Source organism: Dendrobates tinctorius, unplaced genomic scaffold, assembly GCF_039654945.1.
Source record: "Dendrobates tinctorius isolate UK_male_01 unplaced genomic scaffold, ASM3965494v1 ptg000093l, whole genome shotgun sequence".
In the NCBI taxonomy this organism is placed as follows: domain Eukaryota; kingdom Metazoa; phylum Chordata; class Amphibia; order Anura; family Dendrobatidae; genus Dendrobates; species Dendrobates tinctorius.
In genome coordinates this window covers 13,900,510-14,044,688 of record NW_027361761.1, presented here as the reverse complement: position 1 = coordinate 14,044,688, position 144,179 = coordinate 13,900,510, and the positions used below count along the sequence as shown (strand labels likewise).

At 44.0% G+C, this 144,179-nt stretch overlaps 2 protein-coding genes across 6 annotated transcripts; both read right to left on the bottom strand.

Moving 5' to 3' along the window:
• Window positions 1–29,846: 29,846 nt before the first annotated feature.
• On the bottom strand, window positions 29,847–86,331 carry LOC141098565 (cytochrome P450 2C23-like). Of its 2 annotated transcripts, XM_073586468.1 has the most exons (11): window positions 86,239–86,330; window positions 82,129–82,274; window positions 72,371–72,561; window positions 69,429–69,591; window positions 61,851–62,000; window positions 41,062–41,222; window positions 36,373–36,549; window positions 36,075–36,216; window positions 35,040–35,224; window positions 32,202–32,343; window positions 29,847–30,411 (listed from the first exon to the last, which is right to left on the bottom strand). In XM_073586468.1, exons 3-11 carry the CDS (start codon window positions 72,536–72,538, stop codon window positions 30,233–30,235), a joined length of 1,467 nt encoding a protein of 488 aa, XP_073442569.1. In that variant the 5' UTR covers window positions 72,539–72,561; window positions 82,129–82,274; window positions 86,239–86,330; the 3' UTR covers window positions 29,847–30,232. The 2 variants fall into 2 exon arrangements, with proteins under 2 accessions (XP_073442569.1, XP_073442570.1); XM_073586469.1 differs by lacking the exon at window positions 82,129–82,274 and having other exon boundaries at window positions 86,239–86,331.
• Window positions 86,332–88,807: 2,476 nt separating this feature from the next.
• On the bottom strand, window positions 88,808–115,193 carry LOC141098564 (cytochrome P450 2C23-like). Of its 4 annotated transcripts, none has more exons than XM_073586465.1 (10): window positions 115,125–115,193; window positions 107,505–107,698; window positions 104,250–104,412; window positions 99,896–100,045; window positions 96,473–96,633; window positions 95,322–95,498; window positions 93,227–93,368; window positions 92,579–92,763; window positions 91,584–91,725; window positions 88,808–89,599 (listed from the first exon to the last, which is right to left on the bottom strand). In XM_073586465.1, exons 2-10 carry the CDS (start codon window positions 107,670–107,672, stop codon window positions 89,421–89,423), a joined length of 1,467 nt encoding a protein of 488 aa, XP_073442566.1. In that variant the 5' UTR covers window positions 107,673–107,698; window positions 115,125–115,193; the 3' UTR covers window positions 88,808–89,420. The 4 variants fall into 4 exon arrangements, with proteins under 4 accessions (XP_073442566.1, XP_073442565.1, XP_073442567.1 ...); XM_073586464.1 differs by lacking the exon at window positions 115,125–115,193 and adding an exon at window positions 114,893–115,078; XM_073586466.1 differs by lacking the exon at window positions 115,125–115,193 and adding an exon at window positions 105,162–105,315 and having other exon boundaries at window positions 107,505–107,640.
• Between the last annotated feature and the right edge of the window lie 28,986 nt (window positions 115,194–144,179).

The window sequence follows — 144,179 nt, the reverse complement described above, 5'->3', positions numbered from 1 at the left end:
CCTATCAGTATGTCTTTTGGAATGTGGGAGGAAACCGGAGCACCCAGAGGAAACCCACGTAAACACGGGGAGAACATACAAACTCCTTGCAGATCTTGTCCTTGGTGCGATTCGAACCCAGGACTCCAGCGCTGAGCCACCGTGCTGTGCTGATTGTGCTCCAACAGCTGCATTTCCTGCATCCATCCTATCTCCACTATGCTGTGTGACTTCTTTCTTGGTCTTTCTTAATACAATTGGTCTGGCATTTTTCTACCTCATCTATCTAACTGTCAGGTCCATCCCATTCTAGCAAATCTGACCATTTCTCACGTGCAATCATGGTTCTAATCTGTGCAGTACGAATATCTGACACTGGCCGCTGTCTCCTCCTGCGCCTATTCTTATTCATATTTTTCATTACTTAAGCTTCAAAATTCCTTTGCATATTGTCATGCTGTTTCATTTGGTCTCTCAAGGCTGATTGCAAGCTAATCCTTTGCCCTATAGCTGTATACAGCTCTAAACGCAAGTTATCAATCTCCTCCTGCAAACTTTGAAGTGCCTGAACACAGACCCATCCAACGGCTGCTGCTGATTTCTGCTCTTTTGCATCATACATTGAGAGATCAAATTTGGCAGCTACATCCTGGGGATTTAATAAGCGCTGTCCCTCCATATACTTATTACATTCCTGTGCCATTGGGGACCATTTTCCTGGTAACACCCATTCTGGCAAAGATCTGACACTACTGTCAACTGCTTTCCTATTCTTGACAAACTTATTCAATTTTGCAAGCATTTTTATTCAAAACAATCCCACTTCTGACACCAGTTTGTATTGTAACGGATTCAAAAGGATTGTAATGAATAAGAAAATGCTCACACGAGAATTGAATAAAACTAGTTGAATTTATTTAGTAAACGATTAGATTAAGTAATAAACAGTTTAAACAATAAATGCATATTCATTATTCATACATTACATTATTTAGGTAGAAAAGTCCATCCATCTGTGTTCATCCCTCTCTCATCTCCGTATCATCTCTGTCTGTCACATCTCTCCTCTGCTCTCCGTGTGCGTCCTCCTCCCTTTATGTCTGTGTGCTCTTTTATATGTATAAACTTCTCTAAAGCCTTTGATGTCCAAAGGTATGTGTACTGGAGGCTAATACTGCCTCCAATTAGGATAAACATCTCCTGGGAAATCTCCAATAAACTATCTTTCGATGTCAAAGGTCCTTTTGTCAGAATTTAAAATCCTTAAGGCCCCTTTACATTTAGCGATGCACCAGCGATCCCGACCACAATACGACCTGGTCAAGATCGCTGGTGCATCGCTAAATGGTCGCTAGTGAGCTGCCACACAGGCAGATCTCACAGCGACGTAGCGACGCAGCAGCGGTCATTACTTACCTTTCAGATGCAGCGATCCTGATGTCCTCCTGCCCGCGTCCACGCCTTGCTCGTCGGCGCCAGCAGGAAGCCCAGCAGGAAGCATCCGATAAGAAATGGAGCTGTACGATGTCACGCGATCAGCGACAGACAGCGGGGGAGCCGGTCAGAGGTAAGTATCACACATAGCGATGTCGCTAGCAATATCGCTATAACGTCACAAAATCGGTGACGCTTTAGCGATATTGCTAGCGATACGGCTATGTGTAAAGCCCCCTTTAGTTTAGAAGATAAGTGCTAAGATTGCAATAAAAACAAGTTTGGACAGTTTCAACAAGTTTCAATGATCTGACCTACAGGGAGGTTCAGGGAGGATAGAAGGATATATATATCTATATATATATATATATATATATATATATAGATATATATATATATATATACTAGCTGAAGAGCCCGGCGTTACCTGTACATAGTAACCAACTGTGGTTAGTTATAACAAATTATATTGATTATATTGGACATAAAAACATTTCACATCATATATTCAACACTACAGATTTGCAACACGAATTAACTAAACGATTACCCAAGTATTGATAGTATTTTATTTTCAACTCATTCAAGAGCCTTTTGATAAACAACATTTTTGTTTTTTCCTTTCGGTGCAAAGATGAACAGATTTTTGGCAGTTCCAACTCTTGAACAGATCACGTAAAGTTGACCTTGAGAAAAGCATGGAGATTGCAAATCGATCTCTACTACTTTCAAGGTCTGTCCCTGAGCATTGTTAATGGACATTGCAAATAGCAGTTGAACTGGAAACTGGAGGCGTTTAAAATCAAAAACTAATCAGATGGAATTAGTGGAATTCTTGGAATGAAAATGTCCTCTCCTTTGGCACATCCTGTTTCTGAGCTGTGTATCTAACCCTATCCTGCGTGATAATATCTGCTGAGCTGTGTACCTAATCCTCTCCTGTGTGATACTTTCTGCTGATCTGTGTATCTAATCCTATCATGTGTTACTGACTGCTCAGCCGTGTATCAAATCCTATCCTGTGTGATACTGACTGCTGAGCAGTGTATCTAATCCTATCCTGTGTGGTACCATCTGCTGAGCTGTGTATCTAACCATATCTTGTGTTATACTGACTTCTGAGCTGTGTACCTAATCCTATCATGTGTGTTACTGACTGCTCAGCTGTGTATCTAATCCTATCCTGTGTGATACTGACTGCTGAGCCATGTATCTAATACTATTCTGTGTGTCACTGACTGCTCAGCCGTGTATCAAATCCTATCCTGTGTGATACTGACTGCTGAGCAGTGTATCTAATCCTATCCTGTGTGGTACCGTCTGCAGAGCTGTGTATCTAACCATATCCTGTGTGATACTGACTTCTGAGCCGTGTACCTAATCCTATCATGTGTGTTACTGACTGCTCAGCTGTGTATCTAATCCTATCCTGTGTGATACTGACTGCTGAGCCATGTATCTAATACTATTCTGTGTGTCACTGACTGCTCAGCCGTGTATCAAATCCTATCCTGTGTGATACTGACTGCTGAGCAGTGTATCTAATCCTATCCTGTGTGGTACCATCTGCTGAGCTGTGTATCTAACCATATCTTGTGTTATACTGACTTCTGAGCCGTGTACCTAACCCTATCATGTGTGTTACTGACTGCTCAGCTGTGTATCTAATCCTATCCTGTGTGATACTGACTGCTGAGCCATGTATCTAATACTATTCTGTGTGTCACTGACTGCTCAGCCGTGTATCAAATCCTATCCTGTGTGATACTGACTGCTGAGCAGTGTATCTAATCCTATCCTGTGTGGTACCGTCTGCAGAGCTGTGTATCTAACCATATCCTGTGTGATACTGACTTCTGAGCCGTGTACCTAATCCTATCATGTGTGTTACTGACTGCTCAGCTGTGTATCTAATCCTATTCTGTGTGATACTGTCTGCTGAGCCGTGTATCTAATACTATTCTGTGTGATACTGTTTGCTGAGCTGTGTATCTAATCCTATTCTGTGTGATACTGTCTGCTGAGCTGTATGTCTAATCCTTTCCTGTGTGATACTGACTGCTGAGCTGTGTATCTAATCATATCCTGTGTGATACTCACTGCTAAGCCGTGTGTCTAATCCTATCCTGTGTGATACTGGGCTACTCCTGCAGTCTGTGTCAGAGGGTGGTCTGAGTTGACACGGTAATAAATTGTGTTATTTCCAGCTTTCCAGAAGGACGATAACAAAATAGAAATGATAAGAATAAGAGGCCTCAGTTAACACAACTGTCTACAAAGAAAACTGTTGCTGATAGCAACCAATCACAGCTCATGTTTCATCCTTTAAACAGCTCTGGGACAGCGTGGCAAGTTTTGAGTGGCGACTTTTGTGTTTCGACTTTTATGTGGCGAGGTTGGTGTATGTGATGAAATGTGTGCTGAGGGTGGTATATGTGTTGAAGCACGTGGTAGTGTGTGGAGCATTTTGTGTGTGTTCATATCCCCGTGTGTGGTGAGTATCCCATGTCAGGGCCCCACCTTAGCAACTGTACGGTATATACTCTTTGGCGCCATCGCTCTCATTCTTTAAGTCCTTCTTGTTCATATCTGGCAGCTGTCAATTTGCCTCCAACACTTTTCCTTTCACTTTTTCCCCAGTATGTAGATAGGGGCAAAATTGTTTGGTGAATTGGAATGCGCGGGATTAAAATTTCGCCTCACAACATAGCCTATGATGCTCTCGGGTCCAGACGTGTGACTGTGCAAAATTTTGTGGCTGTAGCTGCGACAGTGCAGATGCCAATCCCGGACATACACACATACATACACTTTTTCCCCATTATGTAACTAGGGGCAAAATTGTTTGGTGAATTGGAACACGAAGGGTTAAAATTTCACCTCACAACATAGCCTATGACACTCTTGGCGTCCAGACGTGTGACTGTGCAAAATTTTGTGACTGTAGCTGCGACGGTGCAGATGCCAATCCCGGACATACACAAATACATACTTACAAACATAGACACACGCACACATTCAGCTTTATCTAATACTAGCTGAAGAGCCCGGCGCTGCCCGGGCATAGTAACTAACTATGGTTAGTTATAACAAATTATAATTATCCTCCATCCCATAGTCCCGTGCCCATATACCCATCACACATCCTTCATCTCATAGTCCCGTGCTCATATACCCATCACACATCCTCCATCCCATAGTCCAGTGCCCATATACCCATCACACATCCTCCATCCCATAGTCCCGTGCCCATATACCCATCATACATATCCTCCATCCCATAGTCCGGTGCCCATATACCCATCACACATCCTCCATCCCATAGTCAACCATTATGACATCATAATGAGCGGCGGCAGGGCTTGCAACCTTTGATGACATCAGCGTCGCCATGCCAACCATTGTGACATTATAATGAGGGGCGGGGCTTGATACGCACACACTGCTTCCCCAGTATGCAAAAAGGGGCATTACGACATCATAATGAGGGGCGGGGCTTGATGCGCACACACTTTTTTCCCCCAGTATGTAGATAGGGGCAAAATTGTTTGGTGAATTGGAACGTGCGGGGTTAAAATTTCGCCTCACAACATAGCTTAGGACGCTCTCGGGGTCCAGACATGTGACTGTGCCAAATTTTGTGGCTGTAGTTGCGACGGTGCGGATGCCTATCCCGGACATACAAACATACACACACACACACACACATACACACTTTGAGCTAATATATAAAGCTCAAAGTGTGTATGTGTGTATGTATGTGTGTATGTTTGCATCCGCACCGTCGCAGCTACAGCCACAAAATTTGGCACAGTCACACGTCTGGACCCCAAGAGCGTCCTAAGCTATGTTGTGAGGCGAAATTTTAACCCCGCGCGTTCCAATTCACCAAACAATTTTGCCCCTATCTACATACTGGGGAAAAAGTGTGTGCGCGTCAAGCCCCGCCCCTCATTGTGATGTCACAATGCCCCTATTTGCATACTGGGGAAGCAGTGTGTGCGTATCAAGCCCCGCCCCTCATTATGATATCACAATGGTTGCCATGGCGACGCTGATGTCATCAAAGGTTGCAAGCCCCGCCGCCGCTCATTATGATGTCATTATGGTTGACTATGGAATGGAGGATGTGTGATGAGTATATGGGCACCGGACTATGGGATGGAAGATATGTATGACGGGTATATGGGCACGGGACTATGGGATGGAGGATATGTATATGGACACGGGACTATGGGATGGAGGATATGTATGATGGGTATATGGGCACGGGACTATGGGATGGCGGATATGTATATGGGGAAATTCCCACACAGCAATGGCATAAAGTGAGACTAGGGACTTTTTTTTTTTTAAGTGGCGGAGGAATACAGTGCGGAAGGATACCTACCTTCCGTCATTGGATTCCTGCAGCCCGTAGAGAACGGCAGCATCATCTGATGCTGCAGTTCTCTACCCAAGATCGTCGTGGGACACACTCGTGGACTGCTTCGGATCGTGGGTGAGTATTTTTGTGGTTTGTTATGTTAATATTTATTCCGGAAAAGACAATGGCTTCGGGGAACAATGTGACAAGTATTGGTAAGTATGTTACTCTATGTTATATGTACTGTATGTCTATGTATGTATTGTATGAATGTATTGTATGTATGTAGTATATATGTGGTATGTATGTAGCATGTAGTATGTATGTAGTATGTATGTAGCATGCATGTAGCATGTAGTATGTATGTAGCATGCATGTAGTATATATGTAGTATGTATGTAGCATGCATGTAGTATATATGTAGCATGTATGTAGTATGTATGTGGTATGTATGTAGCATGTAGTATGTATGTAGCATGTATGTAGTATATATGTAGTATGTATGTAGCATGTAGTATGTATGTAGTATGTATGTAGTATGTATGTGGTATGTATGTAGCATGTAGTATGTATGTAGCATGCATGTAGTATATATGTAGTATGTATGTAGCATGTAGTATGTATGTAGTATGTATGTAGTATGTATGTGGTATGTATGTAGCATGTAGTATGTATGTAGCATGCATGTAGTATATATGTAGTATGTAGTATGTATGTGGTATGTATGTAGCATGTAGTATGTATGTAGCATGCATGTAGCATGCATGTAGTATGTATGTAGCATGCATGTAGTATGTATGTAGCATGCATGTAGTATGTATGTAGTATGTATGTAGTATGTATGTAGCATGCAGTATGTATGTAGCATGTATGTAGTATGTATGTAGTATATATGTAGTATGTATGTAGCATGTAGTATGTATGTAGCATGCATGTAGTATATATGTAGTATGTATGTAGCATGCATGTAGTATGTATGTAGTATGTATGTAGTATGTATGTAGCATGCAGTATGTATGTAGCATGTATGTAGTATATATGTAGTATGTATGTAGCATGCATGTAGTATGTATGTAGCATGTAGTATGTATGTAGCATGCATGTAGTATGTATGTAGCATGTATGTAGTATGTATGTAGTATATATGTAGTATGTATGTAGCATGTAGTATGTATGTAGCATGCATGTAGTATGTATGTAGTATTTTTTTTTTTTTTTAACATTTAACACATTAGCCGGATGATGGGACTACTACTGTCCCATCATTGGCTAATGTGTCAATCACTGTCATGGTAGCAGGCATCGCCCGATGGGACTTGTAGTCCCATCGGACGATGCTTGCACAGACCCCCGGACATCAGCACAGCCCCCCGGCAGGCCGGCACAGCCCCCCGGCAGGCCGGTACAGACCCCCACAGGGTGCACAGACCACCGGCAGGCCGGCACAGCCCCCCGGCAGGCCGGTACAGACCCCGGGCAGTCCACACAGCCCCCCGGCAGGCCGGCACAGCCCCCCGGCAGGCCGGCAGAGACCCCCGGAAGGCCCGAAATGACGGCGCATCATGATGCGCACACACCGCGCATCATGATGACGTCAGGCCGTCAATCAACTGAACTTCCGATTCCGATGCCGAATTCCGATATTGAAAAAATATCGGAAGTCGGTATCGGAATTCCGATACAGCAAGTATCGGCCGATACCCGATACTTGCGGTATCGGAATGCTCAACACTAGTGATGGGTATATGGGCACTGGACTATGGGATGGAGGATATGTATGATGGGTACATGGGCATGGGATTATGAGATGGCGGATATGTATGATGGGTATATGGGCACTGGACTATGGGATGGAGGATATGTATGATGGATATATGGGCATGGGACTATGAGATGAAGGATGTGTGATGGGTATATGGGCACTCGACTATGGGATGGCGAATATGTATGATGGGTATATGGGCATGGGACTATGGGATGGAGAATATGTATGATGGGTATATGGGCATGGGACTATGGGATGGCGAATATGTATGATGGGTATATGGGCATGGGACTATGAGATGAAGGATGTGTGATGGGTATATTGGCACTCGACTATGGGATGGCGAATATGTATGATGGGTATATGGGCATGGGACTATGGAATGGAGAATATGTATGATGGGTACATGGGCACTCGACTATGGGATGGAGGATATGTATGATGGGTATATGGGCACGGGCCTATGGGATTGTGGATATGTATGATGGGTATATGGGCACGGGACTATGGGATGGAGGATAATTATAATTTTCTATAACTAACCACAGTTAGTTACTATGCCCGGGCAGCGCCGGTCTCTTCAGCTAGTCTAATATATAAAGCTCAAAGTGTGTGTGTATGTATGTGTGTATATATGTGTGTGTGTATGTTTGTATGTCCGGGATAGGCATCCGCACCGTCGCAGCTACAGCCACAAAATTTGGCACAGTCACACATCTGGACCCCGAGAGCGTCCTAAGCTATGTTGTGAGGCGAAATTTTAACACCTCGCGTTCCAATTCACCAAACATTTTTGCCCCCATGTACATACTGGGGGAAAAGTGTGTGCACGTCAAGCCCCGCCCCTCATTGTGATGTCATAATGCCCCTATTTGCATACTGGGGAAGCAGTGTGTGTGTGTGCGTATCAAGCCCCGCCCCTCATTATGATATCACAATGGTTGCCATGGTGACGCTGATGTCATCAAAGGTTGCAAGCCCTGCCGCCGCTCATTATGATGTCATAATGGTTGACTATGGAATGGAGGATGTGTGATGAGTATATGGGCACCGGACTATGGGATGGAGGATATGTATGACAGGTATATGGGCACGGGACTATGGGATGGAGGATATGTATATGGGCACGAGACTATGGGATGGAGGATATGTATGATGGGTATAAGGGCACGGGACTATGGGATGGCGGATATGTATATGGGCATGGGACTATGGGATGGAGGATGTGTGATGGGTATATGGGCACTGGACTATGGGATGAAGGATATGTATGACGGGTATATGGGCACGGGACTATGGGATGGCGGATATGTATATGGGCACGGGACTATGGGATGGAGGATGTGTGATGGGTATATGGGCACTGGACTATGGGATGGAGCATATGCTTGACGAGTATATGGGCACGGGACTATGGGATGGCAGATATGTATATGGGCACGGGACTATGGGATGCAGGATGTGTGATGGGTATATGGGCATGGGACTATGGGATGGAGGATGTGTGATGGGTATATGGGCATGGGACTATGGGATGGAGGATATGTATGATGGGTATATGGGCACGGGCCTATGGGATCGTGGATATGTATGATGGGTATATGGGCACGGGACCATGGGATGGAGGATAATTATAATTTTCTATAACTATCCACAGTTAGTTACTATGCCCGGGCAGCGCTGGGCTCTTCAGCTAGTTAGATATAAAGCTCAAAGTGTGTATGTATGTGTGTATGTATGTGTGTGTGTGTGCATGTTTGTATGTCCGGGATAGGAATCCACACCGTCGCAGCTACAGCCACAAAATTTGGCACAGTCGCACGTCTGGACCCCGAGAGCGTCCTAAGCTATGTTGTGAGGTGAAATTTTAACCCCCCGCGTTCCAATTCACCAAACAATTTTGCCCCTATCTACATACTGGAGGAAAAAGTGTGTGCGCGTCAAGCCCTGCCCCTCATTATGATGTCATAATGCCCCTATTTGCATACTGGGGAAGCAGTGTGTGCGTATCAAGCCCCGCCCCTCATTATGATGTCACAATGGTTGCCATGGCGACGCTGATGTCATCATAGGTTGCAAGCCCTGCCGCCGCTCATTATGATGTCATAATGGTTGACTATGGGATGGAGGATGTGTGATGGGTATATGGGCACCGGACTATGGGACTGAGGATATGTATGACAGGTATATGGGCACGGGACTATGGGATGGAGTATATGTATATGGGCACGGGACTATGTGATGGAGGATATGTATGACCGGTATATGGGCACGGGACTATGGGACGGAGGATGTGTGATGGGCATATGGGCACTGGACTATGGGATGGAGGATATGTTTGATGGGTATATGGGCACGGAACTATGGGATGGAGGATAATTATAATTTTCTATAACTAACCACAGTTAGTTACTATGCCCGGGCAGCGCCGGGCTCTTCAGCTAGTATATTATATATATATATATATATATATATATATATGTTATATATATTAAACCATCTCAATACTTAGTAAAATAGTTAATTGGAGTGTTGAAACCATTAAAAATAACTCATACTATGCAATGTGATGTCTGGTTTTGTATATTTACAGGACTGAAATTATTCACTTTTTAACAATGAAGGTCATTTTTATGGGCAGTATTTTGGTTATTAATTTAAAAAAGCATTCTCAACTTTTTTGTCTAAATGTCTAAATAAAATTTGCTTTTTTGATCACTGCTTACAAACGATGAGCGAGCATGTCCGCCACTACTGGGTACTCGCCCGAGTATCGTTATACTCGCGGTACTCGGCGAGCCCAGAACATTTCTGGGATTATTCAGTGGGAGCTCGGGTCTCCGCCCTGCAAGTTTGGTGCTCTTTAGAGCACCAATCAACGTGCAGGGATTGCACGTGCACTGTAATGAAGCAGCCATCTTTGTGGTGGCATTACAGAGATTGGCTGGCCGCACAGCGTCATCAGGTCTATAAGAGACCTGGCGCCGCCCTGCTTGACGCATTCAGCTCTGGATTCAGAAAGTGTAGGGAGATCTGCTGCTGAGATAGGGAGAGATTAGTGCTTTTATTAGTTAGTGTGGGTATACTATCGTTGAATCCACATACTGTATCCAGCTAAACCAACAGTCCTTCTAAGGGCTCATACCCATTTGCAAGAAATACAGACTAGTGCCATCCGATAAAAATCTAATTTTACTCGGACCAATGTTATTCAATGGGTGACATCTCATCTGCGATTTTTTTTCTCAGCTGAAATCAAACTATGAAAAAAATTGCAGCATGCTGCGTATTGGGCCAGAGAAACACTAGAGACATCTCTCCATTACTAAGCCAGGTTTGATGTCACCTTACAATACAAAGTTGACACAACACCCCAATTATTACCCCATATGCCACCCGCTACAGGGCAGCAGGAAAAGAGAGGCTAAGTGCCAGAATTGGTGCATCTTAGAGATGTGCCTTTTCTGGGGTGGCTGGGGGCAGATGTTTTTAGCCGGGGGGGCAATAACCATGGTCCCTTCCAAGGGTAATAATATCTTCCCCCAGTCACTGGCTTTCCCTCTCTAGTGCAGAAAATTTCGCAGAGCCCATGCCATTTTTTCCCCTGAAAAGAATCTTTAATTAAATACATACACTCACTGGCCACTTTATTAGGTACACCTGTCCAACTGTGTGTTAAGACTTAATTTCTAATCAGCCAATCACATGGCGGCAACTCAGTGCATTTAGGCATGTAGACATGGTCAAGACAATCTCCTGCAGTTCAAACCGAGCATCAGTATGGGGAAGAAAGGTGATTTGAGTGCCTTTGAACGTGGCATGATTGTTGGTGCCAGAAGGGCTGGTCTGAGAATTTCAGAAACTGCTGATCTACTGGGATTTTCACGCACAACCATCTCTAGGGTTTACAGAGAATGGTCCGAAAAAGAAAAAAAATCCAGTGAGCGGCAGTTCTGTGGCCGGAAATGCCATGTTCATGCCAGAGGTCAGAGGAGAATGGGCAGACTGGTTCGAGCTGATAGAAAGGCAACAGTGACTCAAATTGCCACCCGTTACAACCAAGGTAGGCAGAAGAGCATCTCTGAACGCACAGTGCGTCGAACTTTGAGGCAGATGGGCTACAGCAGCAGAAGACCACACTGGGTACCACTCCTCTCAGCTAAGAACAGGAAACTGAGGCTACAATTTGCACAAGCTCATCGAAATTGGACAGTAGAAGATTGGAAAAACGTTGCCTGGTCTGATGAGTCTCGATTTCTGCTGCGACATTCGGATGGTAGGGTCAGAATTTGGCGTAAACAACATGAAAGCATGGATCCATCCTGCCTTGTATCAACGGTTCAGGCTGGTGGTGGTGGTGTCATGGTGTGGGGAATTTTTTCTGGGCACTCTTTGGGCCCCTTGGTACCAATTGAGCATCGTTGCAACGCCACAGCCTACCTGAGTATTGTTGCTGACCATGTCCATCCCTTTATGACCACAATGTACCCAACATCTGATGGCTACTTTCAGCAGGATAATGCGCCATGTCATAAAGCTCGAATCATCTCAGATTGGTTTCTTGAACATGACAATGAGTTTACTGTACTCAAATGGCCTCCTCAGTCACCAGATCTCAATCCAATAGAGCATCTTTGGGATGTGGTGGAACGGGAGATTCGCATCAGGGATGTGCAGCCGACAAATCTGCGCCAACTGTGTGATGCCATCATGTCAATATGGTCCAAAATCTCTGAGGAATGCTTCCAGCACCTTGTTGAATCTCTGCCACGAAGAATTGAGGCAGTTCTGAAGGCAAAAGGGGGTCCAACCCCTTACTAGCATGGTGTACCTAATAAAGTGGCCAGTGAGTGTATATGTTCCCTAATTTGCACACACACTATACTAATTGTATTGATCACACACATCTATATATCTAACTATTCTGCATTCATTTACTGTATGTAAACCATGTCTCCTATCCTGTCAGCTCCTGCACTGATTTTACAGAAGCCACCAATTGAATTAAGGGCTATTCTTCTATGTATCTCTGTATGAAATAAAAATACATATTTATATGTGTATGTCACTGACCAAGTGAATATTAGGAGCTATGGTTGCATGTGGCCATCCAGTAATTGTGTTCAAAGGCTTATTGGTGTCTGTGTAATTTTTGTGCAGGGCAGGCCTTTTTTTCAATGCATAAGCAAACAGTTTGGGAGTACCAAATTAATAATGTGAAATTGGTTTTACTCTGGTCATCCAGTATGTGTGTCCAAAGGCTTATTGGTGTGCACGTAACTTTGGTGCAGGCAGGCCTTGCATTCAATGTACTGTATAAGCAAACAGTATGGGAGTACAAAGTGAATAATGTGAACTTGATTTTCCCGTGGCCATCCAGTAGGTGGGTTCAAAGGCTTATTGGGGTGTGTGTAACTTTGGTGCAGGGCAGGCCTTGCATTCAATGCATAAGCAAACTGTATGGGAGTACCAAATGAATAATGAGAACTTGTTTTTTCTGTGGCCATCCAGTACGTGTGTTCAAAGGCTTATTAGGGTGCATGCAACTTTGGTGCAGGGCAGTTCTTGCATCCAATGCAGTATGGGAGTACCAAATGAATAATGTGAACTTGGTTTTCCTGTGACCATCCAGCATGTGTGTTCAAAGGCTTATTGGGTTGCATGTAAGTTTGGTGCAGGGCAGGCCTTCCATTTAATGCATAAGCATACAGTATGGGAGTACCAAATGAATATTGTGAATTGGTTCTCCTGTGGCCATCCAGTACATGTGCTCAAAGGCTTATTGGGGTGCATGTAACTTTGGTGGATGGCAGACCTTGCATTCAATATATAAGCAAACAGTATAGGAATACTGAATGAATACCTGGAACTTTGTTTGCATGTGGTTATCCATGACATCTGTTCAATGGGTTGCAGGGGTGCGTCCAAATTTTGGGCAGCCCTGCCACTCACTGCATACGCAATAACAGTATAAGAGACCCACTGTTTAATAATGGGAACAACAAAGCATAGTCGGCTGATGGCTCTCTAAGAATAGTGAGGGCCGATTGCTGGCCCTATAACAATAGACTTTGTGACTTTCAAAGTCCCTCCTTCATAATTGAAACAGGATGTGTTTGATGATGTGTCACACACCACATGGCCAAAAAAGGTTGTAAAATGTTAAAATGACATTTCCCAGTGAATGCATTTGTCTTGGTTGAAAGCAATGGTAAAGTTTAAAAATGCTTCAAAAACGCTACATGTTGAACATAGCCCAAGTGGTTGAGGAACATTTTTGTTTTGGGTTATTTATTTTGCCTTATATAAAGTCATTACCCTGGAAAGGATGTTCCTTAATATATTTACCAGGAAAATCCATTTTGGTTTAGTTTTTGCTTGTTTTATTGTGCGCCTGTAAAAATGGCATAAGACTCGGACAACATTGTTCACAGCAGTGACTTGGGAGTCGTAAATGCTTCCAGGGGTCTTCACCATGATGTTTCCATGTGATTTGAGCACTGTTCCCATGATTTTCAGACGTTTTTAGACCCTTAAAGGACCCCCGGTGGGCCGCTGTAAAAATACTTGGTTTTCCCATAGACTTAAATTGGGTTCGTTGTTCGGGTCGAGCACCCAAGCATCCAATTTGCTCGACCCAAGCAACAAGTAACCGAGCATTTTAGTGCTCGATCGTCACTAATAATGAGTGCAGAGTAGGAGGGCTCCTTAAAGAAAAACAAGCAGGTCTGTGAGAGCCAGAATTCTTGCTGGCTGGTAGGTGATCAAATACTTATTTCCGGCAATAAAATGCAGTTTAATTATTTAGCAATCATATCATGTGATTTTCTGTTTTTTATTTTTAAGTTCTTTCTCTCACAGGTGAAGTGTACCTACGATAAAAATTACAGACCTCTCCATTCTTTGTAGGTGAGAAAACTTGCAAAATCATTTCACTGTACTATTCAGTTCCTTTTGGGGACTGGAAGCTGGGATTGTCTGATTGCTTGAGATACATACAACAATGCCACAGTACTGCTGTATATACTGAAAATCACTTTCTAATTTGAAGCCCGGCCACTGACTGGATTTCAGTGGCGCTCTGTAAGCACAAGCATTGAGGTCTTCAACAGACCTTCGGCTATCATAGCAACCCATTGACACCCCGCGATCTCGTCATTGTGGCGATGATGGGAGCATGGAATGATGTGCCTCCATGACGGCGCAGAGAATATCACTTTCAAAGTTTGACAGTGGCGTTTGAAAGGTCAACCATCGTGGGTGGCACTTTGCACCACCCGTGATCATTAGAAACAGGTCTTGGCAGTAACACACAGTCATTACTTACCAGGAATGGTGTGAGTTCACCCCGTGAGCCCACTACATAAACCGCTACTGGCTTGTGCCCTTTATGTATGGTGTTTGTCATGAAGGAATTAACAATAAAAGTCTAAAATAGTGAACAGTAATAGCAAAAGAGTAAAGCTAGAAAGTAAGAGGAGGAGGAGGTGGAGCTAGAGGCAGAGCTCTTCACTCCTCACATATCCCCTCCCCTATATAGAGAATCTTTTCAGCAGCACCTGTCATTTCCTATCTCAATAATGTACTATTGTTCTATGAAAATAAATAAATTAAAAAGAACAGTCACTCTTTGAGCTCCCCACACAATATAAAAACAAACATATACTTACCTCCCGGATCGACCCCACATTGCTGTTTCAAGCATTCACAATTGGCATAATTAGCATATTTGCCAGAGGAGCATTGCGGCTTTAAGTCTCCTCACCTCGACATGCTTAGCATGTCATTCTCCTCAAGGAGAAATGATACTTCTTGGATATCGGTCAGAGGCCTCGCTCACAGCCAAACCAGATCTCACACTTTGCACTGACGAGGGGCAGTACCCCGAAACACAGTGTCTGCAAATTGAGATTCTGAGATTCTAGCTTGGCTTTTATCCTAAGTCATGTAACAAGGCTCGTTAAAGGGTCAATATTGACTTTTAGGATTGCTACCTCCAATAGGTGGCACTACAGTTCTAGTCCTCTTCCTCTCCTAAGAGACAATTTGCATAATTAGCGTATTTGCCAGAGGAGCATTGCGGCTTTAAGTCTCCTCACCTCGACATGCTTAGCATGTCATTATCCGCAAGGAGAAATGATACTTCTTGGAAGAATTCACATGACATTGTTGTCACATGACTGCTGCAGCCAATCAGCAACCACTAATAAGCTGCAATGCAGATGGAGCGGCTCAGATGGAGAGATGAAGGCTGAAGCCGATCAGGGGCTGTTGATTGGCTGAAAGAACAGTTCAGGTTTGAGAGGAACGTTTGTGACTTTTTCTATGTTATGTGGGGAAAAAAAAGTTATTAATCCTGTGAAGAAGCCAGAGTATATATTAATTGCCCAGACGGCTGTTTTACCAGGCCTGGAGGAATTGATTTTTTGTCTGTATATTTGGCTTGTAGATTTAAGTGTGGATTCTGGTGGCTCAAGAAGGTTGACTTGCACAATGATATACCATGTAACATAGTGTGTGCTTATCTGATGTTTGTTTATATTCTGGAAATAGTTTGTTGACTTGATTGTAGATAGGGAAAGGGTGACGGTGTACTGAAGGACACTGGGTAATTCTAGCAATACCTTACCTGCCTTGGGAATAAAAGACCCTGAGAGAGAGAGACGGTGTCTCATCTCACCACTTAGAGCTACTAGCTGGACCTCCTGCTAAACACCCAACGGACAAGAAACTCTTCAGGATCCCAGCGGAGGGTACGTCAGACCCGGCTGAAAGAACACTGGACTGCTCTCGGTTACCTCCCTATGCTTGTCGTGACCTCCTCTCTGTGTGTTATCACAGGTGGAATAGCGACCCTGGGAGCTCTGACATAAGATCCACTAGCATCTCGGTGAGTCAGCGGAGGGGTGAGAACCTATGTTGTGCACCATTTTGGGTAATTGCTGAAATTGTTCTGTTTGCTAATGGGTGTTGTGGTTCAATAAAGCTTAGCCACACTGTTTTGCCATAACCCTGTGTTGTCTGTGTAGTGTTCTGCCCATAAGGTGATAGAGATAGTTCAATGGTATGAGCCCTGGTCCATGCAGTCTTTCTAAAGGCAGCCAGGCCAACGGACGAGAACACCCACTGACCCCGTTTCTCCACACTTGGTGGCAGCAGTGGGATACTACTCAGACAGATGGAACCGGGGGAGCTGCAGGGGACTGGTGCTCATAGACATCGTCCAGGGCTTCACAACCAGGGAGGCATACGGACAGACCCAGCAAACCATTGATGAGGTGTACACAGTAGGTTTTGGATGGCACCATGTCCAGCCCCACCAACTCGGCCTTGGGAAGAGGACCGGAGTGGATGTATAGCCGTAACAAGAAATGACAACTATAGGAGCTGTGCCAGCTATGACGTATTGAATACCGGACCACGTACACTCGTTCGGATTTGATCAAGGAATTAGTTCGTTGGGATATGCAGAATGTTGTAGAGGATGATGAAAACTCTGCTGAAGTGGACCCAGAGGAATTGCCAGAACCAGGACCCTGTACCGGACTGGAATCTATCCAGTCACCTGCAGCCCGAATCCAGGAGTTGTTGATTGCATTGGGACCTGTAGCCTCAAGTGGTGAAAGGGCTTGTGTTATGGAATCAGTTTTGGGAGTTCCAATACCCCTAGAGCCAGCATCGAACCTTACCCCATGGTAGTCCCACAACAAGGAACGCAGCTCCGCTACAGAGACGTGCCAGTGTTTAATGAGTCAAACACCAAAGTCGATGAACATCTACAAGATTTTGAGACTCTAATGCTAATGCACCAGGTACCCATAGCTGATTGGGCTAAATACCTGTGGACTAGTTTGACTGGACGGGCACGGGATGCTGCCCAGTCACTTGGGCCTCAATACTGCCAGGATTATGAAACTATTAAGGACACCCTGCTGGCACTTTTTACCATTACACCCAAGAGATATTGCGCGAAGTTCCGGACATTGTCTCGCCAGGCGGTTTCCTATGCAGAATTTGGCAGTCAACTCCGGAGACACTGCAACCGCTGGCTTTATGGTAGGGCTGCCCACTCTGCTGCTGCCCTTCGGCATGTGATTGTCAGGATCCTGCAGCCACCGCTGAGCAGGGACTCACCCGCACTGTAGGGGGGCCCGGGGTCAGGTACAGCCGGAAAGTACAGATACACAGGACCTGTGGACGCTGACTGCAAGGGGGCAGGGCTTAGCATCCTGCTTTCCGAGATGGCAGGACACGATACAGAAATACTCAGAGTCAGGCAAAACGGAGGGCATACACAGAGATATCAGTAAAGTACCAGGGATGAGACAGAACGTATAGTCAGGGCCAAGTCAAAACCAAACAGACATAGAAGGTACCAAGCAGAATCCAAAGCAATATCCAGAGAACAGACCGAGTCATACACAGAGAATCAAGCAACCAGAACACCACACAAACACACTCAGGGGTCACTGTTATGAATGAGTCAACGCAGGAGGCAAAAACATAAATACTAGCTAAGTCCAGAAAACCAGAGAAGTTGGCAGCTATCAGATTGCAGACCCCTAAACCTAACAACAACAACTAGCAGTAGCCATGGGGGGTTCCTACGGTGCCCTAGACCCCTCGATCACAGCCGGAGAACTACATAGCCTAAAGACAGAAAGGGAAATCTAAACTGCCCCAGAGCAGACCCCAAAGCAATAGGCAACCCCCAACATATAATGACAGTGAAGCAAGATGAAAAAACACTCACACAGATAGAAAGATAGGCTGAGCAGATGATGGGGCCCAAGCTAACTAAATAGGACAGAATAGAAAAGCTGCTGTCTGCAATCCGCCAAAACCCTCTCAAAAACAAGAGCCAACTGACTGATAGGGAAAAAAGCCCTGAAGACGCTAGGCTTCAAAAAGACTATATCAGTACTCAGGTATTATCTGAAGACAGAGCAAAAAGGAATTCAGCTCACCCAGCAGGGAAAGGCAGAAATCCAGAAAAACAAGGCAAAACAAAACCAAAACACAAATGCAAAAAGTAGAGCAGAAAACTTAGCCTTTGAGGAGCAGGAATCAGACTGGTCTCCAAGAATCCCTCAGAGTAATCACCCGCAAGGCAGAAGGGCGTCGGCTGCCTTATATCCAGTCAGCAATCCCAGTCACCCAGTCATCATCATTCTGCTCAGGTGCTTTGTAATCAGCCTCACTACCTTCCTTCACCAGAAGAGGGAGTTCATCAGACCTCAATGGTGAAGGGGAAAATGAACTCACAGCAGGTCACCACACAATGCCAAGGGTGAAAGTATAACTGACGGGGGATGGGAGCTTCCTGAGGCTATAAGAAGCTTTCCCAGAACCAATGAGAGGCCACCATAATAGGTCCCAGGTGTGCAGGTAAGAGTCTGCACTGAGATCAAAACATTAACCACAGAAGTGCCAGTCACCCAGCACTGGTATCATGACAGTGATCATGCTGGAGCAACTTATGGAGAAGATGGCCCCAGAAATTCGACAGTGGGTTGCCGACCAGAAGACCGACACCCCAGAGCAAGCAGCCTGATGGGCTGACGAGTTTACAGCCAAACGACCCCGCTGGAGAAACGATATGCCCACCGATCCAAGAAGACCCTTCAGCCAAGGAATTGACCGACCACCAGGCCAAAGGGTCACCAGCAGCACCCGTGCGTTGCCCAACCCACAGCGCTACTATACATGTGGGCGCCTTGGACACATTGCTAAAGATTGTTCCCAGGGCCGGGGCCCCATGCCTGGAGCCCGTCTGCCAGCTCAGTCGGTCACCATCTACCAAAATGAGCCAGCAGGGTCTGAGGGATAATTGTGAAGTACAGTATTCAGATGTACGGGACATCTTGTTCTCCGGGATCCATCTTTGTGCTTGCAACGCCATTTTGCTGTTTACGAGTTAAATTTTATAACTTAACTAGATGAAAGTTCACGGCTGTTATGAAACCAGACTGTTCCAGCTTGTACAAGATATGAGATATGAGATGAGACCCTAAAAGAATGTGCTATTGTTCTATATTCTACGTCACGCAGCTAGGGACATATTCCGATTTTCTTGCAATACTATTGGCTTAAATGTATTACGATTCTATTGGTAGCTGTATACTTTGCATAATTAAGCAGAATGCTATGTAATGTGAGATTCAGTAAAGGGGCTCAGTGATCTGCCTCGATCCTCCCGTACAGAGACCCCCGTCTCCGTGTGGTCATTCCCAGTTGCTTGCAACGCCCTGTAAATTAATTTGGAAATCACTGGCTCAACCGTGAAGGGTTAATTTAGCCCTACCTCAGCAGCTTGGCGCCCAACGTGGGGCCCCCGAACAGGGACGCCTCTGCCCCCGGAGGACATCAAGACAAAGGACCCTCAGAGCGGACACAGGTGCTGGAAAATTTGGGACTGATCACCCCCCACGACAACCACGGTAAGTTGGCAGTTATACTGTTCAGACTGACCGTTGGTGTGGTTTTCCTGTGCTTGTTGCTGCAAAGAGGATCTGAGGTTTGTCCCCGTGGTGGGGTGATTCATGGGTGGAATCATATAGAGGTGCAGTCCCGTTGGGGGCCCAGTGCTCGAACCGTACCTCATAAGGGATGGACACCCCGGATTGACCAGTGATTGTGACTCTCTTTATAGTCAAAATATCCTGAATTCCTGATCATTGTTAGTAATCAGGCGTGGTCATGTGATCGAAGATGGGTAGGATACGTAACTCAGGTATATATAGATATAGATATATATATATATAACCAGAGGTGTCCGGAGGGATAGTCTGAGACACCCTCCTCCTTTCACTGAGTACCGCAAATTTTGGGCAATCCCAGCGGGGGATTATTGACCCTGTGGAACAGACTGAGACGGCCACTCCAGTATTGTGCACAACTAAAGGATATTTAGCTCTAAATGAGAGAATCCGTGGAAGGAGAAGAAGAATTTTGTGGCTTGGCACATGAATTGTGTGACGAAGGTGTTAGGAAGAACCGAGAAAGTGAATTCTGATTGTTTCTGTTACTGCTATGTTGAAGAATGAAAAATTGTCTATTATTATGGCAAAGACGGGATGTATTGTCGTTCAAGCAAGTGACTGTGGTGTGAGGAAGTGATTAAAAGAAGGAACTGAGATTAATGATACTAATGTGTTAGGCAGACGAATAGTAAAAAGTGCTTATTTGAAAGAAGAGGTCTCCCTGCTAGATGACAATTGTACAAGAAGACCGAGAGGCAGCACCCACCTTTTCTTTGTTAAACGCTCACAATATCTATAATCAGCCACCGCTGCAGAAAAAAAAAAAAAAAGGTTTTCAGAAGAATTTAACCCGTCTGTTCAGCGTACAGAAAAAAAAAAAAAAAAGCAAGCTAGCAGCCAGCAGCTGCTCCAGCCCCCACCATTGTGCACAGCGGGGCTGCGAGTTCACAGTCCCTTATCAGTATTAATGTGCCCTTCAGCCCACACAGCAAACTCTGCCCCCCCCTCAGACTTCAGCTACTGGTAAGCCTGCTCCTCAGCCCCTCCCTGCTAATGCTGGCGCTGTGCCAGACTCGAACATTTTCAGTGATTGTCATTCCCCTGCTATTTTAATCTGAGTAGATGGTAGACCCAATTAATATACTTTTATAAACCCTATTTCTGTGGGACCTTCTCCCAAGGTTACTGTTCAGTTCGTAATCTCTCCCATATGTCCAGTAAATTTACTAGGGGCAGATTTATTATCACAGTTCCGCTCCAGAATACAATTCCAAGATGATGGTCAGATGGCTCTTACATTATATTATCCCTATGTAGATGAAGACAGTGAGGAAATCTGAATTTTGCATGCCCTTCCTACTGCTATGATGGCCCTGATAGGCTCAGATCCACCCCCAATATTGCCTGAGGATCAATGACTCACCCAATACCTCTCAGAGATACCATCTAAACTCTGGTCAAAAGGGCCAAATGATATAGGGAAAATGCCTGTAGAACCAGTAAAAGTGTTTCTCAAACCTGGTGCCTAATCCTCATACTCTTTTGTCCCAAATACCCCAGGATGCTGCTTGGTTTACAGTTATTGATCTTACCAATTCCTTCTTTAGCATTCTGTTACACCCAGACTGCCAGTTTCTATTTGCATTCACTTAGCAGGAACGAAAGTTATGTATGGACAGTTAATATGGACAGTTATGTCACAAGGAGCCCAAAACAGTCCCAACCAGTTTGCAAAAAATTATGAGCAGGTGTAGTTAGCCATTTCTGCCATTGTTAGCCTCCTTAAGTATCTGGCAGCACTGAATTGTCGGGTTTCGGCCTCGGGACTTCAGTTCTGCCTTGGTCAAGTGATGTTCTTGGGTCACTGTTTCCTTCAGGGTGTTAGACACCTCGCAGAAGAAAGAAAAATAGCTGTCAGCTCCCTTCCTTTCCCAAAAGATGAAACTGAACTCCAGCGTTTTCTTGGACTATGTACCTACTGTCGTCAGTGGATACCGGATACATCCCGCATAATGCAACCCCTTTACAACACCTTGAAAGACGACATAATGAACTATAAGGAAAGATGGCAGTGATGAGGATTACCAAGCCAAGAACAGACGGGCTAATATATACACAGACTCACAGTATATATTTGGTATTGCTCATGATTTTGGGGCTCTATGGGCCAATCGAGGGTTTATTACTACTGCCGGAACCCCAGTGAAAAATGCTGAAGCTGTTAAAACCCTCATGGACTCGATCAAATTACCTACTCAGGTGGCTATTATCAAAGTTAAGGCGCACGGTCCTAGGAACAATCCACAGACTGTTGGCAACGCATTTGCAGATATGCAAGCAAAAGCCGCAGCTCTTTTACCCGTTGAACCAACCATACCAACTATGGTGACCACACGCTCTCAGCGTAAACAGTTACAAGAAGCATTGACCCTACAAGAACCTGATGATCTACAACAGACTGAAGTTTTCTGTCGGACCCCGCGAGACCGCTTAATGACAACACAGAGAATGTCTCCAAAGGAAGAGGTGAAGCAATGGAAGCACATATGGATAATGGTCTCTGGAAAAAGGACCAACTTGTGTGTCTCCCTAAGCGGATGTACCCTGCTATTGCCACATGGGCACATGGGCCTATATATCAAGGAAAGAATCAAGCCCTCGCACTGGTGCAAAAATTCTACTGGGCCCCGGTTCTTCAGCTGGCCGGAAGCATTCCCTGTTACCAACATGACTGCAAAAACCACAGCGAAGAAACTGGTGATGGAAGTTATATGCAGATATGGGGTTCCAGAAGTTGTTGAAAGTGACCAAGGTCCTGCCTTTTCTTCTCATGTGTACCAAGAAGTTTTGACAATGCTTGGATCCACTGTAGCCCTCCATACTCCGTACCACCCACAATCCAGTGGGAAAGTTGAGAGGTTGAATGGCACACTGAAGGGACAATTGACCAAAATGATGCAGGAGACTACGGCTCCATGGCCAGAGCTCCTACCCATTGTACTATACCACATTCGTACTACCCCTATTGTAAAATATGGCCTGTCCCCATATGAGCTATTGTTTGGTGCTAGGCCCCCAGTTGCAAATTTCCAGCCTCAGCAGTTATCAGAAGAAACTGACCGTGCTGTTCAATGTGTTATTCAGCTTAGCAAGATTTTTTACTAACACCCATGTTCTAGTTTCCTCTTCTTTTCCAGATTCAGCAGAAACCGACACCTGCTATAACCTGAAGCCTGGTGATTTGGTAGTCGTGAAAAGGCATGTCAGAAAGCACGGACTAGAACCCTTGTATGACGGTCCCTATGAAGTCCTCCTCATCACCCAACAAGTCAATAGCAAATGAAGGGGCATAATGTTTTGGTCTTTCGCATTTTCCATATTATTATTGGTAACCGCATGGGACAGCCTAAATTCCCCAACGTCCTTGAATAATAAGTTTATACAACATCATGAAAAATTACTGAGAGATTTGTTGGACAATTCCCAGTCTCTGGCAGACTGTTGGATCTGCACGTATTCACCAGTGTCAGCCACAAGCATCCCCTTTTTGGCTATCCCTGTTCCACCCGAGGAGTTATTTGCTTGGACTGACTGTTCTGACACACTCGCTAATAATGACACAGATAATGCTAAATTATGGAATTTAACTGTTGGTATACCTATTGTGGGATGGGTAGGATACCCCTGGTGACAAGGTAACCTTTCAGGAAGCAGTACACAACTTCAATATTTGGCCTACAAAGGAGGGGCATGGGTCCCTAAGAATAAGACTAGTTTAATCAATCTGGGGAAAGTTCCAACATATGGTTTACAAGTCAGTTTCATTGTAACTTCACACTCTACTGATGCTTTCAAACCAATGTTACTGGAAGGAAGGTTACATAACACGTCATGGGAATTTTCTAATTTGTTTCCCCAGGGTTCTAACGTATTCTGCCAGTATTCCTGGCAATATATCTTGTAATGAGTCCTCTGAATATGTGCCAGGAACCCCCACTTGTGGAAATCCCGGTGTAGGTGATTGTAGTCCTTTAGGGCAATCTCCAGCTTGGTGTATGCTTCAGAATACATCTGCATTCATAGACTTAACTCATAGATTGGTACTGCAACATTCAGCCCTATGGGATTTACCTGATGACATGTTCTGGGTATGTGGAGACAATGCTTACAAATGGTTGCCAGTAGGGGTAAGAGGTACTTGTACTCTGGGTCGCTTGACCCCGGCCACCTTAGTTATTCCGAACAAACAGTTGGATACACAGGCTATACCCAAACATACATTATACAAAAGAGCTGCGGACAATTGACCCCGCCCTTCAGGGAGACCACATATAGTGCAGATGAGTGCGGCCAATAAAGTTGTCAGTTCTATTTTCATTTACCCTATGATTACACAAATGTGGGATAAATTGGTTAGAGCCACAGATTATCTAGATGATCAAAATTGGGATATATTGGACATACTTCACACTACTGTTGCTGTCCAAAATCGAACTTATTATAGTCACTAATCAACATACTATAGTGCTGGACTACTTAACAGCAGCACAAGGTGGTATGTGTCAGGTCATTGGACCCGCTTGCTGTCATTATATAGATCCTAACAGTACTATGAAGTTGAAGTTAGAAGATATTCAAAGACTCAGATCAATACGATAAAGACAATGATCGTAATAAGGACAGTTGGTGGTCAGACACCTTCTCCTTTCTCAATCCAGCCAATTGGTTTAAGGGAATTGGGGGCTGGATAGCTGGGATCTTACAGAGCTTGTTGCATATTGCTGCCTGTATACTTGTGGTATGTGAGATACTAAAACTTGTTCTTTGGTGTATTTCTGTATGTATTAGGAAATTCTGCACTAAGACAGCTCATGATGATGCCAAAGGCGTCGTTGCCCCTGCTCTTCTCTGCACCGATCTTAAAAGGCTATTTGATGAAGATGTTGAAGCCAAGCACATGGCTGCTTTCAAAAGATCCCCACCACCGTTATCAAAAATTGTTATTCGTAAATTGTAGTATACAGGGGGGACGGGTGCGCCGCGACAGCCATGACTGATAACACGGCATCAGTCATGTGAAGACCAGTACCCCTCAAGCTGTTAGCTTGGGATAGCACCTCTGATGCTGCATATGTGTTATCAAAATTTATCAAGGGGGGAATTGTGAAGTACAGTATTCAGATGTACGGGACATCTTGCTCTCTGGGATCCATCTTTGTGCTTGCGACGCCATTTTGCTGTTTACGAGTTAAATTTTGTAACTTAACTAGATGAAAGTTCACGGCTGTTATGAAACCAGACTGTTCCAGCTTGTACAAGATATGAGATATGAAATGAGACCCTAAAAGAATGTGCTATTGTTCTATATTCTACGTCACGCAGCTAGGGACATATTCCGATTTTCTTGCAATACTATTGGCTTAAATGTATTACGATTCTATTGGTAGCTGTATACTTTGCATAATTAAGCAGAATGCTATGTAATGTGAGATTCAGTAAAGGGGCTCAGTGATCTGCCTCGATCCTCCCGTACAGAGACCCCCGTCTCTGTGTGGTCATTCCCAGTTGCTAGCAATGCCCTGTAAATTAATTTGGAAATCACTGGCTCAACCGTGAAGGGTTAATTTAGCCCTACCTCAACATGCTATACCAAGGATACCCCAGCAACAGTGAGTTATCCGGTCCATAATACACAGTGGTTTAGCCATCCTACACCAGACAACCTCCTGTGCCACATCCAGCCGGTCAAGGTCGGTGATATCCAGGCCTAGGGACTTCGGAACACTGGGTCCTCCATCACCCTTGTTAGCCCCGATATTGTCCCACCTGAACACCATTTACCAGGCCGCCAAGTGACCATCTCCCTGGCGGGAGGTCAGCGCTTGGACATCCCTCTGGACAGTTGGACTGGGGTACTGACCAGGGAGAGGTGGAAGTGGGACTTATGGATGGCCTCCCAACACCTGTAATTTTGGGGAATGACCTTGGACAAGGACTGTCCAGCCAATTTCTTACTGTCATCACCCGAAGCCAAGCCAAGAAACACCCTGATGTGGATCCTTCTGCCACCCATCCCGAGGATAACCAACACTCCAACCCCTCATCAACCTCCTATGAGCCGACGGCGGTGAGTACACTTGACCAGACTGTTGCCATTGACTGGGGGAGACAGATTGCAAGGAGTTTAGGGAGGCCCAACTTACAGACCCCACCCTAGAATTCGCCCGCATTGCGGCTGCTCGACCTGGGGAAATGAATCAGGGGGAGGTGTATAGATGGGAGAATGGACTGCTGTATAGGGAAAAGCCCGTATCATGCCCAGAGAAACCCTGGACCCATATCCATCAGCTCTTGGTACCTCAGCAGTATTGGACCCAACTCCTGCACTTGGCACATGACGTTCCTGCAGCTGGGCATATGGGAGTGAGAAAGACCCTGGTTCAACTACTGCATAATTTCTTCAGGCCAAAGGTCGCCCAAGAGGTGCAGAAATACCGAGCCTCTTGTCCGGTTTGTCAACGGATGGGGGGAGCACCTTATCGTGCCCCGCTCCAATCCATGCCCTTGATAGGTGAGCCCTTCCACAGGGTTGCCATAGATTTAGTGGGTCCTTTAGCTATCCCCAGCCGCAGCGAAAAAAGGTTCATCCTCATCCTGGTCGACTTTGCCACCTGTTATCCGGAGGCCGTTGCCCTGTCATCCATAGATGCAGAGCAAGTGGCTCAAGCTCTACTAGACATTTTTAGTCGAGTAGGGTTTCCACAGGAGGTATTGACTGATGAGGGGACCCAGTTCCAAGGCGAGCTGATTCAGACCCTCTGGGAGAAACATGGTGTCCGCCCCCTACGTACCACCCCCTACCACCCCGAAACTAACGGGTTATGTGAGTGTTTCAATGGAACGCTCAAACAGCTCATTAGTTGGTATGTGGAGTCTGAGGGAGGGGACTGGGAGAAAAACTTGCAGCAGCTCCTGTTCGCCTACCGGGAGGTGCCGCAGGATTCCACTGGGTTCTCTCCTTTTGAATTGCTGCATGGCCGAAAAGTACGAGGGCCGTTAGAGTTAGTAAGAGTGAGTTGGGAGGGCACTTTTCCCACAGAAGAGGTTCCCATTCTGGAGTATGTCCAAAAGTTTAGGGAGAAGATGAGGTGTCTCATAGCCTTAGCCCGTGGGAATTTAGAAGTAGCTCAGGAAAGGCAACAACGGTGTTACAACCGTACTGCCAGATTGCGAGAATTTACCTGTGGACAGAAGGTTCTAGTACTAGTACCAGTATGCAAAAACAAGCTGCAAGCCATGTGGGCAGGTCCGTTCACCATCACCAGGAAATGCGGGGAGACTGACTACACTGTGGCTTTGGATCAAGCGGGTGTTCGTGAACGGACCTATCATGTGAACAGGCTAAAAACTTATGAGGAAAGGGAATTTACCAACATAGCGGTTTGTTGTCCCCCTTTAGATGATCCAGATCTGGACCAGATCCCAGATTTATTGGTGGAATCCAAAAGGGGCATGGGGGGTAGCGGATGTCCCGTTGGGGGAGCGGCTTGGTCCATCACAGAAGCAACAATTAACAGAACTGCTTGGTACATATGTTCACAAGTCAGCCTGGTCGAACCCCCTTGGTCCAGCATCATGTCAACACAGGGGTAACCACTCCACTCAGACAACCGGCCTACCGGGTGACACCTCCAGTGTTGGCAATGATGAAGGCTGAAGTGGATGACATGTTGAACATGGGGGTCATAGTTCCTTCCCATAGCCCATGGACAGCCAGTGTAGTGATGGAGCCCAAGAAAGACAAGAGTACTCGCCTCTGTGTGGACTATAGGTGACTCAATGAGGTCACCGTTACAGATGCGTACCCCATGCCTCGAGTGGATGAACTACTAGACAGATTAGGTGGATCTCAGTTCATATCTACTATCGATTTGAGCAAGGAATACTGGCAGATCCCACTCACAAAAGAGGCTCAAGAGAAGTCTGCATTAATCACCCCTTTTGGCCTGTTTGAATTTACCAGCATGCCATTCGGGATGAAGAATGCCCAGGCTACCTTCCAAAGGATGGTAGACCAGTTACTAGAGGGATGTCAGGGGTATGCCCAGGCCTACCTGGATGACATCGCAATCTTCAGCAATACCTGGGAAGAGCATCTACAACATGTGTCACAGGTGCTGCAGAGGGTAGCAAAAGCCCACATTACCTTTCGACCTGACAAGTGCCAGATGGGGATGGCTGAGGTACTATATCTTGGACATCAGGCTGGAAGTGAGTGCATTCATCCTGACCCTGCAAAAGTAGAAGCCATTACCCAGTGGCCTCGCCCAGCCAATCAAAAACAGGTACGTGCTTTTCTACAGACTGCAAACTATTATCGAAGGTTTATCCCCAATAAGAGTACAGTAGCAAAGCCCCTCACTGACCTTACCACCAAACGATATGCCTGCTATCTCATCTGGACCCGAGAGTGCGAGTCCGCATTCCTACAGTTGAAAACCCAGCTAGCCCAAAGTCCTGACTGCTCCTGACTTCCGCCGTCAGTTCATTATTCAAACAGATGCATCAGATGCTGGATTGGGAGAAGTACTCAGTCAAGTGGGGGACGATGGTCAGGAACACCCGGTAGCTTACATTTCTCGGAAGATGTTGGACCGGGAGAATGCATACGCCATAATAGAAAAAGAATGCTTAGCCATAGTCTGGGCCTTAAAGAAATTGCAGGCCTACCTCTACTGCAGGGAATTCACGGTCATAACCGACCATAACCCTTTAAGTTGGTTAAATCGGACTGCTGGGGACAACGGACGTTTACTCGGATGGAGTCTGGCCTTACAGTCCTATAATTTTTCTGTCTCCCATAAAAAGGGCAAGGATCATGGAAACGCCGATGGACTGTCCCGACAAGTAGAGAAGGATGACCAGAAGCCTATCACGTCTGGTTAATTAAGATGGGGGAGCAAAGTGAATAAACCAGAGTATATCTTAATTGCCCAGAGGGCTATGTTTTACCAGGCCTGGAGGAATTGATTTTTTGTCTGTATATTTGGCTTGTGGATTTAAGTGTGGATTCTGGTGGGTCAAGAAGGCTAACTTGCACAATGATATACCATGTAACATAGTGTGTGCTTATCTGATGTTTGTTTATATTCTGGAATCAGTTTGTTGACTTGATTGTAGATAGGGAAAGGGGGAGAGTGTGCTGAAGGACACTGGGTAATTCTAGCAATACCTTTAACTGCCTTGGGTATAAAAGACAGAGTGACGGTGTCTCATCTCACCACTTAGAGCTACTAGCCGGACCTCCTGCTAAACACCCAACGGACAAGAAACTCTTCAGGATCCCAGCGGAGGGTACGTCAGTCCCGGCTGAAAGAACACTGGACTGCTCTCGGTTATCTCCCTACGATTGTCGTGACCTCCTCTCTGTGTGTTATCACAGGTGGAATAGCGACCCTGGGAGCTCTGACATAACATCCACTAGCATCTCGGTGAGTCAGCGGAGGGGTGAGACCCTGTGTTGTGCACCATTTTGGGTAATTGCTGAAATTATTCTGTTTGCTAATGGGTGTTGTGGTTCAAAAAAGCTTGGCCACACTGTTTTACCTTAACCCTAACATGTTCTTCCCACAAGGAGATAGAGCTGGCATTCAGTGGTATGAGCCCTGGTCCATGCAGTCTTTCTAAAGGCAGCCAGGCCAGCGGACGAGAGCACCCACTGACCCCGTTTCTCCGCAAATCCCTTTATTTCTCTTTTGTGAGTTAAAAACTTAACCAAACCAAATACCCATCATCATCAGACCCAAATGACAAGTTGTAATATTTTAGGGGTTTTTTTTATTTGAAATTGTATTACAAATTGGTAATGTAATTCACACCTTTAGTACAATATAAAGTAACAATTATAAACCATGAATTTACCATATGCAAAATTACATCAGTGGCGTTAGTGACACGACATCTTCACTATCTTTATTTGCTTTACCTTCATTTGTGCTTTATAACAGTAGAATTACACAGCATAATTTTTATTCAAGAAAACCATCAAAGCCATGATTTCTCAATGCACTGATGAGAATCTGCCTCACCGATCTAACAACTATGTGAGACTTCCTGCTTCTGAGCTGGGAGATAATTTATAACTTGGAAGATGCAGCTCCATTGTGAAACTGTCTGCAGACAATCTAAGGATTCTTTTAACTTATCTCATCTGCGAGGGATTGCACTTATGTCATGGGGTAAAGGGGCATTAGTAAACCCTGGGGCCGGGTTAAGGTCCAGCTCAGCATCTGGTGGAGCCTGGAATGTGAAGTTCTGCAGCAGAGTTGTGAAGAACAGAAATAGTTCCATTTTTGCCAAGTTTTCTCCAGCGCAACTTCTCTTACCTGGATAAAATATAAATAGAAGATACAAATATTAAGTACTAGAGGAATTATATAGGAGTCAAAATCAATGGGGGATTTCTTTCATCTTCGCTAAAACGCTTGTCCTCGGGTTTTGTGTGGTATTAATAATAATCTTTATTTTTTTTATATAGCGCTAACATATTCCGCAGCGCTTTACAGTTTGCACACATTTTCATCACTGTCCCCGATGGGGCTCACAATCTAAATTCCCTATCAGTATGTCTTTATAGTGTGGGAAGAAACCGGAGTGCCCGGAGGAAACCCACGCAAACACGGGGAGAACATACAAACTCCTTGCAGATGTTGTCCTTGGTGGGATTCGAACCCAGGACTCCAGCGCTGCAAGGCTAACCACTGAGCCACCGTGCTGCCCTTGTACTAGTATTGTATTGTCCACTTTGCTTCAACAGATTTGAATTATAATACCAGACTTGTCTCTACTTTGCATTTTACAAGAGAATAATGTAGGTTTTGCCCTCCACGTTGACTGTAGTAATCACTATAGACGGGCTGTAGCTTTTGCATCTATATGAACTGTACTGCCTTACAGCAAGCATTGCTTAAGAAGGAGCAAGCAGATGGCAATGATCAGTTATATACTGTAGATCATTCCAAATTATGAGCAGTAAGAATGGAGTAAAAAATGTAAGTCTAAGGCACTCGAGAGGCTGCAGTGTGTGTATATGCAGCAGCATGCATTGATTTTCAAAAGTCATTGGTTGACAGTAGCCTTATGCCGTCTAATAGAAGCACGTACAAGACAAAAACAGGAAAACCCCTAAGGAAGGGGTAGCACTCAATTCAAAGAGAAATTTTGTTACATTCTTTTCAAATTTGCTGGACCTGGCAAATTTGAAAAAATTGTCATTCAATTTACGTAAATAGATGAAAAATGTCCTCTCCTATTTTACAAAATGTGGAAGATTGCTTCAACCAGAGAAGACTCAGAGAGCATAACAATGCTGACAAGGAAGGACTTCCATAGAGGCTTTTATGCATTTCTTTTTTAATAAAAATAAGTCCACCAAGTACTTACCCCATGTTATTTTTACATGCTTTACTATTTAATTACTTAGAGCAACATTTCTGCACATTGTTTTTATTTCAGGTTAAAATTGAATCATAGAATCATAGAATGGTAGAGTTGGAAGGGACCTCCTGGGCCATCTGGTCCAAACCCCTGCTCAAAGCAGGATTCGCTAAATCATCTCAGTCAGATGTCTGTCCAGCCTCTCTTTGAAGACTTCCATTGAAGGAGAACTCACCACCTCTCGTGGCAGCTTGTTCCACTCATTGATCACTCTAACTGTCAAAAAGTTTTTTCTAATATCTAATCTGTGTCTCCTCCCATTCAGTTTCATCCCATTGCTTCTAGCCGTTCCTTGTGCAAATGAGAATAAAGTTGATCCTTCTACAATGTGACAGCCCTTTAGATATTTGTAGACAGCTCTTAAGTCTCCTCTCAGTCTTCTCTCCTGCAAACTAAACATTCCCAAATCCTGCAACCTTTCCTCATAAGACAGGGTTTGCAGATCGGTCACCATTCTGGTCGCTCTTTTCTGAACTTGCTCCAGTTTGTTGATGTCTTTTTTTAAAATGTGGTGCCCAAAACTGGACACAATATTCCAGATGAGGTCTGACCAAAGCTGACCAAAGCAGCTTCAAGCAGTTGCATCTTTTTTTTAGCATTATTATTGAAAATGTTCATGTCTTTGGTATATTGCTACATATCATCTCCTTTATGGACATTTAAATGACATGATTATTACCTAATGAAAAAGGGATGAAGGCTTCATTCTTCTTGAACTTTCCATCTGAGTCCAGAAAGTGTTCTGGATGAAACTCTTCAGGTTTCTCAAAGTAGGCTTTGTCTTTCAGCACAGAGTGCAGCAATGGGATGACAGTTGTGCCCTGGGAAAAAAACATATATTGTAGAGCCATGGTCATAGAGACTTATTTTTGACTACTACAGAGGTACAGTGGGGAAAAAAAGTATTTAGTCAGTCAGCAATAGTGCAAGTTCCACCACTTAAAAAGATGAGAGGCGTCTGTAATTTACATCATAGGTAGACCTCAACTATGGGAGACAAACTGAGAAAAAAAAATCCAGAAAATCACATTGTCTGGTTTTTTTTTATTTTATTTGCATATTATGGTGGAAAATAAGTATTTGGTCAGAAACAAGCAATCAAGATTTCTGGCTCTCACAGACCTGTAACTTCTTCTTTAAGAGTCTCCTCTTTCCTCCACTCATTACCTGTAGTAATGGCACCTGTTTAAACTTGTTATCAGTATAAAAAGACACCTGTGCACACCCTCAAACAGTCTGACTCCAAACTCCACTATGGTGAAGACCAAAGAGCTGTCAAAGGACACCAGAAACAAAATTGTAGCCCTGCACCAGGCTGGGAAGACTGAATCTGCAATAGCCAACCAGCTTGGAGTGAAGAAATCAACTGTGGGAGCAATAATTAGAAAATGGAAGACATACAAGACCACTGATAATCTCCCTCGATCTGGTGCTCCACGCAAAATCCCACCCCGTGGGGTCAGAATGATCACAAGAACGGTGAGCAAAAATCCCAGAACCACGCGGGGGGACCTAGTGAATGAACTGCAGAGAGCTGGGGCCAATGTAACAAGGCCTACCATAAGTAACACACTACGCCACCATGGACTCAGATCCTGCAGTGCCAGACGTGTCCCACTGCTTAAGCCTGTACATGTCCGGGCCCGTCTGAAGTTTGCTAGAGAGCATTTGGATGATCCAGAGGAGTTTTGGGAGAATGTCCTATGGTCTGATGAAACCAAACTGGAACTGTTTGGTAGAAACACAACTTGTCATGTTTGGAGGAAAAAGAATACTGAGTTGCATCCATCAAACACCATACCTACTGTAAAGCATGGTGGTGGAAACATCATGCTTTGGGGCTGTTTCTCTGCAAAGGGGCCAGGACGACTGATCCGGGTACATGAAAGAATGAATGGGGCCATGTATCGTGAGATTTTGAGTGCAAACCTCCTTCCATCAGCAAGGGCATTGAAGATGAAACGTGGCTGGGTCTTTCAACATGACAATGATCCAAAGCACACCGCCAGGGCAACGAAGGAGTGGCTTCGTAAGAAGCATTTCAAGGTCCTGGAGTGGCCTAGCCAGTCTCCAGATCTCAACCCTATAGAAAACCTTTGGAGGGAGTTGAAAGTCCGTGTTGCCAAGCGAAAAGCCAAAAACATCACTGCTCTAGAGGAGATCTGCATGGAGGAATGGGCCAACATACCAACAACAGTGTGTGGCAACCTTGTGAAGACTTACAGAAAACGTTTGACCTCTGTCATTGCCAACAAAGGATATATCACAAAGTATTGAGATGAAATTTTGTTTCTGACCAAATACTTATTTTCCACCATAATATGCAAATAAAATGAAAAAAAAAACAGACAATGTGATTTTCTGGATTTTTTTTTCTCAGTTTGTCTCCCATAGTTGAGGTCTACCTATGATGTAAATTACAGACGCCTCTCATCTTTTTAAGTGGTGGAACTTGCACTATTGCTGACTGACTAAATACTTTTTTTCCCCACTGTATATGGTACCTTATGGTGCCATCATACAGTTTAGATTAATGATGCGTCTCTGATACTGAATTAAACCAAAGAGATCTCTGTGTGTGCCTATTCAGATTCTAGTGCCCAAGGTCAACTACAACATCCGACACCCATATAGCTGCCCCCTTATTTCACTGAATGAGATACGTTCCTTCTATATATGCTTTATTACAGCTCCATACAACTCTGAGTTTTCACTGTGCTATATTGCATACATGTGCATGCTCTGTTATTGGAAGCGATATATTTTCCTTGAAGGGTGTCTTTACCTGTACCATCTGAGTGCGATGAACATTTGGTCAATTATATGACTTGTGTCTTGCATTTTCATCAGTTTAACCCTCTTCAGGTCTTTATAATATGCCATCTTTTATGAGGAAGTGGAAGGAGACTAGCTGCTATGATGCCCCCCCACACACAGCAGAGCACTCAGATAGGATTTCTGCTTTTCAATTTTTTTTCTAGCACATAGAGACAAGTAAAGGCATGGAGTAAATAATACAGCAGTGTACAATGCTGAACTCAGAACACTATCTTATCCTGGAAGTCCATTTTACAGTTCAGGAGTTTGGCAATGAGAGAGAAACAGATAGAGAGAGAGAGCAAGAGAGAGAGATTTTCCAGCTTCAAAGTTTGGTTCCCAAAAGATTTCTATTGGGTTCAAGTTCATATACAGCTCTGGTACTTGAATCAAATGGTCGAATGCGACCAACCCGATCTTCCATGTGTCTCCTGATCCCTAATAACTGCTTTAATCTGACAACTGATGACTTTAGGAATGATATGACATATACATTCTAGACAAAAATTTCACTGTTCTCATGCAAAGAACATACAGTAACAGAGAAGCCATGTCCATAATACATTTACATTGAAAAATAGAAGAAGACGTGAAACCAATAATTAACTTCCAAATTTGTACCAGGCCCAAATTACTAAAGCACAATACTTGACTAGTAATGAACAGTAAAAAACAAAGACAAAAACATTGGTCATTGCACCTTTGGCAGAAAATAGCCCCTGAATGTGACGTCCATAGTTGTTGCATGTGGGACGCTTCCAGGTACGATGTCCCCAAATCTTTGAATTTCATGAATGACAGCGTCAGTATATGGCATTTCCTTTCTATGTTCTACTTGGGGTTGAGCAGATCCAATAACATTTTCAATTTCACATTGCACTTTTTCTGTCAGTTAAAACGAGAGATATTGCAAGTTAAATTTCAAAAAAGTAGCAATTGTTGTGTTGGGTAAAACAGTTGGGAATACCACTTTAAATGAATGCAATCACATCTCCAAGATTCTATTAAAATATATAGTAGGGATAATAATAATAATAATTATTGTGAAAATAATAGTAATAATAGCAAATATCTCCAGAAAGAAATGTAGTATACTTCTGATAAGCTTTGTCACTTTCCCCTTGTGCAGGGCATTGCATTAGCTTAGGTATCCATTAATAACTAATTAACTAACTGTCACTATTTGAGTTGCCGTAACCATGGATGCCTAAGCTACTGCAATGAATCAGGAGAGCTATGCTACATTTCTAACTCTAGGTATTTGCTAATATTATCTATATTATTATACTTACTACACTTTGGGATAGGTTCTTGGAGATGAGAACTTTGCCTACAATCCATTTAGAAAGCAGTTTGCATTTACACTGTGCTGCATTTTTATGAGGCAGTTACGATGCCCATTACTGTACCTAAAGGCCCATTACTGTACCTAAAGTAATTAAGCGGAAAATATATTTTATTTTACTTACTAATCAGTAATTCTTGTATACTTGCTAATAATACATAATGCATGAATTAGTTTTTGTTGACTTGTGACATAAAATAGAAGATATGACAAACAAGGGATATTTGACCTTTGGGGTGGTCTCAAGCATTTTAATTGTTCCATTTTTAGGCCAGGAAATTATAAAATACTTTCGGTACTATATATAATAAAAGAATAATATATTTTTATGAGAACAATAAAAAATATTAATAAACAACTGTATATACTTAAATAAAAATAATTTGTTACTTTGGATTTCCGGATATTTCATCATTAACAATAAGCCCCATCGTAAAGTGGTTGAAGTGGTCTCCATTCCAGCAGCGAAAAGATTGCTGACCAATATGCCTAAGTTTTTGTTATGGTAATATAATGTGGATTCTGGTTTTCCCTTCATGAAATAAAATGGAAAATAAAGTAAAGGATAAGATTTTTTTTTATTTTTACACAGAGGATTCTAAGTTAAGGTAATGAAGCTAATATCAGTAATTTTTGCGACAATGCATTGAAACTGATAACATTAACATATATAACTGGGATAATATACCTCTTGTTGTTTAGCAAGGAAGGCATCAATGAGGTTCCTCTGATGGTTTACATCCAGTTCTTTCTCCTTTCTTGTGAATGTCTCCTTTATAAAATTCTGCATAACATTGTGGTTTTCAAATATCTTATTGTGTTCCCCTGGAAGCCAGCGAATCAGCAAAGGAAAACTGTTGTACAGCTTGATAAAAGAGCAAAAACATTTTCCATTCACTACCGGTATATGTTAAAAAGGTATATATAATTCTATATGTGAACAAAAAGGAAATCCAGCAAGGACTCAGCAAACCAGGATTGGAGTAAAATAATACTTTTCTTTAATGCCTCAAAAAGGTTAAAAAGAAGACCAACAAGAATCAGGAACCAGAGTGCGTGGCAGAAATAAACGCAAATGGGACTACGCGTTTCGGCGACCTAATCCGCCTTCTTCACGGTCAAAACCTTTTTGAAGAAATAAAGAAAAGTATTATTTTACTCCAATCCTGGTTTGCTGAGTCCTTGCTGGATTTCCTTTTTGTTCTCCTATTGAAGGATTTACTCCTAATCCAGTCCGTGCAGGAACTTGATCACCGGGTGGGAGTCTCATTGCTGCAGCTGGACACTGACATACATAATTCTATATGTATGAGATATCTATGATCTGAATTTTATCCCTTACATGTAGGTTTTTTCTGTCCTTTCATTTTTCTCTCCCTTCGGGAGTCAGACGTTTTTTTATTTTCCCATTATTATAGCCTTATGACAGCTAGTTTTGATCATTCATTTCATCATGTAATGCAGTGAAAGTTGGAAAAATTGTTCAAGAGACGAGCAGAAATTTTTTGAGTGGAATTGAATTCTACTCCAATTGTACAAAAATTCTGCAGTCGTCAAAATGCAGATTTTATTTTGTAAGTCCCTCCCTTGTGGATTCAGCAAAGTGGACTTCAGAATATTAAAAAAAAAAAAATCTTTATACTCACCTTAGCACTCACTTCTTCAGCCCCTCTTCTGCTTACCATCACCAGTCTGGTGCTCACCAAACCTTCAGATTGCCACGGCTGTAGCTAAAATTCTAAAGGGCATGTCAGACTAAGCGATATCGCTAGCAATATCGCTATAATGTCACTGGTTTTTGTGACGTTATAGCGATATTGCTAGCGATATCGCTATGTCTGATACTTACCTCCGACCGCTCCCCCGCTGGTTATCGCTGAACGCGCTAGAACGTCCTGAGCCGTTTCTCGTCGTCTGCTTCCTGCTGGGTTTCCTGCTGTGGAGAAGAGCGATGCGTGGACGCGGGCGGGAGGACGTCAGGATCGCCTCGTCTGGCAGGTAAGTAGCGACCCCCGACCGCTGCTATGTCGCTGGTGAGATCTGCCTGTGTGGCAGCTCACTAGCGACCACTTAGCGATGCACCAGCGATCCTGACTGCGTCATATCGCTGGTCGGGATCGCTGGTACATCGCTAAGTGTGACAATACCTTAAGGGTGTGTGCACACGCTGCGGATTCTGCTGCGGATCCGCAGGGGTTTTGGTCCTGCGGGTCTGCAGCAGTTTCTGCTGCAGTGTTCAGTACCGTTATAACCTATGTGCAGACGGTGCAGATTTTTCCGCGCGGATTTGCTGCGGTTTCAAATCCGCCGAAAGAATTGACATGTCAATTCTTTCTACAGATTCCGCTGTGGTTTACCATCTCCTCCATGATAAACTGCAGGGCATAACCGCAGGCTAATCCGCAGATAAATCAGTGGGGAAGAATCTGCAGATCATTCCGCTGCGTGTACACACACCCTAAAGCTTCTTGCACTGGGCTGGAACTTTTGGGTTTGATTACATCTGGGAGAGTCCTGTGTAAGAGCGTGCTAGGACATGTGTATGTTATGACACCAAGTGGGAGCGATGTGCATATGCGTCAAGGACCGGATGGGAGGCAGGATGGAGGGGACTGAGAGTTAAGTGGTGAGAGTAAGGATTTTTTTGTTTGTTTTTAATGTCTTTTCTTATACTGTGAGTCTGAAAAGATCTCAGAACATAATAGGAGACATTAAATTTGAAGAGAATGGCTTCTCCATTTATCGACTTTCCTAGGAAATTCCGAGCAAACAAGTGATCTCTAATTTTGTCTGATTAGCTAATATCTAATTACAGCCATTCCAAACTTGTAAGGCTTTTTTTCATATCTTTACTACATAAAAAATTGAGGACTTTGTTAAAAAAAAGATTGGTGACTGTCAGCCTTTTCTGATATCCGTAACTTTTTTATTTTTCTGTCAAACCTGTGAGGACTTGCATTTCCTGGGCATTCAACATTTTGATAGCTTATTATTGCATTTTTGGTGGAAAGTGCAGGACAAAAAGAACACCAATTTTGTCAGTAGGAAGTGATGTAAATATACGTATTTATTTTTGTAAACATTTTTAACAATTGTTATGCTTTTTAATTAGTCAAGGACTTGAACCTGGGGTTGTTTGATCAACTAAACAAACCACAGCCCTACAGTGTAGTATTTGTAGCGTATTTCAAAATTACTGCTCTAAAGTATGAGGCCTCCAAGTAGTAATGCCACACCGGAAACAGCGGCTTTCAGAAAGCCCCAACTGCTATGACAACCCATCAGAACCCCACGATCACATAACACAAGGAGCTGATGCACACTGAAGTGAAGGTCACCATCTTGTAGATCTTTTAAATTCCACTATTACCCTTGATGTAGGTATTATAAAGGTTAAACTGATGTGCCCATTGCTTTCTCTCACTGGATCAGCTACACTTGGGTGCTGGTTGTGTAATACAGTCGACACCCAAGTTGCACGGAGCTGGCTTAGCTCCTGAGATCGCTCCATACAGTGACAGTGCATGGCCGTTGTAAATGTACAGTGGACATTGCCAAGGCTTTAATATGCATTAGATATAAAAAATGAGGACAATGCACTATTACTCTTTATTTACTTATTTGTCACATTCAAGGGCCACAATGTGAATGTGCAGATACACATTGCAATTATACCAACTGGTGTTCCAGCTAATAATCTTTTTCAGTTATATTTTAGTTTCTTGTACTTTTAACATATAGGTGTGTGACCTCCTTTTTGGGCTTTGCATCTTGTCTATATAGCTTTCCATGGACAGGTGTGAAACAGTCAGATCTGGGTTTTGCTCTGCCCAAAACTATTTTGAGGCCTGCTGACACATAGTGAGGTGAACTAGAAGAGTTAGGAACTATCCTGATTAGATACATCTTGTTGGGATGGGATAGCTGGTAGGGACCATCCTGATTGGGTATATCTTGTCACGATGGGATGACTTGCAGAGACCATCCTGTTTGGGAACATCTTGTCACAATGGGATGACTTGTAGAGACCATGCTGATTGGACACATCTTGTCACGATGGGATGACTTTTAGAGACCATCCTGATTGGGCACATCTTCTCACGAAGGGATGACTTGTAGAGACCATCCTGATCGGGGACATCTTGTCACGATGGGATGACTTGCAGAGACCATGCTGATTGGACACATCTTGTCACGATGGGATGACTTTTAGAGACCATCCTGATTGGACACATCTTGTCACGAAGGGATGACTTGTAGAGACCATCCTGTTTGGGCACATCTTGTCACGATGGGATGACTTATAGAGATCATGCTGATTGGACACATCTTGTCACGATGGGATGACTTGTAGAGACCATCCTGTTTGGGCACATCTTGTCATGATGGGATGACTTGTAGAGACCATGCTGATTGGACACATCTTGTCACGATGGGATGACTTATAGAGACCATCCTGATTGGGCACACCTTCTCACGAAGGGAAGACTTGTAGAGACCATCCTGATCGGGGACATCTTGTCACGATGGGATGACTTGCAGAGACCATGCTGATTGGACACATCTTGTCACGATGGGATGACTTTTAGAGACCATCCTGATTGGACACATCTTGTCACGAAGGGATGACTTGTAGAGACCATCCTGTTTGGGCACATCTTGTCAGGATGGGATGACTTATAGAGACCATGCTGATTGGACACATCTTGTCACGATGGGATGACTTGTAGAGACCATGCTGATTGGACACATCTTGTCATGATGGGATGACTTGTAGAGACCATGCTGATTGGACACATCTTGTCACGATGGGATGACTTTTAGAGACCATCCTGATTGGGCACATCTTCTCACGAAGGGATGACTTGTAGAGACCATCCTGATCGGGGACATCTTGTCACGATGGGATGACTTGCAGAGACCATGCTGATTGGACACATCTTGTCACGATGGGATGACTTTTAGAGACCATCCTGATTGGACACATCTTGTCACGAAGGGATGACTTGTAGAGACCATCCTGTTTGGGCACATCTTGTCACGATGGGATGACTTATAGAGACCATGCTGATTGGACACATCTTGTCACGATGGGATGACTTGTAGAGACCATGCTGATTGGACACATCTTGTCATGATGGGATGACTTGTAGAGACCATGCTGATTGGACACATCTTGTCACGATGGGATGACTTATAGAGACCATCCTGATTGGGCACACCTTCTCACGAAGGGAAGACTTGTAGAGACCATCCTGATTGGGTACATCTTGTCTCGATGTACTATTACTGTTTATTTACTTACTTATGATTGTGTATTTGCTCATTTGTTTTTATCCTAAGTTCTGTGTCTAACAGTGGTAGAAAAAAAACTGACCTTGACCATCGCACTTTCTGCAATCTTGATATTTTCATTGATCAATCTCATGAGCTTCAGGATTGTGGGGTCTTCATATTCAAATCTATGATCCAGCAGTATGGACACAATTATGTTCGCCACGGCAGCATTTATAATGGTTAGATTATTAAAGGGTTTTCCTGAAAATATAAAAAAAAAATATAGTAAGAATATTAAGTCATGAAAATGAACACAGATATGGACGGTGCCGATGCGGATCGTGGCTGATGCAGAAAGTTGTCAGCTATAGTGTACAGCCGACAGCTGCTGGATTGTCACCTGTATGGGGATGATATTCTCTTATATGTCAGGTCCGTAAAAAGACTAATTGACGGTCATTAAGGAAGTCCAGTCTATGTTGTCCTAACACCTGCTGTGGTCCTCACTGAATATTAGTAATGTGGCAGAGTACTTAATAATCATTGAGCAATGATGTCATATGTGTCTTCTATTTTACGTTTTCAAATATTGGCCATTTAAAGAACCCCTTTGACATCTGCCGATCTGACAATGGTAAAATATTTTAATGACATGTCACCAAGGTCTGCAGTGAGCCAATAACTACAGCTATGGTGTGGTCAGCTGGGCACAAACCAGGCTATTTATACCTCAGCTATCAAATAAATTTTGGCCATAAGAAGATATGGGCAGTTCTGAAGATTTTTTTTAGAGCTAGATGAGTCAGACTGCCAGCAAAGAAAAACCCCAGAACCAAGGAGTCTCATTGCAATTTTACATCTTGAACCCAATTATTCATTATAAATAAACTCACCAATTTTTTGGGGGGATGGAGCAGGGTTCAGCCACAGGATTTATTGAAAAACCATAATACAACAAACTGAGTTCAACAAAAGGAGTTCATGTAAGCCTATATGGTATTCCTTTCACTATACAGAAAGAAGAGAACCTTTTTAACTCCATTCTCCATCCTTGATATGAAAATGTCCATGCTGATATCATTAATAGATTAATAGTGATGAGTGGACCCATGGATGTTCGGATTCGGCGTGTTCGGATGAATAGTTATGAAAAGATAGATTCGGGTATCCGAACAGTACTCAAACCTGAACCCAGACCCAATTCTGATGCATGGGCGGCCTGAACATCCATTGTTTGCAACATTGCCATCTGCATGACAGCGCAGCAAACACTGCCTTTGATCGGCAGTATGATCAATACTGCCGGTCAGAAATCTGCAGTTCCCATGCGGTCAGATGACAGAATGAGCCAGCAGTTGTGACCAGAGGTAAAAAGTTTACTTCCAGTTACAGGTGTTGGCTGATGGGAATACTATTCCCATCAGCCTATGCCTGCTGTCGCTGATAACAGAGAAAGCGCCATCTGATGGGAGTATTCATCAGTTGGCATATGCACTAAAAATAAATAAATAGCATGGGTTCCCCTACATTTTTGATAACCATAATGGCTGGTTATCAAGAATAGAGGGATCTCCATGCTTTTTAAATCACTAATTTTAAAAAAATGGTGTGATTTCCCCCCATTTTAGACAACCAGCCAAGCTAAAACAGACAGCTGGGAGTTGGCATTCTCAGGATAATAAGGAGCCAAAGATATTGGCCCCCCCAGCCTACAAATATCAGCCCACAGCAGCCCCAGGAAATGCGCATCTATTAGATACACCAATTCTGGAGCTTTACCCTGCTCTTCTCACTTGCCCTGTGGCAGTGGCAACTGTGGTAATATTTGTGGAGTTGATGCCACTTTTGTATTGTCAGGTGACATCAAGCCCATGGATTAGTAATCAAGAAGCGTCTATAAGATGTACCTCCATTACTAATCCCACAGTCATACTGTAAAAAGACACATTGTCAAAATTTAAGTCCTCTATTTGAAATATAAATACACACTGTTTTACTTTTTTATTTAAAAATAAAAAAGCTATACTCACCGTAAGCCTCAACCCCTGTAAAAAACAGGAAATAATAAATTACAATAATACTCACCTAATTCCCATTCCATTGAAGCCCTTGTCTCTGGTAAAAAAATAAATAAAAACAACCATATGCCTCACCTGTCCAACATACTGTCCCACGCCATAATCCATGTGTTTCCATGGCTAGTAAGGAAAAAAATCTCCAGGAGTGGACACTCTGGACCATGGCACTGAGGGGACCCGGACGAGCTGCCAGGTGGAGCCGACCCCTATACAGGGATCGTTAGGAGCAGGCCCAGGGGTTAGGGTACCACGATAGCCGGTACCGAGAGGGGCGGTTCAGGACAGACCGGAGTAGGAGTGCGGGACTGAAGCGTAGACAACAGAGCGGGATCACTGGAGACTGGACCAGAGTAGAACTTCAGGACTGGAGCATAGACAACAGGACAGAGCAGGAACACGGGAGGCAGGACTGGAGTAGGACTGTAGGACTGGAGTGTGGATAGCAGGATGGAGCAGGAACACCGGAGGTAGGACTGGAGTCGGACTGAAGGACTGGAGTGTGGATAGCAGGATGGAGCAAGAACACCGGAGGCAGGACTGGAGTAAGACTGTAGGACTGGAATGTGGATAGCAGGATGGAGCAGGAACACCAGAGGTAGGACTGGAGTAGGACTGAAGGGCTGGAGTGTGGATAGCAGGAAGGAGCAGGAACACCGGAGACAGGACTGGAGTATAGATAGCTGGACCCACGGAGCACCGGACTGCGAAGCTACTGCAGGGACCACGGAAGGCAGGACTGCAAGGCTATTGCAGGAATCACTGAAGACAAGACTGCGAGACTGCAGAGAGCACACGAGGAAGCAGGGCCCAGTGTGCTAGCAAACACAACAATCAGGCGCCTCCCTCAGGGGGGAACGGCCTGATATGGCCCTGTTTGGTCTGCCATTGGTCCGTAGGTGCTTCCGGGTCAGGGCATTGCCAGAGCACAAGTAACTGGAGGGATGCGCCGCGGCTATGCAGAGACCCCGTCGGCCACGAGCCTGTCAGAAGGGACCACCGTGGCTGTCGGGCGGGGGGGCTACAGCGTGGGAGTGGAGGCCGGGTGAGTATGCAGAGCAGCGTGACAGTACCCCCTCCGCTAAGCCGCCCTTCCCTGAGATTAGCAAAAAATCTCTTGAGGATACGGAGAGCATTGATATTCTACCGAGGTTCCCAGGATCTCTCCTCAGGACCAAAGCCCTTCCAGTCAATAAGAAAAAGAGTCCTACCTCTAACCCTCTTCATTGTGATGATGTCCTCCACCTCAAAGACATCATCGGCACCAACCTGCTGAGAACCAGGATCAGACACGGAATGGAAGCGATTCAGTACCACAGGTTTCAGGAGAGAGACATGGAAGGTGTTCGGGACCCGGAGTGAAGCAGGCAACCTCAATTTGTAGGCGACTTCATTGATACGTCCAAGAATTTCAAATTGAACGATGTAGCGTGGACCCAACTTGTAAGAAGGCAGTTTCAACCAGATAAATTTGGACGAGAGCCAGACTTTGTCCCCGATACGATACGGTGGGGAATCCAATCTCTTCTTGTCAGCATAATTTTTCATCCAATCAGCGGCCCTCTTGAGTGATGTATTGGTCTCAGCCCTGATCTTGGAAAATTCAGAGGACAAGGCGTTGGCCGTGGGTACCTCGGAGGCAGGGGTTATCGGAAGGAGAACACCAGGATGTCTGCCAAACACAATGAAAAACGGAGACGTGGCCGAGGACTTGCCAGCATGGTTGTTATAGGCGAACTCTGCCCAGGGGAGTAAGTCAACCCAGTCGTTCAGGTGGGCGTTGGAGAAATGACGAAGGTACCCAGTCAACGTCTGGTTGGTATGCTCCACCTGCCCATTGGACTGTGGATGGTAGGCAGAGGAGGAGTCGAGGGAAATGTTCAGGAGATTTCAAAATGCCCGCCAGAACTTGGAGGTGAACTGAACCCCTCGGTCAGACATAATGCGTTGAGGTAGTCCATGGAGTCTGAAGATCCGATGGATGAAAACTTTGGCCAACTCAGGAGCCGAGGGGAGACCGAGCAGAGGGACGAAGTGGGTCATCTTGGAGAAACAATCCACCACCACCAAGATGACTGTACAGCCAGAAGAGCGGGGTAGGTCGGTGATGAAATCCATGGCAATGTTCTCCCAAGGAAACGCAGGGACGGGCAACGGAAGCAACAAGCCGGATGGAGGTCATCGTGGCACTTTGCTTTTTGCACAGGAGGGACAAGAAGCCACAAAATCGAGCACATCTTGGCGAAGCGTGAGCCACTAGTAGTGACGCGTGATAAGGGCAAGGGTCTTCTTAGTTCCGGCATGACTGGCCAGTCTGGAGAAGTGCCCCATCGAAGGACCTTTAGCTTGAGGTTTTCAGGCACAAGAGTCTTGCCAGGAGGTGGAGGAAGCCAGTTCACTGGAGCCACTGTGATGATTCTTGTGGGGTCAGTGATATGCGAAGGTTCCTCCACTGTTTCGTGTGGCTGGAAGACTCTGGACAGAGCGTCGGCTTTGGTATTCTTGTTACCGGGGTGAAAACGGAGCTAGAAGTCAAATCGGGCAAAAAATAAGGACCATCTGGCCTGACGAGGGTTGAGTCTCTGGGCAGACTGGAGATAGGCCAGATTCTTGTGATCCGAGAAGATTACAAAGGGAAGGACAGCCCCCTCCAGGAGATGACGCCATTCCTCTAAGGCCAACTTTATGGCCAGGAGTTCCCGGTCACCGATCGAGTAGATACACTCGGATGGAGAGAAGGCCTTAGAGAAGAAGCCACAGGGGTGCAGACGACCGGAGGTGGATCTCTGGGACAATACTGCCCCGGCACCTGTCGAGGAAGCGTCCACTTCGAGTACAAAGGGCGATGCAGCACCGGGGCCGTGGAGAAAGCCCGTTGTAGGGTCTGAAAGGCCTCCTCCGCCTTTGGAGTCCAATCATCGGGAGTAGTCCCTTTACGGGTGAGAGCAGAAAGAGGTCTGGTTATTGCGGAAAAGTGAGAGATGAATTGCAGTTATAAATGGCGAATCCAAGAAACCGTTGTATCGCCCTTTCTCCGACGGAGCGAGGACATTTGAGAATGGCAGTCAACTTCTCGGGATCCATCCTTCTCCCAGCGTCTGAGATAATGTATCCCAGAAACGGCAGAGAGGTCTGTTCAAAGAGACATTTGTCTATCTTAGCATACAGGCGATTCTCCCGAAGACGCTGTAACACCAGGTGGACACTCTTTCTGTGGGACGAGAGATCCGGAGACAAGACGAGGATGTTGTCCAAGTACACGACCATACAGGAGTACAAGAGGTCCCGGAAGATCTCATTGACGAACTCTTGAAACACAGCAGGAGCATTGCAGAGACCAAAGGGCATGACCAGGTACTCGTAATGGCCATCTCGAGTGTTGAAAGCCATCTTCCACTTGTCACCTGGGCGGATACGGACCAGATTATAGGCTCCCCTGAGATCTAGCTTGGAGAAGACCCGCGCCCCTCTGAGGTGGTCAAACAGCTCCAGAATGAGTGGAAGAGGGTACCTGTTCTTGATGGTAATCTCGTTCAAGCCCCTATAGTCAATGCATGGCCGTAGAGATCTGTCCTTTTTCTTGATGAAGAAAAACCCGGCTCCCGCGGGCGAGGAGGATTTCCATATAAAGCCTTTGGCAAGGTTCTCCCAGACGTACTCGGACATAACTATGGTCTCTGCGGGAGACGGGGTAGATTCTGCCCCTTGGGGGGGTTGAACCGGGGACTAGTTCAATTGGACAGTCAAAAGGCCGGTGTGGAGGAAGAATGTCTGCTTCATTCTTATCAAAGACATCAGTGTAGGAACTGTAGGCTGAAGGAAGGCCCGGAAGGTCTGGAGGTGGCCGAGGAGCATCCGCTAGATGGACAGGAGTCAGACAGCGAGCTTGGCATGGGTGCCCCCAGCGGAGTATCTCCCCTGAAGACCAGTCGAGAACAGGCTGATGACTCGTTAACCATGGAAGACCGAGTAGAATCGCATGGGAGAGGTTGGGCAGAATGTAAAAGGCTATCTTCTCTCGATGTAAGGCTTCGACTTGCAACTCCACTTCCTCAAGTGATCAAGGTGACTGTCTCCTGTAGCGGTGTTAGGCATCAGGTTTCTGCGTCTGCTCTGCAGGAATCTAGAGCCTCACATTCTGCGCTCTCCTGCTGTCTTTCTACTACAGAGGAGATTACTTTGCAGCAGACCGCTCCAGAGACTAAGTCCCTCTGTGCTAACACTGCACATGCTCACAAGACGATCTCCCATTGGAGATCGGGAGTCATGTGCCCAGGTCCTGTTCCAGATCTCACTGGTCCATCTCGGAGATCTGGAAGGTCCCGCATGGCTGTAAAAAGCGCGCATGGCCGTTCCGCCATGCGCTAGTGTAGACTATACTGCTATGTCTGAATGGTGACGGATGTATGATTCTGGTGATTGACTCATTTGAAACCCCTTCCCTCTGATATTATGCATGGTGATAGGGAATTAGTTTAGTAGTCAGCGCCAGTCAGTGGCAAGCCTTAAGCCACTGTGCTCACCGCACCGCTACGCTAGCGTCCGACATCGCGCTTGTCTTCCAGCCTTGTCGTCGAGCGGCAGTGTCCTACGCCATGCTGCAGTTGCAGCCCCTCTTGGCACTCGCTTTAGCGATGCTGCACACACGGTAGATCTAAAAGGACGCAGCTCCTCTGTCTTAGGGCCTGCTCCTGTGACCAGATACCGTGTGTGCATTTTAACTGAACTCTGTGACACTAACAGGTTCAGTGTTCTTTGTGTTTTTGTGTTGTGGCGTCTCTTGTGTGAACAGAGCCCGCTCTGCACACTACGGGTGAAGTTGAACCCGTGCGCATTATACCGCCATATTGCTCCTGCCATCACTCAGCAGCGGTTGTAACACCTACTGGACGGTGGACCCCGAGCGGCGAACACACTTTATTATCATTTTTATTTAGTGCGTTTCGTCGTTCCTAACAAGCGGTTTGCCATCCACTGCGGCAATCAGGCGAGGATTACATAGAGTAACCACGGGAATCTGGTAGATGTCCACCTCTTCATGCCGGATGAAGTTACCTGCCGAGTCTGAATTCACATAGGCCACCTCGGACCCACGTCTCTCCCTTGAAGCCAAAGTAACTGATATGGCAAGAGGTTGAGAGGAATCATTAGCACCTAGGGAGGCCTCTCTTACCTGACCTAGGTGGAGGAGTTTCCCTGTTTCTCAGGACAGGTACGGACAAAGTCTTTCGAGCCTCTGCAATAGAGGCATAGACCTGATGCCCGCCTCTCTCTCCGACGTAATTCGGCCAACTTGAGGCAATCTACCTGCATGGACTCGACCGAGGAGGGAGACAAAGACCCAGCAAGACGGGGACTGACAGACCGGGTGGAAAAGGATGCTGGCCTGGTGGACCTCCTGTCTCTCGCTGACTCCGGGGCACGCTCCTGGAAGCGTAGGTCAATGCGAGTGGCTAGCGAGATAAGGTCCTCCAAGGTGGTCGGGGTATCCCAACCCACGAGTTCATCCTTTATTCTGCTCGAAAGGCCGCGCCAGAATGCCCCTACCAAAGCCGCATTGTTCCAGCCGAGCTCAGAGGCGAGAGTGCGAAAGCGGATCGCATAATGCCCGACCGTGAGCGAACCCTGGTGTAGGTTAAAAAGAGACTTGGTGAGAGAGGCTAACCGACCCGGCTCGTCGAAAACCCTGCAAAAAGTATCCAAGAAGACCGGAAGACTAGAGACAACGGGATCATCACGTTCCCAGAGAGGATTCAGCCAAAACAGGGCCTCTCCCTCCAGATGGGACATAATAAAGGCCACTTTGGCCTTGTCAGAGGGATATTGCAGAGGCAACCATTCAAAATGGAGGCTTCACTGATTTAAGAACCCCCTGCAGAGTTTGGGATCACCAGTAAACCGCGGCGGCTTGGCAAGGCGTGGCACCGAGAGAGCTGTAGACACGGGGGAGGAGTCGGAATCGCGGCTGCAGACAGGAGGACCGACAAGAAGCTATCAAAGGAGGCCATGTAACTCAGAATATGGTAAGAAAACACTGAAAAACAGCCATAGGGTCCCATTAAAATTCAATACTTTATTAAATACAAAAATGTAAAAGTGGATACGGTACAACGGTAAGGGCAGGGAATATTGCTCACACCAAGTGGTCACACAAGAAATAGGGCATCCGGACCAGACACCTCTGCAACTACACATGTATTACATTTGAAGAGTAAAGAGATGCGGGCTACATGTACACACAAATAGATAATCATAAGGTACAAAAAGATCAAATTGGCACCAAAAGCAACCACCTGTCATAATAATGTTAAGGACACATATGCAAACTATACTATAATAGGAGCAAGTGCTCATATAACAAAATGTGTTATATTACAGGCACAACCGTCCATAAAAAGAGTGCACACATGCTATAATGACTCCCAGCAATTGCAGGTGCGACACAAACAGGGTTACTAATGCTTCAAGCAGCCAAGCATCATCAATGAAATGCTATTACCTGAGTAAGACAGGAGGTGTTGGCAGAGGAGCAGGACCATCAGCCCTTCACCGACGCGTGTTTCAGAGCAAACAAGCTCCTGAGCACAGCCAATGAACTGCGATGACCTCAGTGAGATCACTGCTAGCACAGTGAGACAAAGTCTCACGATGCAGTGCTGAGCTCAGTGAGTTCACTGTAAAAAATAATTTAAAAAAAAGGAGTGGGGCCACCTCTTTTCTTAAACCAGCCATTATAAAGCTGACAGCTGAGGTTTGCTGCCAGCAGCTGTCAATTTTGCCATGCTGATTATCAAATATAGAGGGGAACCCACAGCATTTTTTTTAAAAAATTTTTTTATAGTGCATATGTCTGCTAATGAATACTCCCATCAGTCAAAACCCGGTCTCGTTGTTGTCAACCACAGCAGTCGCAGGCTAATAGGAGTAGTACTCTCTGACCAGTGGTTATGATCCTCACACTGGGGTGCCAAACCCAAACAGTAACCTGGGGTTCCTGGAGAAATCCATGTTCGAGGTCTGTGCCTGAACGTTAGGTGTTCAGTATGGACCCCTAACTTTATTACTTGAGTTCACCCATATCTAATAATTAAGATTAGTGTTGAGCATTCCGATACTGCAAATATCGGGTATCGGCCGATATTCGCTGTATCGGAATTCCGATACCGAGTACCGATATTTTTTCAATATTGGAATCGGAAGTTCAAATAATGCAAAGAGCCACTGCTGTGGCTCTGATTGGCCGCCGAAATGACGACATCATGATGCGCGGTCTGTGCGCATCATGATGCGCCGTCAGTTCGGGCCTTCCGGGGGGTCTGTACCGGCCTGCCCGGGTTTCTGTGCCGGCCTGCCTGGGGGTCTGTACCGGCCTGCTCGGGGGTCTGTGCCGGCCTGTCCGGGGGTCTGTACCGGCCTGCTCGGCGGTCTGTGCCGGCCTGCCCGGGGATCTGTGCTGGCCTGCCCGGGGGTTTGTGCCGACTGCCCGGGGGTCTGTGCCGACTGCCGGGGGTCTGTACCGGCCTGCCGGGGGTCTGTGCCGGCCTGCCAGTGGTCTGTGCTGACTGTCCGGGAGTCTGTGCGGACAGCCGGGGGTCTGTACCGGCCTGCCGGTGGCCTGTGCCGACTGTCCAGGGGTCTGTGCAGGCTGCGGGGGTATGTGCAGGCATCGTCCAATGGGACTACAAGTCCCATCGGGCGATGCCTGCTACCATGACGGTGATTGACACATTAGCCAATGATGGGACAGTAGTAGTCCCATCATCCGGCCTATGTGTTGAATGTAAAAAAAAAATACATACTACATGCTACATACATACTACAAACATGCAACATACATACATACTACATATATACCACATGCATGCAACATGCATACTACATATATACTACATATATACTACATGCATGCAACATACATATATACTACATGCATGCAACATACATACATACATACTACATATATACCACATGCATGCAACATGCATACTACATATATACTACATGCATGCAACATACGTACATACTACATATATACCACATGCATGCAACATGCATACTACATGTATACCACATATATACTACATGCATGCAACATACATATATACTACATAAAATACATTCATACAATACATACATATAGACATACAGTACATATAAGAAAAGAGTACATACTCACCATCACTTGTCACTTTGATCCCCGAAGATATTGTCATCTTTGGAATAAATATTAAAATAACAAACAAACAATATACTCCCTGATCCGCAGAAATCCACGAGTGTCCCACGACGCTCTTGCGTGAAGAACAGCAGCATCAGCTGATGCTACCGTTCTCTACGGGCTCCAGGAAACCAGTGTCGGGAGGTGGGTATCCTTCCACCCTGTATTCCTCCGCCACTGTAAAAAAAAAAAGTCCCTAGTCTCATTTTATGGTATTGCTGTGTGAGAAATTTCCCATGCAGCTTTTGCCATAAAGTGAGACTAGGGACTTTTTTTTTTTTTTACAGTGGCGGAGGAATACAGGGCGGAAGGATACCTACCTCCTGACACTGGTTTCCTGGAGCCCATAGAGAACGGTAGCATCAGCTGATGCTGCTGTTCTCCACGCAAGATCGTCATGGGACACTCGTGGATTTCTGCGGATCAGGGAGTATATTGTTTGTTTGTTATTTTAATATTTATTCCAAAAATGACAATGGCTTCGGGGATCAAAGTGACAAATGATGGTGAGTATGTACTCTATGTTATATGTACTGTATGTCTATATGTATGTATTGTATGAATGTATTGTATGTAGTATATATGTATGTTGCATGCATGTAGTATATATGTAGTATATATGTAGTATGCATGTTGCATGCATGTGGTATATATGTATGTTGCATGCATGTAGTATATATGTAGCATGCATGTGGTATATATGTAGTATGTATGTTGCATGCATGTAGTATATATGCTGTGTATATGTAGTATGCATGTTGCATGCATGTAGTATATATGTAGTATGTATGTTGCATGCATGTAGTATATATGTATGTTGCATGCATGTAGTATATATGTAGCATGCATGTGGTATATATGTAGTATGTATGTTGCATGCATGTAGTATATATGCTGTGTATATGTAGTATGCATGTTGCATGCATGTAGTATATATGTTGTATGTATGTTGCATGCATGTAGTATATATGTGGTATATATGCAGTATGCATGTTGCATGCATGTGGTATATATGTAGTATGTATGTTGCATGCATGTAGTATGCATGTTGCATGTAGTATATATGTATGTTGCATGCATGTAGTATATATGTGGTATGCATGTTGCATGCATGTGGTATATATGTAGTATGTATGTTGCATGCATGTAGTATATATGTAGTATGCATGTTGCATGTAGTATATATGTATGTTGCATGCATGTGGTATATATGTAGTATGCATGTTGCATGCATGTAGTATACATGTTGTATATATGTATGTTGCATGTCTGTGGTATATATGTAGTATGCATGCTGCATGTAGTATATATGTAGTAAATATGTATGTTGCATGCATGTAGTATATATGTAGTATATATGTATGTTGCATGCATGTAGTATATATGTGGTATATATGTAGTATGCATGTTGCATGCATGTGGTATATATGTAGTATGCATGTAGTATATATGTAGTATGTATGTTGCATGCATGTAGTATATAGGTAGTGTGTGTTGCATGCATGTATTATATATGTAGTATGCATGTTGCATGCATGTGATATATATGTAATATGTATGTAGTATGCATGTTGCATGCATGTAGTATATATGTAGTATGCATGTTGCATGCATGTGGTATATATGTAGTATGTATGTTGCATGTAGTATATATGTTGTATATATGCATGTTGCATGCATGTAGTATATATGTTGTATGTATGTTGCATGCATGTAGTATGTATGTATGTTGCATGCATGTAGTATATATAGTAAGTATGTTGCATGTAGTATATATGTATGTTGCATGCATGTAGTATATATGTGGTATATATGTAGTATGCATGTTGCATGCATGTGGTATATATGTAGTATGCATGTTGCATGTAGTATATATGTATGTTGCATGCTTGTACTATATATGTTGTATGCATGTTGTATATATGTAGTATGCATGTTGCATGTAGTATATATGTAGTATGCATGTTGCATGCATGTGGTATATATGTAGTATGCATGTTGCATGCATGTAGTATATATAGTATGTATGTAGCATGTATGTAGTAGAAATGTAGCATGTAGTATGTATGTAGTATGTATGTATGTTGTATGAATGTAGTATGTATGTTGCATGTATGTAGCATGTATGTAGTGTGTATGTAGCATGTAGTATGTAATTTTTTTTTTGTACATTCAACACATAGGCTTGATGATGGGACTACTACTGTCCCATCATTGGCTGATGTGTCAATCACCATCATGGTAGCAGGCATCGCCCGATGGGACTTGTAGTCCCATCGGACGATCCTGCACAGACCCCCGCAGCCTGCACAGACCCCCGGACAGTCGGTACAGACCACCGGCAGGCCGGCACAGCCCCCCGGCAGGCCGGTACAGACCCCCGCAGCCTGCACAGACCCCCAAACAGTCGGTACAGACCACCGGCAGGCCGGCACAGCCCCTCGGCAGGCCGGTACAGACCCCCGCAGTCTGCACAGACCCCCAGACAGTCGGCACAGCCCCCCGGCAGGCCGGCACAGCCCCCCGGCAGGCCAGTACAGACCCCCGCAGCCTGCACAGACCCTCGGACAGTCGGTACAGACCACCGGCAGGCCGGCACAGCCCCTCAGCAGGCCGGTACAGACCCCCGCAGTCTGCACAGACCCCCAGACAGTCGGCACAGCCCCCCGGCAGGCCGGCACAGCCCCCCGGCAGGCCAGTACAGACCCCCGCAGCCTGCACAGACCCCCGGACAGTCGGTACAGACCACCGGCAGGCCGGCACAGCCCTCGGCAGGCTGGTACAGACCCCAGGCAGTCAGCTCAGACCCCCGGACAGTCGGTACAGACCACCAGCAGGCCGGCACAGCCCCTCGGCAGGCCGGTACAGACCCCCGCAGCCTGCACAGACCCCCGGAGAGTCGGCACAGCCCCCCCGGCAGGCTGACACAGACCACCGGCAGGCCGGCACAGCCCCCCGGCAGGCTGGTACAGACCCCCGGCAGTCCGCTCAGACCCCCGGACAGTCGGTACAGACCACTGGCAGGCCGGCACAGCCCCTCGGCAGGCTGGTACAAACCCCCGCAGCCTGCACAGACCCCCGGACAGTCGGCACAGCCCCCCGGCAGGCCGGCACAGACCACCGGCAGGCCAGTACAGACCCCCACAGCCTGCACAGACCACCGGACAGTCGGTACAGACCACCGGCAGGCCGGCACAGCCCACCGCAGCCTGCACAGACGCCCGGACAGCCGGTACAGACCACCGGCGGGTCGGCACAGCCCCCCGGCAGGCCGGTACAGACCCCCGGCAGCCCGCACAGACCCCCGGGCAGTCGGCACAGACCCCCGGGCAGTCGGCACAGACCCCCGGCAGGCCGGTACAGAGCCCCGGGTAGTCGGCACAGACCCCCGGGCAGGCCGGTACAGACCCCTGGGCAGTCGGCATAGACCCCCCGGAAGGCCCGAACTGACGGCGCATCATGCATGTTGCATGCATGTGGTATATATGTAGTATGTATGTTGCATGCATGTAGTATATATGTAGAATGCATGTTGCATGTAGTATATATGTAGTATATATGTATGTTGCATGCATGTAGTATATATGTATGTTGCATGCATGTAGTATATATGTGGTATATATGTAGTATGCATGTTGCATGCATGTGATATATATGTAGTATGCATGTTGCATGCATGTGGTATATAGGTAGTATGCATGTTGCATGTAGTATATATGTATGTTGCATGCATGTAGTATATATGTGGTATGCATGTTGCATGCATGTGGTATATATGTAGTATGCATGTTGCATGTAGTATATATGTAGTATTTATGTGGTATATATGTAGTATGCATGTTTCATGCATGTAGTATATATGTAGTATGTATGTTGCATGCATGTAGTATGTATGTTGCATGTAGTATATATGTAGTATATATGTAGTATGCATGTTGCATGTATGTAGTATGTATACAGTGGGGCAAAAAAGTATTTAGTCAGTCAGCAATAGTGCAAGTTCCACCACTTAAAAAGATGAGAGGCGTCTGTAATTTACATCATAGGTAGACCTCAACTATGGGAGACAAACTGAGAAAAAAAATCCAGAAAATCACATTGTCTGTTTTTTTTTCATTTGATTTGCATATTATGGTGGAAAATAAGTATTTGGTCAGAAACAAAATTTCATCTCAATACTTTGTGATATATCCTTTATTGGCAATGACAGAGGTCAAACGTTTTCTGTAAGTCTTCACAAGGTTGCCACACACTGTTGTTGGTATGTTGGCCCATTCCTCCATGCAGATCTCCTCTAGAGCAGTGATGTTTTTGGCTTTTCGCTTGGCAACACAGACTTTCAACTCCCTCCAAAGGTTTTCTATAGGGTTGACATCTGGAGCCTGGCTAGGCCACTCCAGGACCTTGAAATGCTTCTTACGAAGCCACTCCTTCGTTGCCCTGGCGGTGTGCTTAGGATCATTGTCATGTTGAAAGACCCAGCCACGTTTCATCTGCAATGCCCTTGCTGATGGAAGGAGGTTTGCACTCAAAATCTCACGATACATGGCCCCATTCATTCTTTCATGTACCCGGATCAGTCGTCCTGGCCCCTTTGCAGAGAAACAGCCCCAAAGCATGATGTTTCCACCACCATGCTTTACAGTAGGTATGGTGTTTGATGGATGCAACTCAGTATTCTTTTTCCTCCAAACACGACAAGTTGTGTTTCTACCAAACAGTTCCAGTTTGGTTTCATCAGACCATAGGACATTCTCCCAAAACTCCTCTGGATCATCCAAATGCTCTCTAGCAAACTTCAGACGGGCCTGGACATGTACAGGCTTAAGCAGTGGGACACGTCTGGCACTGCAGGATCTGAGTCCATGGTGGCGTAGTGTGTTACTTATGGTAGGCCTTGTTACATTGGTCCCAGCTCTCTGCAGTTCATTCATTAGGTCCCCCCGAGTGGTTCTGGGATTTTTGCTCACCATTCTTGTGATAATTCTGACCCCACGGGGTGGGATTTTGCGTGGCGCACCAGATCGAGGGAGATTATCAGTGGTCTTGTATGTCTTCCATTTTCTAATTATTGCTCCCACAGTCGATTTCTTCACTCCAAGCTGGTTGGCTATTGCAGATTCAGTCTTCCCAGCCTGGTGCAGGGCTACAATTTTGTTTCTGGTGTCCTTTGACAGCTCTTTGGTCTTCACCATAGTGGAGTTTGGAGTCAGACTGTTTGAGGGTGTGCACAGGTGTCTTTTTATACTGATAACAAGTTTAAACAGGTGCCATTACTACAGGTAATGAGTGGAGGAAAGAGGAGACTCTTAAAGAAGAAGTTACAGGTCTGTGAGAGCCAGAAATCTTGTTTGCTTGTTTCTGACCAAATACTTATTTTCCACCATAATATGCAAATCAAATGAAAAAAAAACAGACAATGTGATTTTCTGGATTTTTTTTTCTCAGTTTGTCTCCCATAGTTGAGGTCTACCTATGATGTAAATTACAGACGCCTCTCATCTTTTTAAGTGGTGGAACTTGCACTATTGCTGACTGACTAAATACTTTTTTGCCCCACTGTATGTAGTATATACAGTATGTTGCATGCATGTAGTATATATGTAGTATGTATGTTGCATGCATGTAGCATATATGTTGCATGTAGTATATATGTAGTATGCATGTTGCATGCATGTGGTATATATGTAGTATGTATGTAGCATGTATGTAGTATGTATGTAGCATGTAGTATGTATGTAGTATGTATTTTTTTTTGTACATTCAACACATTAGCCGGATGATGGGACTACTACTGTCCCATCATTGGCTAATGTGTCAATCACCGTCAAGGTAGCAGGCATCGCCCGATGGGACTTGTAGTCCCATCGGACGATCCTGCACAGACCCCCGCAGCCTGCACAGACCCCCAGACAGTTGGCACAGCCCCCTGGCAAGCCAGTACAGACCCCCGCAGCCTGCACAGACCCCCAGACAGTCGGCACAGACCACCGGCAGGCCGGCACAGCCCCCCGGCAGGCCAGTACAGACCCCCGAAGCCTGCACAAACCCCCGGACAGTCGGTACAGACCACCGGCAGGCCGGCACAGCCCACCGCAGACTGCACAGACCCCGGGCAGTCGGCACAGACCCCCGGAAGGTCAGTACACCCCCCGAGAGGCTGTACAAGGACAGAAAAGGGTTTTCCTTATTCCGATACCGGAAGTCCCATAGACTTGAATGGGACTTCCGGTATCGGAATCGGCGATACCCGATACTTTTTTCGTATCGGGACGATACCATCCGATTCGATATTTTAGGGTATCGGATGGTATCGCTCAACACTAATTAAGATGCATTCCATTGTACAATGATAGACAGTAATAATCACCCTCAAATTTACTGTGGAGAACTTATACACTTCTACAAGACCAAACATGTATACTTTGTTATTGATTAGATGCCTTGACCTTTCTATCACAGGTGTATTGCAGACCTAATTTGTCCTTGATATGATTTCAGGCCACACAAGCATGGCATTGTCAAAAAATGTAATAAACAGGATTACACTTTACTAGGGCAATAAGTTTGGCAAATCATAAATAGGGCAATAATCATTGCCCCACACAAGCAAAACCATAACTCATGGCCTGATAGATTGTCCACTGATATCAGTATATCAACATCAGAAAACCCCAAAGACATCCCAAAAGATCTGATTCTTTCCCTATTATGAGACTATGTCAGTGATCAACCTAAAAACTCTAAAACTGGCTATCATGAACAGGTTTAGCACTAGCCACTTCATTTATCAGATCCCATGGCATTGTCAGGGCCTTCACTCTTTAAAATCTGTACAGGTATCTGTACTTAAACAGGGCTTCAGCCACTGAAAATGCTGCTCGCTGGTGGTGCAGAATAGTAGGAGTGGTAAAGTCACTGGTTTAGAACCAGGAGGGTGGTAAAATCAGAAAACTTAAGAGAAGTCAGGAAACACGCTGAGGTCAGACCAGGAAGCCAATAGACAAAACTGGAGGTGAGAATCAACAGCAAATCAGAGTAAGAGCAGGCTATATCTGGCAGTTAACCACCACACCCTCACACACAATGAAAGGCAAAGGAGTGTATATACAAAGGATTTTTTATATAAAAAATATATTTAAATATATAATTTACATATAGAAATTTACATAACTAAGGCTAGTTTCACACTAGCGTTTATGAGCGCAGCGACGGCCTGCGCACGGCCGCCGCTAAGCCCCGCCCCCTGCCGCGCCCGCCGGTAGCTCCGCCCACCGGCGCATGACGCTGCATGCGCCCTGCGTCCCCTATCTTTATCACAGGGGGCGCAGGCCGTGCGCAGTATGCGTTTGGTGGCGCATGCGCCTTTTTGACGGTGCGCCGACGCAACCAAACTGCAGCAGGTTGCGTTTGGTGCAGGTCGGCGCACCATCAAAAGGACGCATGCGCTGCCAAACGCATACTGCGCACGGCCTGCGCCCCCAGTGATAAAGATAGGGGACGCAGGGCGCATGCAGCGTCATGTGCCGGTGGGCGGAGCTACCGGCGGGGCGCTGCAGGGGGCGGGGCTTAGCAGCGGCCGTGCGCAGGCCGTCGCTGCGCTCATAAATGCTAGTGTGAAACTAGCCTAAAATGATGCCTCAAGTAAAAAACAAAGACTTTTTTGCAAACCACTGCCACAATGGAAATATAAAGACAATCTTTGTATATCAATTGGACTTGCAGCTTCTGGCTTAGGGACACTGGTTGTGAAGGCATCAAGTAAAAGAAGTGAGGCGGCCAGAGGAAAGGCAAACATAAAAGGGAGTCCTGGAAAGGTGTTTCCCAATCTTTCTGGGAGTTGGCTGGACCCCTCACCCGAAGGACATAGCACCAAGCGGGCACCTGTGCGCTCAAGTCAACTGTGAGTAAAACTCTGAAACCTCACCCAGCCGTGTCCCTTGTGTCATTTGCGTCTCGCCTGCCCTACACCGCACACACCATCACAGTCACCGACTCGACCGCTAACATCTTGGCTCCCCCGGGACAAAAGCTCTGCCTGTGGAGAGCTATAAAAACTCAGCTGCATCATCATCAGTCCCGGAGGATCTGCTCTGCATTGCTGGTCACCTCTGAACAGAAACCACAGGTGGCATCAGAATTTCATTTCCCTACCATTTCCCCATCATTTTCCCCATTAGCAATCATGTTCTTCATTTATCATCTTTTACTGGATGCCCAGGGCCACGGACCGGTTCACTGCCAACCTGACATCCCCTTTAAGAACCTGACCGGCCTGGTAGTGAGTAACCCATGGCCCTGCAGGGCGCTCCAATGACACTACAAGTTCTAGCCATCCTAATCTCAGTGGCTGGACACAGCGTGCCCCTACTCAGACCTTCTTGTCCCAACGTCTTCTCCATCACTAGTATCATCCATAGAATGAATATGATAGTGCCAGGTAAAAGAAGCAGATGTCGCTAAAGCAGGTTCTGGAGGAAATCTCACATTCTCATTTTGGCTCCGAGAAAATAAGGATGACTAACAAACCAAATGAATGGACAAAGAACTAACAAAATAAAAAAAAAATTGGTAGGTAGATTAAATTAAATATACTATGCAAAACATGAGATTTGCAAATGACCTAAAAGCTTCAATAAATCGTGGCATCATCTGAAAGACACAAATCACTAGCTATTATTGCCATACCTATACGAAATGAATACAAAACTTGTGGAATCAAAGATCCAAATACTGCAAAACAAGTTTAATGATTGTCACAATTTGACAGTGATTCAATGGAGACCTGTCTGCAGGAAAATACAGGAAGGACTGGACTGCAGCAATTGGCCACAAAGTGGCTACTAACAACCGTAGCCAAAACGTCTTCTGCTTGAACGTTAAACTGGTCCAAAGTCAAGAATGGGATGAAACCACAAGGCTGAGGGACAATTCACCTGTATTAATGAAACTTGGGGGTTGGAGTAGGAATGAGCTCTGAAACGTGAAATGTCCCCAAAAATGCAAACAAGATTGCTGCCTGAAAAATGAATACTTTATAAAACGCAGAACATATTGACTGCAGCACATTGATTAAACAGATGAAAAAGCAAACAAAACTGGGTGGCTTCACGTCTAACCATCTTATTTTCCTAACCGTGTAAAGTGTGCACCACAAAGAAATCCTTTGTTACATCCTGCCAGCCAAAAAGGTTGGATCAGAATGCTTAGATGTCACTGTGCAAGCAAAATTCATGTGATATTAGGTAACAGCAGCTTGCCCACATGATTCCCAAATCAGGTCGAAGGGGGCCAGTGCGGTGAGGCTTGAACTTAAAGATAGAAGTCATAGGTTTGTGTCCATAGTGCACTCGTTGAGTCTACTAGTGGGACCAAAAAAGTGCGTAAGTGACAAGTTAAAAACAAAACAGGTACATGATGCACACAAAGGTCAATATTAAATTGCAGGTAACGCGAGGAAAGTGACAAAACAATGCATCCAGAAGAGAAAGTGCAGCTGTCCGATTGATGGTCTGAACCAAAGCTCATGTGCCAGACCAGAAAATAATGTTCCTGTTAGCTAAGTGTCCTGTCCAAAGGTTTTTTTTCCAGCAATGGCATAATGATGCATTGATTTGACCTAAAAACGGATGAACACATTTGTTGTTCAGGGAGAAAGGGAACCTGTATCATGATTCATGTTGCCCAAACTATAGGCAGCATGCATGAGGGTCCGGCATCCTGATTACAAACATCTATGTCTTAAGGGCCCACTACACTAAGTGATATCGGTAGCAATATCGCTATAACGTCACTAGTTTTGTGATGCTGCAGCGATATTGCTAGCGATATCGCTGTGTCTGATACTTACCTCCGACCGGCTCCCCCGCTGATTATCGCTGATCGCGCGAGAACGTCCTGGGCCGTTTCTCATGGGCACTTCCTGCTGGTCTTCCTGCTGTGGCGATGAGCGACGCGTGGACGTTGGCGGGAGGATGTTAGGATCGCCTTGTTTGACAGGTAAGTAGCGACCCCCGACCACTGCTATGTCGCTGGTGAGATCTGCCTGTTTGGCAGCTCACTAGCGACCACTTAGCGATGCACCAGCGATCCTGACCGGGTCATATCGTGGTCAGGATCACTGGTGCATCGCTAAGCGTAACGGTACCCTTAGGCCTCATTCGGATGTCCGTGATTTTTGTCATACGCGTAAACAATAACTGTTGTTCATCAAGGTATTGAACCCCAGTTTCATCAGTATGTGGTCAGTGTTTCTTCAGTGATTTTCACAGATGAAAAAAGTAAGTAAATGGGTTGCAAATTTTCTCCTATTAATTACAATGTTATGCCTCAAAAACACAGTACCGGAACAAAACCAACCAGTGTCATCGGTGTTTTGGATCAGTGTGCCATCAGTGTTTTTCTGGTTAATTGTATGGATAAAGGTATGGCTAAAGAAAAAGAGATTGCAAAGCTTCCCTTATATTTAGCAATGTTAAACATGTAAAGCTCACGGACGGCACACGGATGCCGCCTATATCTTACACATATTCATTGGAGTTGAGTTTTTACATTACATTTCTTTATGGTTGCAGAACATGGACATACTGTAATTACCTCCATAAGACCTAATTTTTTCCATTAAACATTCACACTCCTCAATAATTTTGTCTTCTATGCCCTTCTTCCCCATTCCATAATCTCGTAATGTGGACAGAGCGAATCTTCTCATCACTTTCCAATTCTCGCCATTTGCAAATATAAGTCCTGTAAAAAAAAAGTAACAGATTACCGCATGAAAGTAATGATTTTATGATGTTCTTTGGGTGAGTAAATTACTGAAAAAGCAGCTTTCATAAAACTATGGCTAGGTTCACATTGCGTTAGGGGCATCCGTATAATGGATCCGTTTAACGGATTCTCTAATGCAGATGTAATTTTTTGCATCATTTTTGCCCATAGTGCTAACGTATGCTCTAACGCATGGTAGCAGTTCGTTACCATGTACTACCGTGCATTAGCCACACAGGTCTATGTACAGTGAACGCATCGTTAGACCCGACACACCCGAAAACACGGTAGACCACGTTCGAGGGTGCGTCATAAAGTAACGCATCATCGCTAACGCATGCCGATTTTGGCATGCGTTAGGATGCGTTACTCTAATTGCGGCCAATGGGTGTGTTAGCGCATCCGTTACATAACGTTAGTGCCGCTATGTAATGGATGCACTCAACGCATGGCCCCTAACGCACTATGAACCACCCTTAACAGAGGACAAGATCTAAACTTTTCAGACATGGTGTTGGATTGGTGGAAAGCAAAATGGCGAGTATATACTGTATTTTATAATTATTTTAGATGTATTAATACAGAAATGAGGAAATTGATCTGGAGGACATAGGCTCGGAGTCAAATTTCCTCAATTTGCAGGTCACTGAGAATTTAAGTACTTTGTGATTCTGTTTGCGAATCGTAAAAAAAAAAAGAGAGAATTCCTGGCATACCTTCACACAATGTTGAAGACTCAAACAATTAGCTGATAATGTTAGCTGCAGCTATATGAGCTTTCAATAATGCCTTGTGGCTTTTACAGTTTAGCCAAGCCAATGGTTGGTTACTATGACAAGCTGTATAACAGATAAGGGCAGGCTAAGCAGACTAATTGGGCTTTTCCAATGTAGATAAGGGAGGACAGAACACAAATCTCCTTCCAAAAAGAGATAGAAAAAGCACAATGTGATTGCAATGTACTACTGCAGTGTTGAAACTCAGGGAACCTGAGCATGTCATTCTCAGTCTTTGAATAATAATCCAAAGATTCAAGCGATAGGGAGGTGCAGAACCTTTATGGCCAGTGTGACTGTGAAGTGATTGACCTATAATATACTGCAGCAACAGCAACTTATATTTTTTTTTCACACACTGCAAAAAAGAAGGGCATTTTAGTATTTTACTACTCCTCTCCAAAATCCGGAAATTAAAGTTAGGGTGTTTAAGAAAGGGTACTTCCTCGATTATTTTTTTCTAAGACAAAACAAAAATCTTCATGGTCTGTACATTTAAATACAACTGTAACTGCAACCTTACTAAATCTGCTTGTCAAGAAAAGGAGAAAATGTAATATACCGTATATACTCGAGTATAAGCCGACCCGAGTATAAGCCGACCCCCCTAATTTTGACACAAAAAACTGGGAAAACTTATTGACTCGAGTATAAGCCTAGGGTGGGAAATGCTCCATAGATTTTTCCCCCATATGGTGTCCCCAGAAGAAGCTCCATAGATTATTCCTCCATATGCTGACCCCATAAGAAGCTCCTTAGATTATTCCCCCATATGCTGACCCCATAAGAAGCTCCTTAGATTATTCCCCCATATGCTGACCCCATAAGAAACTCCTTAGATTATTCCCCCATATGCTGACCCCATAGGAAGCTCCTTAGATTATTCCCCCATATGCTGACCCCATAAGAAGCTCCTTAGATTATTCCCCCATATGCTGACCCCATAAGAAGCTCCTTAGATTATTTCCCCATATGCTGACCCCATAAGAAGCCCCTTAGATTATTCCCCCATGTGCTGCCGCTGCTGCTGCTGCATGTAAAAATAAAAAAAATGACATACTCACCTCTCCGTCGCTGGGTGTCAGATACTCACCTGTCCTGCGTCCATGGCTGCTCACCGCTATCTGCCACGTCATCGGTCAGTGACGTTCAGACTGCAGGGGGGGCGGCAAACAATAATTACATCACTGCACCCTCTGCTGTCTGAAGTCACTGACCGATGACAGACAGCAGCAAGCAGCCATGGACGCAGGACAGGTGAGTATCGCTATACTTACCCGTCCTGACGCTGTCTCTTGAGCCCCCAGCTTCTCCGTGCTCTCTCTTCCTGCGTTCAGCGGTCATGTGAGACCGCTCATTAAAACTCATGAATATGCGCATATTCATAAATTTTAATGAGCGTTTCCACGTGACCGCTGAAGGCAGGAAGAGAGAGCGCGGAGAAGCTGGGGGCTCAAGAGACAGCGTCAGGACGAGTAAGTATGACCTGACACCACTGCCCCCCTCCCCCTCCGAACCCCCGGTGTGAATGACTTGAATATAAGCCGAGAGGGGGACTTTCAGCCCAAAAAAATAGGCTGAAAATCTCGGCTTATATTCGAGTATATACGGTATACTGCTCAAAAAAAATAAAGGGAACACTATACAATACAATGCATTGTTTAGTGTCCCCTTTATTTTTTTGAGCAGTGTATACATATATACAGTATACATATATATATATATATAATTTTTATTACATTTTCTACATAATATTTAATTACATATACAGTAGTTTTTTTTCTCATAATTCATTTTTGCAATAGTGCAATAATAGATCGTACACGTCACTTGAATGTAGTGACCTGTTTCAGGTGCTTACTTTTGGAAAGTCATCCTACTTGTTTTTTTTGTAAAGGCCTTGAGATGTTCATTTTTTTAATTCTTTGATAGAAATGGCACATTTCATTGTTTGAATACATGGTTTAATTGTTCAATTTAGCAAGTTGTATTGTACATCCTCATCCTTTCAGCATGCTTTAGATTCAAGAACTGAAATATCATAACTTTGCAATGTAGCATTTAAGAGATTACTGCATTTTTGCTCAATGAGGTGTAAGGTGGCAGCTGGACAGATTCTGGATGGGAGATATGTGTCACTGAGGTGGGAAGCCTTGGTGATTTGAAGCCCAGAAAAGCAGGCTTCTGCACTGTTCGATCCTGAGAGGGTTTTGTTTTTTATAATTCTTTATTTAAAGACTCACAACGAAATCCAGGTTAACATAATAATTGAAACCAGACAAGTAGACGAATACAAGCAATACAACTTAACTCCCGACCAAGACAATTGTCCACGATTCCTTAACATCCAGGGACCCGGTAGTAGAGATCAATGACCCAATTCGGACGGTCTTTCATTTTTAACATTTAACAAACAGTATAGGAAAGAAAAGACAGAACAGAGGAAGAAGAAGGAGAGCAGTTGAAACGAAATAGAGTGGGGTAAAATAAGTAACGGATCCAAGAGAGGTAAAAAAAGAGGGAGGGAAGGAAAAAACGAGGGGGTAAGGGAAGGAGTACCCACCCGACCAAGTTCACCACTCAGCCAGATGTTTTCAGTTAAGCTCAGGGGGGTTTGCCTCCAGCATTAGATCACAATACTCAGTAAAGCTACGAAAATCCATCCATCCAAGCCAAGTAGCCCAAAACTTTGGGTATGATTCATGCATGGATGAGGTGAGGTCCTCCATATACATAATTTAATTGACTTTTGCGATCCACTGAGTTATGGTTGGTGGAGCGGGACTCCTCCATCTCTCTGGGATGCAAGCCCTCGCAGCCATGATCAAAAATTTCAACAAAGAGGATTTATAGCTCCGGAGAGGGATTTCATTATATTGGAGTAGTATCAGAGCCGGAGTCAACTTTTCGGAACAACCCGTAACCCGACAAATAATTTCCCACACCCCCTTCCAAAATGATTTTAATAAGTCACATTGCCAGAAAATATGAAAAATCGTGCCCTCTGTCCTTCCACACCTCCAGCAGTTGGGGTCAATTTCTGGAAATATGGTGTGCAACCTCGAGGGCACTGTGTACCATCTGGACAAAATCTTATAGCCAGCCTCCTGGAACCTAGAGCTAATTGAGGCACAGTGTACAAGGGTAAAAATTTGAGTTCTCTGATCTTCCGTAAAAGAAATATTTAAATCTCTCTCCCACTGCGCAAGGAAAGAAGGGGGTGAACAGCTCCGGGGGTCCACCAACATATAGTAGATTTTAGCTAAGGTGTGTCTGATTGGGCCCGGGCTATTACATAAAAGTATAAATTGGGTTTTGGGTCGTCTAAATGAACTTTTAGGAGGAAGGCTGCTGAAAAAGTGGGTAAGTTGCAAACACCTCCAACTGCCCAGGGGTATTGGATCTGTTTTGGTGGTAAGGTCACTCAGAGACCTGAGAGGGTTTTTCTAATGCACCCGGAGTTTGGGTCTGGGTTTTAGGAACATCCAGAAGAGCTGTGTGGGACTGGTCTTTCCCATTCTCCACAACCGTTTTATGATGAGTGTTTTGAACCAGATCATCTCTAACCGAAAATCCTCTTGCAAAAACTCTTCTTGTTCATTTCTATGTTAAATTTTTTCCAGGGCCCAGGCACTTGTCCGGGTGTAGCAGGGGATGGTACCAGCCCTGTTTATAGCGATATGAGGAACTGACAATAGTAAATGTAATCTCTTGAGGATAGACAAATATATTTCAGCTCCCAAAACAGAATTATATATATATTGCACTTGTTCACAAGTAATTTCTCCTTTACTTTGGTAACAAATAGCCTGTTTCCTCTCCCTTTAATAAAGGTTAATTTTTTTAAATTATCACCATCTAAGAGTCAATTATTTTACAGTGTGAATTGTTATATATATATATATATATATATATATAGCGATACCAGAGTGTGGTTTTTTTAATAACTTAGTTTTCTTAAACATTTCATGACATGGCAAATAGGCAAATAGGTAATTACTCCTCTTGCTGACTACATTATTTTTTATATGTATAGCGTACACCAGATATTCAATATTCAGCACAGCCCGCACAGTCCCCACACAGCCCAGCACAGTCCCCACACAGCCCAGCACAGTCCCGCACAGTCCGGAACAGTCCCGCACAGCCTGCACAGTCCCGCACAGCCCAGCACAGTCCCGCACAGTCCCGCACAGTCTGCACAGTCCCGCACAGCCAGCACAGTCCCGCACAGTCAAGCATAGTCCCGCACAGACTGCATAGTCCCGCACAGTCCTACACAGTTCGGCACAGTCCCTGCACAGTCCCGCACAGCCAGCACAGTCCCGCACAGTCAGGCACAGTCCCCGCACAGTCCCACACAGCCAGCACAGTCCCGCACAGTCAGGCACAGTCCCACACAGCCCAGCACAGTCCCGCACAGACCGGCAGTCCCCGCACAGTCCCGCACAGCCTGCACAGTCCCGCACAGCCCAGCACAGTTCCGCACAGCCCAGCACAGTCCCACACAGTTTGGCACAGTCCCTGCACAGTCCCGCACAGCCCAGCACAGTCCCACACAGCCCATTATTTGCATTTCCCATAGTCTTACATTGGACTTGCTACTCGTTACGAGTACCCGAGTATTAGGAGCTTCTCGTAATGAGTACAGCGAGTCCGAGTATTTCACTACTCGCTCATCCCTAGTCACAATATCCTGACCAAGTCTCCAGCCTCTATTATTCTTTCACCTATGGATCAAACCCTATTGTACCCATATTAATTTAATATTGTTCATGTGCATTTTTTGTAATCTTTTTTGTAAAAATTAAATCCTTATAATTTTAGTATATTATAACTAAGTTTCTCCTTAATTTGCACATTACAAGAGTCAATAACTAGATGGGAAAGATGTATATCTTTGTACCGTGTTAGCCAGTAGATAGAAAAATATTCAGAATTGAGAGTCCTCAGTGGTTGATACCTTTTAATGGCTAACTGACAAGATGGTAACACATTGCAAACTTTCGAGACTACTCAGGTCTCTTCATCAGGCATAGACTTATAGAAAATCTGAAGAGTCACATATTTATGCACAACACAGCACAGAAAAAATGCAATAGATAAGACAAGTGACGTGAAGCAGAGCTATCATTATGGGGGAGTGAGAGACAGTTATGGCAATAAATATTGGACCAGTTCATAGATAAGAAGTGGAAGTTTTATTGTCCTCTGATTGCGGTCTGGTTCTGTGTTGTGATGCCTCCACAAAGTCTTAGGAGTAAATTCCTTAATTGATGTAAAAGGACATAAATCCATGCCACACATTCATTCCTGCACTGAAAGTATCAAAGGTCGCCATGTACTCCCAAACTTTTCTGTCTCTCTGAGACTTGAAGTTACCTTTTGATACCAGTAATTTAATGTCCATGGTGCTGTGATCAGGCTAAATGTTTTGCCACAGGTAGATCCATTCTTTTTTCTTTTATTGTGTGACGATGAGAATTAATTCCACTCCTTATCTATGAACTGGTCCAATATTTATGGCCATACCTGTCTATCACTCCCTATCTAATGATAGCTCTGCTTCATGTCAATTGTCTCATCTATTGCATTTTTTTCTGTGCTGTGTTGTGCATAAATATGTGATTCTTCAGATGTTGTATTAAGGGCCCGTTACACGTAGCGATATCGCTAGCAATATCGCTGTAACGTCACAGATTTTGTGACGTAGCAGCGATATTGCTAGCGATATCGATACATGTGACACTTACCTCCGACCGACTCCCCCGCGATGAACGCTGATCGCGCGAGAACGGCCTGGGCCATTTCTCGTCGGGCGCTTCCTGCTGGGCTTCCTGTGGCGCCGACGAGCGACGCGTGGACGCGGGCGGGATGACATCAGGATCGCCGTGTCTGACAGGTAAGTAGCGACCCCCGACCACTGCTATGTCGCTGGTGAGAGCTGCCTGTGTGGCAGCTCACTAGCGACCACTTAGCGATGCACCAGCGATCCATATCGTTGTCGGGATCGCTGGTGCATCGCTACGTGTAACGGTACCCTTAGTCTATGCCTGATGAAGAGATCTAAGTAGTCTCGAAAGCTTGCAATGTGTTACCATTTTTTCAGATAGCCATTAAAAGGTATCAACCACTGAGGACTCTCACTTCTGAATATTTTTCTAACTAGATGGGTACATTGTCATCTTCGAACTGGTATATTTTCTTTATTCTGATGCCAAATATGTGTGTCTTTTAATTTTTTTAATGATTTCCTTTTTAATGGGGCAAAAAGTGGGTGATTTTAATTTTTTTTTCATATTTTTTAAACTTAAAGCTGTGATCATGCGAATGCACTGCTCTCATTCAGAGAAGGAAAGTAATGACTGGCACGGTGGTAACCAGCAGATCCCCAGCTGTCTTGACAACCCATCAGTACCCATGATCATGTCATGGGCACACCAATAGGATAGAGGAATGAAGTGCCGCTCTGCCGCCACATGTTAAATGTCTTCTAATAAATCTTTTAGACAGTCTCAGGCTCCAGAGTTCAATTTCACCCAGAACCTCATATTAGCAAATTTATGTGATAGCAAAGAACTCTAAATCCATCTACAATAAAGTAATTTCCTAAATTGCTTTTACCTACCATGTCCCTTAGATGTTCTAGAAACAATAGCTGTCACCGGCCTTCCTGCAAATTCCTCCGCATGGTTGATAAGGGCATCTTTCACTGCGTCATATCCACACAGGATAACAAACCTTTCCGTGCCCAGTTGGACGCTGAACACTGAGCCAAACGTCTTTGATATCTGCAATCAAAATACATGAGGACCTCTAATATAATATCATGTTGCTATATAGGTCTCAGATGCCTTTCATACAGTTATTATAAATATTTGATACGTTTTTCCACTTTTATTATCAAAAACATCACGTTTCTGTAAAGATTCAATATTTGCAGGGCTAACCCTTATTTTTCACATCTTCTGTCCTTCACCCTGGCAGCTGGATATCAGTTTTTGGGCCAAATCTTGACAGATGACAACCTATTCTAACCTAATCTTTGCTTGGAGGTTATCACAATGTCTGAGTATTTAATTTTTAACCCTCTATGTGAAGATTGACCACAGGTTCTCAACGATTTTGAGACCAGGATAGTTTACTAGCCATTGTCCCAAAATTTCAATATTTTATTAACAGAGCCACTTAGCTATCATTTTTGTCCCGAGGTATGGTGGTACCCATCATGTTGGAATGAGCATTGATTATTTTTCAAATGGCTCCTTGATCGCTGGGAAAGTTTCTCTTGGAGTGTGTTTGGATCCCATTATTTATTCTTGGCAATATTCTTAGGCAAAATTGTGAATGTGCCCTGCAGTAAATGGAGGACACAAAATGCTTTACTGTTGACATGTCATGGGACTTAAGGTAGCCTAATCTTGTGTAGTCCAATCCCTGCACTTCCTACAGAATGTTAGTCTGTCCTTGATTATTTTTGGACATCTGGAAGAATGATTGTCCAGAGACCTGTGTCATAATACAGACAGTACAACAACCTGAGACCATTGGATTGATGAGCAAAATATTGTAAGGCAACTTTCCAGATCTCAATCCCTTTGAGAACCTGTTGTTAATTCTAAATAACAGAGAGGACAATGACATTGAGGCTGCCCGGGATTTTCTCGACATTAGTACCCTTAAAACTATCCCCCAAACATTTTTGCCTTAAGCATAATTGTAATCCCACAGGTTTTCAAGCATGGGGTATTCACCATGTTCGTGCCAGCATCAGGGGGGTGACCTTAAGCCTGTACTTGCCCAGAGAGAGTGTTGGTGGATTGTGGTACTTGATACCGCGACACCGTCTGGGCTTAATGAACAGTTGAGTTTTAGCTCTTTATTATGAAGATATAATCGATCATTCACATCCTGGATTTATTGTGTGTCTTGTGTCTTTGTCTCTGTATTTACTTATACAACATTTTTTATTTTAGTTTTATGTTAGTGATCAAGCATTTTTCCATCCTTGAATGGCTGTAGAGATGAAGATTTGCTATGGGCTACGCTGATCATGGATTCATCTGCTATACTCTCTTATGTTATTTATCATTGTTTTCTTAAAAAAAAAATGTTTCCCTTTGTTTCTTTTCCCCTTTTTCCTTCATCACTTCCCTTTTTATTATGCACTTTACACTAATTATATTACATATTTATATAAATTTATTTGCGGCATATAGAATTGATTATAGCACTTAATGGTATTCTGGATTATGATTATTGCATTATCTTTTATTTTCACATTATGCACATGCACTATGTTGTGCACCATGACAGTTTTGGGCATACTGCACATCCGTGTTGACCTGATTCTGGTGCACAGTGCGCATGTCTCCGGATTCAAGCACCTCGGAGCATTGCTGGGGGCGCAGGAACATGATGTATGCATGTCGGTGACGACTTCCGGTCTGCGCTGACTTGCGGCGTTGTGTTTCCATGCCTGCTGGTGATGCAAGTTCCGGGGGCGGCTCCCGGACACACGCGTCGCTATTGTGCTCAGCTGGTCTCGGGGATATTTAAGGGTGGCCCGTTGTGGCACACTGCACCGCACCTTGATAAAGAGTGAGCGAAACGCGCGTCGGTTGCGGCGGTCAGTGGTCCTGTGCAGCTTTACTATGGGTAAGCACTTTGTTTGAGCACTTTTTTAACCTCAGATTATTGTCTGTATACTTATATAATGACCTCTATTGTGAGGAGGTGTGAGCCTATTATTCACCATATGTTGTCTGCACCTTATGCAAATTTGCTCTAATTCTATTATTATCTGACCTCAGCCATGATTGCCTGATGTTTGTACTATATTGTATTTTGTGTACTCATTGTTATTGTCATTTTAAATTATTATAATAAATTTTATTAAATTTTATAATTATGGACTTTGTACTCCGGTGTGTTTCTCTTGGTTTTCTCATCATATTTGGGAGTGTCGTTTAGGGAGCCATACTGATTTCCCACTATGATTGTGCCTGTGGGTGGCTTCCCTGCTTGTTGGCTTTTGCTTCTTTCGGTTTGTTTTCAACTGTCTGTACATAAATTACCCCTTTTCATAATCAAGGATTTAGAGTCACTCAGTTGAAGAATCAAGACAACTTGATTCACACGTTACATGGTTTGATAGCCATCACAGAGGACAGTACAACATCTCAAGCATGTCCGAAACTCGAGCATATATAAAGGGACACACTTGCCCCTTTTTATAGATTGTATTGGCCTTTAGATTTACATTGATTGAATATAGTTCTAAGTACATTGTATTCTATATAAACCTGAATTGTTATCTGCTGCCAAAAGAGAGCACTGCAGACCATCACACAATAAAAAGAGACTAAAGATGGAGGTAAAGCAGTGTGTGGCTAAAGCTATGTAGAGTGTTTAGTGAATTCTTCATACCTGAAACAGCAAATTGTAGAATCAAAGAAGCCAGCTGAAACTATCCAAGTGAGAGACAGGAAAATTCATCTTACAACAAATGGAAATAACTGAGAGCCATCAAGATTGTGCTATACAAGCTATGTTTCTACATCATGTTACCTCCATAAATGACTTCTGAGGTTTCCTTGTGTTCATCAAGTTCATGTTTCCAATAAGTGGTAACGATTTAGGTCCGGGAGGAAAGTTGGCATACTTTTTATGATTCTTAAACACATTGGCCAAAAACAGGATGACGGCAAGTGATATAAGGAGTGAGATGAGCTCCATTGTGAAAGGCTTTTATGTCAAACCTAAAATTTGAGACAAATATAAGCAAAGAAACCAACAATCACAAGTAACAACTATTGATCATCTTAAGATCATCCTAACTGCTCAGAACTTTTGAAAACTGATGTGAAAGTGGTTGTAGTTAGCTATCTAAACATGATTTAGACCAGATTAATAAATTTAGAATTTTTAAACTGTTGCCAAATTGATACACACCTGTCCCGGGTTTGGGATATGCTCCCTTCATCCTTCTCCGCTAAACGTTCTTGTGCGCCAAGTCTGGCTTTGCAAGTAGCCAGGCGTGCTACTATGTAATCACCCAGGCTTTTATGAGGCCTACTAAGACTCACACCTGTCTCTTAGACTATGTGCACACATATGCAGAAAATGTCTGCATAAAAACTGGACTCCTTCCCAGAAAACGCACATTTTTGCCGCGATTTTTGCATGTTTTTGCCGTGATTTTTGTGCGTTTTTGGCGCGATTTTTTCAGCGCGTCCCCGGACACATAGAAAATAGCTAGAAATGCGGAATTTTCCACGAAATTAATGAGCATGCTGTGTTTTTTTTACCGCGAAGCGTTTTTTTTCAGGGGGAAAAAATGCATCAATATGCACAAAAAGTGCAAAATGCATTCAAACGAATGGGAAGCTTCTTTTAAGCGGATTTTTTGGTAAATCTGTGGGAAAAACGCGATAAAAACGCTGTGTGTGAACACAGCCTTAGTATTCAGACTTTATTTTTTTCTGCTACGCTTCTGCACATTCCAGTACCTATGCTGCCTGTCTGCAGTCTCCAGGATGCCTCCTGATTGCTTGCAGCTTCCAAAGCTTCTACTACTTGTTTCCGGCAGGCTTCATCTGGACTTTGAGGATCCACCTTACTTAGTGAGCCTGACACAAATCTATTATGCATTGGGGTTTCCTAATGCTCCCATATCTACAGTCATGGCCAAAAGATTTGAGAATGACACAAATATTATATTTTCACATGATCTGCTGGCCTCTGGCTTTTATGTGTGTTTGTCAGATGTTTTTATCACATACAGAAATATAATTGCAATCATATTATGAGTAACAAAAGGTTATATTGACAGTTAGAATGAGTTAATGCAGCAAGTCAATATTTGCAGTGTTGACCCTTCTTCTTCAGGACCTCAGCAATTCTCCCTGGCATGCTCTCAATCAACTTCTGGATCAAATCCTGACTGATAGCAGTCCATTCTTGCAAAATCAATGCTTTTATTTTGTCTGAATTTGAAGGTTTTTGTTTGTCCACCCGTCTCTTGATGATTGACCACAAGTTCTCAATGGGATTAAGATCTGGGGAGTTTCCAGGCCATGGTCCCAAAATCTCTATGTTTTGTTCCCTAAGCCATTTAGTTATCACCTTTGCTTTATGGCAAGGTGCTCCACCATGTTGAAAAAGGCATTGTTGATCGCCAAACTGCTCTTGAACGGTTGGGAGAAGTTGCTCTTGGAGGACATTCTGGTATCATTCTTTATTCATGGCTGTGTTTTTAGGCAAGACTGAGAGAGAGCCCATTCCCTTGGCTGAGAAGCAACCCCACACATGAATGGTTTCAGGATGCTTGACAGTTGGCATGAGACAAGACTGGTGGTAGCGCTCACCTGGTCTTCTCCGAATAAGCCGTTTTCCAGATGTCCCAAACAATCGAAAAGGGGATTCATCAGAGAAAATGACTTTACCCCAGTCCTCAGCAGTCCACTCCCTGTACCTCTTGCAGAATATCAGTCTGTCCATGATGTTTTTCCTGGAGAGAAGTGGCTTCTTTGCTGCCCTCCTTGAGACCAGGCCTTGCTCCAAGAGTCTCCGCCTCACAGTCTGTGCAGATGCACTCACACCTGCCTGCTGCCATTCCAGAGCAAGTTCTGCACTGCTGGTAGCCCAATCCCGCAGCTGAAACACTTTTAAGAGACGGTCCTGGCGCTTGCTGGTCTTTCTTGGGCACCCTGGAGCCTTTTTGGCAACAAGGGAACCTCTCTCCTTGAAGTTCTTGATGATGTGATAGATTGTTGACTGAGGTGCAATCTTTCTAGCTGCGATACTCTTCCCTGTTAGGCCATTTTTGTGCAGTGCAATGATGACTGCACGTGTTTCTTTAGAGATAACCATGGTTAACAGAAGAGAAACAATCATGCCAAGCACCAGCCTCCTTTTAAAGTGTCCAGTGGTGTCATTCTTACTTAATCATGACAGATTGATCTCCAGCCCTGTCCTCATCAACACCCACACCCTGTGTTAATGGAGCAATCACTGAAACGATGTTAGCTGGTCCTTTTAATGCAGGGCTGCAATGAGGTTGAAATGTGTTTTGGGGGATAAAGTTCATTTTCTAGGCAAATATTGACTTTGCAAGTAATTGCTGTTAAGCTGATCACTCTTTAGAACATTCTGGAGTATATGCAAATTGCCATTAGAAAAAATGAAGCAGTAGACTTTGTAAAAATTAATATTTGTGTCATTCTCAAAACTTTTGGCCATGACTGTATACAGGTCAGGACAAAGAATTATTGAAGGATCTGTCAGTGGCTAAGTCAAGCATGTTAATAATGGAGTTGGAAATAAAAATCTTTCATTTGTCCGTTAGCTCTCAAAACAGTTATCAAAAGTGTACAAGCAGATAAATTTTACAAAGCTTCATGTATGCCCTTGTAAAAAAAAATGGTCCTTCATTTAAAACCTTAGCGACCAGAGGTATTTTCAGTTTTTCATTTTCATCTTTTGCTCCCCTTTTTCCCAGAGCCATAACTTTTTTATATATTTTTGCCAAAATGGTTCTTTTTTGTTTTGTTTTTACACCATGTTCACTAGATGCTAAAACTGACACCTGCCATTATGATTCTCCAGGTCATTCCGAGTTCACAGACAACAAACATGTCTAGGTTCTTTTTTATTTAAGCGGCAAAAAAAATTCCAAAGTTTGTTAAAAATAAAATTGCGCCATTTTCAGATAACCATTGCGTCTCCATTTTTTGTGATCTCATGTTGCGTGAGGGCTTACTTTTTGCATGCCAAGCTGATGTTTTTATTGATATAATATTGATGCAGATACGATCCTTTGATCACCTGTTATTGAATTTTAATACAATGTTGTGCCTACCAAAAAAAGTAATTCTGAGGTTTTGAATTTTATTCTTGTTTTGCTGTTTAGCCATCGGATTAATTTTTTTTACATTGATAGATTGGATGATTCTGTATGTTTGATTTTTTTTTTATTGTTTTATAAATCAATTTTGTATGGAGCGAAAGGGGGGTGATTTGAACTTTTACATTTTTTAAAACATTTTTTTTTTTACTTTTTGCATGCTTCAATAGTCCATGGGAGACTAGAAGCTGCATTTGTACAATCGGCTCTGCTACAAACAAGCAATGATCAGATCACATGTATGTAGCAGAATTACTCACTTGCTATGAGCGCCGACCATTGGGTTATGAAGGAGACCTCTGGTTGTCGGCAACATTTAATGGGTTAATTCTCCGTGGTTGGATCAAGATTCCACCCGCGGCTTTTAGAGGCACATGTCAGTTGTTCAAAACACCTGACATGTGCTGGGAAAGATGTGGGCTCAGCGCCGGAATTCACATCAAAGGAAGGGTGTCGGACATCGGCGTACTATTAAGTCTTATTTCGGAAAGGGGTTAAAGGGTTTTCCGGATTTAAGATATTGATGACCTATCCCTATTAATATCGACACGTGCTACATCCAGCAATCATCTGTTTTCAGTTTCTGATGGTGACCATAAGTAAACAGTGTATGGACTCAAAACATCACAGCTCCCTGTACTGAGTAGCTGCTATTCGGTAGATCAGCTCCTATCGAAGTAAATGGGAGTTTAGCTGCAGTACTTGGGAAAAGCCATTACCAGTGAACGTAGCTGTGCTGTTAGGCTTTGCACATTGTTTAACTCTGGCTGCAATTAGAACAGAAAGCAACTGATGGGCAGCGGGCTAGATGTTGGACCCCTCGGATCTGACATCAATGATATTTCTTGAGGATTGCTGTCTAGGCCCTCATCTATATTTTAGTGATGTGTTTCAGATTTTAACCATGACTGAGTAATGAGGTTCTGTCCCTTTTAAATATAGTTAAGAACCATTCCTTATGCATATACACATATTGTATGTCCACCCTCAATTTGTTGTTCTTCTAGGCTCCAAGTTCTCACAAAACAATTTCAATACGATATCACAACATACCAGCAAACCACTCGGCAGGCTGCAACCTACATTACCACCACTGGAGGGCGTCATATAGACACATATACCATAAACGGAGTATTGCAACTTATTATTTGTGTATTTTTTATAAGCTGATTATCCTGTGCCACTTAGTGATAAGGAAAAATCGAAATTGCCTGAAGATCTGTATTCTTCTCCTGCCCTTTAGTTTTTACTGCTGTTGTGTGAATCATTGCTGCTGTCTTTGTTTGGACTCTTTTTTGCTATATGTTCATTTTTTGCCATGTAGTTGAGCACATTTTTCCCATTTTTTCTTTTAGAATTCAAAATTGACAGATTTACTTTTGAATGGGAAATTTTGAGCCCTAGAACGTAATAAAAGTATGTTACAAAACAAAAAATGCATTATCACTGATGCAGTTCAACTCCGGGTAGACTGTTTAACTCTGTCTTCTGGTATCTTTGGTGCTTCTGGTACTGACATGGACTCACAAGATAGTCATTTTGTGGGATAACAAGTTATTAGGCAAAAACTAATCTACTTTGTGCCAGAGGTGCTGAGGATGCTGGATGGCAGAGTGAGGGATCACACATGCGAGAAACTCGGACGAGTCTCGCATCTTAATATCTGGCACTGCCACAGGCGCTAGGGAGGGAGCGTGCGGCTGCATAGAAATACATAAACCACAATAGTAGTCCACAGAAATGAGTATAGTCTGGCACTTCAAACCATATATAACAAACACCACTATTCGGACTTATATTTATACAGAAACAGCCGTAAAAATGAAGTGATCCAGGGAAAAGGTTAAAAACATATTTTATTCAAACATAAAATTATTAAAAAAGAGACAATATCAAAAACAAAAACAAAAAAATGCCCAGTAGGAGGCGCTCCTTCCCTAACAACAGTAGAATCACATGGAGGTATCGTAATATCCTATAAGGATAGATTTATAGGGCTAATCAAATGATTATACCATATTACAAGTATGAATAACATGCCATCCCGGCAAAGGATTGGAAATGAACATAAATATAAATGTAATAATCATAATCTCCCAATTGGTAACATGACCATGTATGTCTAAGTACCTATAACAGATGCCTGAAATAGACTATACTGGTGGCAAAAGGATGGTAATAAACAATAAATATAATCGATCAGTGACAATACCTGAACACAGTGTGAATAATCATGGGCGCCGCAGCCTCCTCACCCCAATGCGCGTTTCGCACCAAGCTTCTTCCGGGGGCGTGTCTAAACCAAGGGCGGTGTGTGTTTAAATTACACAAGTGACCAATCAGGGAGCGTAACAGCGAAAACGTATTCAATGCCGAGAAAATCTCTGTAAGATGTTAGCGGTGCATGCCCAGATCGACAACGCCGTATGAACGTCACTTCCGGTGACGCGCTCCCCTGGGCCGCCGGCAATTGAGCCGGAGGAACAGTAATGGAGCACTCCTGGAAATGAACGGCCTTGAGGGAACTGCGCAGGCGCACAATCAACCAGAGAGTTGACGCATGAGTAAAGTGAAAAAAAAGTGAAACAAGTGGACCGCTAAAATAAATGGCGTATCAGAATAATCTAGTGGTGAATGGGTATATAAAAAACCAAGCAGCATAATAAGCCATCATTAAGCGTGACCATAAATTTATAAATATTATTAATTAAATATAATATAAATATAGTGAAAAACCTTATACATATATTTATTAATGAAAAAAGTGCAATATAAGAAAGTACAAAAAGGTGCTTTAATGGATCAAAAAATATCCAAAATTTGAAATAAAGTGCATAAGTGCATTGCAATATATTACAAAAAGCCACTAAAATACGCTCACAGTAAATAATACAATAGAGGAATAACTACTGTTATCTAAGTCCCACCAGCTCGCTGCCTCGGGGTAATCCTTGACGCTGATCTCTCCTTCAAACCACATATCCAAGCCCTTTCCACTTCCTGCCGACTTCAACTGAAAAATATTTCACGAATCCGTTCATTCCTCAACCAAAAATCTGCAAAAACCCTAGTCCATGCCCTCATCATCTCTCGCCTTGACTACTGCAACCTCCTGTTCAGTGGCCTCCCCTCGAACACTGTCGCACCCCTCCAATCTATTCTAAACTCTGCTGCCCGACTAATCCACCTGTCCCCCCGCTATTCCCCAACTTCTCTCCTCTGTCAATCCCTTCACTGGCTCCCCATTGCCCAGGGTCTCCAGTACAAAACCCTAACCATGACATACAAAGCCATCCACAACCTGTCTCCTCCATACATCTGTGACCTCGTCTCCCGGTACTTTCCTGCACGCAACCTCCGATCCTCACAAGATCTCCTTCTCTACTCCCCTCTTATCTCCTCTTCCCACAATCGCATACAAGATTTCTCTCGTGCATCACCCCTACTCTGGAACTCTCTACCACAACATATCAGACTCTCACCTACCATCGAAACCTTCAAAAAGAGCCTGAAGATCCACCTCTTCTGATAAGCCTACAACCTGCAGTAACCACCGATCGAACAAACCGCTGCATGACCAGCTCTACCCTCGCCTACTGTATTCTCACCCATCCCTTGTAGATTGTGAGCCTTCACGGGCTAGGTCCTCTCTCCTCCTGTACCAGTTATGACTTGTATTGTTTAACATTATAGTACTTGTTTTTATTATGTATACCCTCCTTACATGTAAAGCGCCATGGAATAAATGGCGCTATAATAATAATAATAACAAGTATGCTTGAGTCCCATGGATTATCCCAGCAATTAAATAAGCCTACTTGAATCACATCAATAATATCAACAATTATTATGAGGAACATATCCAAACATGCTCAAAAAAACTTTCAAAGAAAGTTTTTTAGAGAAAAGAAAAGAAGAAATATCACAAGAAAATACAAATGGCACAAAATATGATATGTAAAAATACAAAAATACAAAATGGATCATACATAGCGCCAATAACCAAGCATGCCATAATCCATAGGCAATATAGGATTATCTGATCATGCTATAGTCCATGATTATTAGGAAAGAATTCCATATGAAGATCAAGGAGATGTATCACCGACTCTTCAAGATGAAGAATTGCTAGAAACCAACTGATGATGCAAACATAGACTCTTCCATGCACAATAGGCTCAATCTTTATTATGGCTGGTTATGAAGAATAGAAGGGTTCCAACACCATTTTTTTCAAAATAATTTAAATAAATAATTTAAAAAAACAGTGTGGGGTCCCCCCATTTTTTTTACAACCAGCCAAGCTAAAGCAAATAGCTGGGGACTACCATTCTCAGGCTGGTAAGTTACCATGGATATTGGCTCCTCCAGCCTTAAAATAACAGCCTGCAGCCAGCCCAGGAAAGGCGCATCTATAAAATGAGATAATTCTGCCACTTTGCCCAGCTCTTCCCACTTGACTGTAGAAGGGGCAAGTGTAGTAATATTTGTGGGGTTGATGTCACCTTTGTATTGTCAGGTGACTTCAAGCCCACGGGTAGTAATAGAGAGGCAGTAAAAGAGTAAGGCTGAGCTCTTTGGTTCCAGGCTACAGCAGTGGAATCTCCTAGGGGGCAGTTTTCGGATTTCTTTGCTCCTCAACCACGATAAAGATTTTATCCAATACTTCATCACAGAGGGCGATCTTGTGGCATGCAAGAACATCAACAGTTTATTGTAAGAACTAAAGATAAGTTAGAGCCCTGAGGAAATGAAGCCCTTCATCAATTCTTCCAAGCAAGCCTAAAAACGTCTTGCTGCATAATGGCAACGCTCTACCTTCAATTCAAGTTGGATATGCAGTCCACTAGTGAGAAACCTATGACAATGTCAAACAGCTGTTGAGGTGCCTGAACTATGACCAACTTTTGTGGCTTGTCTGTGGTGACTTAAAGGTGGTTGCCCTGTTACTTGGTATCCAGTGAATGCACAAAGTACTGCTGCTTTCTGTGTGAGTGGGATAGTCGTACAAGAAAATAACAAAACAATAAAAGAGACTGGTCTCTCCGACATTCACTTCAGCTAGGGAGTAAAAATGTCCAAAAATGCCCAGCATCCAGCACTTGTTGACCCACATCAGATTTTGAAGAACTTTGTAAAGGCAATGGATAAAAATGCAAAAGCATTCAAGTATCTCATTGATAAATGTCCAAGAATGAGTTTAGCAAAGATAAAGGAAGGAAACTTTATTGGACCTCAGATTCGTAAGCTTCATCAAGATGGCGTTTTTCTGTTTGTTCCAGGGCAAGGAAAAGCTGCATGTGTCGCATTTCCTTTAGTGGTAGCTATTTTTTTGGAAATTAAGAGCAGATAGCTATGCAGATTTGTTGAAAAATCTCATATAACATAACGGTCTTGGCTGTAACATGTCCTTAAAGATTAATTTCTTACATTCATATCTAAACTGTATTCCACCAAACTGCGGAGCAGAGAGCGATGAGCATGGTGAGAGATGGCACCAAGATATTACAGCTATGGAGAAAAGATATCAAGGAAAATGGAATCCATCAATGCTTGCAGATTGCTATTGGCCAATTTTCAAAGATGATCCAACGAAGGAGTACAAGAGACAAGCAAAAAAGAATTGAGAACCAAATTTGGTGGTGCAAATTTTGTAACTGTTTATAATTCACAATAGTGTTTGGACATGTTTTTGTTATTTAAAATGCTGTGAAGTTTCCTCCAAATGAATATAAGAAAATTTGCCTAACAAAGTATTCTGCATCTTTATATTTGCAAAAATAATAACGATTCAAGTACTGAAAATGTTATGCATTAATTATATGACGCCGTAATCTTTGATATCATAGAAACAAGAGCCAACTAAAAATTCTAATTTTCAAATTTGAATTCAGGAGGTCAAAATCATTAAGAATTGGCTCATTTTATTACTGAACCTGACAACTTTTGAAAATATGTAGAACAGCGTTAACATTCAACTGAGCAAAAAAACTAATTACAGTAGACAGATTTTGAACTCCAGTGAGCTATTTGAGTACAATTGATGAAAACTTAGCCATAAAAAAATTTCAAAAAGCAATCTAGAAGAAAACAACAATCACGTTATCAAGCAAACCTAAAAAATTATACGGACTGAAAAAATTTTTTTGTAAAAATAGTATAAAAGACAAAATGGATTTTCTGCAAAACTAAAAATATATTAACAACTTATCTGAAAATAAATAAACTGTCCCTTTCCCCGGCAAGGGATCTGAAACTTTGCGCCCTATATATCTTTGCTTCAGTATTATACAGTAACCTCGGAATTCCCTTTTAGGTAAAATGTATACAAATTTTGCCTAAACTTTTATTTTTGTTTGCTGTCATATTTTTGAAATATTTACTGTCATTTCTTCTAGATGTTCATAGGAGTTGTGCTTACCATACGGTGTGGTGGATACGGCCGTCACACTTCTCTGCTCAATATCTCTTCGATGAACTTCACGCTTTGAGTACAATAAATTCAACCTCGAGAGAATATGTAAACCTTGTACTGACATCACAGGGTGACATCTGACCCATGTACATCTGCAAATATTACATAACAAAGGAACATAAAGCTGAGGCCTTGTGAGCAACTACTGGCCTGTTCTTATAGAAGCCTCCCTCTGGAGCCGGCCCTGCCTTTGTGTTTTATTAGCTGTTTATATTCCTTGTACATATAGCCATAACCCACAGGCTTCACCTTTACTCTACCAGATCTAATCCTTATGGAATTCCGACATCTATTGTTACTTCACCTTTTCTCTGCAAGCAGTAGGTTCTCACCTTTTACCTGCTGGATTATGTAATATTCCTGAGCTTCACCTCATTATTTGTTTGTCAGTATAATATTACTGCTGCACATGCTCTTCACAAGAAAAACAACTTGGTGTCCAGAAAACTATTAACTACAGTGGGTATGGAAAGTATTCAGACCCCTTTAAACTTTTCGCTCTTTGTTTCATTGCAGCCAATTTGGTAAATTCAAAAAAGTTCATTTTATTCTCATTAATGTACACTCTGCACCCCATCTTGACTGAAAAAAAAACAGAAATGTAGAAATTTTTGCAAATTTATTAAAAAAGAAAAAACAAAATATCACATGGTCATAAGTATTCAGACCCTTTTTTGAATTTACCAAATGGCTGCAATGAAACAAAGAGTGAAAAATGTAAAGGGGTCTGAATACGTTCTGTACCAACTGTATGACTATGAAGTTTGCTCCTAAAGGGAACCTAGACTATTTACCTCGGTAATATATTAGAAGCAGGTTGCACTGAAACCCGACCTCAGCCCCACTCAACACCTTTCAGATGAGCTAGAATGGAAATTGTGAGCTCAGCCTTTCCCCAACATCAGGGTCTGACCTCACAAATGCTCTTCTGGGTGAAGAAGAAAAATATAGGAAATAATGGTTTGTCTATTACATTACATTACTTAGTTCTCTTAGTACTCATGGGTGTATGCCATCCAGACCTGGAGATTTATCAAATTTAATCTTATTTAGTTGGTTTTGCATAAAGATACCAAATGTAAATTTTTGGTGAAGAATCAGCAAGTGGGACACAATTGTGAAGTTGAACGAAATTTATTGGTTATTTCAAATTTTTGTGGAAATTCAAAAACTGAAAAGTGGGTCATGCAATATTATTCGGCCCCTTTACTTTCAGTGCAGCAAACTGACTCCAGAAGTTCATTGTGGATCTCTGAATGATCCAATGTTGTCCTAAATGACTAATGATGATAAATATAATCCACCTGTGTGTAATCAAGTCTCCGTATAAATGCACCTGCTCTGTGATAGTCTCAGGGCTCTGTTTGATGCACAGAGAGCAACATGAAGACCAAGGAACACAACAGGCAGGTCCGTGATACTGTTGTGGAGAAGTTTAAAGATGGATTTGGATACAAAATGATTTCCAAAACTTTAAACATCCCAAGGAGCAGTGTGCAACCGATCATATTGAAATGGAAGGAGTATCATTCCACAGCAAATCTACCAAGACCCGGCCGTCCCTCTAAACTTTCATGTCAAACAAGGAGAAAACTGATCAGAGATGCAGCCAAGAGGCCCATGATCGCTCTGGATGAACTGCAGAGATCTACAGCTGAGGTGGGACAGTCTGTCTATAGGACAACAATCAGTCGTACACTGCACAAATCTGGCCTTTATGGAAGCGTGGCAAGAAGAAAGCCATTTCTCAAAGATAACCATAAAAAGTGTCATTTAAAGTTTGCAACAAGCCACCCGGGAGACACACCAAACATGTGGGAGAAGGTGCTCTGGTCAGATGAAACCAAAATCGAACTTTTTGGCAACAATGCCAAACGATATGTTTGGCGTAAAGGCAACACAGCATCACCCTGAACACACCAATGGAATGGTTCACAAATAAACGTATCCAGGTGTTAGAATGGCCAAGTCACAGTCCAGACCTGAATCCAATCGAGAATCTGTGGAAAGAGCTGAAAACTGCTGTTCACAAACGATCTCCATCCAACCTCACTGAGCTCGAGCTGTTTGCCAAGGAAGAATGGGCGAGAATTTCAGTCTCTTGATGTACAAAACTGATAGAGACATGCCCCAAGCGACTTGCAGCTCTAATCGCAGCAAAAGGTGGCGTAACAAAGTATTAAGTTAAAGGGGCCAAATAATATTGCACGCCCCACTTTTCAGTTTTTGAATTTCCACAAAAATTTAAAATAACCAATAAATTTTGTTCAGCTTCACAATTGTGTCCCACTTGTTGATGATTCTTCACCAAAAATTTACATTTGGTAACTTTATGCTTGAAGCATGATATGTGGGAAAAGGTTGAAAAGTTCCAGGGGGCAGAATACTTTTGCAAGGCACTGAAAAATCCATTTTGAGAGTGACTTACTCATTTTAAAGTGTAACCGTCATTCTCATTTTAATTTCATAGATTAAAATAGACATGAGAACAAGTAATGTTCTAATATATCTAGTGATGATCGAGCACTGAAATGCTCGGATACTCAGTACTCGAATTGAGCACGTTGGATGCTCGGACGTGCTCTACTCGAGTAGCGAGCATAACGGAAGCAAACTGTGAAATTTTCTGGGAGGATTCTCTCTCTGGCTCTCGCTCTCCCTCCCATCTCCGGAGTTCTTCAAACCACAAAGAGGTTGGCTGAAAGAGTGGTCCCTGCGCTCCTAGCAGGGGAATATCCTGCTTCAGTGTGGTGCGCAGCTCAGATTATTTAAATGAGCTTCTTACGGGGACTTGAGCATCGTACGATACTCAACACTGCTTGATAGTCGATCGAGTGCCACAATGCTCAATCGAGTATCGAGCCGTGCTGAGAACGCTTGGCCATCCCTAATTCTATCTTATCAGAGAAATCTGATTCTTTTTCCACCACGACTGATCATTTATTCTTAAAACACTCAATTCATAGGTGAAATCTGCATTCAGTGAAGACAGATTGTTAATACTGAGATAGGAGATGACAGATGTGCTGATAAAGTGCTATCTATAGAGGTGGGGAGGGGAAGGGACGATCTAGAGGCAGAGCTCCTCCTTCTTCAACATTATCTTCAATCTTATCAGCACCAAGTGTCATCTCATCGCCTCTCTCAGTAATGAAACAGTCTGTCGTCACCAAATGCAGATTTTACCTAAGAATTAAGAATTTTAAGAATGTACAATTAGTCCTGGAGTAGAAAGAAGTGGATTTCTCTGATGATATATAATACAAGATTGCTTATTGTCATGTGCATTATTGATTTATAAAGATAGATAGATAGATAGATAGATAGATAGATAGATAGATAGATAGATAGATAGATAGATAGAGAGGGAGAACCATTTATATGGCAACACCTGTGTGGGCCATTTATAAAGTTGGATCCAAAATGGCCGCCATGGTCAACACCCATCTTGAAAAGTTTTCCTCCTCCCATATACTAGCGTGCCGCAAACAGGAAGTTGATATCACCATTTAATCCCTTGCTGATTTTGTAAGTTTGCCCACTGGCAAAGACATGAACAGTCTACAAACTAAAGGGTAGGTTAATTTAACATTGAGAGATAGAATATCAAAAATAAAATCCAGAAAATCACATTGTATAAATTATATAAATTTATTTGCATTTTGCAGTGAGGAATAAGTATTTGATCCCTCTGGCAAGCAAAACTTAATACTGTATTTGGTGGCAAAACCCTTGCTGGCAAGCTGAGCAGTCAGACATTCAACTCTCTTTTGTCAGTGGGCAAACTTACAAAATCAGGAAGGGATCAAACGATATACATTTTGTAGTGCAACGGTAGCACACTTATGCAGTGAGGAGGAAGTGATCCACAAAGTTCAAGCACAAAGGCTCTTTAATGTGTTACTTCACACATTAAAAGTCCTTAAAAGTCCATTTCACACACAAGTGCATATAATGTTAGTGTCCATTTCATTGTATATATACTGTAGGAACAGAAAGAGCGCAATAGGGTCTTATCCGGGTTGATATTGAAAGAAATAAAAGAAATTCACTCACCCTTTCCAGGATAGATTAAGCATGTAAGATCCGTGGTCAGCTTGCTGCACGTCCAAAGGTCCACTCCGTGACCGCCAAAACAATAAATCTTTTTATGCAACTAATTCATGGACTTTAGTGTGCTGCTTGACAAAATACCGAATCCAGATTATGTTGAAAGATTAACCATTTATTTCCTGAAGTAGATATTACTTCTTCCGCAGGGGATGACATACATGAACAGATAGAGCTGTCTCACGTTATATACACAATTTGAAAATTGGCGCCAATAGTCACATGTTATGCGGCAAAGAAGTCAAAGTTCAAAAACATAAAATAACATGAAATGCCATAATAATCAATCTTTAGTTGGTGGTGGTGGTTTGAGTGTTGGACTGTCGGTCCCCCCTTTTTTTCGGCCTGAGTTCGCTTTTTATTTCTTTTTGTTTTTTCTTTTTTTCGCTTTTTTAAGCTTTTTCTCTGTAAATTAATTAAAAGAATAATTGATTTTATTAAGTGAAGATTGATTATTATGGCATTTCATGTTACTTTATGTGTTTGAACTTTGACTTCTTTGCCGCATAACATGTGACTATTGGCGCCAGTTTTCAAATTGTGTATATAATCTGGCTCTATCTGTTCATGTATGTCATCCCCTGAGGAAAAAGTAATATCTACTTCGAAACGCGTTGGGAAATAAATGGTTAATCTTTCAACATAATCTGGATTCGCTAAATTTGGCAAGCAACGCACTAAAGTCCATGAATTAGTTCCATAAAAAGATTAGTGTCCATTTCATAGCCTTCTGCCACATGGAAAACCTGGCCTGGAATTAAATGGGCTGCACCACTACCATCCTGCAGTCTTTTTCACAACACAACATCCCAGAGCAGGTTTTCCCTACATCTGCCTTGGGCACTAGCATGTCCAAGACTAACACTTATTTAAATTATTTTTAATCTGCATCGCAGTCACAGCTCTGCTCGTGATTGCCATGCACTCCTAAGGCCTTTATTTGCCTCAATGCACAAACTGAGAATACTCAGCCACCCCTACCTGTGACATTGGTCACTGCTTCACCATTGCAATCACAGCTACGCCTGTGATAGCAATGCACCCCCTTGTCCTCAATACACCTCTGTGCATATCCTGGGTAGAATTGAGAGCGACCCCTAGCTGTGACATGGGTCACTGTCTCACTATATATATATATATATAACGCTGTAAGCCTCACTCTGTCCGAAGCCTTTATAGACTGTGCAAGCGTGAGACGACTGCGCAGTCTCGGGGGTGAAAGGACCATGCATACCAGGATAGGGGGATGAAAGGACCATGCATACCAGGATTAGGGGATGACGGGTACCATGCATACCAGGATTGGGGGATGAGGGGTACCATGCATACCAGGATTGGGGGATGAGGGGTACCATGCATACCAGGATTGGGGGATGAGGGGTACCATGCATACCAGGATAGAGATGAGGGAGTACCATGCATGCCAGGATTGGGGGATGAGGGGTACTATGCATGCCAGGATGGGGGGATGAGGGGTACCATGCATACTAGGATTGGGGGATGAGGGGTACAATGCATACCAGGATAGGGGGTGAGGGGACCATACATACCAGGATAGGGATGAGGGAGTACCATGCATACCAGGTTTGGGGGATGAGCGGTACCATGCATACCAGGATTGGGGAATGAGAGGACCATGCATACCAGGATAGGGGGTGAGGGGACCATACATACCAGGATAGGGAGTGAGGGGGCCATGCATACCAGGATTGGGGGATGAGTGGTACCATGCATACCAGGATAGGGGGTGAGGGGACCATGCATACCAGGATAGGGATGAGGGAGTACCATGCATACCAGGATTGGGGGTGGGTGAGGGGACCATGCATACCAGAATAGGGGGTGAGGGAGCCATGCATACCAGGATGATGAATGGGGTGCCATGCATACCAGGATTGGGGGGTGAGAGTACCATGCATACCTGGATAGGAATGAGGGGTGCCATGCGTACCAGGATAGCAGGGTGGCAGCACATACCAAAATAGGAGACCAAATACCAATAAAAATGCTCGCCACCCAGGCGTAGAACAGGTTCATAGCTAGTAGATATATACACATGTTAAATGGTTACTCTTTAAGTGTCCAACAAAACAAACAAATTCGTAGGCTTATCTACCAGATTTACACCACTCATGCGATTACTATTCTGCTTTTCTTGGTATCAAAAGTATGATACATTGTCATTGTCTTGTCACTTAGCTGCTGCAGCCAATCAAAAACCACTGATCAGCTGCAGTGCTTACTGTTCAGTCAGATGAAGCTGCTCAGACAGAGGTATAAATGCTGCAGCCTATCAAAGGCTGCTTATTGGCTACAGCCCTCATGTGACATAATATCTCATAACCGCCAGGAATCCCATCTCTAACATCAATAGTATGGTTCGGGTCTTAGCGGTAAGTTTGTGGTTTTGTTATATTGTAAGGAAGAAAAAGTTGTTATAAATTCCTTTCATTCTCTTTTGTAAGTTAGAAAACTAACTAAGCCAAACAAACAACACTATCAGACTCGAATGAGATGTATTTTTTTTAAAACTTTTTTAATGTTTGAAATTGTATTACAATATGATAATGTGGTTTACACTTATAATTCAATATAAAGTAACAATTTGAAACAATTAAATTACAGTATACAAAATTACACCAGGGAAGTCAGTGACGGTACATTTCTATTCACTTTGTTTTGTTGAACTTTCATTTGCTCTTTATATCAGTAGGATTACACAGTTATTTTTTATTCAAGAAAACCTGCTTTGAAAAAAGATAAAAAAAAGAAAAAAAATTACATGATTTCACAATGTCTGCCTCACTGTTTTAACAGCTATGTGAAACTTCCTGCCGGAAACATCTGAGATCAGCGATAGGCTATCTCTGGGAGTCTCATAAAGAATATGTAAAATGGTGGTGTACATACTTAATCTCTACTCTATTCTCAGGATTGATGGGTGATCCCAGACGTTGGACTCCAAATGATCAGTAAGTTATCCTTTATATTGGTACAATAGGTCTTCCTGAAATAACGGCCTGTAAAAACATTGCAAAACAATTCAGCTAGCAATGGGCTGTGTACGACCAGCTGGGAATTAATTTCTAATAAATCTTTTTGGTGGTGAACTTGGTGGCAACGATGTCTCATCTACGAGGGATTGCACAGATTTCATGGGGTAATGGGGCGTTAGTAAATCCTGGAGCCGGGTTAAGGTCTAGTTTTGCCCCTGATGGAGCCTTGAATGTGAAGTTCTGTAGTAGGGTAATGAAGAACAGGAACATTTCCATTTTTGCCAAGTTCTCACCAGCACAACTTCTCTTACCTGTATGATACAGAAAAAGGTGGTAAGAATTAGTAAGAACATAGCTGTTTATTTTCAATGAACAGTGCCACTCCAGTCTTTCAGAAGACCTTGAAGGGAATCTGTCATCCCAAAATGCAACTTAAAGTAATTAAACAGTCAGACAATGGAGTTAGCCCCTATAGAATTCATATACTGTAGGTAGTATACAGTGTATTTCATTGTTGTAAGTACTATTAAAATACATTTTATTCCATACGCAAATATGTGGCTTTGGTGCACCCTTAATGTGAGCTTGGTGCACCTTTAAACCCCCTCAATTTGAATACTGAGAAGTTTTTCCGGCTCTGATTGACAATGCTGACTTGGCCAAAGCAAGCATTTCCTGAACCCAAACTGTCATTTACTTGCACTTCCTGACTTCAGTGCTTCATAGAATAGGTCAATGTCAGCACTGATACTGCTCTCAGTGGGCTTAGGTGAAATGTGTGCCCCCACACTGTGTGCGCTGCTTGACCCTTTGTAATAAGTGTGAACGTACAGCTATATGGATAAGGTTTGGGCAGTGCTCACTTTGGCCAAGCGAGCGGTGTCAATCAGTGAGGGGAGGAATTGCTCAGTATGAAAGGATAAGGGGGCATAAAAGTACCCCGACCTCTTGGTCATGTGAAGGGTGCATTAAAGCATCCTGACTTGCATATGGAATAAAAGGAGTTTTGGTTGACCACTTCTGTGGAGGTCAAAAATGGTCTTTAATATCCTCTTTTTGATAGAGTGTGGCTGATTGGAGCCCAAACTCTTTACAAATGGGTTTGTAACCTTTTCAAGCTGGATGAGTATCAACAATTCTACTGAGGCTCTCAGAAAGCTCCATTGTTCATGCCAAGATCCCCTTCTCTAAACATGTTGTGTAGCTCAAAAGCTGATAGGTCACTGTTCTATAAATAAAAAAAACAGGTTGTCCACTCACACTTGACTTTGATCCCATTGATTGAAAACACCAGACTCTAATTGTACCTTCAAACGTTATGCTAATCCTAAAGATTCACATAATTTTGCCAATCACAGACTGGTGATATTTGGATATTTCCCCTCATTTAAAAATTAGCAAAATTTAACATTTTTGACTTTTTTTAATTTGGTTTCCTTTTTTCCTTTCGGGGCTTGAGTGAAAATCTGTTGTAGCTTTAGATTGAATGCATGTAGAAATATGGGTTCACAAAATTTCAAGCACCACTGTAAATTTATTGTATTTATCACAATAGATCTTGGAGTCAGTAGGGAAACTGTTGCCATCTTTATCTGCTCTATGATATGTCACAATAAAGTTCTCCCCTGAGAAAATGGCTCAAGCGAAATCTGCTATATCTATCAATAAAGATATCTATATATATATATATATATATATCATCGCTTATCGTGTCTGTCTGTAACCGAAATCCCGCGTTGCTGATTGACCGCAGCCGCCAGACCTCGACCAATCAGCGACAGGCGCAGTGCGCAGGCGAAGTCCTGAATTAGGAGGACGCACGACACCGCTATCATTGGGAGATCAGCGGCGCTAGCCACTGATCTCCCGCCTGTTGCCGCGGGTCATCTCGGGGCGCACAGGCATCAGTGGCGACGCAGCCCGGAGATAACCAGCGCTAGCCAGTACCCAGGGTCCAGAAGAGAGGAGACTCCTCCAGACCCTGTGTACCATGAACGTTTAAAAAATAGAATTAAAATAAAAAAGAGTGATATACTCACCTTCCGACGGCCTCCGGACTTTTTCTCTCCTCTCCACTCTCCCAGCATCTTCCGGTCCCAGTAAGGCTTTGCGCCAAAGACCGCTGATGACTTTGCACTAAACGAAACCCGATCCGACCAAAGTCACTCAACTCTAATAAGAAGTTTTATGCAGTAGTATGTTTCAAAACATTTTACCACAATTACTGAACATGTACATAAATCATATTTGTATTTAATATCCCCTTTATAATAATGCAAAGAACATGATTGTTACCTAAAGAAAAAGGGACAAAGGCTTCATTTCTCTTGAACTTTCCATTTGCGTCTAGAAAGTGTTCCGGATAAAACTCTTCAGGCTTCTCAAAGTAGGCTTTGTCTTTCAGTACAGAATGCAACAATGGGATGACAGTTGTGCCCTGGGGATAAACATATATTGTAGTGCCATGTACATGGAGAATGTATTAGGGCACAAGTAATTCCTGTTCACTGTGCTACACTCTGTTTACTACCATATGATTCCATCATACAATTTAATTTCATGGAGTCATTCATGCTGAGTATATCCAAAGAAATCTGTCTGCCTCCTCTCTAGCTAATCCAATGACAGCTGTCTTTAAAGTGCAATGGCATGCTTAAAATCTGCAAGCAAGCCTCTATGACTGAAAGACAGTGGCTCCCAGGAGGAATAAAGTTAATTTTCTCCTGAGAGCTCAACTTTCAGTACAGCGGTTGGACACCTTTCTAATGCTATTGATCTGCAGATTGACAATCAATCTACAAGTTAATAGGGTTTTCCAATGTGACAGTTTCCCTTTAAAGCTTCTAGACTCCAACACAAAAACTTAACAGGGCCCTAGCCCCCTAATTAGCACACTGATTTTGCAGTTTTAGTCTACTCATATTGGAAAGAGGGACATCTGCTCTACAGTAACTAAGTACAATTGCAACCGTTGAAGCTCCTATAGCTACACTAGTTGTGGACAATCCCTCAAGCATAACTAGAAGAACTTTAAACAATACTGGATACATCTGCCAACTGATTACTTTAGGAAATGCTCATTTCCATATGACAGATGCTTTACAGAAATAAAATCACTGTTATCACAAATAAACCATAATGTAACATGAAAGCCACGCCTACAAAACCTTAGAGTTTACTGTAAAAGAAGGCATGCAATCAATAATTAACTGCCAAATTTTAATCATGTTCCAGATTTCTACTTGACTAATGCACAATAAAATAAACAAAAGCAGATCTGGTAATGTTACCTTTGGCAGAAAATAGCCCCTGAATGTGATGTCTTTAGTTGTGGCATGTGGGAGGCTTCCAGGTACAATGTCACCAAATCTTTGAATTTCATGAATGACAGCATCAGTATATGGCATTTCCTTTCTATGTTCTACTTGAGGTTGAGCAGATCCTATAACATTTTCAATTTCATATTGCACTTTTTCTGTGAGTTAAAATGGTAAATATTGGTAGTTATAGTTCAATAAAGGAGAAATATTGGCAGTAGAAGTAAAAACAGTTTTGATTAAGTTAACCAAAGATAGAAATTTGCCTAAAGTGCATGCGGAAAATAGATTTGCATTTAGACTATGCTGTATTATTATGGGGTGCCTATGGAGCCCATTACTGTACCAAAATTATTTAGTAGAAAATATGTTTTTCTCTTTTATTTTAGTATGAATTTAGTAATCCATTTACTCTTGCTAACATATAGTAGAAATAATGTTTGTCCACTCATTGTTTAAATATAAACCTTTTTTTGTGATGGTACCAAGTAATTTCATTATCCATTTTTTTGTCTCAAATAAAACATACTTTTTATGTTATAATTATACTGTAATTTATATTATTTTTAAACTTTTATATAGCTATAAAACTAAATATTTCAATAAAATTGAATTGCTTACTTTGGATTTCGGGATATTTCATCATTAACAGTAAACCCCATCTCAGAGTTGTTGAGGTAGTCTCCATTCCAGCAGCAAACAGATTGCTGACTAGCATGCCCAAGTTTTTATTATGGTAATATAACTTAGATTCTGGCTTTCCCTTCATAAAATAAATGGAAAATTATTTAAAGAATAAGATATTTCTTCATTATCTACAGTTGCTGAGGTTTAAGAAAAATGCTCCTAATTTCAGTAACTTTGGTGACAATCTCCCACTGTTAGTTTTGCAAATATTTTTAGCAATTTAAAATCTTTTTGACAAAAGATAGATTACCGTATTTTTCAGATTATAAGACGCACTTTTGTTCCCCCAATTTTTTGGGGAAAGTGGGGGGTGCGTCATATAATGCGAATCTGTGTGCTGCTGTGCTATTGAGGGGGGGCGGCTCTAGTTTGGTGTCAGGGGGCTGGGGTGGGCTGGCTGTGGGCTGCAGAAACAGCAGGTGGTCATGTGCTCCCCCTCATTAGGCTCATGTAATATTCACTGCACCCGCTGTCCATCACCTCAGTGCTGAAGCAGTGCCGAGTTGGTAGACAGTGGAGCGGTGCATATTACATGTGCCTGCACTTTCCCCTCCCCGCCCCGTCACTATAGTCACCTTTTGATCATGGCTCCTGCTCCCAGCTCCCCCCGTGGCTTTCCTGTGCCTGCTGAGATCCTCCTCCTGCAGGGCGCGCAGCAGCAGCTGCTCATTCAGGCAGTTCTTCGATTCAGGACCCTTCATGATGTGACCAATAGGACCTGCGGTCACGTGACTCTCAGTGTGCACTGCGAGTGATGTGACCGCAGGTCCTATTGGTCACATCATGGACGGTCCTGTAGCTTCAATGAGCTGCCTGAATGAGCAGCAGCTGTGCATGCCCTCGCAGGAGGAGGATGTCAGCAGACACAAGAAGCCATGGGGGAGCTGGGAGCAGGAGCCATCATCAGAAGGTGAGTTAACTGTTTATTATTTTATCATGTACTTGCCAGCAGGGGGGAAATATAGGGACGGGGGCCATGTGTGCCAGCAGGGGGAATATAGGGATGAGGGGAGACAATGTGTGCCAGCAGGGGGGAATATATGAACGGGGGTCATGTGTGACAGCAGGGGGAATATAGTTGATGGGGGGACAATGTGTGCCAGCAGAGGGGAATATATGAACGGGGGCCATGTGTGCCAGCAGGGGGGAATATATGGATGGGGGGGCAATGTGTGCCAGCAGGGGGAATATAGGGTTGGGGGGCCATGTGAATGCCAGCAGGGAGGCATATAGAGAGAGGGGGGCCATGTGAGTGCCAGCAGGGGGGCATATAGTGACCGGGGGGGCCATATCCAGGATGGGATGGGGGGGCTATGTGCCTGCACAAGGGGGCAATGTGCCAGGATGGGGGTTATATAGATACTAGGATGAGGGACATATATGGTATATGATTTGAAAGACGGATACTGGCATTATAAGACACACTTTCATTTAACATAAAAAAAACATTTTTTCTCTTTTTCTTCACCAAATTTGGGGGTGCGTCTTATAATCAGGTGCGTCTTATAAAGCGAAAGTACTCAAACAAAAAGAAAATAGAATAAATTGTAGTTTTTGAATTGTTACATCAAAGTTCATCAGGGTTGTCAATTTTAATTTATTTTTTCTGGACAGCTTAACAAAAAATCAAAGAATACTTTTTATGGACATATTGGAAAACTATGATAAGCCATGATAATCATAAGTGATACCTGCCTACAGCCCATAATTCTTCTATGAAAACGTCAAGTGTGTTTACTGTAAACTGTAAAATTATTATAATTACAGTCAAAATAATCTGTATAAGTTTTTTTCAGCTTTAAAAAAAATCATGAACGCTTTAAAAAAATGTTTATGTACAAGGCAAAATATTCTTACAGGCTGTGCTGGAATTTCTGGATTGTTGACAACCCTGAGGACCAGAAATATGTAATGTGCACAGTTAAAGCTTTGTAAATTGTTACACAAATTGGACTACTCCTTTTGTGCATTTTTTTTAGCATGATGACTGCATTCAACATTCTTTATAAGTTGGGTGGGGCTACTGTACCTCTTGTTGTTTCGCAAGGAAGGCATCAATGAGATTCCTCTGATTGTTTACATCCAATTCTTTTTCTTTTCTTGTAAATGTGTCTTGTACAAAGTTTTGCATCTTATGGTGGTTTTCAAAAATCTTTTTATGTTTCCCCGGTAGCCAACCGATCAGCAAAGGAAAACTGTTGTAGAGCTTAATATAGGAGCAGCAACATTGTTCATTCAATGTGAGTATATATAAAAAAGCTATTTATGGTTACAGATTCCCAATTGGGTACATCTTGACGCAGTGAGATGGCTTTTTTTGCTTTTATGGTTAGTGATACATTATGTTGTGAAAATTCTTTATTAATTAAAAGGCATTGGCACGGGAGGACGTACAGAGAGTGGACAACGGCCGTTTCACGCACTTGCGCTTCAACGGGTCCTGAGACATCTCAGGACCCGTTGAAGCGCAAGTGCGTGAAACGGCCATTGTTCACTCTCTGTACGTTCCTCCCATGCCAATGCCTTTTAATTAATAAAGAATTTTCACGACATAATGGTGAGGGCCATCCTTTTTCTCTTTTGCACAAAATCAGATTACATGTTTGTTTTCCTGGATTGAGCACCCGTTCTGATGGTATTTTGGCGGTCGGTCCAGGTGTGTGATTTTTGACTGGAATAGCAGTCATGGAACTGCTTTGGGGTTAAGGAGCAGTGCCGAATCTTCTGTCTTTCTTATGTATTTTATTGATACATTAGATTACATTAATGTAACTATAATGAATATTAATTATAAATGAAGATAAAAAAGGTCTTATTCTTCTGATATTTCTCATGAAAACATGAGAATAAAAAGGCAATTAAGTATTATCATTCCTCTTGTCAATATGATGGCGCTATCAGCACCCTATAGATAGGGTCAGAAATAATCTAGCCATTCTCCATTGACAAAATAAATAGTAATATTCAGACCTGGGTGCATTCTAGTATTCCCATAAGAAATAAAAGAATGATGTCAAAATGTAAAATTGTACAAAAAAAAAAAAATTAAAAATGGCACTGTATCTTCCTCTATATAAAACTGTGCTTAAAGCAATGTAGTAAATCTGACAAATTCATCATCACATTTCTTTTGGCACTTCCGCATCTGTATATGGATATCAGTAGTTGAAGAACACTTACCCTGATCATAACACTTCCTACAATTCTGACATTTTCATTGATTAACCTCATGAGCTTCAGAATTGTGGGGTCATCATATTCATATCTATGATCCAACAGTATGGACACGATTATGTTAGCCACGGCAGCATTTATAATGCTCAGATTATCAAAAGGTTTTCCTGGAAATCAAAATATATATATATATAATACGTAAAGATGAGTGGTTCAATTTGCATGAATAACAGATCCATTTTCATTGCTTAATCATATCCTTTCTATTAGAGATGAGCAGATCGACTCGAGTAAGTCTAGTACAGGTCAGTGGTACCTGGGCATCAAAATTTTCAGTAAAATGTCTTGCCATCCGTTGTCCCCTGTGCAGCTTTCGCCTCCTGGGGGCTGGCACAATGTCATCTGTGCCTCACATCATATAAATGAGAGCACCATCCCCAACAAGTCAAATGCCAAGCTGCAAGTACTTGGGAAGTAAGTCATTCCCAGGCCTATCTTTTAGCAGCCGGTTATCACTGAACTGGACTGGAGTTCTTTGAATCGATCTTCTCATCTCTAATAGAAAGGATATGATTAAGTTATGAAAAATCGATCAGTTATTCCAAAGATGGCTTGCTTCAGGTTTGAGATATGTTACCAATGTCCTATCAGTTTGGCCGTGCCACTGATCCTCTCTCAATGTTGGAACAATATGAAAGCATCATTGAAAACTTTGTGCCATATTGTCTCTTGTTGGTTATGTTTTACTTTTTTAGTGTGAGCTTGTGGATGGCTAGTACCAAACCCAACTGACCTCTAACTATATACCATTGGTAGAAAATCCTAATGCTATGCCACTAATATCTGCAGTGAGCCAACATCTACAACCTTTGTGTGCAGAATATGATAAACTGGGCACCTAAAGGTTCATTTATCCCTCAAGGATCAATTAATTTTGGCCATAAGACTCAGGCAGTCCTAAAGTCTTTATTAAGTCCAAAGTTATAAAAATGCCCAAGTAATTGTGCTACTTTATCTGAACCCCAATCAGTAATTATAACAGTTCTTCCTTATCTCTAATCTTAAGCCCACCATATGTGGCGCCCCTGCGGTCTCAATCGCCACAGAGTACTGCACTTCACTCAGAGGGGGTTTTACACATAGCGATATCGCTAGCAATATCGCTAAAACATCACCGATCTGGTGACGCAGCAGCGATATCGCTAGCGATATCGCTATGTGGGATACTTACCTCCAACCAGCTCCCCCGCTGTCTGTTGTCGATCCTGACGTCCTCCCATCTGCGTCCACGCGACGCTCATCGGCGCCAGCAGGAAGCGCCCGACGTGAAATGGAGCTGCGCTATCTCGCACAGCTCCATTTCTCGTCGGGCGCTTCCTGCTGGTGCTGATAAGCGACGCGTGGATGCGGATGGGAGGACGTCAGGATCGCCGCATCTGAAAGGTAAGTAACTACCGCTGTATCGCTGCTGAATTGCTGTGAGATCTGCCTGTGTGGCAGCTCACTAGCGACCATTTAGCGATGCAACAGCGATCCTGACCAGGTCGTATCGTTGTCGGGATCACTGGTGCATCGCTAAATGTAAAGGGGCCTTTAGTTAAGGAAGGGGCACTGCCAGGACTCAAACATCCAGCATATAACACTAGTCCTCGTCTGGACAGGGGGAGTTAAGTAGAGGGTGTAGGTGGAGGAAGTTAGAGGGGGAGGAGTCAGAGTGTGGTAAGCAGAGAGCTATTAGACTAGAGGAACAGTCTAGAAGGGGAGCTGAAGCTGAGTGCAGCTTGTTCCTAGACTACAGAAAGAGAAGCAAGAGAGAAGGAAAGGCTCCAGTAGTGGAGAGGAAGAAGAGGTCTCAGGGGCAGGGATAGGGAGAATCCATCCATGGGGCCCATATCCACCTGTCCTCACAAGGTGGGAGGGTCCAAGTTGCATTAAGGGGACCAGCCCCAAAACTAGTGGAGAAACTGAGGACTCAGCTAAGAAACTGGAGGCTGCAGAGTTTGCAGATGCTGCAGTCACATCCATACATATTCTCTGAAAAGGCAGACATATAGGATCCAGGTGTCTGACCAACCTCGCCCAGCACGATCCAAGTCTGCTGGCTTGGGACACTGTGTATGAAGATGCAGGGCAGGAGAGGTGGTAGCAAGCATAGTGCGACGGCCAGGAAAGGAACATCTAAGGGAGCCCTGGCAACGTGCACCCCAAGCTACCTGAGAGCTGTCTGGACTACTATCCTTGAGGACACAGCACCCCCGGCTGGGGTTTGTACCATCTGAACTATGAGTAAAACTTGTGAAGACTGCACTTTGCTGTGTCCTCCAATTTATTGCTGCATCACGTTCCCTGCACTCTATCCACTATCATCACCATTCCTTACACCATAACTGCCTTGGGGAAATAGCTCTGTCTGAGGAGAGCTGAACCAACTCTGCTGCATTAACATCTACCCCAGCGGACTGAATCTGCTGCATCGTCTAACACCTTTACTTGCCGAGTAACACAGGTGGCATCACGGACTATCTTTTATAAACTTAATCATCCCCTTTCATCTTTTTCATTGCATGCCCAGGGCTACAGACCGGGTCACTGCTGCCGTGACATCCCCTTTAAGAACTGACAGGCCCAGTACCGAGAACCCACCCTGGCCCTACAAGGCGCTGCACGTACACATTCGATAACTGTTGGCCAGATCATCATTTGGCAATCTGCAATCTTTTTTGACTTCCCCATACACAGGAACCCACAACTTGGGTGTGATTGCTGCTATTTTTTGCTATGAGAGAGTGCCAGACTGGTTGTGGAAAATGCAACAGGCTGGACCTTTCTCTTTCTCAACATAATATGCTGATTTAATGTCAGGGGGCCCCCATACACAATAGACTGTCAGCTTATCCCACTGATATAAGCTTACTTTATGATCATCATATGCCAAGTTCTGTAACACAAGATTTTCGAAAAGAAAAGAGTACTTTATGATACTCGTTCAGGAGATGTTTATTTTATGTGTTGAATATATGGCCATCCAGTCGTCTTAATGAGAATTGCAGCCATTTTTTAAGGGGTCAAGGGAACATGTCATGTGATTTATGCTGCTCGAACTGTGGGAAACTAGAATCAGAAATCAGTTCCCTCACTCCAAACATCTGTGTCTTACTCTGATTCGCTAACGTAATCTATGAAAACATAATGTAGTTGGAAAAGGGTGACCAGGGACAAGGAAACTAGGAAGACTAGGACTAGTCACAGAGGAAGATCCCTGCCGGCTCCTTCCTGCCCACTCAGCCAGAATGATAGGTCTTTACCTATATGCACATAGGTAGAGGACTGTCAGTCAAGCAGAGAATGACAAAACTTGACTGGTTTCTTTAAGGAGTTAATCTTTTGCAACTTACTTATGGTTGCAAAACATGGGCATTCGGTGATTACCTCCATAAGATCTAAATTTTTGCATTAAGCATTCACACTCCTCAATAATTTTGTCTTCTGTCCCCTTCTTCCCCATTCCATAATCTCGTAACGTGGACAGAGTGAATCTTCTCATCACTTTCCAGTTCTCCCCATTTGCAAATAGAATGCCTGCAAAAACAAAAGGTTACAGCATTGAAACAACCGTTTTATGATGTATTTCTGGTGAGTACGACACCAAAATCACAGCTTTTACTCATCATATCATCATCATCAGAATCACCATCTTCTTGTTTTAAATAAATAATCCTCTCTCGGACAACATTTTGCTTTCTTAAAGGGGATTGTTTCATGTTTGCAAATGGTTAAAATTGCAAAGTGCTTGTAAAAACAAGAAACTTTGCAATTTACTTATTGTTAAAAATATAAAGGGAACACTAAACAATGCAACGTATTGATTAGTGTTCCCTTTATTTTGTTGAGAAGTATACTTTGCATTCTCAAGTACTAACTGATTTTTATTTTTGAAGTGTATTGCTTGCTGTCCAGGTTACTGGCCAGCTCTGCAGTGGATACTTAACCACATTTTTTTTTTTTTAGAAAGATCTGAAAGTTTTCTTATAGACCACCTAATCTTCTAGATGGGCACAGATGATAATTTGTATTTTTGGAATAATTTTGGAGTACAGATAAGGTTTTGAAAACTACTATTTTAGAAGCAGTGAATTTTTTTTCAGTCGCTACTGTACACTGCAGGTAAAATGTTAACTTTATACAAAATTTATAAATTCCTTTTTTTTAAAAAAAAAAAAGTGAAAAAGAAATGATTTTGCGTATATTCAGTCCTCTGAATCAGAATATTACATTCATTTTTTGTAGAGGCTCTGTTATTTGACAAAATGTACAGTTGCTCACATCTTAATTTGGGGTTTTTTCTTCAGAGTTATTAATCAGAGAATAAAAGATGGTCAGTAAGGTATGTGACAAATACTTGAACACTTATTAAAACCACTCCATGACCTATGACGTACAGGTACGTCACAGGTAATGGCAGGTCATAGGTTGTATCCTTGCACTCTATGAGGGCTCAGGTGCTGAGCCTGCATGTTTTTCTGCACATGACAACTGATCTGATCCCACCCATTGGCGCTGGTGGCACATCACCAAGGGTCACCGATGGGATAGCATGAGAACCTTTGGTCTGCAGGAGACCCCTGTGGTTGTCATTGCTGTAATGCTATGAGCTCCGCCCTGCAGCCGGCAATCATGACAGGTGATCATTTTAGCTACACACAGCAGGGTTGAAGCCCTGCTATGTTTTGCACAGGTGATCAGATGATTTCAGCTTCTAGCCTCCCATGGAGACTATTGAAGAATGCGTAAAGTAAAATAAAGTTAAAAAAAAAATAAAAAAAATAAAAACTTAAATCACACCCCTCACTCCATTCAAAATAAAACAATAAGAAAAAATGCACATATTTGGTATCACCGCATTCAGAAATGCCCGATCTATCAATATATAAAAATAATTAATTAATAAGACCGGTAAACAGCGTAATGAGAAAAAAAATTCAAAATGCCAGAATTACGCTCTTTTTGGTCGCCGCGGCAGTACAACAATATGCAATAAAAGGCAAAAAAAAACTATATCTACCTCAAAATGGTATCAGTGAAAATTTCAGCTCAGCGCGCAAAAAATAAGCCTTCACCTAGCTCCAGATTTCAAAAATCTGAGTCTCAAGAAAATGGTAACATTTTTTTTTAAAAGCTTGAGATTTTTTTCACAACTTAAATAAATAAAAACCTACACATGTTTGGTATCTACAAACTTGTAAAAACCCGGAAAATTATAATGGCAGGTCAGTTTTAGCATTTCGTGAACATGGTAAAAAAAAAATAAATAAAAACCAATTGTGGAATTGCACTTTTTTTTGCAATTTCACCGCACATTGATTTTTTTTTTTACCCAATCTCCAGTACACGGTATGGTAAAACCAATGATGGCCATTTTGATGGAAAAATATAAAAGTTATGGCTTTGTTAAGAGGGGGAGCAATAAACGGTAATGCAAAAACTGAAAAACACAAGGAGTTAAATGCAATGCGCTTTTAAATAAGTATTAAGATATTAGTTATATACTGTACATAATGGACCATCGGTGATCCTGTACCGACTTTGTCGGAGGTGTGCTCTACAGAAATGTGTAGAAACGCAGTGGAGCATTTGGAAACCTCGGTGACATCTTTTCGCTAAAGCTTAGTCAGTGTGCTGTTCTTCACCTATAAACAGTAGTTATGATGACAGGGATTTTGAAGGAACCTGAGCAGTGCCGCAAGTGTGCAATCAGTCGGCGCTCGATGACCTCGTTAAAGAGCTAAATGTCACAAAGAAATCAGCAGAATTGTTAGCGTCTAGACTTGAATAGAGGAATTTATTACATCCGGAAACCAAAATCTCATACTATCACAACAAAGAAAACAATTGACTGCCATTCTTCTAGGAATCAAGTGATTTTGTTTATTTCAACAATGGTCAAAGCTCGCTGATGAAAATAGGCATATCACAATACTGACCAAGCGAACAGCGGCTGGTCATAGATGTTTCTAAACCGAGCCTAAAGGCCCCGTTACACTAAGCAATGCACCAGCGATCCTGACAACGATAGGACCTTGTCAGGATCGCTGGTGCCTCGCTACGTGATCGCTGGTGAGCTGCCAAACAGACAGCTTCACCAACGATCAGCACCAGCGAGGACGCTGGTATCTAAGGTAAATATTGTGTTACTAAGCATCACGCGTCACTTAGTTACCCAACGTGTACCTTAGAAACCTGCGTGCTCGCACCCGGAGCTGCGAGCACGCAGGTTTCTAAGGTACACATCGGGTAACTAAGTGACGCACGCCGCTTAGTAACCCGATATTCACCTTAGATACCAGCTCCCAGCACCTGCTTAGAGCCTCACTGATCGTTGGCTCCCGCTGCTACACGCAATGATGCGTGCTGGACAGCAGGAGAGCAACGGCTCATAAAACGGCCGTGCACGATAGTGCACGATCAGCGATACCCGGCGGGGGGGCTGGTCACTGATCCCCGTCACACATAGTGATCTCGCTGGTGAGATCACTGTGGCATCACAAAATCAGCGATTGCTGTGTGTGACGGGGCCTTAAAATGTGTGTTTTTACACAAGGGAAACAAATATGGATCAATCCAAATAGGTCTCTTAACTAAGAGGACTGAAGAACGAAAACAATTGCTCAGGTCCTACAAAAAATATCATATCGTTATCACCAGTGGTTAATCTGTATGGATCTAAAGATTATGAATATTCTGCTGTGACAGCAGAGTGTATCCTTGTTTTAGCTGTCTCTGGGATGGAAGATCAAAAAATGAGCACTGGGTGAGAAAACAATGGTCAGTGAGAGAACACATGGCGATAGGAGAAAAGAATGGGATTGCAGATCTTTTGGTTGACGGGAATAAGATCATTTTACCATCACTGCACATCAAGTTAGGTTTCATGAATCAGCTCATAAAGGCTATAAATAAAGAGGGAAGATGCCTCGACTACATCTGCCGAAAATTTCCAACTCTGACCATAGAGAAGCTGAAGATGGGTATTTTTGATGGTCCTCAAATCAGAGGACTCATGAAAGAACCACACTTCAAAGATTCATTGAACGATGCTGAGGTAGATGCATGGTCTTCTTTCACTATGGTTGTACAGAGTTTTCTTGGTAGCTAAAGAGCAGATAATTACAATGAACTAGTAGAAAGAATGGCATCTTCTTTCTGTCACTTTGGCTGTACAATGAGTATCTCCACAGCCACTTGGATCGTTTCCCAGAAGGGGTTGGTGACCTAAGTATTGAGCAGGGTGAACGATTCTACCAAGATTTAAGAACTCTAGAAGAAGGATACCGAGGACACTGGGATGCCCAAATGATGGCGAGTTACTGCTGGTCTAGTCAAAGTGGTAGACGCAGTGCAACTCATAGCAAGAAATCTTTAAGCACCACTTTTGTGAGGTATCTCAGTAAAGGAAAAGTTTATCAATGACAACTTTTTATGAATGTTTACTTTTTATTATATGATGTAAAAATCTTCATAAACAAAAGAAATCTACATGTGTGAATTTGTTTTAATAACCATGAGCAGAAAAATAATGCTTAGTAGACATCAGTACTAGTGTTCAAACGTCATATACATAGGGTGTGTCCCATCTCATTAACTAAAGCGAATGGAAGAAAAATAAGGGCAGATTTTTAATCAGAAAGCAAAAATTGACCTAAAAACAGGTTAAATTTATATCATGATGCATTTTTTTTATTTTCCCTTTGATGGAACTTTATCTTTTAATTAATATATCACTTACCATATCCCTGTGATGTTCTAGAACCCATAGCTGTCACCGGCCTTCCAGCAAATTCCTCCGCATGGTTGATAAGAGCATCTTTCACTGCGTCATATCCACACAGGATAACAAACCTTTCTGTGCCCAATTGGACGCTGAACACTGAGCCATACGTCTTTGAAATCTGAAATCCACATGATGACGCACATTGTAATAGTATGTCACTTATAGGTCCACATTCTGTTCCATTTCATATTATTTTGTCTGGGTTTCAAATCTTTTTTTATATAGAGAAGTTAATCTCTTATATGGAACTGAAGGAAATTATCAACAGGATAGTCATCACTAAACCACTACCAGTGACTGTTGCTTTTAGTATTATAAAACAAAACGTAAGTTAAAGACAAAATGACCCTGTTTAACGCTGGTGGGTGTGAACCCACTTCACCACTGACCAGACTTACCCTAGAGGGGTGTGACTAAGTGGCTACTTGGTCATCACTAGCACCTCTAATGGTGAGAATATGCCGGGCCACCGGATAGTAACCAGATGCCACTCCAGGATAGTGTCCGGACCTGCAGCAGCTGACCCATGGGTCAGAGGTGGGAATGCAAAGAACAGAGGGGCAAGACAGAAGCATAGTCAGACAGTCTGGGGTCGGGGCAGGCAGAACAGGTTCAGGATACTTAGTCAATGTCAGGAGAGGAGAGAAAAGGTAGGATGAGAAGACAAGCCAGGTCAGGTTTTGGGAGGAATAAAGAGCAAAACACCTTGACTGGGAACTACATGCTAACAGCGAACTAGAACCTAAGCAAAGGCAAGTTGTGGAGGGCAGTCCCGACTGATGTAGCCCCTGCTTGCTGATGATTGGTTCGGGAATTCAAACCCTGCAGGACTCAGTAGGGTTAAATTTTTTCGAGATATGGCCGTACCATCCTATAGCCAGGTTGAGACATCAGAGATATGCAGCAGAATTGGAAGTGCAGCATGGACTCAGCGCGGCAGCCAAACATGAGGATAAGCTGAGTGGTGGATGCAGCGAGTTGAATGCAGGAGGGAATGCATGCCAATTACCACCGTGACAATCTATAGTAAGTAAAAAAAATAGTAATAGTACGTATAAGTAACATAGGGGACTTAGTTAACTTTGTTTTGATCAAAAAAACATAAAATCCATCATATCGAGACAAGATGTGTCACTAACCTAATTGTTATACTGTAGTTCCCCTCTCTATGTGTCAGCAGATGTAAAAATAGATAACGGCAGGCAAGACCTTGGATCTCGGCTGTTCAGCCACCCACCCGTACAAAGCTACATAAACAAACCGAACAGCCCAAATTTGGGTACACCTTGTTGTGGTGGGATGGCTTTTACATTTTTGTTTATCAAAACAATGTTAACTAAAGGCCCCGTCACACACAGCTAGCGAGATCGCTGATTTTGTGACGCCACAGCGATCTCGCCAGCGAGATCGCTGTGTGTGATGGAGATCAGCGACCGGCCCCCCTGCCGGGTATCGCTGATCATCAAGGATCATCCTGGGCTGTTTTTTTTATAGCTGGTCTCCCGCTGGCCAGCACGCATCGCTGCGTGTGGCAGCGAGAGACCAGCGATCCGCGACGCTGCACGCTGGTTTCTAATGTAAACATCGGGTATCCGGTGGCTCCTGGATACCCCATGTTTACCTTGGAAACTGGCGTACACACTGGTTTCCAAGGTAAACAGCGGGTTTCCAGGAGCCACGCGGCTCTTAGATACCCAATGTTTACCTTGGAAACCAGTGTGTATGCCAGTTTCCAAGGTAAACATCGGGAATCCAGGAGCCGTGTCGTATCGTTGGTGGGATCGCTGGGACATCGTTATGTGTAACGGGGGCTTTAGTCCCCTATGTTATTTACATGGACTTGTACTATTTAGTTACTACAGGGTATTTGCTTTTTTTTGCTTTTATCTAATATTTTGTTTGTTATATGGCCACAGTGTGAATGCCTACCTATCCATTGCATTTATACTAACATATGATCTAGCTCATTTTTTGGTTCTGCTTTAGTTTTTGTCCTTCGTACAAAGACAGGAGCGTGGCTCCCTTTTTTGTGGGGCTTTTCATTTTGTTAATATAGCTTTCCACAGGCATGTGTCTGAACACTCGGACCCAGGTCGTACTCTGTCCTTATCTATTTTTTCATCTGTTGACACATAGTGAGGCAAATTGCAAGAGTTAATTATCATCCCAACTGGATTACACCTTGTTGCAGTGGGATGGCTTTTACGTTTTTTATCAAAACTAAATTAACTAAGTACCAAATGATATTTATATTTACTATTTATTTATTTGTTTAGTACAGGGTATTGCTCATTATGTTCTGTCTGTTAAATGGCCACAGTGTGAATACACACCTATGCATTGCATTTATACCATCATATGCTCTGGCTCAATAGTTTTGGCTTCTGGCTTACATTTGGCATTATGTTATATCTGGTGCAGAATTTGGGAAATTAATTGGTTTAATTTCTGCACATTCTGTATATAAATTTCCAGAGTCAATGAGTTCTAGAAACTTAATAAAATAATCTAGGTGACAATACTTTTAGCCCGGGCTGTATAGCCAGACCGAAATCCAAGCATATCTAATGAGGTGCACAGTGAGGAACACAATTGCTCATTTTTACAGTTTGCATCCATTGATTGATTATCTTTACATTGTCTGAAAATTTCTTTATATTCTTTATTTACACCTGCAAAGTTCAGACTATAAAAAGGGGCTAAAACAGAAAGTAAAGTCTTGTGTGGCTGGACCTTTCCTTTAAGTGGAGAGACTGAGATAAAGCCAAGCATCTGGAGTAACATATGGTGACATAATCATATTATGTTGGATTCTAACTTTAACTTAACTTGCCACAACCTGTTCAACTGTTTAACAGGGCATGATCTGAAGGTGTGAGGTGCTAGTGCAACAAGCCACTCCACCACTACTGTTGACAGGGTATTTAGATCTAGAGTTGTAAACTAAATCTTTGCCCAAGATGTAGGAAAGCCTAGATATGAATCAATTCTGGGCTAGCATTTAGCCTAAACCCAAAGAACCCTTTGTTCAGTGATAAGGATGTGCAACAATGTGAACCATCAGTATTAGGCACTACTGGGTATTTTCTATGTACACCATCCTCTGTATATGCTATGGAGCCTTAGACAGTCTTAAACATTAGCCTGAGAGTTGGAATCTTAAAATAACAATTCTTTATCAGCTACAGTTGTAAAGCAAAGTATTTTTACCTCCATAAAAGACTTTTGAGGTTTCATTGTGTTGATAATGTGCATGTTTCCAATAAGTGGCAATGATTTAGGTCCAGGAGGAAAGTTGGCATACTTTTTATGATTCTTAAACACATTGGCCAAAAACAGGATGACAGCAAGTGATATAAGGAGTGCGATCAGCTCCATTGTGAAAGTCTTCTTTGTAAAACCTTCTGAAATGTGAGACATATAGAAACAAAGGAATAAAAAATTATAAGCACTGACTAGATTACTTAAAAAATGTGTCCACCTTGAAAAAAGGCAGCTCATCCAGATTGATAAATTAGAGTCAATGGACCTCATTAATCAAACATAGCTAAAAGAAAAATGTTTTGGGAAGAATTTATCAAAGAGTCTGCTCCACTTGTGAAAAATGGATGTGAAAATAAGGTTTACAGAGGACCTTCCACCAAATTTTAATTTTGAATTGCAAACACAATGTAATTGTGTAATTGGAGGACTATTGGATGAATTATACTGTATAGAGGAGCATGTGAAGTGTATTAAACTATATTGAGAAGTATGGGAAACACATTATATTGTATTGTGGATTCTGGGGAGTTCATTATACTATACGGAGGACTCTGTGGAGTGCATTATAATATATGGAGGACGATGGGAAATGTATTATGCTATGTGGAGGACTATGGGGTGCACTATACTATATGGAGGTCTAAGGAGAATGCATTTTACTGTGTATAAGACTATGGAGTGCATTTTACTATATGGAGTACTATGGGGAGTGCATTATACTGCATGGAGGACTATGAAGAGCGCAGTATACTGTATGGAGGACTATGAGGTGTATTATCCTATATGGAGGACTATGGGGTGCAGTATACTATATGGAGAATGCATTATACTGTATAGCAAACTATGGGGTGCATTTTACCATATGGAAGACCCTGGGGAGTTCATTATACTAAATGGAGGACTCTGGGGAATGCATTATAAAATATGGAGGACTATGGGAAGTGTATTATGCTATATGGAGGACTATGGGGTGCAGTATACTATATGGAGGACTAAGGAGATTGCAATTTACTGTGTAGAAGACTATGGGGTGCATTTTACTATATGGAGGACTATGGGGAGTGCATTATACTGCATGGAGAACTGTGAAGAGTGCAGTATACTGTATGGAGGAATATGGGGAGTGTATTATCCTATATGAAGGACTATGGGGTGCATTAAACTATTTGGAGAATGCATTACACTGCATTTTAAAGTATGGGGTGCATTTTACCATATGGAGGACTCTGGGGAGTGCATTATAAAGCTTGGAGTACTATGAGAAGTGCAGTATACTATATGGAGGACTATGGGGAATGTATTATGCTTTATGGGGGACTATAAGTAGTGCACTATACTATATGGAGGACTATGGGCACTGCATTATACTGCATGGAGGACCATGAAGAGTGCAGTATACTGTATGAAGGACTATGGGGAGTGTATTATCCTATATGGAGGACTATGGGGTGCAGTATACTTTTTGGAGAATGCATTACACTGTATAGTAAACTATGGGGTGCATTTTACCATATGGAGGCCTCTGGGGAGTGCACTATAGAGCATGGAGGACTATGAGGAGTGCAGTATACTACATAGAGAACTATGGGGATTGCATTATACTGCATGGAGGACTATGAAGAGTGCTGTATACTGTATGGAGGACTACAGGGAGTGTATTACCCTATATGAAGAACTATGGGGTGCAGTATACTATTTGGAGAATGAATTACACTGTATTGTAAACTATGGGGTGCATTTTACCATATGGATGACAATGGGGGTGCATTATAGTACATGGAGGACTATGAGGAGTGCAGCATACAATATGGAGGACTATAGGGAATGTATTATACTATATGGAGGACTATGAGGTGCAATGTACTATATAAAGGACATTGGAGAATGCATTATACTGTATGGAAGACTTTGGGGAGAGCATGGAGTACTATGGGGAGTGCAATATACTGTATGAAGAACTATGGAGGGTGCATTAAACTGTGTGGTCTATGGAGAACTATAGGGAGTGCATTATACTGAATGGAGGATTATGGGGAGCGCACAATACTACAGTATATGGCGAACTATGGGGAGCACATTTTACTGTAAGGAGGAGTATGGGGAGTGCATTATACTATATCGTGGATTATTGGGAGTAAATTACAGTGGCTACAGAAAATATTCAGACCCCTTAAGTTTTTCACTCTTTGTTTCATTGCAGCCATTTGGTAAATTCAAAAAAGTTCATTTTTTCATCTTGACTGAAAAAAAACAGAAATATTGAAATTTTTGCAAATTTATTAAAAAAGAAAAACTGAAATATCACATGGTCATAAGTATTCAGACCCTTTGCTCAGACACTCATATTTAAGTAATTTCCTTGTGACCCTACTTTAGATGGTTCTGCTCCTTCATTGGAGTCCAGCTGTGTTAAATTAAACTGATAGGGACTTGATTTGGAAAGGCCGACACCTGTCTATATAAGACCTCACAGCTCACAGTGCATGTCAGACCAAATGAGAATCACGAGGTCAACAGAAAATGGCCAAGGAGCTCAGAGTCAGAATTGTGGCAAGGCACAGATCTGGGCAAGGTTACAAAAGAATTTCTGCAGTACTCAAGGTTCCTAAGTGCACAGTGGCCTCCATAATCCTTAAATGAAAGATGTTTTGGACCACCAGAAGTCTTCCTAGACCTGGCCACCCTGTCAAACTGAGCAATAGTGGGAGAAGAGCCTTGGTGAGAGAGGTAAAGAAGAACCCCAAGATCACTGTGGCTGAGGTACACAGATGCAGTAGGGAGATGGGAGAAAGTTCCACAAAGTCGACTATTAATGCAGCCCTCCACCAGTTAGGTCTTTATGGCAGAGTGGCCCGACGGAACCTTTCCTCAGTGCACGACATATGAATTCCCTTATAGAGTTTGTTAAAAGACACATGAAGGACTCCCAAATTATGAGAAATAAGATTCTCTGGTCTGATGAGATGAAGATAGAACTTTTTGGTGATGATTTTAGGCGATATTTGTGGAGAAAACCAGGCATTGCTCATCACCTGCCCAACACAATCCCAACAGTGAAACATGGTGGTCGCAGCATCATGCTATTGGGGTGTTTTTCAGCTGCAGGGACAGGACGACTGGTTGCAATTGAAGGAAACATGAATACGGCCAAGTACAGCTATATCCTGGATGAAAACCTCTTCCAGAGTGCTCTGGACCTCAGACCTGGTCAAAGGTTCACCTTCCAACAAGACAATGAAACTAAGCACACAGCTAAAATAACAATGGAGTGGCTTCAGAACAACTCTGTGACCATTACTGACTGGCCCAGCTAGAGCCCTGACCAAAACCCAACTAAGCATCTTGGAAGAGACTTGAAAATGGCTGTCCACCAACGTTCACCATCCAAACTGACGGAACTGGAGACAATCTGCAAGGAAGAATGGCAGAGGATCCCCAAGTCCAGGTGTGAAAAACTTGTTGCATCATTCCCAAGAAGACTCATGGATGTACTAGCTCAAAAGGTGCTTCTACTCAGTACTCAGCAAATGCTCTGAATATTTATGACTGATATTTCACTTTATCTTTTTTAATAAATTTGCTAAAATTTCTACATTTCTGTTTTTTTTAGTCAAGATGGAGTGCAGAGTGTACATTAATGAGAAAAAAATGAACTTTTTTGAATTTACCAAATGGCTGCAATGAAACAAAGAGCGAAAAATTTAAAAGGTTCTAAATACTTTTAATACCCACTGTACATTGTGTGTGCAATGAAAGAGGAATCTAGGGCTTTAGTAGGAGTAAAATTACTTTGTAAAGGCCACAAAGTTGTGAGATATGTTCTTCTTCGACCCCACCACATGATATTTTTTTTGTTGCTGGGGGGGGGGGCAATTAGAACTTCTACTCTGAGGTTCCATGATTTTTATGTGCGCCCCTGGACACAGCTTTACTTTTAATATTATTTTTCAGGAAAAAAGCAAGGTTTACATCTTCATCAAATAATGACCTTATGTACAATGCTACTCTCCTCTGTCCCAGATGTACTGTATATGTACTCACCGACCTGGTGTGTTTTGCTCCTCACAGTAGTTAGTTGCTTGATCAACCAGGTTCTTGAGCATTTCTTACATTGCCCCATGTGATATATTCCCGCTACCCTCTCTCTCTCGTCTCTTTGTCAACCCAATATAGCGTTCTCCTGATACATCACTTTTGACAGTAACAATTGTTGTATAAGACCCCATTGCTTAGTACAATGAGCCTCTGTCTTGGCTTCCAAGAACTTGAAAAGGCTGCTAGAAATAACAATCTCTCATGCCCGGAAACACAGAGTCTTTGTACTACTGGAACAAGGGTTGCATACCCAATGAAAGGCTGGAAGTTGTAAGCAATGAAGCGTTATATGAATACCCGCTCGCCTCTGACTTGACATTATTTACAGCATTTCTATGATTTCTGAGTATATTTCTCTTCGATGTTGCACAGATTTCTGTTACCAAGTTTGCAGACACATGAGATTGGTGAGCGAATTGCTTTTTCTGTATTAGTAACTTTATTTGCTCCTAAATAGTTTATGCTGGTGTTAAGTATTATATTAATTCAGCTCAAAAAGTAAGATATAGGGAATGATAGGGAATATTGTTTTATGTATGGCATGATCTGCCAAAAAGAGAGAAGCCCTTGTACCAATACTTATATTAAGCTTGTTTTAGGGTAAATGATAAAAAAGGAAAAAATACCAAAAGTGAATGATACCGCCATATAAGTAATGAATAACAGTGTCATTAGGTGAGAAAGTGGTCTAAGGGTGGTGTCACATTAGCGTTTCTGGGCGCAGCGACGGCCTGGGCACGGCCGCCACTAAGCCCCACCCCCTGCCACGCCTCCTCCGGTAGCTCCGCCTACGGGCGCATGACGCTGCATGCGTCCCCTATCTTTATCACTGGGGACGCAGGCCGTGCGCAGTATGCGCTTGGTGGCGCATGCATCCTTTTGACAGTGCGCCGAGCGCAATCAAATTGCAACAGGTTGCGTTTGGCGCTGGTCGGTGCACTCTGAAAAGGACGCATGCGCCGCCAAATGCATACTGCGCACGACCTGTGTCCCCAGTGATAAAGATAGGGGATGCAGGACACATGCAGCGTCATGCGGCTGTAGGGGGACCTACCGGAGGAGGCGTGGCTCTATGTTCTAATTTTTAAACATTGTAAACTTAAACTTGACTACTTATACCGGTTCATGGCCACGCCATTTAACCTAGTTCTTGAGCAGGCTCATTTTCAGGATTTTTTTGTCCATGTTGTCTAAAGAGCTGTGAAAAAATGTTCTTCTACAGATATTCAAGTAATTTCTGTGTCTTTTTTTTTGTTTGTCACAGTCATAGCCTTTTTTTTGCTAATATCGGGCAATATTGTTGGGGAAAAAAGGGAAATAAGTGTCTGTTTTCACCTTTTCTTTTTTTGATGACCATACAAGACCACTAAAATGATTTTTGCTTACTCACATACATGTTAGCAAGCTCAAGTCTAGCTTTTTATGTTTCGGCATCTGCAGGGGGTTCTCCTGGGTCTCCTGCCTTGTCATTTCATTCAAATGTTGATGGATGGTTCATGCTTACACTGATGCACCCCGAGCCTGTAGGACAGCTTGATCTTCTCTGGAACTTGATTGCGGCTGCTTATCCACCATCCCGACTATCCTGCACTGCAACCTCTTATCAATTGTTCTCTGTTGTACATGTCCAGAAAATAAGCTGCAGTGCCATGAGTTGTAAGCGTCTTGAATGTGTTGCACACCTTGGACAAAGGAAAATCAAATTCTCTGGAGATGGACTTGTAACCTTGAGATTATTGCTATTGTTCAACAATTATTGTTCTCAAGTCCTCAGATAGTTCTCTTCTCTTTCTGTTATCCATGCTTAGTGTGGCAGACACATACATACTTCGGAAAGATTAAGTCAACTTCTCCCTTTTTTAACTTGTTACAGGTGTGATTTTCATATTACCCACATCTGTTACTTGCCACAGGTGAGTTTGAATGAGCATCACAGGCGTGAAACAAAGTTGTTTACCCATAATTTTGGGAAGATGCCAACCATTCTGGCCCACCCATTTTGGGAGTTTTATGTGAAATTATGTTCAATTTGCCTTTCATTACTCTGCTATTTTTGTGTTGTACCAATTCACACAAAGGAAATAAACGTATGTAATTGCAATAATTTTCTAGGAGAAGTACTTCTTCTTCTGGATCAATTTAGAGGGTGTCAACACTTTTGACCATTACTGTACACACTATATAATATATATTTTCATAGGACAGGGGCAGTAACAACAATTTGACAACAGCATTTTTTTCCATTTTTTGCCTGCTATTTTTTGTTCATTTACTCATTAATTTTATTTTTCATTTCTTGAAACTATTGTGTCCCCCCATAAATCATAAAAGTACTTTTTTCTGAGGGAGAGGTGGCATATCAATATTTACAGTAAATATTCTTACTTTCTTTATCTTATTTCCTTGTAACTGGGGCAGGTGTTTTAGCCCGAGTTACAGTGGAAATTCCTCCTAGCTGGCTGCAAAGCAGAGCTCTATGGGTCTCATATCAAACTGCATACATAGCATACACAGTGCTTGTTTGGTTCTGTGTATACAGAGATGTAGAAAGTTCAGATGGCAATAAACTGTCTCTGCCTTCTCTGCGGGAATTCTGTCTGCCCCTGACAGCCGGATCCTCTCTCCATCAGCTGTATAATCAGGTGTACCTAGGTTCTATGCAGTGACATTTTAAAACATAACTGCAGACTGGGAGCCAGACCGCTCAGATGTTTAAAGTGTTAGGGACGGCCCAGAAGTGATTCGGTAAGCTTTCAAATGTCGCGCGTTATTCCTCCCCTGTGCAAAGAGACTTTGGACATTTTTTTTTTACAGTAGTTTAATGTGCAAAATCTATCAGATTGGCCACATTTCAAAAAGCCTCAAAAAAAATGATGAATTAGTGGAAGTATCAGGATAATTAAAACCGTGCTTGTATTGTCGAGAAAATGTAAAAACTTTAAAACGCTGAAAAAAAAAAAATAGTTTACAAATGGCAGAAAAGCTATAATGAAGGGGCTACAAAGCGAAACATGTCTGAAATAAAAACCTCTTTACATTGCCGCCCCCTCTTCTCCTGCAAGCAAGATCACACTTTGCACCCTCCAAAACTCTGCTACCGTGTTCTAGAGTAACATCATACATTCCTTTTATGTAAAATGATGCACATTTCAATCTAAACTTACATTTTTCTACGGGCTCTCATGTTGTTTAATTGTTTAATGACATTTTCTATAGATTTTAGTAGGAGTCGTGCTTACCATGCAGTGGACGCAGGCGGCTCGCTTCTTTCTTCCTTACCTTATGTAATACACTCCACAATGACAGAGTGTAATAAATAATCCCAGGCACAGAGAGAATATGTAAACCTTGTAGATGTGACCACACCTTGTAAACTCTGTCTCACGAACATCTACTATATAGTATAGACATGACATAGCAAATTTTCCAAACAATAACAATAAAGTTGAGGTTTTCAAAGGAGCTACTGACCTGTTATTAAGTAATTTCTTCACAGCAGGCAATTCTAAGGTGGTTAAATTGGTGAAAGACAAACTTATTACATTCATTGGTTAAGGGAGTTAAAAAGTAACTTTAGTTTAACTTTAGATTGTGTGCTCTTTGACTCTAGAGTTTAACCAGTAGATCACAGTCACTGTGTACATACATTACATTACTGATCCTGTACTGATCCTGAGTTACATCCTGTATTATACTCCAGAGCTGCACTCACTATTCTGCTGGTGCAGTCACTGTGCACATACATTACATTACTGATCCTGAGTTACATCTTGTATTATACTCCAGAGCTGCACTCACTATTCTGCTGGTGCAGTCACTGTGCACATACATTACATTACTGATCCTGAGTTACATCTTGTATTATACTCCAGAGCTGCACTCACTATTCTGCTGGTGCACTCACTGTGTACATACATTACATTACTGATCCTGAGTTACATCTTGTATTATACTCCAGAGCTGCACTCACTATTCTGCTGGTGCACTCACTGTGTACATACATTACATTACTGATCCTGAGTTACATCCTGTATTATACCCCAGGGCTGCACTCACTGTGTACATACATTACATTACTGATCCTGAGTTACATCCTGTATTATACCCCAGAGCTGCACTCACTATTCTGCTGGTGCAGTCACTGTGTAAATACATTACATTACTGATCCTGAGTTACATCCTGTATTATACTCCAGAGCTGCACTCACTGTTCTGCTGGTGCAGTCACTGTGTACATACATTACATTACTGATCCTGAGTTACGTTCTGTATTATACCCCAGAGCTGCACTCACTATTCTGCTGGTGCAGTCACTGTGTAAATACATTACATTACTGATCCTGAGTTACATCCTGTATTATACTCAGAGCTGCACTCACTATTCTGGTGGTGCAGTCACTGTGTACATACATTACATTACTGATCCTGAGTTACATCCTGTATTATACCCCAGAGCTGCGCTCACTATACTGCTGGTGCAGTAACTGGGTACTTACATTACATTATTGATTCCGTACTTGTCCAGAGTTACATCCTGTATTATACTCCAGAGCTGCACTCACTGTTCTGCTGGTGCAGTCACTGTGTACATACATTACATTACTGATCCTGAGTTACATCCTGTATTATACTCCAGAGCTGCACTCACTATTCTGCTGGTGCACTCACTGTGTACATACATTACATTACTGATCCTGAGTTACATCCTGTATTATACTCCAGAGCTGCACTCACTGTTCTGCTGGTGCAGTCACTGTGTACATACATTACATTACTGATCCTGAGTTACATCCTGTATTATACTCCAGAGCTGCACTCACTGTTCTGCTGGTGCAGTCACTGTGTACATACATTACATTACTAATCCTGAGTTACATCCTGTATTATACCCCAGAGATGCACTCACTGTTCTGCTGGTGCAGTCACTGTGTACTTACATTACATTACTGATCCTGAGTAACATCCTGTATTATACTCCAGAGCTGCACTCACTATTCTGCTGGTGCAGTCACTGTGTACTTACATTACATTATTTATCCTGAGTTACATCCTGTATTATACCCCAGAGCTGCACTCACTGTTCTGCTGGTGCAGTCACTGTGTACATACATTACATTACTGATCCTGAGTTACATCCTGTATTATACTCCAGAGCTGCACTCACTATTCTGCTGGTGCAGTCACTGTGTACTTACATTCCATTACTGATCCTGAGTTACATCCTGTATTATACTACCAAGCTGCATTCAGTATTTTGCTGGTGCAGTCTTCGAATTCATATATTACATTACTTTTTCCAGTACCAATCCCGAGTTACATCCTGTATTATACTCAGAGCTGCACTCACTATTCTGCTGGTGGCATCACGGTGCACATGCATTACACTAGGAATAACATTGCCAAGTGCAGCAAGACATGGAGATAAATGGGATTATTGACCTGATCCCCCCTTAGGGACCACTGACTTTTACAACTGAAACTACCTTGATTTTAGCAGTTTGGCATTATCGGTGTAGCTTCCAATGTTAAGACTGCAGCAGGGCCTTTGGTGACAATGCCATGAATAGTCATGAACCCTGCAGATGGCTAAAAGAGCTGAATAGGAGGAGACAGCCTAGTAAGTCCTCTATAGTGTGTGTGTGTTTATGTGTGTTTTTATGTGTATGTATATGCTCTGTGCATACATGTTTGTATGAAAATGCTGTTTATACATGAGTCTGTATGTATGCTCTCTGTATATATGTGTGTCTGTTGTGAAAAGTCACTGGTAAAATACTAGAGGGGAGATATGTGTCAATGCGCTTAATGGCGTCAGTGACTTGAAACCCAGAGTATTTTCGTCCTGCACACTAAGTGTTGTGAGCATTAAGCTTAGTTGCATAAATGGGCTTGTTATTATGTGGACATCCATATGGGTGGGATGATGTCCACCTTATCTCCACCTGCAGACCTGGCACCGCCCTGTGCTGACAGGACCTGTGTGATGTCACAGTCATGTGTTCAGTCACACAGTGGAGCAGTCACATTGTCTGTGGCTTAAATAGCTGTTATTCAGAAGCAATCTTTGTTCAGGATGCAGTGAGTGACAGTTTTTTGCCCTATGTAATCGGGGTAATGCTGAGCTGTCAGTTTGGAGATGGAAAGCTCATTCATTCAATCTAGGACAGTATTTTCATAGACAGCTCAGCCGTTCAATCTGAGCTTGGGAAGTACTGAGCTTCCTTCAGGTGTTTCCTGTTCTGAATGATTATCCAGCTACTTAACTAACTGGTCAGTCCAAGATCACTGTCAGCCATAGCTTTCATCCCAGTGGTGTGCTTGCTCTGTGCTCTGAACTCTGAGATTTTGACCTTTGTTGCCGGACCTTGGATTTCCCTTTTGATTACTCGTTTGTAATACCCTTTTGACTTGACGCATTCTGACCTTGGAATTCTGACTCCGGACTGTATCCAGACTACGCCTTTGTCTCTTCCCTCTGTTTATGACGAACCTTCCTGGCTCTTTACCTCGGACTCCTTGACTTCCCTGACTCATGACTTGTCCATGAGAAGTGACTCAGCGTCACAGTAGACATCTTTATTAATGTTTTATGCTAGCCCTATCCTGCAATATTTCTACTAATTAGGGGCCATGTTACTGATGAGGCCCTTGCTTTTGTGCTGTTTTGACAGTAGTTTTCCCACTCAGATAGCTAGGATAACTGTATTGTATAGTGGCCAAAAGGCCCATGATATATTGCACTGTGTATAAAGGGGTGGAATAAATCTTGTCCAGATTGAATGGAAATACTCTGCCTTGGACTACACTTCTTGGTGTGCCTATGGGGGGCTTTGCCAATAAGCATACAATTGCTGTAGGCCTATGGAAACAAAGTTTAGAGGACATTTTTAATATATTCACAGCTGTATTTGCATATACACAGATTAGTAAATATGCTTATGTCAGCAAATATGCAGTGAATGTGCTTGACTAATGTTAGTCTGCCTAGTTGTTGTAGACGTGTGTGCTGTGGGCACTTAAGTTATACCAGCTTTATTTTCATAATTTTGTAGTGACTATTATCACATTTAGAGTAGGCAAAAGAAAGTGATACACACTAATATGTAGTGGGTCCTTCTGCAGCTGTAACAGCTCCTTCTCTTCTAGGGAGGAGGACTAGAAGATTTTGCAGGTGTGTGTCAGAATTTTTGCTCTTTCGTTCAGAAGAGCATTTGTAAGGCCTATTACCGATGTTGGTGCAAGGTCCTGGATCGCAATTCTCCTTTCTAGCCCATCGCAAAAGTGATGGATGGGGTTGCAGTCAGAATTCAGTGGTCAGTTATGTTCTTCTACCTCAAGCTTTCCTAACCCTATGGTTGGGTATATGGGGCCTTGGGAATCAGCAGATTTAAATATGGCCTTCAGCACGTTACTTCTCGTAGACTGTCTATCTTGGAAAACGGCAAATCTGTAGGATAATTGTTATGCAATGTTGTGTGACCAGAGATCAACATGCACACATGAGTTTTATTGTCTTTTTCACCTAAGTTTCTGTTTATATTCCATGTAGATATAACCCACCTGATTCACCTTTACTCTACCAGAACTAATCCCAACGGAATTCCGACATCTAATGTTGTCTCACCTTTTCTCTATAAGTAGATATCCCTCACCTTTTACCTGCAGGATTATGCAATTTACCTGAGCGACATCTCCTCATTGTATGGTTGACAATATTACTGATGCATTTTCTCTTCACAAGAAAAACAACTTGCTGTCCTGTAAGCTATAGCTAAGCTGTTACCTCATAAAGAAATTCTGTTATTGAGAATATTATATGAAGAAAAAAAATCACCAATTTAATGAGATCTTTGATTTAGACATGACTAGTGTTGAGTAGAGTTGAGCGATACCAGCCGATACTTGAAAATATCGGATCGGAATGGATCGGCCGATCTTAAAAAAAAGTATCGGTATCGCCGATTCCGATACCGGGAACCAATGCAAGTCAATGGGGCCAAAATATCGGAATTAAAAAAAACCCTTTCTTTCCTTGTAGGTTAATTCTACATGAAGAAAAACAACTAAGAATAATGTAGAATGTATTGTGGGAGGTGGAGGAGACATTAAAGCCATAGAGGTTTAGCCCAATCAAATGGAATAGCAGGAATTAAACTTTTTTTTTTAAAGATGTTAGGAGTTACAAAGATATTGACTATGTTAGCCTCATTTATATTTTGCCAGACATGTATGTCTTCTTCTTCTACTTCCTTTTTTTACATTCTTCTTCTTCTTCTTCTACTTCCTTTTTTTACATTCTTCTTCTTCTTCTACTACTTCCTTTTTTTACATTCTTCTTCTTATTCCTTTTTTTACATTCTTCTTCTTCTTCTTCTACTTCCTTTTTTTACATTCTTCTTCTTCTTCTTCTTCTTCTTCTTCTTCTTCTTCTTCTTCTTCTTCTTCTTCTTCTTCTTCTTCTTCTTCTTCTTCTTCTTCTTCTTCCTTTTCTTACATTCTTCATATTCTTCTTATTCAACAATTATTATTCTACATATTCAGCTTCTTCATCTTCTTCCTATTCTTCTTCATCATATTCTTGTTTGTGTCAGGCATTCCTGTAGTTGTTATCTAGAAAAGTTAGAAGTTTACACCTTCCGTTCTGCCTGTCACAAAAGATTTACAACAGGATTTGTCCGCGTTCAGTTTGGCCTGCAGAAGCAGGCCTTTTCCAGGGGCACCACGAGGAGGAACGGACTCACCCCCATACACTGCTTAGTCTTCTTCTGCTTATAAATAAGATAATATCATTTGCTCAGAGTATTAGTCTTATGCTTAATGTTCTTCTGCTTTGTTTTTTTTATGCTTCTTTGTCTTCTCTCTCTTGTTGTTCTGCATCTTGGTGGTTGTCTTCCTGTTCTTTGTCCTCTTGAACCAGCTGACGGTACTGGCACCCGGAGGGGCAGCAGAAGGAACAAGAGCCAATGGCACTACCGAGGACCAGCTGACGGTGCTGGAACCCGGTTACTAAGCAGGAGGTACCTGTGCTACAAAGCACTACCAAGGACCAGCAGACGTTGCCGGAACTCGGATACCGAGATGGAGGCACCTAGGCCAAAGGCTCTGACGAGAACCAGCTGACGGTGCTGGAACCCGGAGGGGTAGCATAAGCTGCAAGAGCAAATGGAAATAGCGAGGACCAGCTGACAGTGCTGGCACCCGGAGGGGCAGCAGAAGGAATAAGAGCCAATGGCACAACCGAGGACCAGCTGACGGTGCTGGAACCCGGTTACTAAGCAGGAGGTACCTGTGCTACAAAGCACTACCAAGGACCAGCAGACGTTGCCGGAACTCGGATACCGAGATGGAGGCACCTAGGCCAAAGGCTCTGACGAGAACCAGCTGACGGTGCTGGAACCCGGAGGGGTAGCATAAGCTGCAAGAGCAAATGGAAATAGCGAGGACCAGCTGACAGTGCTGGCACCCGGAGGGGCAGCAGAAGGAATAAGAGCCAATGGCACAACCGAGGACCAGCTGACGGTGCTGGAACCCGGTTACTAAGCAGGAGGTACCTGTGCTACAAAGCACTACCAAGGACCAGCAGACGTTGCTGGAACTCGGATACCGAGATGGAGGCACCTAGGCCAAAGGCTCTGATGAGAACCAGCTGACGGTGCTGGAACCCGGAGGGGTATCAGAAGTTACCCCTGAAAAGCAAAGTTGGCATGCCGCAAGCTGGCCGCAGTTACCGAATCACACAGTCCTACAGGGGGTGCTTGTCCTACTGGCACTATGGAACAAACCTTTCTTACCAGAACCCGCAGTCCACATAGGAAGCACCTAAACTGCTGGCACCCTAGCTTCGGCTAACCCAACCGCAACACGACATGGCAACTTGGGGTGGCAAACTGACATTGACACTTCCCGGAAACAGCAGGCAGGGCTGGAACCAAGCTGGAGGGAGTACCCGTGCCAAAGTCAGTTATGAGCAGCAACTGGCGATGTTGGAGCCCAGGACAAGCACTTAGCAGGCTGAGGCCTGATGTGCTGTCAATTGGGAGGCAGCAGGACAGATTGCCATCAAAACAGCAGGGGAACAGCTGACGTTACTGAACCCCACAAACACAGGAGCTAGTGTTTTACTCTGTGAAGACGGCACTTCCGAGCAACAACTGGCTGTGTTGAAGCCCAGGGACAAGCACGGAGCAGGCTTAGGCTGCATTGAAGAAATTTTAAGATCGGTTGTAGACTACTAATTTGAACCAAGCTCCACTTAGGCCTGTGGATTCACTGATTTTCGTATTTCCCCTGTCCTCCAACCCCGCCAGTTACGATAATGGGAATGTGGACAGAGCAGGCGACATTGCCGGACACACATCAGGGGATTAACTGATCGGACTGAACACCTGTAACACAGGAACAAGTGTGGATTGTGCAGACGCCACTTCGGAGCTGTAACTGGCAGGGTTGGAGGACAGGGGAAATACGAGAGACAGTGGAGCCACAGGCCTAATTGGAGCACGGTTAAAAATCAGTAGTGGTACGACTGTGTAGGCAGCAGGAGACTTTGCCATCCACACAGCAGGGGATCAGCTGACATTACTGAACCCCACTGAGACACGGGAGCAAGTATCTCTTTCCGTGTGGACGGCACTTCCGAACTACAACTGGCTGTGTTGAAGCCCAGGAAATAGGAGGGTGTAGGCAGAGGCCTACTGAATTTTGAATGAGGTGACAGCAGGAGAGACTGCCATCCACACAGCAGGGGATCAGCTGACGTTACTGAACCCCACTGAGACACGGGAGCAAGTATCTCTTTCCGTGTGGACGGCACTTCCGAACTACAACTGGCTGTGTTGAAGCCCAGGAAATAGGAGGGTGTAGGCAGAGGCCTACTGTATTTTGAATGAGTTTACAGCAGGAGAGACTGCCATCCACACAGCAGGGGATCAGCTGACGTTACTGAACCCCACTGAGACACGGGAGCAAGTGTCTCTTTCCGTGTGGACGGCACTTCCGAACTACAACTGGCTGTGTTGAAGCCCAGGAAATAGGAGGGTGTAGGCAGAGGCCTACTGTATTTTGAATGAGTTTACAGCAGGAGAGACTGCCATCCACACAGCAGGGGATCAGCTGACGTTACTGAACCCCACTGAGACACGGGAGCAAGTGTCTCTTTCCGTGTGGACGGCACTTCCGAACTACAACTGGCTGTGTTGAAGCCCAGGAAATAGGAGGGTGTAGGCAGAGGCCTACTGTATTTTGAATGAGTTTACAGCAGGAGAGACTGCCATCCACACAGCAGGGGATCAGCTGACGTTACTGAACCCCACTGAGACACGGGAGCAAGTATCTCTTTCCGTGTGGACGGCACTTCCGAACTACAACTGGCTGTGTTGAAGCCCAGGAAATAGGAGGGTGTAGGCAGAGGCCTACTGAATTTTGAATGAGGTGACAGCAGGAGAGACTGCCATCCACACAGCAGGGGATCAGCTGACGTTACTGAACCCCACTGAGACACGGGAGCAAGTATCTCTTTCCGTGTGGACGGCACTTCCGAACTACAACTGGCTGTGTTGAAGCCCAGGAAATAGGAGGGTGTAGGCAGAGGCCTACTGTATTTTGAATGAGTTTACAGCAGGAGAGACTGCCATCCACACAGCAGGGGATCAGCTGACGTTACTGAACCCCACTGAGACACGGGAGCAAGTGTCTCTTTCCGTGTGGACGGCACTTCCGAACTACAACTGGCTGTGTTGAAGCCCAGGAAATAGGAGGGTGTAGGCAGAGGCCTACTGTATTTTGAATGAGTTTACAGCAGGAGAGACTGCCATCCACACAGCAGGGGATCAGCTGACGTTACTGAACCCCACTGAGACACGGGAGCAAGTGTCTCTTTCCGTGTGGACGGCACTTCCGAACTACAACTGGCTGTGTTGAAGCCCAGGAAATAGGAGGGTGTAGGCAGAGGCCTACTGTATTTTGAATGAGTTTACAGCAGGAGAGACTGCCATCCACACAGCAGGGGATCAGCTGACGTTACTGAACCCCACTGAGACACGGGAGCAAGTATCTCTTTCCGTGTGGATGGCACTTCCGAACTACAACTGGCTGTGTTGAAGCCCAGGAAATAGGAGGGTGTAGGCAGAGGCCTACTGAATTTTGAATGAGGTGACAGCAGGAGAGACTGCCATCCACACAGCAGGGGATCAGCTGACGTTACTGAACCCCACTGAGACACGGGAGCAAGTATCTCTTTCCGTGTGGACGGCACTTCCGAACTACAACTGGCTGTGTTGAAGCCCAGGAAATAGGAGGGTGTAGGCAGAGGCCTACTGTATTTTGAATGAGTTTACAGCAGGAGAGACTGCCATCCACACAGCAGGGGATCAGCTGACGTTACTGAACCCCACTGAGACACGGGAGCAAGTGTCTCTTTCCGTGTGGACGGCACTTCCGAACTACAACTGGCTGTGTTGAAGCCCAGGAAATAGGAGGGTGTAGGCAGAGGCCTACTGTATTTTGAATGAGTTTACAGCAGGAGAGACTGCCATCCACACAGCAGGGGATCAGCTGACGTTACTGAACCCCACTGAGACACGGGAGCAAGTGTCTCTTTCCGTGTGGACGGCACTTCCGAACTACAACTGGCTGTGTTGAAGCCCAGGAAATAGGAGGGTGTAGGCAGAGGCCTACTGTATTTTGAATGAGTTTACAGCAGGAGAGACTGCCATCCACACAGCAGGGGATCAGCTGACGTTACTGAACCCCACTGAGACACGGGAGCAAGTATCTCTTTCCGTGTGGACGGCACTTCCGAACTACAACTGGCTGTGTTGAAGCCCAGGAAATAGGAGGGTGTAGGCAGAGGCCTACTGTATTTTGAATGAGTTTACAGCAGGAGAGACTGCCATCCACACAGCAGGGGATCAGCTGACGTTACTGAACCCCACTGAGACACGGGAGCAAGTGTCTCTTTCCGTGTGGACGGCACTTCCGAACTACAACTGGCTGTGTTGAAGCCCAGGAAATAGGAGGGTGTAGGCAGAGGCCTACTGTATTTTGAATGAGTTTACAGCAGGAGAGACTGCCATCCACACAGCAGGGGATCAGCTGACGTTACTGAACCCCACTGAGACACGGGAGCAAGTATCTCTTTCCGTGTGGACGGCACTTCCGAACTACAACTGGCTGTGTTGAAGCCCAGGAAATAGGAGGGTGTAGGCAGAGGCCTACTGTATTTTGAATGAGTTTACAGCAGGAGAGACTGCCATCCACACAGCAGGGGATCAGCTGACGTTACTGAACCCCACTGAGACACGGGAGCAAGTATCTCTTTCCGTGTGGACGGCACTTCCGAACTACAACTGGCTGTGTTGAAGCCCAGGAAATAGGAGGGTGTAGGCAGAGGCCTACTGTATTTTGAATGAGTTTACAGCAGGAGAGACTGCCATCCACACAGCAGGGGATCAGCTGACGTTACTGAACCCCACTGAGACACGGGAGCAAGTATCTCTTTCCGTGTGGACGGCACTTCCGAACTACAACTGGCTGTGTTGAAGCCCAGGAAATAGGAGGGTGTAGGCAGAGGCCTACTGTATTTTGAATGAGTTTACAGCAGGAGAGACTGCCATCCACACAGCAGGGGATCAGCTGACGTTACTGAACCCCACTGAGACACGGGAGCAAGTGTCTCTTTCCGTGTGGACGGCACTTCCGAACTACAACTGGCTGTGTTGAAGCCCAGGAAATAGGAGGGTGTAGGCAGAGGCCTACTGTATTTTGAATGAGTTTACAGCAGGAGAGACTGCCATCCACACAGCAGGGGATCAGCTGACGTTACTGAACCCCACTGAGACACGGGAGCAAGTATCTCTTTCCGTGTGGACGGCACTTCCGAACTACAACTGGCTGTGTTGAAGCCCAGGAAATAGGAGGGTGTAGGCAGAGGCCTACTGTATTTTGAATGAGTTTACAGCAGGAGAGACTGCCATCCACACAGCAGGGGATCAGCTGACGTTACTGAACCCCACTGAGACACGGGAGCAAGTGTCTCTTTCCGTGTGGACGGCACTTCCGAACTACAACTGGCTGTGTTGAAGCCCAGGAAATAGGAGGGTGTAGGCAGAGGCCTACTGTATTTTGAATGAGTTTACAGCAGGAGAGACTGCCATCCACACAGCAGGGGATCAGCTGACGTTACTGAACCCCACTGAGACACGGGAGCAAGTGTCTCTTTCCGTGTGGACGGCACTTCCGAACTACAACTGGCTGTGTTGAAGCCTAGGAAATAGGAGGGTGTAGGCAGAGGCCTACTGTATTTTGAATGAGTTTACAGCAGGAGAGACTGCCATCCACACAGCAGGGGATCAGCTGACGTTACTGAACCCCACTGAGACACGGGAGCAAGTATCTCTTTCCGTGTGGACGGCACTTCCGAACTACAACTGGCTGTGTTGAAGCCCAGGAAATAGGAGGGTGTAGGCAGAGGCCTACTGTCTTTGTAATGCGGAGACAGCAGGAGAGACTGCCATCTCCACAGCAGGGGAACAGCTGGCAGTGCTGAACCCCACTAACACTTGAACGAATGTGTTTGGCTCTGTGGAGACGACACTTCTGAACACCAACTGACGCTGTTGGAGCCCAGGATTAGGCGAGGAGCAGGCTGGGGCCTACTGGATTTTGGCAGGTGAATGCAGCAGGAGACTTGCCATCTCCACAGCAGGGGAACAGCTGGCAGTGCTGAACCCCACTAACACTTGAACGAATGTGTTTGGTTCTGTGGAGACGACACTTCTGAACACCAACTGACGCTGTTGGAGCCCAGGATTAGGCGAGGAGCAGGCTGGGGCCTACTGGATTTTGGCAGGTGAATGCAGCAGGAGACTTGCCATCTCCACAGCAGGGGAACAGCTGGCAGTGCTGAACCCCACTAACACTTGAACGAATGTGTTTGGCTCTGTGGAGACGACACTTCTGAACACCAACTGACGCTGTTGGAGCCCAGGATTAGGCGAGGAGCAGGCTGGGGCCTACTGGATTTTGGCAGGTGAAGGCAGCAGGAGACTTGCCATCTCCACAGCAGGGGAACAGCTGGCAGTGCTGAACCCCACTAACACTTGAACGAATGTGTTTGGCTCTGTGGAGACGACACTTCTGAACACCAACTGACGCTGTTGGTGCCCAGGATTACGCATGCCGCATGCAGAGGCCAATGGGCAGCGGTTTTTATGGAGGTTGTGGACTACTACTGATTCTAACCATGCTCCACTTAGGCCTCTGGCTCCACTGTCTCTACTATTTACCCTGGCCTCCAACCCCGCCAGCTACATCTCTGAAGTGGCGTCAGCACAATCTACACTTGTTCCTGTGTTACTGGTGCTCAGTCCCATCAGTTGATCCCCTGATGTTTGTCCGGCAAGTTCGCCAGCTCTGTCCTCATTCCCACTACTGGTTATGGGAATGTGGACAGAGCAGGAGACCTTGCCGGACACACATCAGGGGATAAACTGATGGGACTGAGCCACAGGAACACAGGAACAAGTGTAGATTGTGCTGACGCCACTTCAGAGATGTAGATGGCGGGGTTGGAGGTCAGGGGAAATAGTAGAGACAGTGGAGCCAGAGACCTAAGTTGGGCACGGTTAAAAATCAGTAGTGGTTTGAATGTTGATGGAGCTGGTGACTCTGCCGTCCACACAGCAGGGGATCAGCTGGCATTACTGAACCCCAGTAACACAGGAGCTAATGTGTTTCTCTGTGCAGACGACACATCTGAGCGACAACTGGCTGTGTTGAAGCACAGGGATTATAGTTCAGGTGGTAGAAAAATGAACACACCAGCAGACCTGGATACAGTTGCCAACCACTAATTTAGTCTGTAAGAGGAATGGCAAAGTCTTTGGAGATCCAGGCCTTGTTCATTTTCAGAAAAGTCAGCCGGTCAACATTATCGGAAGATAGTCGCGTGCGACGGTCTGTTAGTACACCACCTGCGGCACTAAAGACACGTTCCGATAATACACTGGCAGCAGGGCAAGCCAGCACCTCCAATGCATACTGGCTAAGCTCTGGCCATGTATCCAGCTTAGAGACCCAAAACTTGAAGGGGGAAGAGCCATCTGGGAGTACAGCGACAGGGCAAGACATGTAGTCTGACACCATCTGACGGAAGCGTTGCCTCCTGCTGACTCGAGGCGTCGCTGATGGTGTAGACAATTGTGGTGGACACACAAAACTTTGCCACATTTGGGCCATAGTGGTCTTGCCTTGTGCTGCGGCACTGCCTCTGCTCCCTCTTTGTGCAGAGTTTCCTCCACTGCCTCGACGCACAGAGCTGCTTTGTAAAGCACTTGCAACAATGCTGTCGGGTGGAATGGAAAACATTATGGACTGCACCAGTGACTCTTCGTACTCCCGCATTTTACGCTCCCGGTTCAACGTTGGTATGAGCCTTTGTACGCTGTCCCGGTAGCGAGGATCTAGGAGGGTGTACACCCAATAATCAGCCGAGACGAGAATGTGGGCGATGCGGCGGTCGTTTCTCAGGCACTGCAGCATGAAATCAACCATGTGCTGCAGACTCCCAACTGCCAAAGAACCGCTGTCCCCTGTTTGAGGCGTGACCTCGACCTGCTCTGCATCACCCCACCCTCGCTGTACATACTGAGTAGAGGTTTGTGTACCTCCCTCCTCTGGAGAGATGTCTTCCTCCTCCATCGACTCCTCCTCATCCTCCTCACAAAGTGTCCCCTGCCTAGGCCTTTGTGAGGAAACACGTAGCGCAGACTGTCCAGAAGCAGATGGCATTTGGGACTCCTCATCCTCCACCTCTTCTGAAACCTCATCCCTTAGTGCTTGCAGTGTTTGTTGAAGCAGGCAGATAAGGGGGACAGTCATGCTGACTAGTGCATCATCTGCACTCGCCATCCGCGTGGATTCATCGAAGGCACGCAAAACGAGGCAGATGTCCTTCATAGAGGCCCACTCAATGGTGCTGAAGTGTGAACGGCGCACAGTGCGACTTGTTTGCGCCTGATGCAGCTGGTACTCCATGACTGCTGCCTGCTGCTCACACAACCGCTCCAACATATGTAACGTTGAATTCCACCGGGTGGGTAGGTCACATATGATGCGATGTTCTGGAAGGCCAAATCGTCGCTGCAGAGCAGCGAGGCGCGATCTTGCCGTGCTGGAACGTCGCAAGTGAGCGCACTCTATGCGGACCTTGTGCAACAGTGCATCAAGATCCGGATAGTCCCTCAGAAAGCTCTGCACGACCAAGTTAAGAACATGTGCCAGACATGGGATGTGTGTGAGGTTGCCTAGGCCAAGAGCTGCCACCAGATTTCGGCCATTGTCACACACTACCAAGCCCGGCTGGAGATTCGCTGGCCCAAACCACACATCGCTCTCCAGCTTGATAGCATTCCAGAGCTCCTGCGCTGTGTGGCTTCGATTCCCCAAAGAAATTAATTTGAGTACAGCCTGTTGACGTTTGGCCACGGCTGTGCTCATATCGGTCGTAACAGGCTCCTGCTCTGCTGTTTCTGAGGAACTTGAGTAGGAGGAGGAGTCTATGTGTACAGACTGGAGTCCTGCAATCCGTGGCGTTGGAAGAACACGTACAGCGCCACTCTCCAGATCCGTACCCGGCTCCACAACATTGACCCAGTGGGCAGTGAGGGAAAGGTATCGTCCCTGTCCATGGTTACTGGTCCACGCATCGGTGGTCAGGTGGACCTTGCTACTAACGGCGTTTAGTAGCGCATGTTTTATTTTGCCCTCAACATGTTTCTGCAGGGCAGGGACGGCTCGCCTGCTGAAATAAAAGCGGCTGGGCACGTTGTATTGGGGGACTGCCAATGCCATTAAGTCCCGGAAGGTGTCAGTGTCCACCAGCCTGAATGACAGCATTTCAACTGCCAGAAGTTTGGCAATGCCAGCATTCAGAGACTGTGCTCGGGGATGGTTTGCCGAGTAAGGGCGCCTTTTATCCCATGCCTGTGCTACCGATGGCTGTGATGGATGGGAACGTGCTGTTATGGGTGGAATCTGACAGGGTCTCCGGACAACAGTGGCAGAGGTTCTTCCTTGGCGATCCTGTGAGGAAGCCGAACCAGCAGTGTGTGAGCTGGAGGAAGAGGGCCCAACACGAACTGAAGAGGTGGTAGGTGGTGCTGTACGTTGGCCTACGTCTTGAGGGTGTCTCTGCAACTCCAACTCGTGCTTGGTGCGCACATGTTTCCACATATTTGTGGTATTGAGGTTGCTGACATTTCTCCCTCTTTTGACTCTCTGATGACACAGCTTGCATTTGACAAAGCAAATGTCATCTGCAACTGTGTCAAAAAAGGACCACGCACTGCAACTCTTGTGAGCGCCCGGTTTGCCTTTGGAAGGAGGAATGCTCCTAACGGGTGCCGAAGTGGAGGGTACAGGCAACCAAGTCTTCCCCCTCCCTCTGCCTCCTGTTTTGGCCGGTAGGGGAATCTCTTCCTCCGAGCTGCTCCCACCACCTTCCTGTTGCTCACGCCATGATGGGTCAAGGACCTCATCATCTTCCCTCCCCTCTTCAAACAGCTGCTTCTCCGGGGTTGTCTCGCCAGCACCGTACGCACCAGAAAGTGGCAACTGAGTCTCGTCATCATCTGATGCGTACTGAGGTGTGCTGACCATAGGCACTGGCCCACTCGCCTCTTCAGATTCAGAGGGACAAAGAAGTTGCGCATCACTGCATACTCCCTCTTCTTCACATTCAGGAATGCTGCTTGGCTGGCCCCCTCTTTCCAAGCCAACAGATTCCGAGAACAGAAGTAGAGATTGTGATGGCTCCTGTCCATGTCTCTCTGACTGCCTGGGCACTTTGGCAGGTGGTGAAGAGACAGATGGTTGCTCTTCGGTGCTCTGACCCTGAGAGGATGCGGAAGTAATTGAAGTCGATGCGTTAGCTGCCATCCATCCGACAACGGCTTCAATTTGTTCCTCCCGCAGCAGTGGGGTACGTTGAGGTCCTACAAAGCTGCGCATAAAGGACTGTTGCCTGCTAAAACTGGGGGATGCTGATCCACTGGTGCCCGCAGCAGGCCCAGAATCCCCACGTCCTCTACCTGTAGAATCCCCACGTCCTCTCCCTGCAGAATCCCCACGTCCTCTCCCTGCTGAAACTCCACGCCCACGCCCACGCCCCCGCGCCTTACTCCCTGCCTTCTTCATCTTGCAAGACTGCTTAAGATAGGCAAAAAAGGACAAAGGGGGCCTTAGTGTGCTTATTCCTGAACAGCTGGTTACAGGTACAAGAAACACTAATTTTATGAAGTGTGTGTGTGTGGACTAGACTTTAATAGGAGCTGATGTGGCCTACACAAGTTCAAAATGTAGCGTTTGGTGAACTTTTTATGTGGTTTCTTTGTTTGAAACAAACTCAAAGTATGAGAACAAAGAATTGAAACTGATAGTATCACCAACTTTTTGGAGCTATTACAATGCAGGCAGGTAACCTACAATGCAAAAGATGAGGCTCCAAAAAAATTGGGTAATACTAATCTGGCTGCGCCGGCAGGGCACAAGCCAGAAAAAAAGGCTCCTCTATCTACTCCTATATAGTGTTTGCAACCAACCAATGTTGATGGATACGGATGGATGCACACTAATAGGAGAAGAAAAAATGAGCTGCACTCAGAGACAAATATGTGTGAGGCAGTGACGCACGTTGAGCGTCCTACAACCAGACGTAGCTGCAGGACACTCTACTCAGCGTGAGCTGCACTCACACACAGTCAGAGACCTCTCAGACAGCCGTCAACAGTGCAGCTAAGTGGGCACTGGCACTGACAGGCTGCAGAAAGGCTCCGCTGTGTACTCCTATATAGTGTTTGCAACCACCGTAGATGGAGACGGATGGATGCACACTAATAGAAGAAAAAATGAGCTGCACTCAAATAAAAATATGTGTGAGGCAGTGACGCACGCTGAGCGTCCTACAGCCAGACGTAGCTGCAGGACACACTACTCAGCGTGAGCTGCACTCACACACAGTCAGAGACCTCTCAGACAGCCGTGAACAGTGCAGCAAAGTGGACACTAGCACTGAAAGGCTGCAGAAAGGCTCCGCTGTCTACTACTAGTGTTTGCAACCAACGTATATGGATACGGATGGAAGCACACTAGATTGAAATTATTTAAAAAATGCAGCTCAAAAAATAAAAGATGTATGAGGCAGCAGTGATCACACTGGGTGGCCTACAGCCTGACGTGGCTGCAGGACCCACTCCACAGCGTGAGCTGCACTCACACAGCCCTTGCAGACAGCTGTGAAAACAGCGCTGCTAGGGAAAAGCAAGCTACAGTGGTGGTTTATGTAGCCTGGATAAAGCACAATATTGTTTTTAGAATCGCTATTTCTAACTGTCCCTCACAGTCTTCTACAGCAGCCTGTCCCTAACTGAATTCACAGCAGAGTGACCAGAAATGGCGGCTGCGGTGGCTTTTATAGTGCATCATGACATCATTTCGGCAGCCAATCACAGCCATGCCAATAGTTAACATGCCTACATGCCTAACAGGATGTGCCCACACTTCGGAGGATTCCCATTGGCTTAATCAAAGCAAGCAGGCTCATAGCATGATGGGAACTTCCTATTCCGATTCCGATCCCGGAATCCGATATGAAAAAAGTATCGGAATTAAGTATCGGAATTCCGATACCGCTAATATCGGCCGATACCCGATACTTGCGGTATCGGAATGCTCAACACTAGTGTTGAGCGATACCTTCCGATAACGGGAAATATCGGATCGGATTGGATCGGGCCGATACCCAAAAAGTATCGGATATCGCCGATTCCAATACCGGAAACCAATGCAAGTCAATAGGACAGAAATATCGGAATGAAAATAAACCCTTTCTTTCCTTGTAGGTTAATTCTACATGAAGGAAAACAACTAAGAATAATGTAGAATGTATTGGGGGAGGTGGAGGAGACATTAAAGGCATAGAGGTTTAGCCCAATCAAATGGAATAGCAGGAATTAATTTTTTTTTTAAGACGTTCAGAGCCACAAAGATATTGACTATGTTAAAGGGGTTGTGTAGCAATAGAGGGAGACGTTCAGAAAAGGCACATGTTGGCGGAGAGTTGGAACGGAGTGCTTCATCTAGCTTGGAGATTGATTGAGCCCCTGACCCGGAGGACACGGCACGGATGCGGGCACCTGTATGCACAACAGACTGTGAGTAAAGCTTTGGAACTACACCCCCTTCTCCATGCGAGTGGCGGTGGTGTATCGTCCTCCCGGCCCCTCCCATCAGTTCCTGGATCATTTTGCCACTTGGCTTCCACATTTTCTCTCCTGTGACATCCCTACCCTCATCATGGGAGATTTCAACATCCCCATTGCTCTTCCCCTCTCACCATCTGCCACTCACCTTTTATCTCTAACCTCCTCATTTGGCCTTTCGCAGCTTACTAATTCTCCAACGCATGAAGACGGAAACTCCCTCGACTTGGTCTTCTCTCGGCTTTGTGCAGTGGATGATTTTGCAAACTCCCCTCTCCCGCTCTCTGACCACAATCTTCTTTCATTCTCTATCAAGAACTGCCAGGCTGCTCAGGTCACCCCCACTGTCCAGACTTATAGAAACATACAGGCCATTAACACCCAGAAACTTATGAAGAACTTGCAGTCTTCATTGGCCCCTATCTCCTCCCTCTCATGTCCTGATTCTGCACTGAAGCATTACAATGAAACACTTCAAAGTGCCCTGGATGAATTTGCACCCCCTATAAATAGAACACCACAACGCAGACAGCGACAACCCTGGCACACGGTGCAAACACGTTTCCTGCAGCGGTGCTCCAGGTGCGCCGAACGTCTGTGGAGAAAATCCAATCTACACGAAGATTTCATCCATTTTAAGTTTATGCTTAGAACATACAACACTGCCCTTCACCTCTCCAAACAAACCTATTTCAACACCCTCATCACCTCACTGTCAAATAACCCGAAACGTCTCTTTGACACTTTTCATTCTCTACTCAATCCAAGAGTACAGGCCCCAACCACGGAGCTCCGAGCTGACAATCTGACCAATTACTTCAAAGAAAAAATTGACCAGATTCGACAGGAAATTATCTCCCAATCACCTCATACCATGCACTGTCCTCCCTCCCCCACTACATCTAGCTCACTCTCTGATTTTGAACCAGTCACAGAAGAAGAAGTAAGCAGGCTCCTTGCATCTTCTCGCCCAACTACTTGCACCAGTGACCCATTTCCGTCACATCTCCTCCAGTCCCTTTCCCCTGCTGTCACCCCTCACCTAACTAAAATATTTAACCTCTCTCTCTCTTCTGGTATCTTTCCCTCCTCATTTAAGCATGCCATCATACATCCACTACTTAAAAAACCATCCCTCGACCAAAACTGTGCCGCTAACTATAGACCTGTCTCTAATCTTCCCTTCATCTCTAAACTCCTGGAACGCCTGGTCCACTCCCGTCTTATCCGCTATCTCTCAGAAAACTCTGTTCTCGACCCTCTCCAATCCGGTTTCCACTCTTTACACTCCACTGAAACTGCCCTCACTAAAGTCTCTAATGATCTACTAACAGCTAAATCAAATGGTCATTACTCCATGCTAATTCTCTTGGATCTCTCTGCAGCATTCAACACTGTGGATCATCAGCTCCTCCTCACTATGCTCCGTTCCATTGGCCACAAGGACACCGTTCTCTCCTGGTTCTCCTCCTATCTCTATGACCGCTCCTTTACTGTATCTTTTGCCGGTTCCTCCTCCTCTCACCTTCCCCTTACTGTTGGGGTCCCCCAAGGATCGGTTTTAGGCCCCCTCCTCTTCTCCTTGTACACTGCCCCTATTGGTCAAACAATCAGTAGATTTGGGTTCCAGTACCATCTCTATGCTGATGACACCCAATTATACGCTTCTTCTCCTGACATCACGCCAGCCTTTCTAGAAAACACCGGCGATTGTCTAAACGCTGTGTCTAATATCATGTCCTCACTATATCTGAAACTGAACCTGTCAAAAACTGAACTCCTGGTGTTTCCTCCCTCTACTAATGTACCTATACCCGACATTGCTATTTCTGTGGGTGGCTCCACTATTACTCCCCAGCAACAGGCCCGCTGTCTTGGGGTCATACTTGATTCTGAGCTTTCCTTTGCCCCCCACATTCGATCACTGGCTCGCTCTAGTCATCTGCACCTCAAAAACATTTCTAGAATTCGACCTTTTCTTACTTTTGACTCTGCAAAAACTCTTACTGTTTCTCTTATTCATTCTCGTCTCGACTATTGTAACTCTCTTCTAATCGGTCTCCCTCTTACCAAACTCTCCCCTCTCCAATCTGTCTTGAATGCTGCAGCCAGGATCATATTCCTCACCAATCGTTACACCGATGCCTCTACCTTGTGCCAGTCATTACACTGGCTACCCATCCACTCCAGAATTCAGTATAAACTTATTACCCTCACCCACAAAGCCCTCCATGGCTCAGCACCACCCTACATCTCCTCCCTTGTTTCAGTATACCACCCTACCCGCGCCCTCCGTTCTGCTGATGACCTGAGGTTAGTATCCTCAATAGTCAGAACCTCCCACTCCCGTCTCCAAGACTTTACACGTGCCGCGCCAATTCTTTGGAATGCACTTCCCAGGTCAATACGATTAGTCCCCATTCCCCACAATTTTAAGCGTGGCCTGAAAACACATTTATTCAGACTGGCCTATCGCCTCAACACATTAACCTAATCTATCCCTGTGTGGCACAGCCAAAAGTTTTACCATAACCAGATTTCCCGCATCATGTTCCCACATGCTTTAAGCATCAATTAGCCCTCTGCATCTGTACTGTTACACACTTAACATTATGGCTGGTCCATACAATCAGGGCAACTGTTACCACCCACCTTTCGTGTCTACCTCTTACCTTATAGACTGTAAGCTTGCGAGCAGGGCCCTCATTCCTCTTGGTATTTGTTATAATCTACTGTATGTGATTATTGTTATGCTGCAATGTTTATTGTCTGTACAAATCCCCTCTGAAATGTAAAGTGCTGCGGAATATGTCGGCGCTATAGAAATAAAATGTATTATTATTATTATTAACTACATGCCCTGGTGTCCTCCAGTTATTCCTGCGCCAACACACTCAACACTGCTACATCTCTGTGCCTGACACTGCACCATCTACGTCTCTTCACTACCTCTCCATCTACACTGCCCTGGGACTACAGCCCTACCTGTGGAGGGCCACAATATCTTTGCTGCACCACACCATCTGCCCCAGAGGATCTGTCTGCAGCGTTGGCTTAACATCTTCATTGCCGAACACCACAGGTGGCGTCACAAATCATTCACTCATAAACTTTAATCATCATCCACACGTTCAACATTTCCCTTTTACAATGGACGCCCAGGGCCACGGACAGGGTCACAGCTACCGTGACATCTCCCATTGAAACCAACGGGCCCGGTACCGAGTACCCCACCAGCTCTGGCGGGCGATCCAACTTGGCGGAAATCCATAACAAAACAGGTTGTCCGTGCTTTTCACATAATCTCAGTGCATATCTGGGCTGCAGAATGCTGACAATAAGTAATTTACCTTCTGCAGCTAGTCTGCACGGTTTCCAAGATATCATCTCTGGCTTCTAAGATAAACGTCCAGGGGGGGTGTTCTGGCATTGAAATGAGAACTGGTCGTTTCCTCCTCCCTCACTAGTTTGACTTTCCATAGATCACTGTTCAGCGTGTGTCTTGGGGAGGAGCAACTGGGTGGTCTGCTCACAGCCAATCACAGCCATGCCATTACTTAACATGCCTACATGCCTAACAGGATGTGCCCACACTTCTGAGGATTCCTCATTGGCTGAATCAAATCAAACTGGCTCATAGCATTATGGGAACTTCTGATTCCGGTATTCGATATGCAAAAAGTATCGGAACTCAGTATCGGAATTCCGATACCACGAATATAGGCTGATACCCGATATTTGCAGTATCGGAATGCTCAACACTAGACATGACCTATTTGTTAGAAGACTCCATTGGCCAGAAACTGCCCTCTTTCAGGGAATCCCAGAGGTCAGCTGTGATTTGGAAAACAATTTTTGTATAGAGATTTCCTATTCCTCCAGGTTCTGCAGTCTTTTGGACCATAGCAGGGTTTGGCAGTTATTATTGTCTTGGGCAAAGGTGAACCATCTGAGCGGTCCCCTAACCAGGTTACTACAACTACAGGGGTGTAACTTAATTGTGGCTGTAGGGGAACTAGTCCTGCCTATACGAGATTATTGTACAGTTATAGTGACCTGCAGTTGACCTTCTTGCTGATGGAATCATTCATTTTTTCCACTGTCCCAAACCTCCATAACAACCTCTTCCAGGAATGATTCATCTGCAAAGTATATAACATACATTGATTTCCAACATTTCTAGCACTGTCTCCTTCCCAAAGTTCCATTATACACAGTATAATTAGCCCACTGCTCTTGTATGCACAGTATGATAGCCCATACTGCTTCCTATATTTGGTAAGATACCCCCTGAAGCTCCCTTATGCAAAGTGTGATGGGCACACAGATCCACTAAGCACAGTGTGATGGACCCATAGTTCCTTTATATAAAGAATCATAAAGGATAACGACAGATCTCCAAACACAATATGATGGGTCCCCTTTATCATTATCTGGTTTATTATTCTTTAGCTTTCTCATGGCTGGTTATTGCAAATAGAGTGGCCCCAAGCCATTTTTTAAAAATTATTTAAATAAATAAATGTAAAAAAAAAAGTCATGGGGTCCCCCATTTTTAACAACCAGCCAAGCTAAAACAAACAGCTGGAGTCTGGTATTCTTAGACTGGTAAAGGGCCATGGATATTGCCCCCCCAAGCCTACAAATTGCAGCCTGCAGCTGCCCCAGAAAATGTGCATGTATTAGATGTACCAGTTCTGGTGCTTTACCCAGCTCTTCTTATCAGGATATCCAGGACTGACCTCAGTCAGTGTCTGGATCCTGAGAAATCCTCGATGCTGCAGGGGCTTACCGGGGTCCCTAGGGAGACCGGCTTGCACTAACAGGACCTGCACCACGTGACTATCAAGGGGCGGAGCCGGCCGCAGTTCTTCCAGAGTGAGCAGGAGCAGAGAGAGATGCCGGCCCAAAATATAGACGTTACAAACAGGTGTAGCACAAACAGAAGCGCCGATGAGTGCTGGACAGGAGGGATGTCATGGACAGGCCAAGGGCCACAACCGTACGGGCAGCAGAGGTACCAGGGGGATAGACTGGCAGATATCCACAAACGTAGCTGAAGTCAAAAACCAGGAGAACAGACACACAGTACCGAATCAGCAGGCAAGAGCGTAACAGGCAACATACCGTGTCAAAAGCAGGTAATTAGACAGAAAAGCAGGCATGCAGCACAACTCACAGGGGTCACTTAACTAAGCCGAGGGCAAAAGTATATCTGACAGCAGGGAATGCCTGAGAGAGGCTTTAAAAAGCCCTCCCTCCATCAGAGTGAGGCCACAGAAATTAACCCCAGAAGGTCCAACACAACCGACCATGACAGTCTCACTTACTCAGGTGTGTTGGCAAGTGGGGTATTGTTTGTGGGTTTGATGTCAGCTGTTTTATGGCCACTGACATCAATCCCACAGGTTATTAATGGAGAGGTGTCTTTAAGACATTCCCATTACTATCTCCATAGTCATGTTGTTAAAAAAATAAAGCTGATGTAACAGGCCAGAATACATCCCATACTATGCCCAGGATTAAAGTGGCCTGGGCCAGAGTATACCTTGGGCATATTCTGGCCTAGGCCAAAGTATACCTTGGGGTATATTCTGGCCTAGGCCGCATTATACCCTTCCAGGCCAGAACATACCCCCCAGAGGTGTAAAATAGCTTGGGCCAGACAATACACAGGGTTAAAGTGGCCTAGGCCAGAGTATACCCCGGGTATATTCTGGCTTAAGCCAGAGTATACCTCGGGTGTATTCTGGCCTAGGCCAGAGTCAAAGTATACCCTAGGGTATATTCTGGCCTAGGCCACATTATACCCCTCCAGGCCAGAATATACCCCACGGGGGTGTAAAATAGCCTGGACTACACTATGACCAAGGTTAAAGTGGCCTAGGCCAGAGTATACCCTGGGTATATTCTGGCCTATGGTGAACATACAAATCCCCTTAAAAACAAATTTTAATAGATATGCATTAAAAAACACCTTCCCAGTGATTTTTTGGCAAATGCCACAAATGATAAAAGACCTAATCTGAAATGCTGCACAGCCCTATGATACAACTATCTGATACCTTCCAGACCGTGGAGGTTGGCACCCAAAAAGTACGATTTTGGCTCCCCCACTCAACGAGGGCTGTCCCTCACTCCTCTACCAGTCCCTAATATGACAGGAGGGAAAACAATAACTAGATAGTGCAGAAATGAAACAATCAGGGTACCCTAGAGCTAATGCAGGATCTCAGGCAAAAGATATACAAACATTAAAAACCAGATATATCCACATCATGATATCCTATGACCAAAAAATATGCCACACAGCATGCAATGAGAACCAAAAACATGCCCCTACTCAGGGGTATACAGTTAGATGAAAAGAGATAAAAGCGATCACTTATCATGTTTGGAGGAACCCCGACGAGTTTCTCCGCCTACAGCGTTTCATCAGGAGGAATGACCGATATTATTGATGTCCATGACTGATACCAAGATGTTGCTTGATGTATACGCCAGGTATATTCTAGCGTAGGCTAAACTATACCCCTCCAAGACCGAATATTGGTGTGTTTTTCTGCTCACCCACCCAAATCACATAATAGTTGTCCCATGTATTGGGACCTTTAGGACAGGGACACACGGCAACCTTGTATGCGATTATTGCATGCGATTTTTCATCTGTGGCCTTAGACTTGCAAGTTCTTGTTACAATATAAACATTTAAAGGCAAACACTGACAACAACATTAACAAGATCTTGCTTATTTCAAGATAAAGTGCATGTTCTGTTGTTGACTGCAGATTGAAGCTTGCCGGATATGTCAACCAATCCATGGCGTCACCAACTTTTATGTGGATGACAATGTCACAATTCAACAGATTCGCTATGGCAATGATCTCTGCATCAGTTGCCCAGACTCCATTACGAGAGATGCCAGAGGTGTTTACATATTCATTCACATTTTGATTCAAGTAGTCCTGTAGTTTTTTTGTCAAGGCAGTTTCATTTGGTGTATGACTTTATCTATGAGAAGGGAGTGATTGTCCTCTGTTCCTGTCAGGATATAGCTGATGGCCCAGAAGTAGCACTTTCCATCACCTTTGGTTTTATGTGTACACTGTGGTTGTCCAAGGTCTTTTTTGGCCCCATAGTACACAACTCTACCAATCAAAGGCCGAGAGTGGTGGTATGATACTTCCTTCCTGAACTTGGTAGTGGGTTGAAAGTTTTCGTTTGCTTGTGTTTCTGTGTGGCAGGGTCACTTGGACAATCATTAGGGGACTGGGGTAGTACATAAGTTTCATCATCTAAGTAAATCTTAAGGTTGCTGGCCTGATAGGTGTTGCTCAGTATCTTGCCAGTGTTATTGTTCTTAGGTTTTACTCATCCCTTGGTCAAGGATTCCACAACTAAGTAGGGTCCAACCCAGTGTGGTTCCATCTTTGAACCCATGCGATGAATACGGCATTGATTCTTAAAATCAACAATGGTGCATGCAGTGATTTTATTGTTGCTGTTGTGTCGGCGATCAAATGCACATTTCTGGTGTTCCTGAGCAGACTGGATGTTGGTACTGATGGATGAGTGGAGCTTTTTACAAATGATTGCCAGTGTATTTAGCACATCAGGATTAGCATCATCTGCAAAGGACATGCGGTCCTTGGTGTCATTTTCTGATGGATCGAGGTTGATTGAATGCTTGACCGTCCGTTCATACATGAACTCAAATGGAGTGCAATTGGTTGAGGCATGCACTGATGTGTGATAGGTAAACAAAACACCAGGGATGAACTGGACCCAGTTATTTCATTGGTCACTGGCAAGTTTGCAAAGAGATTCTTTGAGTGTTTGATTGTCACGTTCCCGCTGGTCATTTGTTTGTGGGTGGTGCGCAGTTGAAATACGGTGATCTGTTTGAAAATATTCCATCAGGTTGTCAATGATCGAGTTCACAAACTTTTCCCTGGTCGCTAATCAGAGTGTCCATACAGCCAAGGCGGCAAGTAACGGCATACAAAAAATTTGCTACTGACTTGGCACTCTTGTCTGGAACAGCTGTTGCTTTTGTCCACTTGGAGCAATGATCAGTGGTAGCTAGAGTTGAGCAAAGCGGGTCAGTCAATTTCAAAAGTCGCCAGCTTTCGCAAAAGTCGGGTTTCATGAAACGAAACCCGACCATAGCGTGAGGTCGGCCATGAGGTCGGCGACCAGAGTGCCAAAGTCAATTTTCAAAAGATGCTTCCAGCGCTCTTTTTCAGCCAATGATGGAGGACGCACACAGTGGGCAACGCGATGACATAGGCAGCGGTCACCACCATCTTTGAGAAGGGCATGCAAGTGATTGGCTTGCTTTGTGTGTCGTCACAGGGGGTATAAAAGGGCGTGCACGCCGACCACCATCTTACTTCTGCTGATCTCAGAATAGGGAGAGCTGCTGCTGATTCTGTAGGGAGAGCGTTAGACAGGGAAGAAGATACAAAAAACTGTTTCTGCTGCTAGCAATTTTGCCTGTACAACACACCAGTTAGTGTGCAGTGCAAGGGGAGGCTATATTTTGGTGCATCAGCTCTGTTGGTTATTAGGCTGCCTTATAAGGCTCCCTGATAGCTGCATTGCTATTTGCACACTGCTGTGCAAACTGCTTTTTTAAAAGCAAAAATACTTTTCATCCTCTTTTTTGCCCAGTTACCAAGCGTTCAATTTTCCACACTTTTGTGTGCAGTAGTCCTGCTTATTAGGCTGCCTGCTGCCATACTTTGGACTGAGAGCATCATTGTCAGCTTGCTAAAATCTCTAGGGAGATTCAAATTCTCCCCAGTCCTATATTTACATTTTATACACCATCCAATTTCAGCCTGTTATATTGAGGTGTAATCTATACTGGGCCTGAGATATTAGTTCAGTGTTGTAATGTAAGAGATGTATGTCAAGTAACATTTGATTTTGTTGGAACCTTCTAGAATATTCCCTTCCCCCACACAGATGAAAATCTCCCATTTCACTCTAATAAAAAAGTAGCTTGTCATCTAGCTGCAGAAATCCCCCCCTTGCCTCCCCCCTCTCTAGCTGTTGGTAATAGGGCACTTCCTCTGTAAGCATGTGTCCATCACAGCTATCTGTGAAACCTGAAACTTAAGTGAGAAAGCCTTCTCCTCCTCCCCCTCCCGGCACAGCTAAGTGGAAAGGATGTCCCTTTGTTCTGAAACCACGAGGCAAATCTAGCTATAGGTGATATTAAAGAGACTGTATCGCAAAAACCATACCCCTCAGAGATATAATCTATAATAATAACTGCCCTAACCAGCTTCCGGTTGTAACAACTTCCGTCCAGTTGTAACCGGTGACGTCACCACACACACATGCACATGTTAACCCTCAACACACCACACCGCCTCAACACACACTCCTCTCACCTTTCACCTCCACTCATGTCCACTCACTCTTTCACTCCACATACGTTCCTTTCTCTCACTCCGTTTCTCATACTCACACCGTCATCGTCGCTGCCCCGACATCTTCCTCCGCCGCCGCGATCCAGGATCCAGATGTTCTCCAGGCCGCCGACATGTTCTTGCGGGACGCCATCTTGGATGTCGTGAAATCCCGCGAGATTCAAGATGGCGTCGCCGCAACAATATGTCGCTGACGTGGACGACATCGGGATCCAAAAAGATGGCGTCGGCGAAATCTCACGAGATTACGCCGACACCATTTTGGATCCCGATGTCGCCCATGCCAGCGACATGTTGTTGCGGTGACGCCATCTTGAATATCGCGGGACTTCACGACATCCAAGATGGCGTCCCGCAAGAATATGTCGCTGGCGTGGGCGACATCGGGATCCAAAATGGCGTCGGCGTAATCTCGCGAGATTTCGCCGACGCCATCTTTTTGGATCCCGATGTCGTCCACGCCAGCGACATGTTGTTGCGGCGACGCTATCTTGAATATCGCGGGATTTCACGAAATCCAAGATGGCGTCCCGCAAGAACATGTCGGCGGCCTGGAGAACGTCTGGATCCTGGATCGCGGCGGCGGAGGAAGATGTCGGGGCAGCGACGATGACGGTGTGAGTATGAGAAACGGAGTGAGAGAAAGGAACGTATGTGGAGTGAAAGAGTGAGTGGACATGAGTGGAGGTGAAAGGTGAGAGGAGTGTGTGTTGAGGCGGTGTGGTGTGTTGAGGGTTAACATGGCAAGAGGTGTTAACGACGCCATCTTGCATTCAGGAAATTGCATCATTTACCTCACGCCGACTTGCTGTGTGGACGCTTGGCATTGCCTGTACCACCATAACTACTGCTGCCTTGGTCCTATGCCTGTTTACTGCCGGTGTCTAATTACTGGACCAATTTGCCTGTACCGCCATAACTACTGCTGCCTTGCTCCTCTGCCGGTGTCTAATTACAGGACCAATTTGCCTATACCGCCATAACTACTGCCTTTGTCCTCTGCCGGTGTCTAATTACAGGGCCAATTTGCCTATACTGCCATAACTACTGCTGCCTTTGTCCTCTGCCAGTGTCTAATTACAAGGCCAATTTGCCTCTATCGCCATAACTACTGCTGCTTTGGTCATCTGCCTGTTTACTGCCGGTGTCTAATTACAAGGCCAATTTGCCTCTACCGCCATAACTACTGCTGCCTTGCTCCTCTGCCGGTGTCTAATTACAGGGCTAATTTGCCTCTACCGCCATAACTACTGCTGCCTTTGTCCTCTGCCAGTGTCTAATTACAGGGCCAATTTGCCTCTATCGCCATAACTACTGCTGCTTTGGTCATCTGCCTGTTTACTGCCGGTGTCTAATTACAAGGCCAATTTGCCTCTACCGCCATAACTACTGCTGCCTTGCTCCTCTGCCGGTGTCTAATTACAGGGCTAATTTGCCTCTTCCGCCATAACTACTGCTACCTTGCTCCTCTGCCGGTGTCTAATTACAGGGCCAATTTGCCTCTACCGCCATAACTACTGCTGCATTGCTCCTCTGCCGGTGTCTAATTACAGGGCCAATTTGCCTCTACCGCCATAACTACTGCTGCATTGCTCCTCTGCTGGTGTCTAATTACAGGGCCAATTTGCCAATACCGCCATAACTACTGCTGCCTTGCTCCTCTGCCGGTGTCTAATTACAGGGCCAATTTGCCTCTACCGCCATAAGTACTGCTGCCTTGCTCCTCTCACTGTTCACTGCCTGTGTCTAATTACAGGGCCAATTTGCCTCTACCGCCATAACTACTGCTGCCTTGCTCCTCTGCCGGTGTCTAATTACAGGGCCAATTT

Excerpts from the sequence above, each read along its gene's own strand:
- LOC141098565 (XM_073586469.1), bottom strand. The coding sequence starts at position 72,538 with ATGGAGCTCATCTCACTCCTTATATCACTTGCCGTCATCCTGTTTTTG. Across the intron at positions 69,592-72,370 it reads CTCAGAAGTCATTTATGGAG|ATATCAAAGACGTTTGGCTC; the intron begins GTAACATGATGT and ends TTTTGATTGCAG. Across the intron at positions 36,550-41,061 it reads CAGAAAGTGCGATGGTCAAG|CTGTACAACAGTTTTCCTTT; the intron begins GTCAGTTTTTTT and ends TCTTTTATCAAG.
- LOC141098564 (XM_073586465.1), bottom strand. The coding sequence starts at position 107,672 with ATGGAGCTGATCGCACTCCTTATATCACTTGCTGTCATCCTGTTTTTG. Across the intron at positions 96,634-99,895 it reads AAAATTTAGATCTTATGGAG|GAAAACCTTTTGATAATCTG; the intron begins GTAATCACCGAA and ends TTTGATTTCCAG. Across the intron at positions 93,369-95,321 it reads TCCTTGCGAAACAACAAGAG|GGAAAGCCAGAATCTAAGTT; the intron begins GTACAGTAGCCC and ends TATTTTATGAAG.